The 140,965-nt window shown below is 40.1% G+C and overlaps 7 protein-coding genes and 1 long non-coding RNA gene across 19 annotated transcripts; 2 read left to right on the forward strand and 6 right to left on the reverse strand.

The window, feature by feature from the left end:
- The first annotated feature begins 3,209 nt into the window (after positions 1-3,209).
- Positions 3,210-23,398, forward strand: LOC111857939 (microtubule-associated protein RP/EB family member 3-like). 3 transcript variants are annotated; one of them, XM_023839208.2, is made up of 8 exons: positions 3,210-3,346; positions 11,019-11,086; positions 16,045-16,262; positions 18,498-18,643; positions 19,349-19,550; positions 20,631-20,770; positions 21,390-21,542; positions 21,788-23,398. In XM_023839208.2, exons 3-8 carry the CDS (start codon positions 16,142-16,144, stop codon positions 21,854-21,856), a joined length of 831 nt encoding a protein of 276 aa, XP_023694976.1. In that variant the 5' UTR covers positions 3,210-3,346; positions 11,019-11,086; positions 16,045-16,141; the 3' UTR covers positions 21,857-23,398. The 3 variants fall into 3 exon arrangements, with proteins under 3 accessions (XP_023694976.1, XP_023694975.1, XP_023694977.1); XM_023839207.2 differs by having other exon boundaries at positions 16,135-16,262; XM_023839209.2 differs by having other exon boundaries at positions 16,135-16,262; positions 19,349-19,505.
- Positions 23,399-24,206: 808 nt separating this feature from the next.
- LOC111857938 (otoferlin-like) lies at positions 24,207-52,709 on the reverse strand. Of its 2 annotated transcripts, none has more exons than XM_023839205.2 (42): positions 52,666-52,709; positions 45,401-45,471; positions 45,200-45,311; positions 44,716-44,770; positions 44,452-44,583; positions 43,690-43,752; positions 43,486-43,570; positions 43,223-43,382; positions 42,795-42,981; positions 42,348-42,534; positions 41,817-42,040; positions 40,844-40,952; positions 40,553-40,727; positions 40,250-40,370; positions 40,009-40,109; positions 39,113-39,203; positions 38,450-38,566; positions 37,343-37,495; positions 36,949-37,135; positions 36,244-36,368; positions 35,746-35,880; positions 35,254-35,415; positions 34,897-35,016; positions 34,530-34,691; positions 34,260-34,422; positions 33,744-33,811; positions 33,292-33,321; positions 33,023-33,148; positions 32,516-32,588; positions 31,231-31,361; positions 30,693-30,830; positions 29,385-29,522; positions 29,026-29,153; positions 28,678-28,848; positions 28,297-28,457; positions 28,017-28,159; positions 27,237-27,325; positions 27,015-27,113; positions 26,487-26,728; positions 26,110-26,288; positions 25,900-26,000; positions 24,207-25,607 (listed from the first exon to the last, which is right to left on the reverse strand). In XM_023839205.2, exons 1-42 carry the CDS (start codon positions 52,698-52,700, stop codon positions 25,427-25,429), a joined length of 5,430 nt encoding a protein of 1,809 aa, XP_023694973.1. In that variant the 5' UTR covers positions 52,701-52,709; the 3' UTR covers positions 24,207-25,426. The 2 variants fall into 2 exon arrangements, with proteins under 2 accessions (XP_023694973.1, XP_023694974.1); XM_023839206.2 differs by lacking the exon at positions 52,666-52,709 and adding an exon at positions 47,057-47,093.
- LOC140578313 (uncharacterized) lies at positions 52,705-54,667 on the reverse strand. The gene is made up of 3 exons (XR_011982410.1): positions 54,555-54,667; positions 52,912-53,033; positions 52,705-52,754 (listed from the first exon to the last, which is right to left on the reverse strand). It is a non-coding gene; the product is annotated as an uncharacterized lncRNA (long non-coding RNA).
- Positions 54,668-54,790: 123 nt separating this feature from the next.
- On the forward strand, positions 54,791-78,776 carry ahi1 (Abelson helper integration site 1). Of its 3 annotated transcripts, none has more exons than XM_023839295.2 (27): positions 54,791-54,962; positions 55,510-55,584; positions 55,874-55,998; positions 56,161-56,762; positions 57,693-57,844; positions 58,747-58,933; positions 59,037-59,229; positions 59,341-59,436; positions 59,547-59,732; positions 60,417-60,569; positions 61,879-62,011; positions 62,119-62,242; positions 62,392-62,621; positions 62,977-63,083; positions 63,285-63,403; positions 63,894-64,024; positions 64,304-64,444; positions 64,778-64,977; positions 65,154-65,196; positions 65,392-65,450; positions 65,921-66,029; positions 68,583-68,641; positions 72,956-73,024; positions 74,699-74,861; positions 74,965-75,059; positions 76,527-76,606; positions 77,056-78,776. In XM_023839295.2, exons 2-27 carry the CDS (start codon positions 55,575-55,577, stop codon positions 77,207-77,209), a joined length of 3,720 nt encoding a protein of 1,239 aa, XP_023695063.2. In that variant the 5' UTR covers positions 54,791-54,962; positions 55,510-55,574; the 3' UTR covers positions 77,210-78,776. The 3 variants fall into 3 exon arrangements, with proteins under 3 accessions (XP_023695063.2, XP_023695065.2, XP_023695064.2); XM_023839297.2 differs by having other exon boundaries at positions 74,965-75,053; XM_023839296.2 differs by having other exon boundaries at positions 68,586-68,641.
- Positions 78,777-81,328: 2,552 nt separating this feature from the next.
- LOC111857889 (transcriptional activator Myb-like) lies at positions 81,329-89,101 on the reverse strand. Of its 4 annotated transcripts, none has more exons than XM_023839113.2 (13): positions 88,944-89,101; positions 87,801-87,918; positions 87,472-87,543; positions 87,088-87,180; positions 86,764-86,984; positions 86,428-86,644; positions 84,965-85,030; positions 84,593-84,688; positions 83,189-83,440; positions 82,309-82,364; positions 82,079-82,187; positions 81,815-81,926; positions 81,329-81,661 (listed from the first exon to the last, which is right to left on the reverse strand). In XM_023839113.2, the coding sequence occupies exons 1-13, from the start codon at positions 89,087-89,089 to the stop codon at positions 81,636-81,638; spliced, it is 1,584 nt and encodes a 527-aa protein (XP_023694881.1). In that variant the 5' UTR covers positions 89,090-89,101; the 3' UTR covers positions 81,329-81,635. The 4 variants fall into 4 exon arrangements, with proteins under 4 accessions (XP_023694881.1, XP_023694882.1, XP_023694880.1 ...); XM_023839114.2 differs by having other exon boundaries at positions 82,079-82,127; positions 84,584-84,688; XM_023839112.2 differs by having other exon boundaries at positions 84,584-84,688.
- A 1,273-nt stretch (positions 89,102-90,374) lies between these two features.
- On the reverse strand, positions 90,375-100,296 carry slc18b1 (solute carrier family 18 member B1). Of its 3 annotated transcripts, XR_002841468.2 has the most exons (16): positions 99,956-100,296; positions 99,487-99,626; positions 98,892-98,987; positions 97,720-97,793; positions 97,252-97,399; positions 96,762-96,918; positions 95,565-95,701; positions 94,381-94,482; positions 94,043-94,134; positions 93,483-93,578; positions 93,265-93,339; positions 92,937-93,030; positions 92,393-92,442; positions 92,173-92,228; positions 91,514-91,605; positions 90,375-91,136 (listed from the first exon to the last, which is right to left on the reverse strand). XR_002841468.2 is itself a non-coding variant. In XM_023839203.2 (15 exons), exons 1-15 carry the CDS (start codon positions 100,002-100,004, stop codon positions 91,571-91,573), a joined length of 1,401 nt encoding a protein of 466 aa, XP_023694971.1. In that variant the 5' UTR covers positions 100,005-100,296; the 3' UTR covers positions 90,375-91,570. The 3 variants fall into 3 exon arrangements, 2 of the variants coding, with proteins under 2 accessions (XP_023694971.1, XP_023694972.1); XM_023839203.2 differs by having other exon boundaries at positions 90,375-91,605; XM_023839204.2 differs by lacking the exon at positions 99,487-99,626 and having other exon boundaries at positions 90,375-91,605.
- Positions 100,297-102,114: 1,818 nt separating this feature from the next.
- On the reverse strand, positions 102,115-123,460 carry tulp4b (TUB like protein 4b). Its single transcript, XM_023839198.2, has 16 exons — positions 123,318-123,460; positions 120,931-121,265; positions 119,441-119,710; positions 117,687-117,815; positions 117,202-117,363; positions 116,615-116,795; positions 116,148-116,255; positions 114,825-114,991; positions 114,187-114,411; positions 113,146-113,380; positions 111,909-112,047; positions 111,450-111,594; positions 111,221-111,314; positions 110,979-111,122; positions 107,870-110,832; positions 102,115-107,710 (listed from the first exon to the last, which is right to left on the reverse strand). Exons 2-16 carry the CDS (start codon positions 120,946-120,948, stop codon positions 107,594-107,596), a joined length of 5,097 nt encoding a protein of 1,698 aa, XP_023694966.2. The 5' UTR covers positions 120,949-121,265; positions 123,318-123,460; the 3' UTR covers positions 102,115-107,593.
- Positions 123,461-125,864: 2,404 nt separating this feature from the next.
- LOC111857879 (uncharacterized) lies at positions 125,865-132,643 on the reverse strand. 2 transcript variants are annotated; one of them, XM_023839098.2, is made up of 3 exons: positions 132,525-132,643; positions 129,485-129,563; positions 125,865-129,302 (listed from the first exon to the last, which is right to left on the reverse strand). In XM_023839098.2, exon 3 carries the CDS (start codon positions 129,010-129,012, stop codon positions 127,258-127,260), a length of 1,755 nt encoding a protein of 584 aa, XP_023694866.1. In that variant the 5' UTR covers positions 129,013-129,302; positions 129,485-129,563; positions 132,525-132,643; the 3' UTR covers positions 125,865-127,257. The 2 variants fall into 2 exon arrangements, with proteins under 2 accessions (XP_023694866.1, XP_023694865.1); XM_023839097.2 differs by having other exon boundaries at positions 129,426-129,563.
- Positions 132,644-140,965: the final 8,322 nt, after the last annotated feature.

Consider the following 140,965-nt stretch of genomic DNA (forward strand, 5'->3'; position numbering starts at 1 on the left):
ATCACCAACAGTTCACCCCATGGACATGTAAGGCCATTTAAATATTTCCTTCACCATTAAGTGAAGCTCTTGATCTTGTCGGCAACCAAGTGACCAGTTGTTTGCAGAAGCTGGCTATTTGCATTAGCATGCATGTGTACTGAATAAGCAAGTCATTGAGTGCATCTCATGGCCTGTGATTAAACACCTTTGATTATGTATTATTATAAGATTTCACTACAGGTGTGGTTTTTATTTTAACCTTAAAAGAGATGTTTTTTTTTAATTTGGCTCCCTGATAAATGAAAATGGATTATTAAACCATGAACTTGGATCTCTGCAAGAAACACATGACAATATTATTTCTGAAAATTAAAATGCTAAAGGTGAAATGATGTCTATTTAAAATTCTCAAATGTGATGACTGATTTTTTCGTAAAATCAGAAAATTCAGTGCCACGCACAACATCCTTTTTTTTAATATCACACCACTTTAATTAATTCATAAATTCTGCAATTAAACCAGCTCTGAGTAAGTACTACATTTCCCAGCATCACTATTCTTTAACATTCTGGATGAGCATGATGGGAGATGGAAGTGAAGGGAGATTTGCAGAGGGAGGAGCTACTGTCATCTGCTAAGAGACTTTGCTCTAGTCTGTGTCTCACCTGTTAGTAAGGCTACTGGCAGCAGTACTGTGACAAAAGCTACTTGCTTAAAAAGATAGAGAGGATAGTCTGACTCCACTCTTGATGCTACTCTACACTGTAATCAAAAGTATTCACTTTACCTGAGAGATAAGTTACCCTAAGCCCCTCCCTTCCTGGGAGGCAAATGGTGAGTCAAAAATGTTCAACGAAATAGAGAGAAAATAAGTTTTGTCGGTTTGAATTTTGAACGTGTTTATTTTACTTCTCCTTATATATTTCAAGTAGGGCTCTGCTGACACTCTTTGAGAGGCACTTAGTACCTTAAAAAGTCACACACAAGCTCACATTATATACTTTTAAATAGTTGGGGCAAAGTAGGAAGGTGATCCCAATGACCCCAGCCATAGAAAGTTGTTAATATTTAATTTCTAACAATAAGGAGTGATAACCTGGGTTTACAAAATGTAAAGTTTTCTTCCCCAGTATTTATTGTAGGATTTGTAATGATACAGACCTTAAAGGATATTCAGTTTAACGGGGCTCAAAACTGAAGTTAGCTATCTGCCTGTAATTACCGCCCATATGATGGAATTGCACCATTTCGAGGGTGCAACCATTCCACGTCTCATGCTGTGACATTGGTGTACGGTGATTTTGGTGCCAACGATGTCTGAACGGTTTTATATTAAGTTTATGGTGCTGATTAAGAATATGACTTTGGTTTTGCCAGATTGGCTCTAGTTTCTGAGATATTTAATAGTTTATTAATTAACTCAACACGCTTGAAAAGCATTCAGAATTGCAAGAATATTTTTATTTTAGTTACAACTAGTAAGTAAACGGTCTAGCATCATAGAGAAAAGAAATTAAAAATATCTAACAGTGACAGGAAAAAGTTATGTATGATTTGATTAATTAATACAATATTAATTAGTTATTGTTATTAATGTCAATGCTTCAAAAACGCTGTTTATGGGATTTCCTTTTATGTGTGTCATCAGGGGACTCCCACAGTATTCTGCCATCATGTGTATGTCCCATCTGCCTTGATATCTCTCCTCCATCACCTTCATATCCTGGTGAAACCTCTCGCCTTGTTCCTCGCTGAAGTCTCCAAGGTTATCTGGAAATCTGTTTAAATGGCTATGGAGATACTGCATCTTTATTCTCATATTAACTCCCAAATTTCTGAAGTTAGCAAGCATATCTTGCACCAATTCTTCATAATTGTCTGCTCTGTGATTACCCAAGTAGTTCTTCACAACAGAGACAAAACTCTTCCAGGCCGAAGCCTCAGTGTTATTCATGCATTTGGTAAATGCAGGCTCTTCTTGATGAAGTCATAATTTTTACATGTATTTATATATTTATTAAGACAGAACTTTTTGGGTATAAACCAAGACTGGGTTGACAAACTTACACTGTAGCCGACTTCCATCATCTGCAAATTCACAGTGGAATTCTGGTTTCAAAAAGTCGCTTTTATAGCATTGTAGGCCTACAAATTGAAATACAAAATAATTATATGGGATATTTCATTACCTAAGACACTGTTAGAGTCAAAAGACAGACCACAAGCTATTGCATTTATCACACACAAGTCGCATTGGGAGAATACATTATTTTCATGAATGTCCATTATCTCAAAGAACTAGAACCAATTCAGCAAAAGTAGTAGGATTTTTGAATTCAGCACCCTCAAAATCATCCTAAATCCATTCAAAAAACCTTGGCACCTGTTTTTTTTTTTGTAGACCTGTTATTTTTACCTGTACTTGGGTAAATGAAAAAGTATTTGGGATAATAAATGCCGCTATTAAATACTCGTAACATCACCAGGCGTATGTAATACTCGGCACATGATCAGAAAAACTTTCGTCGGATAGCCTACGAAGTGTCCCACGCACGATTTAGTAGTTCTCGCCTACTTCTGTATCATATCATGTCAGATTAAGTCGCAGTAAAGACAATTTTTCTTAAGGTCTCTGGCTCCCCCTAGTGTCCTATCCAAGGGAATTTTAATAACCGCTTAAGCGCTGTTATTTGTCCATATTACCATGGTACACTGATTAAAGGACGAACTTCGTTTTCTATTGTATATTCAATATCCCGTAAAACCGCACAACTGGCCTTCCTGAGCGACTAAAATCCCAAATTTCTGGTTGTTTCCAAAATGAGTGTTGCGTGTGTGTATATATAGGTATCAACCGCCATTCTGCTGAGAAATTCTTGTCCATATTATTTATCTGTATTGGTGATATGTAATACAAGATTACTGACGGAATTACGAACAAACCACGTTCCTCTTGCGAATATTACATAAGTATCGACTTTGTCTAAGTTTACTATAGTGTTACATCAAAATCTTAATATAGACGGGGCTGGCTGCCTTGGAGCTGAAATCAGTGCGGTGCCACCACAGCCCACACACCAAATAAATGCTTATTCTGTATTGTAATCCTGTTCTCCCTCATTTTAAAAAGTAAACGACAATTAGACATCGCGACGGAAGATTAACATTAGTTGCGTGGACATGCTAAAGCGGTGTCCAATATAAGCATAAGGGGGAAGAGCGCAGGCGCACGGCAGCTGTGCGCTGCAGACCGAGCGGCGGCGGCGGTGGGGGCGGCCGGGGAGCAGCCACGGGACCGCGCAGGAGCGCAGCAAGCACAGCGGCGACTGTCAGCCTAGAAATACGGGGGGCCTTCGGATCACGGTAAGTGTACAGGCGACTGAAACACGTCTATTTTCCGGCTCTCCTTCTTCCATTTATTGAGCTCCGTTATTTTGTGAGACCGCGGCTTGGGGTAGTTGCTGTCAATGCAATCTGAATATTTGATACTTGGTGCTTTGTGAGATTACCAACTAGGCCTGCAGAGGGGGTCGATACAGAAATGTCATTGTAACGCTACATTTGTTGTACGCTGAATGCGCAGGTGAATTGTTCTCTGCTTATGCCGCATCCCAGGAACCACGCGTTGTACCGTTACAAAAGGCGTCTGCATATAAATATTAATACGCACGAATGGTCTATTTATAATCGGCGTGTTCTGCACAACTGGGTGCTGTTTGATTGTGCGGCGGAGGCCTCTAGTTTGGACATTATGACTCTGGAGTATAAGCAGAATAATTTAGAAGCTTCTCCTTAGTTACCGCACGGCGGTCTAATGCATTATTGACGGCTGCGTGTCATAATAAACGTTTGATCACAGCAAATCAATGCTCGCTTAATCATCCGAAATTATAATTTAGTTATTATGACATAAATACGAAATCAAGTTCTAAGCGAAATGACAGCTAAAAAATAAATTTCTAAGTCATGGTAACGCCTTCAAAAAGTGCAGGGTAATCGCTCCTGCAGGGGGGATATATTCTAAGATATAATTACTGGGCTTGTGCTGTATGTAGGCAGGGCGTAGAGATTTCGCAGTTACGAAACGGTAAAAAGATTTGCATGTAAAAATGATGATTTTCAGTAAAGCTATATTGAGAAATGGCAGGGTAGGGATTGATGGGATTACAGCAGTACAAAGTACGATAATGAAATTATAATTGAGTGTTTTGTGAATTGTTGTTGCGTTTTGTCATCATGCGGATGTCAGTGCAATAATGCCCGATCTAAAAGTAATTCGCAGGGCGTAACTTGCGCTAGACGGAGCCCAAACTGGATTTACTGTAACCGGACCACACGCTGATCTTTGCCTGTTGGTAATACTGTCCTTGTCATTGTACAGGAATCACTGCATTATGCTGGAAACGGGAAATGTTATATTTTCCATCGGTACAGTATGCGTCTTGCTACCAAATCTAACCATTATTTAACAGTATTGTTGAATTCGACATTAAAAAATGTGTTCTTATTTAAACTCTCCGTTTTTAAGTGTCGTTCTAATTTTGTGAGTTTTGAAATATCCTCTACATGAATGTATTCAGGGCGATATAAAATAAAAGTATGTAGCTTTTCTGAGCCACATTCCAGTGGAGTCTATGGAGGTTAACGGGAATTTACTCTAATACAAATAAACTTATAGTCTAATTTAGACATTTTGAAGGGAAAAGTGTATTCGCTTTGTATAAAGCCGTGGGAATCGTAGTAGTGCGTCGCGTATCTGCATGTAAAGGTAGGTTAGCATGTTCCTGCAGATGCTCTACGTTTGGTATTGATAACTATAGTACTTTGGGGAACCTGGTTGCTGACGTCGATTTAGTGCAGCAGTGGCTGCAATTAAGTGATTCTGCGCCTCGAATCGTCTTATTAAAAGACAGAAAGCATCTATTTTCACGTCACGGCTTGATAGTACCTTGGCGATGAAATTCCTTTAGGGCAGCATTGGATTCCTCCCCCCCACACACACACACGCGCTCCCCTGCATTACCATCTCAGATGGAGCAGACCGGCGGTTTCCATGCTGTGGTCCTCGTTACAAATTCGTGGCTCGCTGCTGTTCCGTCCAGTCGCACCCATGGCTCATCCTCCCCTGGACTGTCACGCTGACAGCAGTACCTGAAAAGCACCGAAGCCAGATTTAGTGTTAATTTCGCAATCGCGTTATGGACCCGTATTAAAGAAAGTATTGTCAGAATTTAAAGTCCTATAAAAATCGGGTTGGCTTGAGATATTGTGGATGTGGGTAATTTTTTTGTTTACTGTCAGTAAGGGGGAATTGGAAAGTTGACTTATTTGAGGCTATTGATGCTTTTCTTCACAAATCACTGTACGCCAATAAAGAGTAATGGTTGAAGGAGGATATATTTAAAGATTAACGACTTTATATCATATTCATTTACTTTATTACTATAGAACCTTATTACTGTAACTGATTTCAAAATTGTTTTCCCCCCTACACATACATTTTAACGTTAGTTTATTATATTACATTTAATTATTATTATAGCTTATCAAACGAAGTTAATTGATGCCATTAAAAAATTGCACTTCAATGTTACCATTAGTTGTTTTCACAGGAGTTTGTTCAATGTGTTTTCAGTGATTAATTGGAGCTTTATCTCTTAAACTCATTTAAGATTTTTTAAAAAGTTCATTTACTTTAATGTATGTAAGGGCCACCATTTCTATTAAGAATTAATTCATTTATACTGAATCCAAGTAGTTAATTGGAACAGAAATTGAACTTAACAAGGATTTGGGAAGGATTTGACTTTATTAAAACTGGTTTGACCTGGGGATGTAGGTGAACTAGATTTAAAATTTTTAAGGGCAGACATAGATGGTTTCCTTGGCTCTTATCACTCTTAAGGATTTCTTTCCCACAATCCCTTGAAAGCACTTATTAAGAGCAGAAGTAGCTTAGCAAGCTGTTAGCTTCAACAGCAGTCATTTGGTAGTATAGTACTGTAGCTACACACATGGATTTTCAGGTGATCATTTTAAAGGGGGAACTCAGCTCTAGTACCTAGATCAAATGACTTAACCTGAATTACATCCAGCTTTGGGTATTAGTTAACCGTAAAAACATAGACGCGTTATTAATAACAAAATGTGGCCAGTCTTTTTCAGTAGGGTTGTGTATGTTTATCTAGGCCAAGGTGCTGACAAAACACTGGTGAGTTTGTTCTAATCAAGGACATTGAAGGTTTAAATACACAGTTCTGGGCCAAGTTTAAGTCAAGGGGAGCCAGGTGTTTGTATTTAGAGGTGAGGATGTGGGTGATGTGATGTGTTGGTGATTCTGGATGGCTGCACTTCAGGTGGAGATGAGTCAGGCCATGAGGATGGACAAGAGGAACAACTGGTGATCCCTGTCCTCTGAGGAAGCAGGCTTGCAGGGCCTTTCTTCCTTATACCTCTCAGTTATGGACTGTGAGGTGACCAATTTCAAAGGTTACTTCTGATCCTGGGGTCCTACTAAATTCCCATCTCTGTACTTTAATTGTGAGTCTCAGGGTGGGACCAAAGGACATTTAGGAGACCCCTGATTGCTCTGGTGTACCTACACCCCTTATAGGTGACTGATAACATTTACCTTTTTTATATATAAGAGATGCTTTTATTCCAGGTGACGTGCAAGTGAGGCAAATAGCACATTACAGACATACATGCTGTATTCCGTTCGGTTAGCAGAGGGTTGCTGGCTATTTATCTGACCCACGCTAACACAAAATTCTCAGTTACTGGGTTATAGCACCTGCAGGTACTGCAACGCAGTGGGAGTCCATTCTCACGGCCCCTGGGGAACCCCCGCTTGGCCGGCAATTTCTCAGCCTCCCGAAGCTGAGCTGTTTACACCTGCGGCACCAGGTGAAGTGGCTCCGGCGTCCAAGAGCAGCCGGCCTTTTGGCTGGGACCGAAACGCTGCCAAGTTCCCGGCTCCTCCGAGAGAGCGATGATGAAGCAGAATATCTGCTGCAAAAAAAAAGAGGGGGAAAAAAATCAGCTGTGTGAAATGCCTCTGCCAAATGTGTCTGGTAACTCAGTGACAGAATGAATAACAGGCTTCAGACTGATTATTAAAAGCCGTGGTGAAACAAAAAGCAAAAAAGAACTGAAGATTGTGGCTGTTACTGTGGCAGCCGACCAGCCTGCTGTGCATGGGGAGGCAGAACCGTCACGTACGACCACTCTCCTCTGCATAACATGTTCTGCCATGAGTATAAAAATCCTCTTTCCTTTGTGTCAGCTCTTTGCTGAGCTTCATACTTCATTTCTCTTGCAACTGGAGGTGATAAAATGCGACGTTAAGAACGTACTAAAGAAGGGACAATTTCTCACCTATTTCTACATAACATCCCATATTAACATCACTCAGATGGTCTTCTTGTGGTTTTTTTTTTAATTCATGTCTATCAAACTGTTACTCTTGTTTTATTTCTTTTGTTTGTCCATTTCTGCATTCCTCTGTACTGCTTGGTTTTCATCTGTCACCCAGTTTTAGCCAGTCTAGAGGCTAGGATGTGATCGGCTAATACTGTAAACCCAAACCCAGCGTGGTCTTTCTCTGTTTTTGTAAGCCGATTGTTTTATACATTGTACGTGTACAGACGCCCCCTGGGATACAATGGGGTTACGTTCCGATAAAACTATCGTAAGCCGCAAATGCATTTTAATACAGCACACCTAACCTAACAAACATCATAGCCGAGCCTAGCCTACCTTAAACAGGCTTAGAACACTTACAGTAGCCTACAGTTGGGCAAAATCATTAACACAAAGCCTGTTTTATAATAAAGTGTTGCATATCTCATGTATTTTATTGAACAATGTACTGAAAGTGAAAAACAGAATGGAAATACCGTAAAGTCGAAATATCGTCAAACGGACCATCGTAACCAGGAAAGCGTCTGTTGGTTGCAGCTGCATGGCTGTGTGTGCATTAGCTTCGCATTGGAAGTACTTTTACCAGCAGAAGGTTTGGTTGGCTGAGGACTCCCAGGTCACATGTGTGGTCACTGGACACCGCCTGCCGACCGGGCCCCCCCCCCCCCCCGCTGGCGTGGACAGAGTAGCATTTCCCTGCAAGATGTTTACTAGTCAAGGTAGTGCCTCTTTTTATATTCAGCTACACCGGCAGCCCCTGGGTTACCAACAAGATCTGTTCCTAAGTCTGTCTTTAAGTCGAATTTGCAGATAAGTCAGAACAGTGTTAACGGCTACGTAATCTGACTTAAAATGGCGGATGGCAGTCTCCTTTCTCAAACTGAGAAACCGTTGAAGAAGCTCAGTGTTTTCATGGGCGTCACAGAGTAGTGCGTGCGTTCGATGTTACAAACCATTGTACTTACCTCAAACTTTATTATAATAGGGTGCATGGCAGTGTGTTCTTAAGTATGAGTTGTCAGACATTCTTAACCTGAGGACTTACTCTACAGTCTTATTGTACTGTACTGTCCTGGTATAACTGTTGAGTGGTGATGAGCATTAAGAGGCCGTGTGAAATCTGTAATTTGTGCAACCGGAGTGATTTTTTGAGAATGACATGTCGGATGCAAACTGAAATATTCCCAGTTATTAACCCATTGTTTGCGGAAACGTTCTGCTTGATGCTGCAGCCCACAGACATATGTGCACGTGTGTCTGTGCCCATAGAGGGAATTTGGACCTTGGATTTATCATGGAGACGACCTTCTGTATTGGAGCAGGAATTGCTGGAATGGCTGGAATTATTCATGAGAAAAAAAGAGGCATCTGAGATAACTGTAGGCACATTTTTTGGAACTATGACTCATCTGCTGTCATAGGCCCTGGTCTCCATTTACACTAGAAAAACCAACTATCAAGTAATTCATAAAAACATACTGCATTACATATTACACATAACACTACCAGGGAACAAAAGAAGGTAAGTCATGTTCTTAAGTGTAACAACAATTTTAAAGGCAGCCATTAGGTGCTAGATATGGGTTTTATTTTGAATCCAGTATTCCATTAAAGCACCCAATTTCCTGGCATCCTGATTCGCTCAGCTGTAATTGATGCTGTTGAATGATTCCACACTGAGTTTTGTGCTCATGTCCCTTTTTGTAAACTCACAAAAGAGCTGTTTCAGTGGAAAAATGTTTGGAATGTCTGTGCCTATATTAATGTGGAGCCTTGTTTAGCCCTTTTACCTCATACACACCAAGGAGGATGCGTACTGAATGCTAGATAGAACATAATTGCCCAAAAGGAGGTCAGGGCGCTCTGCTGATGGCAGGAGTGTCTGGTCTAACCTCTGGCCCACGATGCTGAAGCTTCTTGGTCACACAATGGCCTTGCAACGGCCCCACATTGTTATAGAATAAAACAAAGCCTTTCTTGTTAGATGTGTGTTGTGGATCATCTGTCAAATTGTCCTTTTTCTGCTCGGCAGTTCATTTCCTAGGTCCCTCACAGAACCACACAGGCGAAATACGTGGCTGTCCGCTGTTGTGATATGATAGCATGCAAACCAAACTGTTATTGTCCTTTAAGATACCAATACTTCCCCTTAAACTCAGTCCGTCCCAGGATCCCCCTTGATATGTCTCACTGCTTTGGCCAGCAACTCTTCAGATCCGCTCAGCAGCCTGTGACTAGATGGCCGGCATTTCCGGTCTCAGGGTCGGCAGAGTGTCTTCACGTCTGTGTCCTTGCGTAAGACCCTTAACCCTCCATTGCTGCAGGGATTGTCTGACTGTGCTGTTTAAAAAAATGTACAGTACATTGCTTTGGATAAAATATATATAAATATATAAATAAAATGTAAGTAATTGGGTCTGTGCTCTTTCTTACTGCAATTAAGTGCTAGCCATCCTGCGTGACCAATGAGCAGACTGGGATTTGCATATCATACCGGTTAGCTGCCTCCTGTCAGGTCTTAGCAGTATCCCATTCTCTGGCGTCACCGTGAACAGCAGCGACGTTTCCGCCGAGGGCACGCATACAGTGACGTCTAGTGCGACCATGTGAACGTTAATGCCCGGCAATGCACTGTGGGAGGGCGAGCGAGGCGCGGGTGGTACAGAATGCCGTGAGGCAGATGGCTCGTCGTTGGGTGGCCTGTTCCGTACCTTGTGGAATGACACCGGGTGTGATCTTCTTACTCGTCATTAGGTCGCTATTGTTATGCTAATTGCTACTCGGCTACGCTCAGATGACCACAGCAGTTTCAGCTATTTGGATTTTTTAATTATTGCTAAACTATAAAAAATGCAAGAGGTGGAATAAATAAATTTCCTGGAAATTGTGTTTGTTTGTACTGTGAGTACTTTTATTTGTTTGCATTATGTGTACTGTCTCTGTACTTTGTTTTGTTTTGTGCTATATGCTTGAGTGCACTTCGTGTACCTCGCTGCTGTATGCACATGAATTTCCCCCTGGGATCAATAAAGTTTTATCTGATCTCTTATATTATGTTTCCTAAACTGATGACAATAAAAGAGGGAATGGAAAAAAATGGCTCCAAATTTATGTTTATGTGATGGATAATGGGTCCCTGGCACCTTTCATTTATCTGTCCCTGGTTTAAAAAAATGTTACAGATGATAAACTGCTGCCTTTTTCACTGGAAATTAGCGTGCCAGATGAAGTAAGTTTAAAAGGGAATTTATTGGTTTGTTTATTGTTCTGTCGAACAGGCCTGGTAGACATTCCCTTGAATTGTGAGAAGTATGTTTAATGTTTAAAGGTCTCCTTTGGATGGTTTGCTTTACAATAGCCCTTGGCTGAATTCTGCATCTGGATCTGGTAAAAAAATAAACCACTATGTTGCTTACTGAAATGCTGATGACATTTAAGACATTCCATTTAGCAGTAATGTTTAAAAGCATGTTATGTTGAATTGTCTGATGGCTAGATCTAAGCTATCCTCCCGACTGGAAATTCCATAGATGGATGTAGAAAGGCTTTGTCACAGTTACAGTGGGATATCTTTGTGACATGATTTTATTTTCCTCTCTCTGTTCCTCTCTAGGCTCTACCTGCACCCACATACCCAAAGTAAATATTTCAGCTGTTTATTCCAGAACAGCCATTTTAAAGGTAAGTTGAGGTGATCTTTTTTTTAACTAATTTATGTAGCTCAAGTTTATTGTTACAACTCTTCAGAAACGTGAAGAGAAATGCCTGTGTAGGCTTATTGTTATTTATCATCAGTCTTGGTTTATTTACATTATTGTACATTTAATTTTATTATAATAATTTATTTTAATTGTAGGTCAAGTGTTGCTAACAGGAGCTTTGTCATTAAATATGGCTTAAATGTGTTATTACTGCTAATAAAGTGCATTGAGAGATAATTGATCCTGATTGAAGGAAGAAAACATGTGTAAGATATGTTTGGTCCCACCGCAAGTCATGTGACTGCTGATTGCTCCCTGAAGGATTCCTCTGTGGGAGGATTGCTACTAAATAAAAAATAAAACACTTCTTTATCTAGTCTGCTGCTTGCTGAAATTCCCACCCCTCTGAGCTGAAGTTGTGATACTCCAAACTGACAGAGGTGGACAGTTCAGGTCCAGAAAGTACAAATCCAGACCATGGTTTTGTTTTAACCAACCAGTTGAGTACTCTGTGACTGTGACTATTTATACTCAACTGGTTGGTTGAAACAAAATCTTGGCCCAGATTTGCACTTTCTGGACCTGAACTTTAGCACTCTGCCTACTGCTCTGTCCAGGCAGAGACCATCTCCTGCTGTCATGTCTAGGGGGATGGTTGTGTCTGGGGCATTTCCATAGAGCCGGGCAGCGATGGGCCCCGCATGTTTACTGTGCTGCCAAGGTGGCAGGTATCCAGGATGGGGAATCGCCCCCCCCAATGGCAGCCGGGAATCGCCGGCAGGCCACGTCCTTCACGGAACGTCCAGGTGTCCCCGCGTGCCTGGGGAGGGCAGTTACTCTGAGCTGCCAGGTCACCTATTTAAAAACGGTGCAGTGTAGGTGGGCGGCCCTGGAACGTGGAGACCGGCCTGCGTTCCAGCTGGCCAATTCGGAGCTAGCGGGGCATGTGCCGTGCTCTCCCTGAGGCCATCCACCGGGGCTTCTGGGTAATTTTAAACGGGATACAGTGGGATCCTGCACTACCTGTCTAGGCAGTACGAGAGATGAGGCAGGTAGAAGAAGGCACCCAGTGAATTTAAGTTTTTAAGTTTTGTGAAATATCTTTTTTTTTATTTAAATGATATGATAATGGATTGCCACACACTTTTGTCTAGTGCCTATATAAAAATAAATTGAATTTTTGGTTTGGATTGTTTACAAATCCAACGTCAATCCAAGTGGCGATTATAGGACGCTTGTGGTCCAGGTCACTCCAGCTGTAGTTAGGAAAAAAAAACTGCAAATTTGCAATGAAGTGTATTACAGCTCTGGCATGTGCCAAATGCTAGTTTTGTGCTGATTATATTTGCTTGCTAGATGAAGTGATTATTTGGTGACCTCCCTCTCTGAGGCCTAACTAGTTAGGCAGCAAGGGTAACCAAGGAAGTGTTTAGAAAGGCCTGAAGCAAAACTAATGTAGGCTTTGTAAGGGCAAACCATTTATCTGGAAATGAGCAAACCTATCAGTAATCTGGGTTATACTCAAGTATCATTAATCTTCTCGCCAAAAGTTGTCCAGATAAAATATTACTTTAAATGTTTTTTTTTTTTTGTATTGATTTTGCAAAAAAATTATACAATTAGTACTTTGCCATTCTGACAAGCCAGTAGAAGTATGGATCAAAATAATTATAATGGATATGGATCAAAAATATAATAAAAATATAATATAATTATAATAAATATGGATCAAAATAGGTTGGTTGTTTAAATACTCATCACATATGTTGTTATTTACAGCCTTTGCTCATCTAAGGGACAATAGTCTCATTGAAAATAGATTGATGGCTGTTTGTTGTTTCTCTGTTACATCCTGGGTAAGATAATGGTCCCCTGACTGATCTTGGTTCCTTCTTGCACTGTTCTCATTCAGACTCTCAGGGAAGAAGTCCGTCTTTGTTCTTTTATCGCCGTCATGGGATTTTGTATAGCTTTTCAGGTTGCGCTTGTTTTCAGTTGACTAGTTTGACTGATTTAAAAGCTTGACTTATTCTTGCAGTGATACATTCACCACCTGGGATGTTTCCATGAGTAACAAGACGAGTTCTGCTGGGGAATTAAACGTTGCCGAGTCAGTGACTATTTTCAGAGCTTTAATAGGTGTAATGGGACACATGAGAGATAGTCACCTGATATACTGTAAATATGTAACGTGTATTTGTATAACAGATAAGCAACATGTGAAATTGTACTGAATTTTGAAATCAGCTTTACTATTGCGATAGGCAAATATATTGATTTGTTTAATGGTGGTTTTCACAGTGCTATCAATGTAATGAAGTGTTTTATTTTACGATACTGCCTCACTGCCTACTTTGTCAAATATTGCCTTTGTAGATAGATCCTTAGACATTTTAGCGTTTGTCTGGGAAAACAGAAATTTATGACTGCTTTGTAAAGGCGGGACGTAACTCCTGTATGTTCTTTGAAATAATGACAGGACCTCACCAGAAAACAGAATCCTTTAACAAAAAATACCAATCTAAGCTAATCCTGAGAGGAAATTAGACGCATTCTCAGTCAACAATTTAGCAACCTTCTAAATTTCCCCAGGAGCTGTTAGGCAGAGTGAAGCAATTATTGTGAAATGGCTTTTTAGTCCCTCTTTAAATTTATTTACTAATTACCTAGCATTAGCTAGCATTCCTGAATTAGCCTAAAGGCTAGACAGGGAGCTAGCTAGAGCAGGTGACTCAGCGGATTGAATTGCCATTGACAGGCTGCCCCTTTTTAAATTTCTTCACTAATGACCTTTTAGCTCTAGCTAGCATCCCTAAATTAGCCTAAATGCCTGGCGCAGAGCTAGCTGGAGTGAGTGACTCAGCAGACTGAATTGCCTTTGACAGGCATTCTGCTGGCGTTTTTGAGGGGCTGTCCCAGCGGGGCCCATATCCGCTGTGCAGCACCGTCCCATGGGTGGCAGGTGTGCTGTTTGGTTATTTTTATTACCAGCCGGGCCTGAGAGACGGCCGTGACAGATCGGCTCAGCTGCTCCAGGAGCAGCTGCTGATCCCCCAGCTGAGGGGCTGATCATTGCGGTATCTGGAGTCGCAGAGTCTTGGGCTACTTCACAGAATTTTCAATTGTTCGTGTGCCTTCATTTGCCAGGAGAGATTCCGGATAGGGTCTCAGTTCAGGGATGTTTGCTGGCATATTGGAATTTAAAGAGGACTGTTTTACTCTCAAACTATTATTTAGTTCACTGTGCGTCTATTGTGTGTCATCTGTTGTGTCAAATGTTACAACTGTTATGTGTGTGCTGCTCCTCTATGCCTTTTAAATTGCCCCTTGGGAACAAATAAAGTTTTTTGAATTTGAATTTGAATATGAGTTATACTTTTAAATCCTTTTTAGTCATCCTAAAAAGGAACCATGTGTGATTGTGTTTGAAGTTACATAATATGCTTATTACTTGCCCTGTGTGTGGAGCTTGCATTTTTTTCTTTATGTTATGTAAGTTTCCTCTAAGTACATTAGTTTGCTCGCACGGTCCAAAGACTAACGTTTAGGCTGATTGGGATCTCTTATTTACCCATAGGCCTATATATTGACCAAACATAAAAGTAAAGTTTTTGTTGAGGATCACTTAACCATATGGACATAATGACCTCACGAGCGCCCCCTGAGCGCCCCCTGAGCGCCTAATGAATATTCGCAATGAAAACTATCGGAATTCCTTATGTAAAAGTTAATTTTGGATTTTAATTAGCTCTTGAGGAGAAGTAAAATCGTTGATCTTGCACTATTTTGGCTTTGTGGTGCTTTTTATACCATCAGTAAGCTGTTTCCCGCAGCTATGGAATATACAATAAGGTCTTCAGTGTGGGGTTATTTAGCCTGGGTCAAAGGTCAGCTATGTCATGTAGTCAGTCATTCAGCACATTTGTGTGCATGTCTGTATACTGCAGAGAGTGCTGGAATAAGCCTACAATGTGAAAAGATATCTGTGTTTTTCCCTTGTGACCCACACACAGAGGACCTTATTAAATTGTTTTATAAGTCCCCTCCAAATTATTATGGGTTACGATATATGATCAGTACTGAATGTTTGGGTGAGGCCTTGCTGAAACTGTTTTCATCTTTTTTCATCTGTGCTGTATGATCAGTATGTTGCCCCCACTATGGCTCCACACCCCTTCTGTGCTTCAGATTCTTCATTTCAGTGTGAGGAGGAGTGGAGGGGAACTGAGCTGTTTCAGCTCCTCAAAAGTATCGGCGGAAAGAAAAGGGCACAATTTAACCTTCTCCAGAAATGTCCCCTATAAATCTACACCCAATACACAGATCGACTCTCGGACACTGGATTTCACACAACGCAGATCATCCCTGATCTAGACTTTACAGCTGTTATTGTCAGATATTCGGCTTTCTAAGTGCTGTGGTGTGTTGTTTCTCTCAGTGCATTTTTATTAAATCTTAGCATGTTTGGCATGAGGCCATTTAGGCAAACGGCCACACTGAAGTGTGTCTGATGGTGTTGCACATGAACATGGGAAACAGTCAGTCTATATCGCTTAGTGTTTTGTTACCACTGCCTGCTTGCTGTAAAAGTGCTGCATTTAATGCTTAATGCAAAAAATAAAACAGGAATTGGGATGAGTTCCCAGTCAGTGACACTGAGGTATAAGCATGTAGGTCTTTTGTATGGCAGTTTATCATATCTGCTATGTATCATATGCATACACTACTGGAAGTACCTGTCCACATTTCAGGATGTCTGCGTATTGTTTTAATTTATCGTATGCTATTTTTTTGTCTATCTTTTGATTATTTTCATTTTCTGCATCATGTTCTCGATCGTTTGCTGTTTGCACCTGTGTTTACTGTGACATAAGTCCTACTAGACCCTACTAAGTGTTAATAACATTTCTAGTTAATCCTCCATTTTGCCCTTTTTAGTTCTGAAGTGTATAACCGTGACGTCAATGCAGTTCTGAGTACCTGGAGTGCTCTGCACTGAGTCTGAAGATCTCTCTGGTTGCACTGCAGCTGGAGGATGGCGGTGAATGTCTACTCCACGTCCGTAACCATCGAGAACCTGAGCCGGCATGACATGCTGGCTTGGGTTAACGACTCCCTGCAGCTCACCTACACCAAGATCGAGCAGCTCTGCTCAGGTAGGACCCTCTTAGTTACAGCGACCCGCCAGTGGCAGGGCAACTGTAGGCTGGGCCCCGGGTCAAAAATGGACACCTAAGGCTTGCCTACACCAGTCGCAGCAGTTGCAGATGATGAAATATAAGTAGCCTCCAAATATCGTACCCATCATGCACTGCAGCAGTTTAAATACTCCACAAACATGCTTTTTTTGTTAAAGACGCACCTCGACAACATAGATTGACTACAAAACATTACAAACTATTACATTTCAAGATTGTTTTAAGTATCGTACCAAATGTTTTTCGTGTTGTCCCACCGCACTCCCACCATTTAGACGTTAATGGCTGTGTGTTTAGTTATTTTGAGGGCACAGCAATTTTACACTGTTATACAAGCTGTGCACTGACTTCTTTACATTGTATCAAAGTGTCATATCTTCAGTTTTGTCCTATGAAAAGATATAATAAAATATTTACAAAAATATGAGGGGTGTACTCACTTTTGTGAGATACTGCATGTGAGAATTGCAGTTGGATGAGGGTCTTCCAACATTGCGGGGGGTAGACAAGTCTTGGGGCAGCTGCCCTGCCTTCTAGTCTGCCCTGGGACCAGCGGTTTCAACTGGTGTGTAGAACTGGATTATTTGCAGGATAATGCAGATTAACACATTAGTTTATGTAGCAGATGCTTGTGTCCAAAAGCACCATACAAGTTAGGTTCCTGGAGCAGCTGGGGTTAAGGGACTGATGGTGACATCACTCTGCCTCAGGAACCTGCAGGTGGACAACCACCCCACTCTGGATTAAGTGTGTGGTAAAGGATACGGTAACAGGGTCTATATTGTTTAGGTCAGTGGTTCTCCGCCTTCATTTTATCCAAGGACCCCCTGTGTTCAGGAAAACATGCCTGGCCCCCCCAGCACAGGGTATGGCATTGTTTCTCCCATATGCATATTGCAATGATGACAACAATTTCTAATGTTTATTAATATAAACATATTTTCCAACAACACTCTTGCTCTGTAAACAGAAGGCGAATGTATATGAAAATTAAGTTTAATCTGTTTACAGCCAGGAAGGAATACTATTGGTTCCTATAAAAAAATCTTTAATAAAACTGTAATTTTAACACATAATAATGTGTATTGATATAAACGGTATTGTGTCATCCTCTGTTGAAAACATATCAATAGTGTAAGAGGAGATTTATTTTCATTAAGATTCATTACTTTATAATTTCATGTTTATTATTGATTTTTTTATGTAGTGTATAAAAGACAAGGGAACTATATAATGTTTGTTTGGAGTGGAGTGATGGAGTTCTGGTTGTTAGGAGCTCGTACTACTTTTTCAGTAGGGGAGCGAGAAAATAAAGAAGTCCGTCTTCCGTGTTCAGGACTGTATGTTGTCTCCGTGTCATGTCTCTATCCACGGCCTGAAAAATAGTTAATGCTGAGACTCAAACACAGCGTTACAATAGGAATATCATACTTTTTTCTACACTTTTTATGTAAATTGCACTGCCCTCTGTCCTCAGTCCTCGGCCCCCCGGTTGAGAACCATTGGTTTAGGTGAACCAGCATACAGTTTTAAATGTATACATATTTTGTTTTGCAGAAATTCACTGTAAGGTCTTTGATAAGGACTCCATCCTGACTGTCAAGCAGTTACCTTGATACTTACCTTTTAATTTCAATTATGATTTTGGCTTCCAACGATTCTGAAAATAAAGTACTCGAGAGAAAACAATGATTGTGCTGCATGTCGTTTCGCAGTGATGCTCCCGTTTTGTCTTCTGTTATAAATCCAGTCCCCCCCCCCCTCCCCCGCTCCAGCCTCTTTTTATTCGTTTCGAAGTTGAATTATATTTAGGGTTGAGGAAATCCACTGTTAAAAAGACAAGTTTTTTGAAAGTTTAATGAATGCATGATTTTCTAAAGTCAATAAGTAATCATGTTTAGAAATCATGATCTCAGTATTAAGATTGTGGTTATGAGTTTTGCCATAATTGACCAGCCCTCGTCTCTACCCAATCGTTGAACTATTTAGCACTTTAAGGAGTGATATAATTTGAGAATATCCCATTGTGAGAGAGCATGTTTGTTGACGTCGCCCAGCCTGGTCCCATTTCTGCTGGATATTTGCCTTTTGATATTGTTTCGTTATCTGTAACCTTAATCAGTGAGAACGTTCCTTCCTTCCCCATAAATAATTCGATAAATACCGCAGCTCGCCCATTTCTTATGATTACAGGTGCGGCTTACTGCCAGTTCATGGACATGCTGTTTCCGGGCTGCGTACTCCTGAAGAAAGTGAAATTCCAAGCCAAACTGGAACACGAATACATACACAACTTTAAAGTGTTACAAGCAGCTTTCAAAAGAATGAATGTTGACAAAGTGAGTTCCCTCCATCAGACCTGTTATCCAGTTGTATCTTTTGGGGGGGGGGAAATAGGGTATACCTTATCTAATTTTGTCCTGCAAGGTGTGGTCAGACCCTCAGATTATGAGAGTCACCCCTTGTTTCTTTGAAATTCAGTGCTGTACAGGTACCAAAAAGCCGTCAGATGATCCTTGTCTCACAAGTAAATCAACCTTCAACCGTGTCTGACCTACATCCAATTCTTGTTTTTTTTTCCTGGATAACTGGGCACCACTACCAAACCAGCATTTACATCTTGGTTCCACAGTGGCATTATCATTGGATTTGACGCTTTCAACCATTTTTATTTAAATACTTTAAACAAAACAATATACCTGTAGGAGCATTTCAAGTACTATTTACAAAGAGCATTTCCAAGAATGTTCTGGATTTAGTCACCGTGAAAGATTTATAGGTGAACACAAACAAAGCTTGGGTCTGACATTGGGTGTGATGAATTTTAATTTCTCAGTAATATTCCTAAAACTTAAAAAAATAATAGGATTTGAAAATATTTATTGTGAATTATTTATTACGTAAAGCACAGTACGCTTGTACATTATGTATATATATATTAAAAAAAAACAACCGAAAATTGATGTAACGTCAGTCACTCCCCTTGCAAATCCTGCCGGTCTGTGATGTGCTTCACTGAACTATGTCCTGTTTGACTGTTCCAGATAATCCCTGTAGAAAAGTTAGTGAAAGGAAAATTCCAGGACAACTTTGAGTTTGTGCAGTGGTTCAAGAAGTTCTTCGACGCCAATTACGACGGGAAGGAGTATGACCCCTTACAGGCTCGGCAAGGCCAAGATGTGGTCCCGACCCTCAATCCAGGTGAACACATTTCCCACAAACCCAAGAAACCTTGTGGCACCCCAGGTAACACACTGGCTCCACCTCCACTGTGTGTGCCGCCACGCTTTCTCAGAATGAGCTGAGTAGTGCTCAGGCTACTGGTTTGTGTGCGATCTGAAAGAAGAAGTTGCTCTGGCTTCGTGAGAATAACACAGCGACTTCCAGCTCTGCTTGGAATGTTTTGGAGCTTGATGTTTGTCACAGATGATTTTGGTTTTACATAAAAAATAACACACTCCTCATAATGACAATATCAAACACATTCACATCATTTGTTAACATTTTTGTGTGTAATTGATACAGATAATAAATTTGATTTCTGTAGATGAAGGTCACCATCAAAAGGTCGATAAAAAGGGAAAATTAGGTACAGTATATTATAAGGTGGAAGTTCATTCCATCATTAAAATTACTACTAAAAAATGACTATTAAGTATTGCATGCTAAAATGTTTTACTGAAATCCTATATCTCTTAAATAATTTCACAGTAGCTATCAATGTCTAAAGCTGGCTTTATTCATAAGTAGCGGGTGCATTTTTTTTCGGTTTTCTTTCATAGTTAGTTGTAAGAATGCCACATGAACGATAAATTTAATTGCCCTAGCTCTTTGTTAGCTAATGTTTACAGTATCAGTCATGAGGGGATTACCTGTTGCAGAACTTTAGACACAAGCAGGCAGCTGGGAAGTCACAGCATAGCAAAGTCCACAAGGAAGCCATAGGATTTAGACAGGGGCAATAAGTCGCTAGGCTTCTTTGGGATTATGGGAACATCTCTATGGTTGTATCTGTAGATTATGACTATTGTGACTGAGCAGTTTGCTCAGAGATACGCTAAGCTAAAGGGATGATGATTGTACATGACTTGAACCTACAACCTATTGGTCAGTAGTCTAGTTCCTTAGCAATGATGCTATCTACTCCTATAAAGTAATCGCCTATGCACGCCAGGCTGCCCGCAACGCTAGCTGTAGTCACTGATTGTGATTATAAAACCTGTTTCTGGTAGCATGCGGTGAAGCTCAGCATTTTGTTACCTTTTGTGTTGTTTTAAGTTGTAAAATTCATTAAAAGTTAATAACATGTGGTTATTTGCACTCTAGTCCCACAGAGGACGTCCCCGACAGTACCCAAAAATATGCCCACCCCACAAAGAGCGCTCAACACTACTTCTATGAGGAAGAACCCCCCGATCACTCGGAATGGCGGTAGCGATGCAGAGATCTTGGAGCTAAATCAACAGGTAGAGTCCCAGGGAGGGTAAGAAGATCTTACTTTATCTTAGAGTATTTTCTGTGGCTTACAAGGTGAGGCTCAGAAATTCAGTAGCCATTGAGCCATTGAGATTGACCTATGACTGTATTCTAGGTTTGTCTTTCTTGGTTTGGTTAATGCAGATTGGTGTCCTCCTTTCCTTGAGTCTACATCAGGTATTACTCAAGCAAGGCGTATATGGATCTTACTTGTAGATGATGGACATGGAGAAGTTTCGGTGTATCTTGCAGTAGAAGTACAGCCGTTCATCTCCTAAATTCCACTGATCATATTTCATAAATACCAATATATTAATAAAAAATCAGGTATTGAGTTATAAGTAAGTACTATAGAAAGAAATGAAAATTTCATGAAAAATGGTGTAGTTCATTACTACGTATGTTAAACAGTTTTTCTATTGAATTATTTCAGTTTTAATTAATACACAATCTTATAGGTCATACTTAGAATGACCTATAAACATCAAGAAACCCCTGTCACCTGAATGATATCAAGGAGGAGATTAAATATTTACTGCTTATTATATCTGTACACTTCAGCTATCAAAGCATGTTTAACTTGTACAATGCCGTCGGTGCTCTTTGCAGCTGATGGAGTTGAAGCTGACCGTGGACGGCCTGGAAAAGGAGCGGGATTTCTACTTCAGCAAATTGCGAGACATCGAGCTTATCTGCCAAGAGCATGAAAATGAAAACAACCCAGTCATCACCAAGATCATCGACATTCTCTATGCTACGGAGGTATCGCATCACCATCATTAGCCGCTGTTGTTTAGCTAGGGCTACCGTTAACCTACGCTAGTGATTCCCAATCTGGTCCTCGGGGACCCACAGACAGTCCACATTGTTTCTGGGAGCTGGGTGGGAGCAAAAACGTGGACTGTCTCTGGGTCCCCAAGGTTCAGGTTAGGAAACACTGCCTTATGTGACCTTTATTGCAAAATACAAGTGTCACATGACCTTGAATATGCCTCTTTCTCTTTCAGGATGGCTTCGCTGCACCTGAAGATGAAGACAATGATGAGCAGCCACACTTGGACCCAGATGAATACTAAACCCTCAGTCCCTACCACTCTTCTCCATCCATCACTGCTTCTCTCTTGTCTCTCTTTGAACTTCCTCATCCTCAAGACCATTGCACGTGTCGCTTCCATCCCTGCCCCTCTTCCTCTTCCTCTCCATCCCCGACTCTCTTTGTGCGCTCCACGTTGACTTCCTAGGACGAACGGCTGTTTTCCCGTCCCATCGCACACAGAGTAGCGACATCAGCAAGCTGAAAGTGTTTCGGCATGGCGAGTTCAGAGACGAATGATGTAAAATCAAGGCAATAGGGATATGGTTAGACTGCGGACTGAGCTGTAAATATTTTCGAGAGAAAAGACTGGAAAGCTTGTATCCCCCAAATACAGGTAACCCACTTCCCTGAGATTTGTTTTCTCAGCTCTGGAAGTTCATGCCATATAGAGATCCTCTTTTTTAACGTCAAGTGCGCAACCCTCATCCCATAGTCTAGCCATCGATACTGTACGAAAATGGAAAAAAAAACACTAAAGAACAATGAAACACAATTGACATGTCTTTATTTTTTCTTAGTTTACTCGTACTTTGCATATTGTTTTCATTGATAAATAACAATTGAAAACGGCGATGGTTACTGCACGTTAACGTAAGTTGTGTTAACAGCTTATTTGTATTTGAACCTAAGCATGAAGCTTTTTTTGTCTTTCTCGTTGGTTTCTTTTTAATTAATTTTAATGGGGGGAGGGATAGTTCCCTCTGGGAAAAATAAAGACACCAGTAATACTAGTAATGGTAATGAAAACGACTAAATTTCAATATCTGTTGGCTAGTCATTCTCGAGTACACTGTAGTATGCTATTGAGCATGTGAATGTTGTATACCATATTGAAAGTACAAGGGCATTGTATGCTCTTAACGTTATTTTTTTTTATGGGGAGCTTTCTTGGGTTCTCGGTGTAATGATGACAGATCAGTGACGTTTTTGGTTTGTCGTTATGAGGAATGTGAAATTTTCCGATGGACATGACGTCGTTTATCAATGCCTGATATTTACTGTACACACGGCACAGCAATTTGACCGTTCAGTGTTACTGTGAAATATTTATTCTGGGGGCCTAACTTTTTAATGTTAGGAGACCACACGCTTAACGCATGTAAGGGAGGTAAAATCTTAAATGACTGACATTATTGATTTAGAGCTTGAGTTTTTTTTCTGCTGCTATTTATTTGTTTCTTTTTTTATATGTTTTTTTTTTAACATTATGCACCTTAAACCCATTAAGTTGCGATAACATGGCAGAATGGATCTGGAGAAAACAAAAACTGAATGGTTTTATGACCAGAATAATTGACTTGGGGTAGCCATTGTTGGCATCACGGTTGAGCCCCCTTTTCTGCTCCTGTAATTCAGCCATTAGCCAACCCTCCCTCCCCCCCCCCCGCCCCCGCCACTGGATCTAGCTAACATTCTCGCATTGACTTGTCTGATTTAAATACTGTGGCCATAACAGTGATGTGCAAAGTTTGGCATCTGTTTTGAGTTTTACTAAGTAAATAAACTTGTGTGGAAAAACAGAGACCTTTTTGTCTGCTCTCTTTCCACGTGGGGAGGTTTCGAGGTGCCGAAACGGAAACATCTTCTTCCAGTTTCCCAGTTATTGAGATTCCTGCATTACAGATTTGACATTTAGATTCATTACCGAATAAAATGCCTCAGAGCATGGACAGCGTATTATCAATGAGTCATTTTGCATATTTTTTTCTTGTAACCTCTTGGGTTAAATATAGACTAATACTGAAAATTTATAATTTACACGTGAGAAATACACAGCATTTTACCGACATTGTGGATGATACTTCAAATGGATTTTGCATGGAATTGCCCAGTATGACTTAACACAGTTTCTTTATGGTGAAAGCTGGGTAGAGCAGATGCAGTCTCCATGTATGATCATGGGGCAGGTAGTGTCTCTGAGCCCTCCCACCTCAGGGTTGGGGAATCGAATCCTGACTCTGTGTGTGGAATATGCTTGTTTTTCCCGGGTCTGCGTTGGACTCCCCTACAAACTCAAGCCTGCGGTGCAGGGGAGATCCCAATATCTTTTTTTTAACGTGGGTGGCCTAAGAGGGGCTATAATTCATACAGAGGGGCTAACCTCATCATTAGCCAATGATATGATTTGAATTGCTAAGTGACAGGGGAGGTAGCACTCCTGGGCCAATCAGCTTTCACCTGGGGCTAGTACCTCTACCATAGTACGATAAACTGGTGTTTCTTCTGGGTGTTCCCATGTCTGTACTTCATTGGATTGGTTTGAAGCTTATTGTATGGAAGTTGGATGGGTTATGGTGCAGGGTTAGTGATGAGGTAAAAAAAGTCAACAATGAACTCATTGTGTTTATTTCTTCATTTAGTACACTCAAAGATACTGCACTCTACCAAATAAGTGAAATAAATACACCCATATAAACAACCCAAATCATCGCAAACTAGTCTTTAAGTAAACATAGATTGTCAAATAAATACAAATCATACATACAACAAATCAAGCAAAGAGCAAACTATGCGGGACATACAGCAGATGAAGGTATTGAAGGTTTTCCGAATTTTACTCTAGGCTCTTCTGTGTGCAGAGCTATGCGCGTAGAGATCCTGGATGGCGGAGTCTTTCAGGAAACAACCTCCCATGCACAGAATGTAGCGTTCAAGGGGAAATTGATCTTCGAAAGGGAGGGATTATTAATTTAACAATGGGATAATTATGATTATTAAAGACCAAATGAAGCATGTAGTGTTTTGTGTGTGTCACAACTATTGAAAGAAAACAGTTGTTTACTCTTGAGAAAAAAAATATACCTCAATCTACCTTATATAAGCGCAACCCCAAATTTATATAGACAAAAACTGTCATTTAATAGGCAGTTACCATGCCATTGTGCTGAGAGCTGATTTACTCACACACCTCTTTGAGTCATACACTCCCAGGTACTTATAGCAGTCTCGACCTTTATAACAGTTATGTGCCTTTGAGATGGAGCGCAGTTTTAAGAAATCTTTGAAGAGCATGTTCTTTTGAATACTTCTTTAAAGACACCACAATAAAAATCAAGGCAAAACATGAGGTTAAAACTCAAAGTGGGTATTCGACTCCCTCTCGTAGGCCACAATAGATTATTTTCATTATTCCTGTGTCCATAAATGCCAAAGAAGCCTATTTAATGGCATAACCTTTCTTTGCATTCCTAGTAGTGCAAAAGTAGCCTTGATGTAGCAAACACTCCACGGGAAACACATCAAAACATATCCCCCGTTCCGTTTTATAACACGTCAAGTACTTACGTCAGAGTTCTGACCGGAATTTTACTGCAATATGTGCTATATAAATAAAATTGGAAGTAACACAAATGAAAAATTAAGCCTTTATGTAATGGGAACACGCCAACCAATATATTAAATATAAGAATGTTGAAGTACTCAACCGCTATACAGAGTGTAGCAAAATGTGAGCTGGAGTGAGTGTACCTAACTGGAGAAAGTCCTGCACTGCAAAATGGGGGGATGGGATTGGGATGGGGGGGGGGGGGTACACAACCAGCTCCCAAATTCATGCCCCCAGCATCTTCTTTACCATGTAGCCTGGCATGCTGTACAGGAAGAGGCCCAGCATGAGCAGTACCAGCAGGGCCAGGAGTAGCTTAATGATCAGCCACTTGTAGCGGGTGCAGATGAGGTAACGGATGGCTTTGAGGGGGCTGATGAACCACAGGAACGTAGTATCGGGTCGGCTGTGAGATTGGAGGGAAGAAAAAAGGATTCCTCTTAGTTCTCAAAGGGACTGATTGGTTTGAATGGATGATTACAGTCATGACAAAGCTTCCTTCTCGAAAGCAGCACCATTGACAAAATGGTGTCAATATTTATTTAATAACAGTAACAAAAACAACAACAATAATAACAACAATGATAATAATCACTAATTAACTTTAATAATTACAATAATGAATCGGTTCGGATTTGGAAGTTAAATGTGTATTGCACTTCCTGTTCTAACAGGAAGTTCCTCCTTGGAGGCCTTACTTGGGCTTTTCCAGAGGTTCCGGCTCATTTCGCCCTTCGCCAACTGGACTCTTTTCTGCTTCTTCACCTGTCACCAGGTGCAGCTCTAGCTCCACTTTGCCCTGCAACATCACCCATTAAACTCTTTAACAAAGGATGTGAAATGGCCAAAATGGAGAATAGTGCATCGTTTAGTAGGTCCCACACAGTACAGAGAAGGAGAAAGCTCACCGTGATTGTGATCTCACCATCTTCTTCTCGGGCAAGGAAAGGCCACCAGCCCTTGATCCTCTTTTGTTTGAAAATGTTGACCATGGGCGTCTCCTGCTCACTTAATACTTGATCAATTGAGCACTGCTTTGCAGTCTTGGCTCCACGAGGGAACCTGTTCAGATCAAGCTCAATTGCACCTGGAGGGAGAGAAACACATTAAAACTGGAATGTGTATCAAAATACCAACCCTGGGTGTTCTGGTGCCCTAGGTGAGATCCTGTTGAGTGTCCCCCCCCCCCCACCCCCAAATCAGCATAAAACAAATTTTGTCAATTCATTTTGGCACGGTTATGAGAAAAGAAGCACAGCGAGATGCACGGAACAAGCCATCGCACCCAGCCAGTCATCAGCTGAGAAATGGTCCGAGTCCCACACTTGAATGTTGAGTCTGGCCGGAATCTTATACTCTGTCTCATCCCAGGAGAACATGGATTCCTTCTTGGAGAGGACAATCTTCTCTTCTGCCATCAGGTAATCGAAGGGGTAGATATATCGCCAGTTGAAGTTGCCCTCCCCTGTCAGTGAGTGGTAGTGGACGTCCGTGTCCTGCTTGTCTTCTTGTTGTCCCTTCAACCACCTGGAAGATTGATGATTCAGAAACTCTGGGGGAAAAGGCTGTTGGCGTATCTTTGAAGACGGACTTTTATTGAAATGAAATACCATTCTAAATTGTGAAAAGTACAAGACAATTCAATAGAGCATTTTATTAAGAGACTGGATGTGTAACTAATTTTGTCATTATAGTTCTTGTTAGTCAAGTGAGTTGAGCACAGAGAGTAAGGAGCCACAGCTCCGAACAGCAGCAACCAAAAAGAAACGTCATCATCCTTGCATTGTATTCATCCATCTCCAGCCACACCTACCCCCGCACAAAGATGTCACTAGATTTCTCTCCAGTGAAAATATCATCATCCTCCAGTACTACTTCATCAGTATTCCAGACGATCACTCTCAACTCATACCTGCAGAAAGCGGACATAATTACATAATGCATGTACTTTCAGAAAATAATCTGTACTATAGGAATTCTGTTTTTATGCCAGTTCATATGTGGAGCCACTGCTGAACTACAACACAGAACTTACGGCTTTGGTTTCCTGGGTGAGATGTCAAGAGGAGGACCTGGTGCAGCCATGTCCTTGGGGAACATGTCCACCCACAACTCAATCCGTCCCTTTCAAAAGGGCATGCAGATATTCAAGGGGGATTAGACAGATACTTTATTTATCCCAAAGGAAACTGAAAATTAGTCTCTCTACCATCTAATACAGGAAATTAACAGAGATGAATAGTTCAGATCCAGAAAGTAAAAATCCAGACCAACAAAGTGAGTTACTCTGTGACTGTGACTCTTTACGCTCAACTGGTTGGTTGAAACAAAATCTTGGTCTGGATTTTTACTTTCTGGACCTGAACTATCCAGCTCTTTAAATCCCATTGGCCTAATCACAATCACAGTTTATATCACTAAAATAGTAGTGATTTTATGTACTGGGGCCAAAGTTCCAGTTTGTTTAATAAAATTTACTTAATATAAACTATTTATTTCCAATATTGTGAACATTACATGAAGGCTTGGTACAATTAGCAGAATTGTACAGAAGCTCAAAACCCAACAAAGACGCTTCCCAGGTTACGATGGTCTGTGTTATGATATTTCGAAATGTTTCTCACTTTCAGTACATTATTCAATAAATTACGATATTCAACACTTTTTCATTAATGAGCCTTTGTGTTAATGACTTGTAGTAACATCAATATGGTATGGAAAGGGCCAGATCATGATGTACGGGAGGAAACCTACAACCCTTCAGCAGTGCAGGAGATCACAGACAGCCCAGATCTTCTGAGATTCCTGGCCCTACCTGCTCAATGCCAGGCTTGCTGGGGTTTAGGAGAGGCCTGGTCTCTATGTGCTCTGGGACCAGCTTGCAGCCCACCCGAGGGATGTCTTCCCAGTGTTTTAACGCCAGCAGGGCAACATGATCATCGGTCTGCTTCTTCAAACCTATGGGAAAAGGTTTCATTGGATTACATTGGATAACATTCTGTAGGAGCTGAGAATACAGAATGTTTTACGTGGACTGCGTGGGGGTCCTTGAGGACTGGGTTGGGAACTACTGGTATAAACTATAAGCCAGTTACCATTTTCATCCTCGACCTCAGTGGGTCCCAGGAAGACCCGGTTAGCCACCTTCACGCGCCCCGCAGGGCCATAGACGGGCGGATCCAACTTGTTGTCTTTGCACAGCTTAGCCAGAATGTGGGTTGGCTTCATGGGGTCCCTCCATATATTATATCCATGACTACACCAAAAAAAAAGCTTTTCTTACTCAATGGAACGGGAATATACAAACTGAGCAAACATAACTGCTTATAGTTCAGATCGTGGTTGGATCAGTCTCTGTGACACAGACCCTACATTTTTTATTCCATAAAATATGTCAGGCCAAAAGGCCAATCGTGACACCTCAAAATTTCCAAACATTCTGCATTCCAGAGTTTTAAAAAAGGCCCATAACCCACATGGAATAGTGTGTCGCAATACCACAGGTGGCTTTGTGTTTACTGTAGAAACGGCTCTCCAGGTCGATTTTGGTCTCGCCGATGAGGTCGTCTCTACCTACTAAATCCCAGTCATAAATCGCTACTGTTAGCAATGTCTCCAAGGGGAACGTGACCTCAACATCGAAGGATCTTTGAGGAAGACATTAACAAGACACAAGACATCGACAAGTTATTTCTTAATACGTTGCCAGCACACAACTTCGTCAGCTTTTTTATATATGGGTACGAGGAATCAACATATAAGAAATTAGTGAAATATCTATGCACTGCATTGTGTTTTTTCAGTAGCATGTACTCAGAACGTACCGTCCAAAAACAGGATTAAGCTGCTTGGAGAGGTAATTGTCTTTGTCCCTGATTTCAGTCTTTCCAATTTTGATTGCAATATATGGATCTGCCTTCCCATTAATGTCGGCGGGGTGTAGGTCATTAGCCTGAATAAGCACAACATTATCAATAAGGATGCTAATGACCCTGACATGCATACAATTCTAGTATAAGGTTTTTATATACGTATTTTTAATTACCATTTTTCCCGTATAGTAATTGGCAAATGACCCAAATGGTCTTGCCATATGCTGCTCGTTAGGATATCTGAAGGCCTGCTGGCTGAATTCACAGTGAGAAAATCAGCACTTTTAAAGTTCCACTTTAAAGATACTCACCCTGACCACGTAGATGCGAACGAGGATATTGATGCTATCATTGTGTGGGATGCCCTGAAACATGCCCATGTTGGGATCATAGCCCGGCTCCTTGGACATGTCGTCTGCAAAGGATGCTTTGTACATGTACAGAGAGCCCTAGATCAAAGGGAAACAGTGACTGTGAGCAGGATTACACATAAGCATTGAACACAAACTTTTTTTAAAACTTGTGGCACTGGATCCTTTGCCCAGGACCAGAAGGCTTTTGGTTCAAAACCTTTTGGCAGACAAAGTGATGTTACCACAATTAACCCTAATTGCTCTGGGGACCGTGCTCTTTTACTTGTACACCACATTAAACAATAGCATTGTCTAAATAAATAAATGTAACTTTAAATGTTATGGATACTAAGTCTAACTATGTTGTCACAAACTGGAACAACTGTGCAATAACTGTTGGTGCAAGAAACTATGGTTAGGTGCAGTTATGGAATCTTATTACATGGCTCTCTGGAATGCTTGATTCTGATTGGTCAGTTGAGACATATGCAGGTTCGTTCTTTTCAAATAATAACCGCTCCAAAGTAATAACGCATAGTCGGTACTACTTGTATGTTTAAAATCCCTCCGCGCCAACAAAGATTACCGTTTGAAAATGCATCGCGTTGGGTCCTGATCACACTGTCGGGGCTTATTTCTGCGATAACTACCGGCTGCCTGTACATTATCCCTTACTTATTTGCTCTGTACTAAAAATAAAAGGTAAAAATGGCTGCCATCTTTGAACTGTACTACCAACATATGTGCAGACATTAGCATGTACAGATTAGCTCTTGATCCTATGTAGATATGTTCAGAGACAGGAGACGGGACCCACCACCTATGATTAATGGAAATCCAAATAAAACCTTAGGGACAAAGTGAAAAAGCCCATTTTACACCATGAAGTTTGTGGAATTCACTAAATTATCTCTGTGGTTGTCTGTGTGTGAATATAAAATACATTAAACAAGAAATAAATCACTAAAATTTCTTCAGTGTAGCTTGGTGAATGACACGGTAACATGATGAAATCTTACTCCAGGGCTGATGTTGAAACAATACAAAGCAAAGCAAGAATCATTATCGACACAAAATCCCTTTTTGAAATTAATTCCTTTGAATATTTTGTATTATTTAGCGGACTTAGAGAAAATGCCAAACTTCATACTTCCATAACTTTATTGTTTATGTATATGTCATTTTTCTCATTTTCAAAACTACTCAAATCCCCAAATGAATTGCGGTGAAGCCCTCCAAAACCTTAACTCCCCTCATCCTCCTTACTTTGAATCTGCCGATCAGCCTCTCTTCATCTGACATGTTCGGGTCCTCATCATCTCCACATTTCCCCCGATACAAATTGAAAGTATGAAGCCAGTCTTCAAAGTTGTCAAACGCGTTCTCCAGCTCGCTGTCGTACACCTATAGGTCCAGAAACGTTAAAACTCATTCCTCACTACTTTAACCATGAGTTGTTTAATAATCGAGATGCATATATAGCAGTAGGATAGAGGTTAGTACATAAAACAACCGCAAAATGCAACTGACAAAGAGCACCACCACAAACATTACATAGCCAATGGAAGATACTGAAACTTCGCAGTATAATATGAAAGCATGAAACACTATTAAAGCAAGGTGAATCAACATGATCACTGAACCAAAATCATCCTTAGTATTTACAAACATTGCGATGATGAAGCCAATGAAAGCAACTGGTGCAAACAAACAATGATGGAAAATCGGTGATGAATTGGTTATGATCCACTGCAAAAAATCATCCTCGCCGCAAATATCCAGCCATGTTGAGCTTGAGACTCACCTTAAGTTCGTCGATTTTCTGCTTCTTCCTCTCCGGCATCTCGATAGGCTGTAACTTCTTCTTGTCCTTGGAGCTTTTCCCTTTGCCCTTGTCCTTCCCTTTGCCGCCCTTCCCATCATCCGGACGGATGTCTACAGATAAGGAGGAAACAGAGCTGCTACCTAAACCTGATTGGAGGAGCAGCCTGCAGCTCATGCTGGGTTTGGACCAGTTAATTTCACACAATTTTACTTGGTTGCCTTTTTGTCCATATTAAAGTTTGAAGGCGTTTTTAAAATATAAATTAGACTCAAACTTTGAATGTTTTACCAGGTTTGGACCTTTTATCTATTTAATATCATTTCAACAATAAATGTGTATTTCATACATATCAAATATGCATTTATTATCAAAATTGTATTCAACATTTTCTTCAATCATTGATATAATTTTGAGGATGTTGATTAATTCATCAGTTCATTAGATTATAAATGCTCTCATTTGGATAGTGGCTTAGTGTATAATAATTAGGTTTGAGTGCAGATCTTATCCAGAGTGTGGAGTGTGCATGTTCGTTTGTGTTGTGTAGGTCTCCTCTGTAGAGGTTGAAAGCTCATGTCTAGAAAGTACAAATCGAGACCAAGATTTTGTTTCAACCAACCAGTTGAAAATAAAAAGTCACAGTCATAGGGTTTGTAACTGGCTGGCTGAAACAAATTCTTGGTCTGCATTTGCATTTAATGGACCTGAACTTTCTGCCCCTGTTGCTCTGGGTGCACCGATTTCCTCCCACAGTTCAACAGCATACAGGCATTTGGTGTCTCTAAATTGCACATAGTGTATGTCTGTGTGTATGTACTCGCCAAGAGACTGGCATCCTGTCAAGGGTGTCCTCCTACCCACCCCCCTTGCCCCCCCCAAACTCCCCTGTCCTGAATAAGTGGTGGAAAGATGGATTATTCAGTTTACCTAGCAGTCAATAGAATATTAAAAGTAGAATATCAACCTCATGCCAAAGGAAGTACATGTTAATGAAAGAGACATATTTATCCTGGATGACCAAGGGATTTAATGATAGAGACATTATTGTCTGTTTTTCCTCATTGTTCCCCAGCTGTGAGTTCCTGTGTTTCTTCTAGGTCGTCCTTGAATGTGTGACATTTTATACATATTCATACAAATTTCTTATTTCATTTGGCTGGTTTTGAAGGTCACCGAGTCAGTTCAGTTGTGCGCCCAACATTACAAATTCATAGACTATGGTGAGGCCTTCCTTTGACTCTGTGAGAGTTTATGTCAGCAGTACCTGCACTGTCGGCATTATCCGCATCTTCCTTCTCCTCCCCGTCTCCCATAGTAGCTTCCTGAGCCTTGAGAATCTAAAAAAAAAAAATAATCTTTTATACCCAAGTCACTCCACTTAATTATCCACTAAACTTACATCACAATATCCTTATATGTCTCCATTCCCAGAAAATTACTTGCAGTTTAAATTGCCTGTCATGATCATGGTTGCAACAGCACAACATAATTTGAGCGCTTGAATATCTTTGTTTTACTCCACTGGCATTAAAATGAGCAGTATCTGCGGGGTGAATCATTTTGACAGTTTTTCTATGCGAATCCTAGAATTCACTCCACACTATGAATGAATCATCAGGCCAGTTTTTGCCCCTTGTCTCAGCTATGAATTTTTACTCTCATTTCTTCAAACTAACCAATATTGTACGACCTTAACTGTTTCGATAGTTTGTGGGTATTTGATGGGTATTTCCTGCCTCTGGTCATTTGCTGAGCGAATCATAGCCCTCACCTCCTTCAAAGTTTCGAGGGAAGCAAAATACTTTGACCACCAGTCCAGCATGGTCTCGTCCACCTCTTCCTCCTCCTCTTCTATTTCCTCCCCCTTCTTTTTCTTCTTCTTTTTCCCATCTTCATTCTGAGGTTACAACCACATGATCGACTGGGTGTGACACACATGCTGCCTGCCACGGTTTAATCTTTACGCTGGTTGAATTCAAAGAAAATGCCACAAATAAGAGCACACCACGAGTAAATGGATAGAGTAACAATCTGACTTACCACGTCAATTTTCACCACAGAATCAGAGGTCTAGAAATCATGTACAAAAAATTGTAATGAATTCATTGGAAAGCAGCAATACAAATACTGAAGAATTTGACTTAATTTGATTTAAATAACGTTCAAAGATAAAAAAAAAAAAATCATCTACCATTTTCTAAAATAATTAATTTTATGGGTGGTGTTTGGCATAATTTACACTGGTGGCCAAAATTGTGGAATCGCAGAACTTTATTCAAATGTTGCTCCAGTTACTTATTTAATCATCCGGTATACAATATTTGTAACATTCTTTGATTGTTATAAACATTGTCACCAATATTACAGTAGTAATTTTCAAAGCATAATGACAAAAATGCTAGATGCTTCCACAATTTTGGCCACTAGTGTAGTAATAATTGTATTGTAATAATTATATAATCAGAAACAATGTAGCAAGCAAGGTAGCTTACAGAGTCCAGCTTGACCACTGTGTCCATCTTTCTGACAGACGTCTCCTGCATGTTGACTACGATTTCCTCTGTGGGGTGAGATAACCGCGAAAACTGGGGGATCACAACAACCAAAGCCTCATAGAAACTCCCATAATGTCATTTTTGGGATGTTCCACCCTCTTCCTGCCCTTAAACTTGTGTGTTTTTCTTTTGGCAGTTTATCAAAATCTGATGCCACTCATCTCAGCAATCAGCTTATTCTTCATAGTATTTTAGCAATGCATTTAGAGGGAAACTGAAAGAAAATGGATTCTATATTTTGTACATAATACTACATTTCTCTATTATACTACATTACTCTATAATACTACATAACTCTATTATAATTCAGAGACTCAACAATTGAGTATATAATAAACGTGTGCTTAGCATATCAGCAGTTTTCCAGATGGCTAAGATGATGGAAAAAAGCCTGTTACGGTGCATTAATCACGTAAGTGCTGACATTGTGCCCTAATCCTGTGATAGACTCACCTGTGGGGGACCAGCTGTTGTCGCTCTTGTCTGTGGGCCTGTAGATGTACTTGCGTAGCGTGGTGACAGCGTGCGACCCTACCAGGGTGAAGCGCCCAAACGCTCTGCAGTCCACCACTCGGATGTTGATGGGAGGATGGAGGAGCTCGTTTTCCGGGAGATCCTATGAAAAACACGTCACGCATCAATGCGAATTCCGATAGAACCTTTTCCCACTGACTGCTGCCGGCAGATAACAATTTAAGAAAACTAAACCTGGAGGACACTTACAACTTCGAACCATTTGACCAGGGTGGTGAAATTAGGGTTCTTCTTGTAGTTCTGGATGGGAGAAGATTGGACCCCCTTCCCAGCACACTCTACATCTACACGAGGCCTGTCAACTTGGGCCAAGTTGATCCGCTTAAGGTCCCTCAGGCCCCAGAAGAGGACCTATTGTAGGGAAAAAATAAAATTAGTTACATAATTTCTTCCTTAGAAAATGGTTCTATTTATGTGACATAATTTTTACAGTAATATTTAGAGGTATTCACTCAGGTACACAGCAGTAGTTCCCGGACGTCTACTTGAAAACTTCACATCAACAAAGTAATTTATTTTTTATCTGAAAATCATTGTGGCAAAAGAGCCTCCTCACCTCAATTCTGTACTTGCTAAGGACTGGTCTGATGCCAATCGGGACTGGCATTATGGGCCCGTGGTCAAAGTCAGCTGGGCCCTCGATGGGAGGCAGGTCACTCTTTCCAGTAGGTGGTACCTAAAAGTGCCATTCATGGAGTAAATACCTCTCGGCTCTCTGTAACAACATGAAGATCAGGACTGGCCTGCTGTGTCACTGTGCCAGATGCACTATACATGGGATGGATGCCAAATGAGTTCATGCCATAGATATAGCAGACTATAAGTAGAGCTGCTAGTCTGTAGGGGACTGGAGACCAGTCTGCAGAAAGCGGGAAAGGGAGCTGATCTATAGACCTTGCATTGTCTTGCTTACCTGAAGCAGCTCAAAGGCTGCAAGCATTTCGCCGGCCGGCAAGTTGCCGCGGTAGACCTGGTAGTATTCCAGCTGTGGAGGGAAACGCGGTGGCCCGTACGGCTCGTCCGCCATTTTGGTGAGAGGCTTAGCGAATGTCCTTCCCATGAAATCGGCTTTGCCCTACGATCACAAAAGAATGTACTAGAAACTTCAGACATTTATGTTTAACATAGTAAAAAGATGTTGATTTCTGATCATATTTAGGTTGACCTAAGGCAAATGTTTTTTAAAAATAAGTATTTCTATTTTATATCTATTGTATATCAAAAGCATAGGTAAATAAAATAATTAAAAAAAACATTTACTTCTTTTCTCAAAATCTAAATGCAAAGTTGCTTAAGTATGTGTAATTATGTGTAACTACACTGTCAACAGCTTAATTACTGACTTTATTCCAATATGCACCTTTTAAAGACTTATGTATTTATTATATCAATAGGAAGCACTTACCATTGCGTCTTGGTCATAAAGTTCAATGACGATAATCGGGGGATCGTCACGTAGCTCACTGGCTTCTCCGTACAACTCCAGGTTGTCAAACAGCAGAAGCTGATCCCATGTGGGGCACAGAGTTTCATTCAGAACCTGGAATGGGCACACAGGCAAAATTCACTGACCCACACATATCGAGATGTGGTTCCTAAGAAGAAAACTCAAGACCATGCATATCTGTTTATTTAGCTTGAAGTATGAAGTTTGCCAGCAGTCAATAGACTGACCCACAGTCAGTCTGCATTTTTGCTACCTCTAAGAGTGCTAACCAGACAGTCCACATTTGGTAGGGAGCTGAGAGGGAGCAAAAATGTGTACTGTCTGGTTAGCACTCTCAGAGGTAGCAAAAATGTGTACTGTCTGCGGGTCCCCGAGGGCCAGATTGGGAAACGCTGATCTAAGGTCATAAGCAATGGCAAACCTGTATGAGACAGATGCTTCTGGGCGTTGACGTACCTCAGTGACCTGACTCTGCGTGGAGAAAAAGACTCTAGCGTAGGGGTCAGAAAGGCCAGTGCTGTCGGCCGCAAACAGGCTACGGGCCTGGTACATATGGGCCCTCAACTGGAATACCTGGCTTACTGTGGGTCGGCGGAGAGAAATGGACACCTGTAATCTCCACATTCCCTGCAACCTTTATTATATGAAAATGATTCAAATTAAGCTGAAATGTCACCATCGTTCACAGATACAACCCCTGGCGTACAGCTATCCCACCAAAGCCATAATGCATCAAGTACACGAGCCTACAGATGGGTTTCCAAAATCATACATCCATTCACTTTCTGTGACCACTTATCCTATTCAGGGTTGCAGGGGATCGGGATCCTACGGGCGCGAGGCAGGGGAACAGCCCAGGATGGGCCGCCAACCCATCGCAGGGCACATTCACACACCATTCACATGTACATGCACACCTTTGGGTGATTTGGTCACGCCAATAAGCCTCAGCATGTTTTCGGACTGTGAGGGGAAGCCGGACTGGAGTACAGTACCTGGAGGAAACCCCATGATGACACGGGGAGAGCATGCAACCTCCACACACCTGGAGCCATGATCCCAGAGGCAGTGCTAACCAAGGTACCTCTGTGCTGCCCCCCAAAGTCACACAGTACAGGAAAGCCTCATATTTATCCGAGGCTCACAGCAGGGCCCACTTACTGGTATAGTTTAGACTGATGGGTGGGCTGGAACTGCTGGATGCCTTCACAGCCTTGTTCTCCTCAAACCCATTGGGGAGGCCGCACAGGAGGTCCCTCCTGTGCTTGTTGAGTCCCAGCCAAAGGTAAACCTCGATCTTAACCTGCACCGTCCAGCCAGCTGATCCAAACCCCTTCTTTCCAGGTAGCTGCAGTAGTGTCATAAGGAAAAAGGCCTGCAGTTATTCATGTTTGTTGTCTATACAAGGGATTTGGCAACAGGTAACGCCCCCATCAAGGTCCTTGAAGGAAAATGTCATGAATTCGATCTGTGCAAAGAATTTGTGATGGTAACCTTAGTTTGGGAAATCTGCGTTTATTGTCACGTGGATGTGGTCTAGAGCAGAAATGCCTACCCTGAGGAAGGCCGTCTTGACTTTTCCACAATCCTTGCCCCGCTCTTCCTCGACAGGAGAGTAGAGGATGTCTTTGGAAGGGATGCGGACGTATGCAATGCGTTTGTTGTTGCTCATCATCCAGATGAAAATGTCAGGAACGCTGTGTTGTGGCTAGACGCAAACGAAATGCTTCCTTTAATTTGCTCATAAAAAAAATTTAAAGGCCAACTACACGCAAAAAACCAATATGATTTTTTGTTAGCATTTACATTTATATCATTAAATATTACTTTTGGTATCTGTGGTATGTATTTTAAGCGGATTGTGGTTTGATGGATAAATGGTACACAATGATTTTATCAAGACAATGACTATTTCTTAACACAATGTAATAAACAAATGTTTCAGGTCTTATTGCCACGTGTTCTATGGAACACAGTGAAATAGTGCCAGAGTTGCATAGAAGGGGACAAGTGCATGGGGGATAGGATGAACAGCAATGCAATACAGGGTAAATAGCAATGCAATGCATGACAAACTGCAGTGAAATACAGGATAAACAGCAGCGCAATACAGGACCAAGAATACAGGACCAACATCAGAGCAATGCAGGACAGATAGCAATGCAATACAGGACAAACTGCAGTGCAAGGTAGGATGAACAGCAGTGCAATACAGGATGAACAGCACTGCAATACAGGATAAACAGCAGTGCAGCACATGATAAACAGCAATGCAATACAGGACAAACTGCAGTGAAATACAGGATAAACAGCAGCGCAATACAGGACCAAGAATACAGGACCAACAGCAATGCAATACAGGACAAACTGCAGTGCAAAGTAGGATGAACAGCAGTGCAATACAGGATGAACAGCACTGCAATACAGGATAAACAGCAGTGCAATACAGGACGAATAATACAGGACCGACAGATACAGGACGAACAGCAATGCAATGCAAGACAAGACAGTGCAAGACAAAACAATGGAAGAAGAATGAGGAAACACTAAGTAATAATTATGTGCAATGAGATTAGGATGCAAATATACATCCGAAAATTGGTATCTAGATGAATACAGCATGGTATACAAATAGTTAAATACAAATGTGCTAACATATTACCTCATCTGACAGGAAGCGAAGTTTATGCAGGAAGTTGTGCACCAGCTTCAGTTTGTCCTTTACAGTGTTTTTCTTCACCTGAGATCGAATGGTCTTAGCCTGCTGGCCAATGTTTTCCTACAAAAAGAATCAAACAAGATTTATACTATAAATTCTATACACAAATAGACTAAGAGCTAATATCATTTGTAGATAAGGTAGACGTCTAATCGTGAGAATCAGTGAAAGCATGTGAATATTCTTACAGTGACGCTAATTCTTGCTGCACATATTATAGCCCAGTATCCTTAGTTTGTGATGTTGATGGATATTCAATAAAAAAAAATCTTAATACGAATTAAAAAAAATTTGTACAAAAGGGATAAACTTTTTTTATGACATAATATTGTTACTAATCTCCTGGCAATATAATATTGCTTAGAGTTTCCAATCAGCTTGCGTTTTGGTTGTAGACTTTGGAAATATGGCCTTTCTGGTTTTTAACAACCAGTTAACTAGCCATTCCAATTCCATGTACAAATCTGATCTGTTTGTTCAACAACGTTTTCCCAAATTTTTTATATCATATCTGTTTACAGCTCCAATTCATTCCTAGTTCCTGTGTGATGTGATTAATGGTTCAGTCCATCATCATCAAGGATACGAATAATTTCTGGGCCGCACCAATTCTCTCATGCAGGACTTGAGTCTCTCCCGGTCCAGCTTGGTTCGCCCCACTTGGTTCTCGTCCTGGCTTGCCAGTGACAGAAACTGGCTGAAAATGAGATTTACAAGCCTATCAGGTGCAACACTTTCTATAATTGCAAATCAATCGTTTGTCGTGCATCATAAAACGTGCAATGTGGTCAAATTCCACAACGTGATACAAATTTGCCTGCAGTTGGATTATGCTGTTTAGCTTGAATCTCTGCAGGCAACTGGACCGCTATTCTTTTAATTATACAGCACTGTGCAAAAGTCTTAGGCAGTGACAGAAAATGATCTTCATGTTGGTGTGAAGCTATGACATTATGTCCATCAAAGTGTGTCAGCTTAGCCATTACAAAACAGCTACTAAAATTACCACAGTATTTGCAGCAACTGTCCAATGCACCCATGTCTTTCTTGACTTGACCACTTCCCCACCCCGTTTGGCTAATCAATACCCCATTGAGTTATTTGATAAATCAAGTTAATTAATTAACTGAGCTAGTGAAGAAATTTAACGAGCACATGGAATGGTTGTAGTGGCCCTAAGGACAGTTTGGAGGAACCAAAGCAGAGTTTATCTGGCTGCTCAACAAGATATCAGTAACTTTTCGGAGGACAGACGAAATTCTTGTTAATTTTTATTGTTACCATTAATTTACATATGTTATAATGTTAAATAGCATTCTAAGCAAATATAAACTACCAAGATAGATACTAAGATAAATAGCCATAAACATTTTTCTTTACTGCCTAAGACTTTTGCACAGTACTGTATGTGTCAAATTCTGATTGAAATGAATTGAACGATATATCCATTAGAGGTGACCTGTGTGAAATTATCCAGGGTTAAGGAGCAGTTTGGTACCTACTTGCACCCCATGCTCAACTCCTCCAGAACCCCCCGCAGCCTACGTTCGGGGAACGCCTTCTCAGTCTTGATAACTTCCTGGACGTCGTTCAGGCCCTCTTCCTGTCATGGCACAGGTTCAGCCAGTCAAAAAAATAAACTGCAGCACTAACTAACCAGCATAATATGGAAAAATGGTTCGTGATTTTTTCAGTCATGTATTCAGAGTATGGGGAGGATTCCCCATCTAGAATGGGGTTTACCAGTTTATCTGCAATCTTGTCCATCATGTTTGCATTGTAAAGTCTTCGTCTTTGATCTTGCCACCAGCTTTTGATGTAAATACAGGGCTTATTCTCAAAATAGGGCAGATGGAAATAATTTCTGTAAAAGAGGATTAAAGAATACATTAGGGACTGATAAATACAACTTAAAATAATGCTTCCAGGAAATGCCGGACGACGCGTTAAGAGAAGATCGACAGACTTGTCTTCTCTTTCATCGGTGCAAAATTTAGCAATTTTAAGCTACCGCCAAAACACTGGACAATGAACGATAGATCAGACCTGTCTGTTATAACAGGTTTTAAGGCCGGAGTGCAAGCGACTGAGACGAAATCCGGATCGTCCTCTATCTCATCACCACCGGAGCTTTCCATAAGATTTGAGCCTTCCCCTGGGGCATCGTCATCCTTCCTCGATGGTGGCTTTTGTACCCCATCGACCTCGTTGCCATAGTAACCTAAACAAAAACAAAGCCAGTGTATGCAAACAGAATTATGGTAAAATGTCAAAATAATAAACTGCGTGATAAAGCCATAGGCTATGGTGATTTCATTATTATTTTACTAGACTTACCAATTGTGACCTCAAAGTTAATGGGTTTGTCCCCGATCTTGCGGTCAATCATAGTAGCTTCCAAAAATGCTCCAAAAAGAAAGAACTCCTCTATCTTGCCAGTGGCGTTCTAAACAACCAAAGATTGTAGAAACGTCATGCTTCAAGCCTTCACTTATAGTCAAGTAAGTAAGATTTGGGGCCTGTATCACAAAGCAGGATTTCATGCTTAGCTGGATGGCTTGTCAGATTTAAGGTATTCTGGACTAAATGTAAGTGAATGAATGTAACTCCACTTAAGCCCAGACTACCTTAAATCCAACAGAAGACTGTCTCTCTACATTTAAGTCCCGGCTTAAAACTCATGTTTTTAAAGTTGCTTATTCACTTTAGTTTTTAACTTTATTATTTAGTTAGCTTTTAATTTATTTGCTTATGGTAAATTGGAATGTATGTATACACGTACAGATGGAGAAATGTAGTATTGTTCAAATCCAGCTTTGTGATACTGGCCCCTGGTCAGCCATCGCTTGTTACATTATAATTGGACAAGGGGTTATTTTTATTTCATTATTGGTCAGTGGTATAATAGAACATTTGAGTTCTGCTTCATATTGCATGAAGGGGGGAGGGTTTTGGCCCCTGTGGTTGTGTGGACATCGGCGCTGGGCCCTCGAGCAAGGCCCTTAACCCCCCCCCTGAAATGCTCCCTTGATGCTGGATAAATGGGTGAGCCTGTGCTCAGACCCTAAGCTTAGCCCTCACCTCTATATGTATGCATGTCTAATACGACAGAAAGGAAGGACTGGTGGAACACTAAAGCATTCCAACGTGCATGTAAAAATGGCAAATAAAGCATCATTTCATTAAGTTTGTTAACTACAGTAGGCGTAATTGGCATAGAGGTGACTGAAAGAATTAGAGGTACATGTCACTATAGGTTTCTACAATAGAGACAGGATGCTTCAAGTTAGGATGTTCTGCTGAGACAGACCTCTGAGATGTTTGGTACTCCTTCCATCTGCACTTCAGTGGAGGACGATATGTCGGGGGCACTGGTGTCCAGGAGCTCCACCGCCAGGCTCATCAGGAGCCGGGCCCGGAAGGAGACTCCTTCCCCAAGGCCGTCATTCAGGTCTTGGTGCTCATCCATCAAGGTGTAGGTCCGCGTGGAGCCATACATGTTCACCCAGGCCGGTCCCAGCGTAGGAAGAAAACCTAAGAAAATAATATGTGAAAAGTATTATTGAAGATATTTCAACTTAATAATCATGATGACATTTTATTGATCTCTATGGAGAAATCGTGTTCTCCATGATACACGTGTACTGTAGGTGAGATCAAGCTTGGCACCTGCAGCGGCACCCGTGGAGCTGCGGGTAAAGGGCCCACAGATGTGACTATTCTACCAAGGCTGGGCTCAGTCTGGTGACCATCCAATCACTGGCAGACAGGCTTGGCCCACCGAGCCACTCGCTGCCCCCAACTTGATCCAAATCAATTGTGAAGCATGACCTCCTTTTACCTTTCTCTCCGTCGTTGGCGATCTTCTGCAAGTCGATGAAATGCGTCCCGATGGCTACATCGTTCACTTTGTCCGAATCACGGAGTTGGAGCTTCATCCTCTTACAGAGCGGCGGAAACTGCTCCGTGAAAATGATTTGTTCGTTCCAGATTGGTTCATAGCTACTCTTTTGTACTGAGGTTTTACCCTGGGCACAGAAACAGAAAGCAGTGAATAAGAAGTGAAGGTGAAACAACACCAGAAGCCTGAGGTAGAGAGTTCAGGTGCAGAAAATAAAAATCCAGACCAAGATTTTGTTTCAACCAACCAGTTGAGTACTCTGTGACTGTGACTCTTTATGCTCAACTGGTTGGTTGAAACAAAATCTTGGTCTGGATTTTTACTTTCTGCACCTTAACTATCCACCTCTGACAGAAACAATTAAGTCTTCTCTTAGTAATGTCTTACCTTGTTCCCTGCAAACTGCACTTGAATATAAGGATCTACCAAGTCTTTATTTTCTCCAATGAAGGCCTTTTTCACGTTGGCCATGATACTGGTGTTCATTTTGGGCAGACCTTCGGCTCTGTAAATCTTCACATAGAATCTGGCCCATTGCCTCTCTGTTGGGACTCCTTCTGGCAGCAACAGATTGCTGAAGTAGAGGGAGACAGCGTACAAAATTAAGTTAAGTGAAGTAATTTTCCAATTTCCAAACTGAATACAGGATGCTTAAAATCATTAGACCGATTTCTAAGTGCATGTGTTCACTGTGTTCCTACGTCGCGTTTAATGAAATTATAACTAATTTTAGCTGGAAGTCCAACATGAGGTAAAATTGAACATAATACAAACACAATTAATATTTCTCTCTTTCCTTGTGACAGGGCATCTACCTTTCTATGTCTTCCTCTTCTGACTCATTGGACTTGTGGACAGTTTTAATGGTGTCACCCTTTCCCACCACTGCGATGTCCACTTTGACGTAGCCCTTGCAGCCAGCTGTGATGTCATCAGGATCGATAAGATAGGCCCACTTGTGGTAGAACTGATGTTCTGGGGAGGTGCAACAGGCACAGACAACAACCTTTGTAATTATATCAAATTCAGACTCAGACAAAAAAATGTTACAAGAAACCACAGTTTGTTTTCATCATACCAGGCTGTGAATATATCGTGCCAACATCCATTTTGAATGTCCCAACCATTGTTCCACTCCGTAAGAGATTTTTTGAATGGATTACCTGATGACAAAGAAGAAATTATAAATTCAGTTTTCAAAATATTATCGTCTTACGCATATACTGTATCAGTATTGTTCAGAGTTCGGAACATTTATTTTTTTTATATATGGCTTACTTACAGAAATTCTTGCGATTTTGTCAAATAATACATCAGGTGGCAAGTGGAAGTCGAAGACAAAGTACTGGAAAGGAACCAAAATGACTATTAACGACCAGGAAAATGCACCGTAATAAACAAGCGTTGTTGTGAAGATTTTCCAGATTAAATGTTCAGAAGACTCCTATTAAATATAAAGACAACTGAGCATTTTTTGCAGTAAATTAACTTGACACATTAGATGCAGTAGTATTTATAAAGTTTATGAATACCATAAAATTATCATTTCGTGACTTAAGCTTTTAGTATCTTTGTGCCCTGTGCTGCCTGGCATAGACTCTAGACCCCCCTAGACTAGGTAAAGCAGATTGAAGATGAATGGATGGATGGATAGATGGATGGATGGATGACCTTTTAATTTCAAAACTGTAAGGCAAGCATCTATTGTGACAATGCTCATTAAATATTACGCTGCCTTTTGAATAAAATGTATTTTCAACATCAATGTTATTGACTTGAGTTAGAATGTAATATATCTTTAGGCTTGTGTATATCTTTTATCTGTTTAATAGATACTTTCTCCTGGATTTAACTGACAATAAGCTTCTGAAAAATGTCTTTGATTGGCTTTTGGGAAAAGTTGCCTTCTTATTCTGGTGTCATGAGGAGATCATGTAGATGGCTGGGTGTTTTCAGATCATTCTGTATCTGTTGGGCTTTCGGTTTTGTTCTTCTGCACTACCTGGTGAAAGGACAAGAGGCTTGTCTGTGTTTCCTGCATTACCTCGTTGTAGTACGGGCAGTTTGTCGATTCCTTCATGGATGTGTATTTCTTCTCATCGCCGATCTCCACACAGACCACGGGATCCATGTTCAAACCCACCAGCTGTTTGGCCTCAATGACCGTGACACTAATCTAGACAGTTAATGACCATGAATCATTATGTGTTATTAATTAGTTCATAATATCCCTCTGATGCAATCTTTCTGATTATAGTGTGATGAACAGTGATTGTTATGGATGGGTTTTATTTTATGTTTTCCTTACTTGGTAATCCATTGGTCTCCCAGCAACTGGCTCCATCTTAATATCTGGCTTTGACCTGTAGAGTATCACCAACATGCAATTATAAATATTGATTTAAATAAAATATTCATTTTGACATGTCTTCCTTGTCACTATGAAAGCCTGTTGTAAACTTAATTAATATTAGACACTATACTGATCCCTGTGGCGAAATTCTCTTTATACCTCCCCCAACTTGCACTCTGTAGGTGAGCAAAGGGCAGCCACCCAGAGCGGCACCCAGGCAGCTGGGAGTTAGGGGCCTTGCTAAAGGACCCACAGATGTGCCAAGGCTGGGCTTGAACCAATAACCATCTGATCACAGGCAAAGAGGCTTAGCCCATTAAGCTATACACTTCCCCCTAAATCATCATTAAAAATATTAATTCTGCATTGAAATTGCACTTTTAGTTCCTTTGAACTAGGGGGCAGCACTGGTTCTTTGGAGCACATCTGGGACGTTTACCTTTTATTGGAGACATTGGTGGTGACTGCCGTTACGGAAGCCAAAGAGATGGTGTCTGGATCCACGCCCTTTCTCAGCGGCATGTCGTCCGTCTCCAGAATGGCAGGCTCATCTGAGAATCCCAGGCAATATGAGACCACGTTTAGTGACTGTTCCGGAACCTACAGGGGGCACTGTGGGGGTGCGGCAGGTCGTTCTTACCTCCCTTCCTATGGTCGTCCTTGTTCCGGGACTTTCCGAGCTTCATGGCTGGGCACGTTTCCTTCTCCGATCTGTAAAGTGGGCAAAAGTACCATGGATATTAGATCTTTGAGAAGTCTGTTAAATCCACGGGAATGAGACTGAGCAGCGTCATTTGAATAAAGCATTAAATCTCATAAATTCAAGGACGCAGTCTGAGTAAACTAAAGTGAAGCTATGTGGAGCAATGTTTCCCAACCCAGTCCTGGGAGACCCCCAGAAGGTCCACAGTTTTACTCCCACCCAGCTCTTTGCCAGACAGTCCACATTTTTGCTCCCAAGCCAAAGCTGGGAGGGAGCAAAAACATGGACTGTCTGAGGGTCCCAGAGGGCCGCGTTGGGAAACACCACTCTGCATACTCCCTGGGAAACACTGATGGAGATTATGCAGAAAGATGTTATGAAACTCTTTGGGTCATATAATATCAGCATATACTGTTTATTGTATCTACTAATTGTAACTACTCTGATAGATACTCTCAGTTATATTCCAGAATAGAGTTAAACATTGTTAGGTAACACTACAAAAAGAAAGTATTCACAACACCTGAGTGATGTCCTTTTCAGGACAAATTCACAAACAAATATTCTGCTCTTCCCTCATATTATTTCCATAACTAAATGATAAACACTAGGACTCACAAAAGCCATAACAAGAAGTTTATTCTGTTGCCACTAATGAACTTTTTTAAATTTAGGATTTGTCTTACTTTTATCTAAATATCTTTATACTGTAACACATTCTTTAACAACAAATTCCATTTTATCACTCACGCAGCATTACTGTAAACAACGTTCGTATATTATTATACTCTAATGTATTTTTGACGGCTGGAAAAATATTTATACTCTCTTGAGGAGTTTGAATGATGTTATAAAATCATATAGAATAAAACATATAATGGAAAACAGTAAAATTAACTATAGTATTGCGCCTAATATACTTTGATGAACAGAAGAACATCGTCTGATTCCACTTAAAATAAGTTTACTCCATATATAAGTTTTGGTTATGTAATGCATTCAAGCGAAAAATAAGGTTTTCAATTATTTAAGCTGCCCTAAAATAATGCATTTCATCTCATATATAGAATCTTTGCTGCATTTACAGAAAGATACTAGTAATATTTAAAATTAAATAACTATATATATGTAATATTTTAAAGAAATGCATTTACATAGTAGACAGAAGAATAGAATAGAATAGAATAGAATAGAATAGAATAGAATAGAATGCATGGATATTCCACATTATATCAGAATCAGACTTCTTTCCCCAGGGATACTACATGTCAGAAGAATTTGTTGTGGTGAATTGATTACAGAAAATACAACTATTAAAAACTGAGACAATGCACAAAACCTTAACTTGAGAGGATTTTTAATTGTTTTAACAATTTTGGCAGTCCTTATATGGCCCAAATGATTTATTTCTGACAGTATTAAATGCTACATACAATACAGTTCAATGTTACATTTCAAGCACGATGACTGCCACAAAATAAGCATTTTCTTACCTAAAACTCATTTTTATGTTTAAATTGTCAAACTTCAGTGGCCTTTCTACTGGTTTAGCTCATCATATAAAATAATAAAACATATAAAACAAGTACTCACCATATAAAACAAGCGCTTGCTTCTTATTTTTCAATCCTCCCACGAAAAAAAGTCCAGGAAAGAAACTAAAGGACTATAAAATGTAAAAGATGCTCTTTTTTCTTCCCCTCAAACAGGCTTCTCACTTTCCCATTTTTCAGTTTCCATCATAGAAATCCACAGAAGTCCACAAAAGCAAAACTGGCCAAAAAAGTTGCCCGGGCCAGCGATTGGGCTAAAGTGATATGATACACTAATGCATTGTGCATGAGACTAAAACTAAGAGCACGACATCCCACTGAGCACCGGGAACACGTCATGGAGAGCTGACCCAGCCAAACTCGACTAACGGCGCTGCTCTGTCGAACCATCGCACCATTTTCAGGTGCGCGTCGATAGATATTGCGCATGGTTCAAAAGGCTGGGCAATGAGAATGAGACAGATTCAGTGTTCTTGGGTAGTCATGCCAAGAGGAACCAAATAAAATAATAGATTGGGCTTCCCAGTTAGGAATACAGGGAGTCTTCTGATGCCATCATACTCAACTAATTGAAAACAAACACAGATATGCATATTTTTATTGACAACACTGTTGTGAAAGGAGAATGTACAGATAATGACTAGTCGCTATATGTCACTTATGTGAAGTTTATGTCTAGTATTAGTATTAGTATTAGTAAGTTTAGTATTTTCCAGACCTTTCTATAATGGTAGAGGTATATTTAGTTGAGTGTTTGCAATTTACTTAAAAAAGAAAAAAGGACGATATTGTGTTGGTGTTAGGCACACTTTATTCTACGGAATAATAGAGCAGAATTGAACATATTGGCAAAGGATCAAATATGTAATAATTACATGCTACTATGCATATAAACAGTGTTTCCCTTTAAAGGTAAACACAGAACATTATTTAAAAAGAGGAATAGACCTTTGCAGAGTAATGGGAATGAAGTAAATAGGCTGGATTGATACATGGGAAAGATTAAAGATAATCAAAAATTAATAGGAAAAGGCTTCTGTTTATGTGGGTTTGCAATGAAGGGAGTTAAAGTTTCATTGGGTGGGAGTATTGAGTAGCCTTCCTTGCAACTGCTATTATCAGGTAGCGGTCAGAGATCCCCAATAATGCTAATTACTATAAACCCTTGGAATGTCATTCTAGAGCCAGATATACTGGAATCTTTGCAATCAATGAAAAAAGTACTATGTTCTGCATCAATTGTTTTTTTTTTTCCTTAATTAAAAATATATTGAAAAGTTAATGTTCGGCCCCTAATTCATATAGACAGTTGCCTTAAACAGTGCAATTATCCACAATGTTTAAATTACAGGTCTGTCCAGTTCTGGAGAAGTCAGTGAAACAGAACATTCTTCATGATATTTTCCTCCAAACATAGTTGTAAGCTAGAAGCCAGTAGATCGACACAGAGTGAACTTTGCAATGCACTCCCAGTGTGTGTATGTGTGTGTGTGTGTGTGTACAAGACAGAGGAAGCTAATGAATTAATTGCTAGATACCGTGTGTAGAATTTCGTGTCAGACCATACAAAGGCAAGATGGTCTCAGGTGCCCCCTCTCCCTTTAATTATTGACGTGATGCTGCTCAGTAGAGGACCTCGCTGTTTGCGCTGTGGTCCAGCGTCATGTTCTCTGCTGGTGTGTTGGGTATCTGGATACGTGCAAAATTTCTTCACAAAGAAATCGCGTGTCTCCCACTGAACGAGGCTCTCCACCTTTTATTATTTGTTCTTCAAGAAAACGAAAACATCTCCATAATATATTTCTGCTTAGGCAAAATAAAGAACTGTTATGGGAATTTTTCCCCAAAGATCATTTCACTGCTCAGATTAACCTGGTTTCTAAGAAGACTTGGGGCCAGTTTCCCAAACAAGGATTAAGCCTAGTCTTGGACTAAATTGCAGTATCAATGGAGATTCGCCATTGAAACTCAAAGCTAGTCTAGGCTTAGGCTTAATCCTTGACTGGGAAACTGGCCATTGGTGTATATGTAAGAGTCTGGTATTTCTAGGCCAAGCACAGGTTCATATTGTGTGATGTGAGAGGGTATAATCCCAGTGAAGGACCTCTGGCTCTCATCATAAGAAAAAGTTCTCTCCTCGTTCAGTGCAAGAACATTTGTTTTTGTTTAGCAATTTAAAAGCAAAATTAGACCCATGTTCAGTTCAATACATGTAGCCAGAAGAAGGTACAAGTGGCTGTCAGGGTAATATAAGCCCAGCCAAATTTAATGGGTGGCAAGAAGAGAATGTCCCCCATTATCGCTGCTTCCAAATCCATTACCAGACCATTAAAGTCATAGTGACAATTAAATCATTTTCCAATATGAATTGTTGTAGCTTAGAGTTAATTAGAGGAATGGTTAAGGTTATGTGTTCTGTGCAAATACAATGATGCCAAGACAGTTATAGAAATTTGATCATGGTACATAAATTTTAGTGTTTATAGGTACAATAAATTTGCATCTTCAAAAGAACCAAGCGCTTAACCACAGATGAAATGATTGAATTAATCTGAACTCCAGTTTCACAGGACCCAGAGGTAATTATGATAGCTATAAATGTTCTCATCTGGAACGAGTCCTACGCTTCATGTCAATTAGCTAATTTTTTCTCTGAGCAGATTCCAGGAGCAGAAAACTGCATCACAAAAGTGACTGGCCTAATCATTCCTGTGTGTTACAAATTACTGAATGTTGCCTTCATATGTTCTCTCCAAAACCTCAGGCAGTCTTTTCAAAGTCAAATGAACACCTGGTCTGCGGCTCAGTCTGGGCTAACAGCATATTATTACAGATATACTGTTAGTCTGCTGCCTAATAGTTTATCCTGTAATTTACTATTTACTTTTTATAATTAGTTTACAAGTAACACAAGCTAGAATGGAGCCATACATTTTATATCATTAATGCATTATCAGTACAGGTGATTAGATAAGACTTTTGAGAAAATAGAGAAGTAAGCCAGGCTTTCTTTTAAACACACATCTGAGAATAAGGTTTACTCCCAGACGGTGTTAAAAGCAGCAGCCTTCTCTTATCCTGTTACGAGCATGTGGCTGAGTCACCGGCATGTTGGTTAATTAAGGTCAGAATCTCTCAGGTGGGTCTCTACTTCGCCGTCATCTGTCAGGATATCAGACACCTTCAGTGGGGCTCGCTGCACAGCGTTTTCCGGTAGTGTGCCGGGGGTCTGTTGACGCAACGGACTGAGGTGCAATTAAGGAGACATCAGAAAGTGACTGTTTAGGGTTTAACGTGCAGTTTGGAGGTTCAACAGCTTTAGGTTAATATTGTCTTAGTTTCATTTGCGGGTGCAGTAATAAGTTAATGTATGTCTTGGTCTGGAAAAAGTATATTTAAATGAATTAAATATATTTAAAATATTACTTAATTTGATTTTTATTTATTTCAGTCTAGCACAGATTTTCACGATTTATGGAATAATGTTGGACTGGATTTTATTTTACCATTTCTGATTATTGCTAATATTTTGAGAACAAAAAGCAAATGTACATTAAAATAATAACCACAGGGACACTGGGTTATATCTATTTGAAGAGAGACTATTCAGCAGGTTTGGGACACCTGAGGATTTGTCAGTTGTTAGATGTGATATTGTAGATATAGACTTGCTGGGACAGTAGGCCTATATTCCCATTAATGCTGGCTGGGCAAATATGTGGATATTGAAATTGGATCAAAATTTCTATCAACATTGTATCAACATTCCATCCAGTTACCCCAGAATATGCAAAACATATACACAATACTCGCAAACTCTGCAGGGACTGATGTACGCCAATATGACCCACGTGAACCACAGATGAGCAAAGCCCACACACGTCAGAGACTAATTCTGAGTATAAACCCAGGAACCATGAAACCAGAACAGAGCCACTGTTGATGGTATGTAACATTTTGATATTTTGGGTAGATTTAACAAGTGTCTCTCCAGAAACAGCTCATTCAAGCTTCATGAGTTCTCCTTATATCATTAATAGCGGCATAGTATGTTAATAAAGCCCATTGTTGTTTGTTAAGGATATCACGGCATATCCTCTTCGATCGAACACTCCCCCTGATGTCATCATGTTATTAAAACACCCCAAAGGATGTGGGATCTTTCAGTGGCCCCCCACAATTCACCTGCAACTTCACAGATGCTAATTCACTAGTGCCCTTACTATGGCTAATTTCTCTTTTCATGAATGCCTGAATGATTTATACGCTTTCATTTTATTGCAAAACAGGCTCGTGTTTACTTCGCTAACTGAAATATCAAAAACAGGCCCTAGATCAACATCCCTTAGCCATTTTCACCTTCAGCAAAAACAAAGCCATCCCCTAGAGACACGACAGACCCCTTAGTACAACCAAGGTGGCACTTGCAACACTGACAGGCAGATTTAATTATTTACCTCCATGTTTCATTTGATACTTCTGGCATCATTAAATTTCATTAGCCCACACTCAAAGCAAATGTGTAATTGATGAGATGCTGTGTTTCCTTGTACGTTTTATTGGAAATGGAGCATGAAGGGTTAATATTTTGAAACTACTGGGTAAGATGCATCAATAAGCTCTATAAACAGAATTCACCGCAACTACTAGAGAATTTGTGTTGTGCTGAGTTCACTATGAAGTGTGCATGTGTCAGTCTTGATCTGCAACTCCGGACTGCTAGAAAATGGGTCACTCCTTAGCTGAGATGTAAAAATTGTTTTTCTCATCTCTACATCTACACTTGGCTCTTTATTTTTGTAGCAGCGCAGGTCAAATCATCAATACATATACAGAAGTACTACAAGAATAATGTAAAGCCATTTACTCTTATGTACTTTACATTTTTCTTAGAAGACAAAATTATGACATACAAGATAGAAATTAATAAATTAATCATAAACTTATACCAGCTTAGTTTGCCAGAGACTACCTAGGTAAGAAGTGTTTTCTTAAATTATTGATGATGGTTGAACCAAAGCCATGTAGCTGTTCTGATGTTACTGTTTTGTTCTCTGACTAGTAGGTTAGTAAACTACCAAAGGAAAATGTTCTGGTATTTGGCCTTGCTATTAAACAAGATGGAGATCAAACATTACAAAGCTTTTGATTCAATTAATAATAAATATTTTTTCATGCATAGTTTAATAACACTTTCGACATTTGTTAAAAATTAACTTCTTAAAAAATGACAATTTAATTCATGTAGCCATGAATATTATTTTGTGAAAATCTTTTGGAAATGCGATGGTCATGACAGAAACAATAGTTTGACTGTTCTGGCTCTTCAAGAGGAACCCACGTAAAAATATCAAGCCTCAAGCTTTTACACTGGTCCATTTTAAACATTGCATTCCAGCAGTGCATTTGGGAACACTGCAAATCAAAAGCAAATATGCAAAAAATGCATTAAAAATGTAAATGCAAAATAATTCGAGAGTGTATGTTTAAGCATGAAAGAAACAAAAAACTGAGGCCATTTATGTTGTGTTTTAAGTTATTTACGTTGTGCAGCCTGGTTGAATATGCATGAGTCTGCAACTGAGTCCACCAGGAGACTGTGTTTCGGAAGACCATCTGGGGTAAACTATCCCATGGCTCGATACTCACTGTGCAATCTTATCCGTACTCTGTCTGCAGCCCATGTGGATCGATTACAGGGATCTGTGTCTGCCCCAGAGTTTTTGCATGTACGCCACCTGGCAGAAGTGAACGGTATAAGACCCAAGAGTCTCTGCCTGACCCAGTAACCCCTGCTACCGGCCCGCTTTTATAAAAGGACGTGTGAAAGCCTGGCACGTTATCGATTCAGAGACATTTTATTAAAGTTTTACTGTCTTTTTCGTAATCACTTACCTATCGGAGGGCCTATTCCAGGAAACTCTAGGCAAGAGACACCAGGCCATTGCAGGATATGCTCCCCAGGTACTGGTTTGTTGATATCAAACATTTTTGGGCTGAAGGAGGAAACCAGGCACCTGCAAAATCGTCAGTCACTGAGCCAGCAACAGGAATCAAACCTACAACAGGTGTGAGAACACAACTGTACCACAAGTACCAACCTTTAACTGACAAGGCCTTACTGGCAGTTGGATTTTCCCAAGTAGTAGTGCTACAATGAATCCTCAGACTTAAAATCTAAAAATATATTAACCTTTTACTCATCACATTATGTACATCTTACCAGCGAGTTTTAATATCAGCCAGAGTTAGCTATTAGAGAGCGCAGGACAAATTTAAGAATTAAAAATTCGAAGTACAAGAATTCGTGGCAAGACAGATTAGCCTTTGCAGTTGCTCCAAATGCTTATTAATCCTAAACACAAAACAATTTTTTATATGACACCACACGCAAAAACTACAATGTGTCCTGTGGTGCTCTAGATATACAGCATTAATATGGAATGGCTCTTTTAAGGTTTCTTGTCATGTTGTTCACGTGGTCATAATGTTTCATTTAAACTGTACGAATAACTGCTGAAGTGAATCGTATTTGACCGGTTACAATTAAAGCATGTATTTGCAGTATGAAAGTAAACTTACTGTTTCCTCCGAAATCTGTATTGGATAGGTTATTTATAGATGGATGGATGGACAGATGAGTGGAATTTTGGGCTACTGCACCATCTAGTGGTGTAAATAAAACATTGCGTAAGTGCCTAAAATAAAGGAGAACCTTTCATTTGCGCATACGTCAAAGAAAAATCTATATTAATAATTTTAGTACAATAGCAATTCTGGTTTAATATGTTCACCAGAAATATAAACCTATCAATAAGACTTGAGGTTGGCCCCCTAAGACTTCTTGATTTTAGAATTTATTAACTATCAGATAAGCATTAAACTCTAATTTTACGTGCAGTTATTGTGCAATTATATGCTGGACAACAGCATTTCATATATTTATGTGTGCAGGAAAACCCCCAGGAAGCTGACATACTATATTGTCAATGGCGCCTCCTCCTGTACTATATAGGTAACTCGTTGAAAATTGTAAACCACAAATATAACGGGTCTTTGGGGTTGTCTTTATACATTTTATATAAATGTGATTATATATAGCTCACATATAAACAAGTGCAGGTGGTAAGTGATTAACGTTGAAGAAAATCTTCGGCAAAGGTACAGCAGAACTAGGACAAACGACTTGCAGGATAAGATATTCCTTGTTTGGGGACCAGACAGAACGGTCAGTTATGTACTTATTATACAGTCTACCAGTCTTATTATACATTAAGTGTTCTCTGGCTTCCGGATAACTTTGTTTTTCCACTAAACAAAAGGAACTCTGCTTCTTAAACGTCGATAACAACAGGAGTATCTGTAAGCACAGGGAACTATGCCAATGGTCTCACAAATGCAGAACACTAACATAACTCGGTTCATTTGTTAGTAGTTACATATTACAAGGAAGTAACACATAATTAATGTGATCGTGTCTTCGTGAACGCAACCAGATGTTCAGTACTGTATAAAGATTGCAATATGGATTCCCATACCTTGAAAGATCACATCTAATTTCAACCATAGTGAAGCCAAAAAAAAATAATGCTATTACTATGGGCAGAATGAGCTTCAATTTACAAATCAAAGCCATTCAACATAATTTAATTTCGGGGAATATACGTGCAAGTTTTTTCGCCCATTCTCATTGGTGCAGAGGTCATCGTAGTCAGGAATGTTTCGCTTCTTCTCATTGGTCGATCGAGTAGCGTTGTCGTTTACGTCACGCAAAGAGGCGGGCTCAGGGATGCTTCTTGAGAAACCATCGTAACGGCCTGTTTACCTCCGTTTCTGCATTAGTTTTGTAGCACTAAATATGACAGTATTTTACCCCTTTCCTGTCGTTGATTAACGGTGGTCAGTGCAAACAAAAATGGATGCACGAAAACAATGTAGATATTCAGGTATGTGCTACTATAGTCCCTTAAAATAGGTGCTGACTAGTGTGGTACGTTAGGGGTTACGCGTTTAATCATCGCTTTTGAGTGGCACGAGAACAATTCTTTTTTGATTTCCTCCGTATTTTACTGAATTTTTATTTCGACGCTGTACTTTTGTTGCGTCTGATTAACTAAACAAGTACATTTGCTTATTATAACATGTCACGCCATTAACTTTTCTAATAGCAAAGACCGAAGGACAATGCTTATATAAAGGCTAAATACATTACATTTAAATGCGATATTATAATGTTGTAAATAACGACGATTTAAAGTAAATCGAAGTGTCTTTAAAGTACCGCATGGTAACAGTTTTCTTGACTATTTCGTTTTGCTACATATTGGAAAAAATATGCAGAATCACTGGAATATCAGAACAATGTTCTGCAAACGTCAAAGTTACAGCTCTCGAAATAATAATCGAATTAATTCTCATGAAAAAAACGACAGTAGATGCAGTTTTACTGTATTACATACATGGGTCTTATCTCGTATATCTGTTCTTTTTCAGCTGATTCTTGGATGAGAATAATTGATTTTTTATATGCAGTATGAAATTCTTCCTAAGACTCAAATATGCCAGCTGGTAAGTGCGATTACTTAAGCATTCTGCTTTAGAGTTATTCTTCTACAGATCTGTGTGTCAGACTGTTAGCAAGATCATATACAACATGATTAAATTAGGAAGATCAATTCCTGATTAGTTTTGTTAGTTAAATATGAAAGAGTACAGAATTATAACTTAAATTTAAAGCCTACTTCTTATAATGATGTCTCATAAAGATATTTCGCATTGCATTAAATGCTGCTTGTGCGGGGTTTTGGGGTTTTGTAAAATATGTGAAAGGACATTTCAGTCTTTTATTTTGCTCAAGGGGAGAGTGAAGCCAGAGCAAAGACTAAGGCCAGATTTGATGAAGTGCTGAAGAGGTACACCGATGCTCCAGCAGAGAAAAAGAAATCAAAGAAGAAGAGCAGCCAACCAGAAGAGAGTATAGCGGTACATAGGACCATGTTGAAAGAGCAAAAGCTATAAAGCCCTCATACATGTCTAAAAAAAAAAAAAAAAGCTTTAACCTCTGTACAAGTTTTGCAGTGTTCCGTAATTATTTTAGTGGAATTTTATTTGGTATCCCGACTGAGTGTTTGTGTTCTCCTTCAGCTTGAAACCTTGAAGAAAAACCTTGGCCTTAACAAAGGTACAGAAGATGATGAGACCATCCTCAAGAACACATACCAGCCTGATCAGAGCAGTCCACGCTACACCAAGAACAGGCTGCGGGAGAAGGAATTGTCAGAGAAGGTCAACAACGACAGTGAGGTGCCAGAGGGCGGTAAATCATCCCGGGGCAGGAAGAAGGGCAAAAGGGATCTTCCGTTACCCCTGCCTGAAGGTGATGTCTCCCACCCCATCACCCGGGCCGACGAGGGTGGATCCAGGTCCACCCAGGTGGCTATTCTGAAAGCCGTTCCGGAAGGAGAGGAAGCCCGAGGGAGGAAAGTGGGGAATGAAAAGAAGGGGAAAAGGAAGGGAAAGCGGGAGGATGGAGCACGGGAACGGCAGGTGGAGGCAGACGACGAGCTCCTCCAGGAGTACCAGCAGCAGATTGCCCGGGAGGAACAGCGGGCCGGGAAGCCGACGTCGAGCAAAAAGCCTCCTGCCAGGAGGAGTAGCCCCGAGCAGGAGGTGGCTTTGAACAATGACAGTGAAAGGAAGAAGATGAAGAAGAAGCTGAGATCACAGGAGACCGGGGGGGATGCAGGGTAACATGGGAAAAGGGCGGGATACGGAAGGCTGAAGCCTCTACAGCCTCTCAATGTTATTTTTGATGCTATCAGTGTTTTTGAATTTGCTTTACAAACATAAAAAAAATATTTTATAAACCCTCCTGAGATCCAGCAATTCATTTTTATCCTCTGTAGAAAATATTCTGTTTTTGCTCATACCTCATATGCTACTTATTAAGTTCTCTTAAAGTGGACAGTTAGGTCTTCAAGATGACATCACATGTCATGTTTTAGGGTGTGCGTTTTATCATCCCTACACTTATGTTAACAAAAAAACTTTTTTCCCCTTAATCTCAGGAGGATGTGGCTGTAATGCTAGAGATGAACAAATGTATGGCATGAGGTTTTAGCTATTATTTAATTTCTAGTGGACATCATGAATTCAATGTCAGAATGTGAGCAAGGGCAGCGTGTGGCTCCATGGGCTAAACCTTTGTGCCTGTAATCAGAAGTTCACTGGTTCAAACCCAGCCTTAGCATATCTGTGGGTCCTTGAGCATGTCCCTTAACCCCCAGCTCCCTGGGCACCCCAATGGGTAGCTGCCCTTCATGGGCAACTTTACAAAGAGTGAGTTGCAGGAGGTGTAAAGGCAGTTTCCCTCCAGTGATCAATAAAGTATCGATTGTTATTATTAACTAGTTACTATGCAAAATCTAGTTATAAGGTGTATGTCTGATATCTGAAATTCTACTTTATTTAAAATGCATATTATTGATATCAGAAATACTGTTTTAACTAGTAACAATGACAGTTCTTTATTGGAAATTCCCTTTTCACTAGTGAGATTGAAAACGTTTTTGTCATTCATTTCAGTAGGAGTTGGAACTTAAGTTGTCAAAAATCCTGTGCCTTTACGTCACTTATGGTTTTACCATTGTGTGTTTTCTCATTTTTTATTTGTATAGATCAGGGCTGGAAACCCAACCAGAGGATGCCTCCAGGAAGCACCTGACCAAACAGGTGATGGTTTCCTTAGACGCAGAGAGAGAGGGATCGAGGGAACAACCGATAAATGAGGAAGAGCAGACGGGGAAAACGAAAAAGAGGAAAACCAAGGGTATGTGTCTCTGTGGGTGGTGTTCACAATGGATATAATTGTTATAAACAGCAAAAGCTAGAAGAACGTGGGATTTTGCTAGAAAATTCATTTGAATGGTATATAATTCAGTTTAATTTGTATGGGGCATTTCAGCAACATCACGTTTTTGTCAAAGCATTTTACATTTTCCTTGCCTAATGATCCCAGAGAGCAAGTCAGAGGTGATGGTGGCAAGGAAAAATTCCCTAGTAGGTAGAAACCTTGGGAGGAACCAGACTCAAAGTGGGAGCCCATCCTCCAGGGGGCAGCAGAGGAAGTCAGATTAACAGAGGTCTGTTTTATATACTCCGATTTAAGTCTAGTTGTACATGCAGAATCACTGTTAGGTGAGTGCAGTGTGTAAGCACTGGCAGATATGGGTATAGCAGCATGAGTAGGAGGGAGAGGCAGGTGGGAGTGCAGGCATGGGGAGTCCCTGAAACGTCAGCACTCCAGTTCTGCAAGGGAGTGTGAAGCTAGAGTGACAGCACTGACAATACAGTTCATCCAAAGCTCGGCACCTCACACTATAGGCCTGGCTGGGGGTGAGCTAGCTAGAGCTAGAACTAGAGTCCCTATAAGCTAGACTGAACAAGTGTGTTTTTAGTCTAGAACTGAATATTGAGAATGAACCTGAATCCTGCACATCTGTTGGAAGACTATTGCACAGCTGCAGAGCTCTATAGAAGAACGCTCTGCAGCCTGCCGTAGTTCATTCTACTCTAGGTACTGATAAATATCCTGTGCCTTGAGATTGAAGCAGACGAGGTGGGTTGTATAAGATAGACTTCAATATGTTTTAATGTTTAATGTTTTAATGTTAATTTTAAGACAATGAAGGAAGTATTTACCATTCAGATTTGTTTTCTGTCTGCTGGCAGCTGTGATAGAGGACAGTGAGGTAGAAAACAAGGAGCCTCCTAAGCCTGTTTTCGACGACAGTCTGGTGCTGGGGGTCTATGTCCACAGGACAGACCAACTCAAGACTGACCTGCTGGTGTCACATCCCATGGTGAAGGTCCACGTTATTGATGAGGTCACTGGGAAATATGTAAAAAAGGAAGACAGGTACAGAAGAGGAATCCCTTCTGTTTAAGCCTTTGCAGACACATTTTGTAACGTAAGATGTTTATTTACAGTCTTTCTTGGTTTCTGTTTCTTGTTTCCACAGTCATCGCCCAGTCTCGTCTTTTTACGAGCAGGAGAAGGTGGAACATGTTCTGCCTATCATGACCCAACCGTACGATTTCAAGAAGAACAAGTCGACAATTCCAGAGTGGGAGGAGCAAATCATCTTCAACGAGCGATTCGGGTACTTCCTCCAGGATGACAACGAAAGTCCAAGAGTAATTCTGTTTTTTGAGGTGAGGAGTAATAAATTAATTAATGTAATACATGCTTTTTTTCTTGGAAACAAGCAAATAATAAATAATTCTAGTACTGATATGTGTAATGGTTATTGAAAAAATTCCTAGGTCCTTGATTTCGTAAGTATGGATGAAGCCAGGGCCAACGTTGTAGTAGATGAGCACGAACGGGGTTTCCGGAAAATTGCTTGGGCATTTCTCAAGGTACGGTCCATAGCTGGCGCTTTATTAATAATGATAAAATAACAGAAAGTGCTGCATGCCTGCAATAACAGTGAAACTCTTCAGCCTAGCCCCACTTCTGTCTCTCACAGCTTGTGGGAACAAACGGGGTCCTGAACGTGGACAGTAAGCTCCGCCTCCAGCTCTACTGCCCCCCTCCCAGGGTGAAGAAACAGTCCCACAGCGTGGAAGTGGTTGAGTGGTGGAGGAGGTACCCCAGGAGCAGATATGCGTCTACGCTGTATGTCACCATAAAAGGCCTCAAACTTCCTGAACATGTGAGTCCACCTCCATGTCTGTAGTGAGACCTTCGTTTAAAAAAATGAATAGACTTGTGCGCATGATGCTCCTTCATTATAATTTCAGTTCTATTTAGTATTTTATATAATATATGGTACTTTTTTTGATACTTTGGGTTTCAAATGAAGCTATGTGATTCACCTTATAGTAAAAGGCCTCGAGGCAATGAAGTAATACATATCAGATATTGCAACGACCAGGAGAAACATTCATCTCAAAATCTTCTCAAATTTTAGTCTCTTCAAAATAGCCCCCTTTTGCTTCGATGACAGCATTGCAGACTCTTGGCTTCCAGATGTAGCCACCTGTAATGCTTCTCTTGTGTTTCCACGATTTCTGGGCACAAATTGGCTACTTTGCTCTTACTCTTCGATCCAACTCATCCAAGAGCAGCTCTATAGGGGTTAGGTCGGGGATTGTGGGGGGGGCCAGGTCATCTGTCACAGCACTCCATCTCCCTGCTCATTCACAAGATAATACTACATAATGTCGAGGCGTTTCTAGGGTTGTTATCTTTTTGAAAAACAAATGATTTTCAGCAGGTGTGTCCAAATTTTTGAATGGTACTGCATGAGATTGCTCAACTGTTTTTTATGATAATTTTGCCAGTTTTGTGCTTGTCCGGTTGATTGACTGTCTTTGTCCCCTTTTTGTTGTCCCAGGTGGACCCCAGTGTCCGCTCCATGACGGCCTTGCAGCAGGAGAGGGGTACCACCTTGTTCGGTGACCCCCACAATGATGTCGCCCAGAAAAGCAGCACCCAGCTACTTGAAGATCAAGCTGACATTGTGAAGTGGGGCAGGGTGCCGGGACAGGTGAGGTGCACTCGGAGTCCCCCTATCGGCAGGCTGCTTTAAATCTGAGCTTGGCCCTCGGAGTCCCCATATCGGCAGGCTGCTTTAAATCTGAGCTTGGCCCTCGGAGTCCCCCTATCGGCAGGCTGCTTTAAATCTGAGCTTGGCCCTCGGAGTCCCCCTATCGGCAGGCTGCTTTAAATCTGAGCTTGGCCCTCGGAGTCCCCCTATCGGCAGGCTGCTTTAAATCTGAGCTTGGCCCTCGGAGTCCCCCTATCGGCAGGCTGCTTTAAATCTGAGCTTGGCACTCGGAGTCCCCCTATCGGCAGGCTGCTTTAAATCTGAGCTTGGCCCTCGGAGTCCCCCTATCGGCAGGCTGGTTTAAATCTGAGCTTGGCACTCGGAGTCCCCCTATCGGCAGGCTGCTTTAAATCTGAGCTTGGCCCTCGGAGTCCCCCTATCGGCAGGCTGCTTTAAATCTGAGCTTGGCCCTCGGAGTCCCCCTATCGGCAGGCTGCTTTAAATCTGAGCTTGGCCCTCGGAGTCCCCCTATCGGCAGGCTGCTTTAAATCTGAGCTTGGCCTCCCTGAATTAAAGCATTGTTAATATATTTAACTTATGGGCTGACCTTTCTAGAGCCTGATCTTTTGAGAATGAAGTTTTAAACTAACATTAACTAACTAATCAATTAATATGATTTGTCAGGGACCATAATGTGACCAGGCTAACTAAACCAGTCCTTCCACATGAAATGAGCTCTCACAGGGATATTTTTAGCTTGTCTCAAACAGAACCCATTTTTACACACAATTATTTCTTAATATTCCATGTGATTGTTTTTTGAACTGTGTACATTTTAGTTTTTTGCACTACATTTACTTGTTTTCACTGTCTGTACTTTTTGCACTGTTTTGCATTATAAGGTACCAGTTTGTACCTTTGCGGGTACATTTAATTGTCACTGTGGCTGTACCTTCAAGGGTCTGCAAATTATACCCTAGCTGTAGGTAAATGGAAATGGACTTTGAGAAACATTTTTGTGCCATTGTGGGTGCATTAATGTTGTTTGTGTCTTGCGGTACCAAACTGTACTAGGGCTGCACCCTTTATTTCTGGCTTGCATATCCTGCTGTTGCATACACAATATTTTTTCCCCTGTGGATCAATAAAGTTTATCTAATGTAACCATTTAATTTACGTAATGTTATTTTTTGTGCAGTCTAGGTTAGGTGTTCCCAACGGACATCAAAAGTTTGGGAATGCCTAGTTTGGGTGATGATAGACCCAGACTACAGCCGTAGACCTTTGTCTTTTTCTTTAACCCCAAAAGGTCTGTCGCATTCCCAACAAGCCCATGCTGTCCTTCCGCGGCGGTCAGATGGGTTGTTTGGTGCTGCGCTTCTCCCATGCCGGCCGGAGGCTTGCAGCTGCCTGCGCAGACAGGGACGCCTTCCCAGTCGTGGGTGCGTCAGCTATCCGTCCCGCTCGAAGTCTTAAATTCAGCCTCACTCATTTTTTAAACATCTTAACATGATGTCATCATGATGTTGTGCTTTTTCTTCCATCTCAGTTTACGAGATTCCATCGGGCAAAGTCCTGGCCGCTTTCAATGGGCACCTCAGCATCGTGTACGATGTCTGCTGGTCCAGGGATGACCAAAGCCTTTTGTCTGCTTCTTCTGATGGAACCGTCAGGTGAGGATCAATAGCTCTGGAGAACCTGGGAGTGAGATATTAGAAATTACTTATTTATTGCTTACACAGCAAAATATGGAAACTGTGTCTGGACAAATACTTTAATCATCTCCTAGCTCATGATGTATATTGAATGTCTACTTTTGCAGAATTTGGAATATGGAGAGGCTTCGTGGTGTGGCCAAGAAGATTCTGCCCCATCCTTCCTTTGTGTACTCTGCCCAGTTTCACCCTGTTGGCCAGAACCTTGTGGTAACTGGAGGCTACGACTGTCTCATCCGTGTGTGGGACCTAAATGTTCAAGACGTCAACGGTCAATTGCTACATGAGTTTGAGGGGCACAAGACGTTCATTAATGCCTTGTGTTTCGAAGCAGAAGGTATGGCCTGTTGTTGAACATAGCTTTTTTCATTATTGGTATATTGATACTTATGAAGATGTATGTGATGGTGTAGCATGGCAATAGCGTTGTAGGTCTGTGGTGGAGTTTGCATGCTCTTCCTATTGTTGTGTCAGTTTAATTTTCTCCTGCAGTCCAAAAATATGCAGTTATATGAATTGGTCTCTTTTAAATTGTCTGAAGGATCTTTGTGGCTTATGATGGATTTTCTAACAGCCAAGGTATTACCCTGTCTTCTGCCCTTTGCATCCTGGGATATGCTCGAAGCTCACTACAGCCCTCTCCTGGAGGAGTGTTATACAGTCATCGATATGTATGTGTCCGTTTTGCACAGGGCTGCGGTTGTTTTCAGCGGACAGCGCTGGCTTGCTTATCGTGTGGAACATGGCAGTTGGCGATGGCTCCTATCAGCATCCGACGCGGCTCTGGAACATCGAGAGGGTATGAGAGAAATTCTAAGAGGTTGCAGACTGGAATCTCCCTTTTTAAAATCACAATTTGTGCTGTGAGCAGTGTCCTGACTAGACTCTGAAATGATTGCAGTAAGTAGTTGCAGTAAATTTTAGTGGAAGATATCTTTCTAAGAATCTTAGCATGGTGTTTTATTTAAGAAATGGATTAATGTGTATTTTTACCTTTCAGGAGATAATGGAGAGTGATCTCAAGGGAATTGCCATTAACGGACTGGAGGTCCACCCAAATGGACGTCGCCTCCTGATCCACGCCAGAGACAGTGTTCTGAGGGTCATGGACCTCCGAATGTAAGTATTCAGACATTATTAGGAGTTACTGTTAATCAATGGCATAGGAGAGTTTGATATTGAAGGGGGGCAGAACTTATTAATATAAAGCCAAAAGGGGGGAAAGGGATGACTCAAATTAAATATTGGGGGATACACTTCCCTCCCCAGTTCCTACACCCCTGCTGTTAATGGACTGATGCTAATTGAAGTTTGCGGTTTCACAAGCAGCTTGGATAACATAAGGGCTATTAGTGGTTATTAGTCTTGGTTCATGACAATCAAGAGGCTAATTTCTTCTGAGTAATATAATAAATGTTTTGTTACTATTTAAAATTGGTAGACCTTCTTGTACGGTGCTTTTAAGTGCACCATACTTTATATTTTAATGTGAAAGTCTGACATTATATTCAGTGATGCTGTGTGTGTGTGCATGTGTGTGCATGTGTGTGCATGTGTGTGCGTGTGTGTGTGTGTGTGTGTGTGTGTGTGTGTGTATTTGTGCTTCCAGACTGGCAGTAAAGAAGTACACAGGTGCCACAAACTACAGAGAGAGGATCCGCAGTACTTTCTCTCCCTGCGGAAGCTTTGTCTTCTCAGGAAGTGAAGACGGCATGGCCTACGTGTGGAATGCAGAGACAGGTGAATATTTTCCCCGAGAGCCTTCCAGACTGATCTCCAGCGCTGTCGCTCTAAGTTAATGCCATGTGTAACTGTTGCTGTGGTTTGGATGTGTGTTTTTCATCTCAATTGCCTTTAAATCCCAAGGAAAGATCTTCCAAGTGCTTTTCTGGACTGTATTGTTTTGTTTCAATGTTGCAAGTCACGTTATGCTGTACTGTCACATGATGTCATACTGTGCGGCTTTTTTTGTTGTTTTGCTGACTGTCAGCTTACCGCTGTGCTCCCACTGTGTTCCAGGGGACCAGGTGGCCGTGTATTCTGAGCTTTGTTACCCCACCCCCCTCCGAGATGTAGCTTTCCACCCCCATGAAAACATGGTCGCTTTCTGTGCCTTTGGAGAAAGCCAGCCTGTGCATGTCTACATCTACGACCGCAAAGGTGACCTTTGGGGTTTTAAAATTTTTGTTTGTTTGTCTTATTTATTTTGTTAGTCTGTTTATTGTTTGTTTTAAGATTAAAGAGCATCATCCATTCTACAATTCATCAGGATATTAGCATTACGATTTGCATGAAATGCTGCTAAAATTGGATACTATAATGTCAAGTATGTGTCATGTGACATTTTTCAAAATTAATTTTTGAATCATTCAAATAGTACATTGTAATTATTTTTTTTAACTAATAATGTAATTTAAATCCCTGTGTTAGAACTAATCATAATGGGAAAATGGGGATTTTGGCAGCGTGATTTTACAAGTTGTTAAATTTCAGTTGCTCAAATGGAGGTGGAGAGATTGAAAGGGCTGAATCGGTGTGGGACAGCTGACAGGAACACGCTCAGGGATGTGGCGGATCTGCCGGCTCTGATGGACCCCGCCTCATCCGCCTCATCTGCCCTGGATCGATTGGCCAGCGCCACGCGCATCACCCTGAAGATGCAGCACGTTAAACAAAAGCTCGATTCCGTGCTGGTAAGTCATCATGCCGCAGGCTATCGCTTTGGCCTGCTAGAATAGGTACCTGGAAGTGGATGGCATAAGCATTTCACAGTAAAGTACTTGTTTATTCTTGTAACAGCATGGGAATGGTTATAGTGGATTGCCAAACATCTCTCCGTAAAGTATCTAAACTCTGTAATCTCTTCTAGAATTCACATCAAAATCCTTCAGCTTTGGACTCCTACGAGCAAGGTATTCAGTTGTGAATATTTCTGTATTTATCATGGTAACCAGTGTGTTTTCATTGCAGTTAAATTGTTTCAATTGAATTGTATTGCATTTTTTAATATTTTCTTTTAAGGATATCCATTCCTCTCTATTTAGAAATGTACTTTTCTGCTGTGTGTCACTGTAATGCCTGACCTGTCCTTCTCTGTCTCTGCACAGGGGGAGTTTCTGCCAAGGGGAGGAAATCGCTTCCGGAAAGCAGCACTCTCTTTCACACGGTCAGCTCCTGAATACCTCAACTGTCACTACCAACCTCCACCGTTATCTCAGTCATGCAGCTTTAATGCCAGACTGCAGTGAGAAATGGTGCTTTCACTTTTTTTAAGTGACTAAATATGTTGCCTTTCAGGAAAATGTACAATGGTAGTTTGTTGTTGCGGATGAGTTAAAACGGCTGATTTTAACAGCAGTAATGCGTCATTGTAGCGGTGTCCTATTACATTATGTTATCTCTCATTCCCCTCTGACTTGTGTGTTCATTTGAGTCTTTGCACTACCACCTGTCACTTTACTGCAAATTGCACACTTTTTATGGATATTTATGATTTTTGTTTAATATTTCCTCTTTATGTCCCCTGTTTCTCATTCTTGGAGCTAGGAAATCAAGCATTTCACTACACACTGTTCCGAGTATACTTGTGTATGTCATAAATAAAACATTTTATTGCTTGATTGCTTGATTTTGCAGCTGAGCTCAGATCTCTCATTTCCGGCCCCTTCTTTGCTGTCCCCTCACTCCAAGTTGCGAGCTTCTGGACCTTCTCTCGTTCTGCACCCACCTCTGGCCACCAGCACTCGTAAGTACCACCACTGATTTGACTGCACCTGTCCGATTCAATCAGCAGGCACCTGCATAAATGCAGGGTTATCAGGTTACGTCACTTAAGTAGAACTCCTTCAGTTTAGCTTGTCCTGTTTTGTCCTGCCTTTTTAGGTTAATATGTTGGAATAACTTTTTTTTTTCTCGATGTTAATCTGGTTTTCATGTTACCCACGATTGGATCCAAGAGAAACTGAGAGTTAACTTATTCCCAAAAGACACATTCAACGTTTAATCAGTAGCATTTTATTTCTTTTATTTGATGTTCTTCATTTATTTGATCGTACAGTGTAAAAACGCCGGCTACTTGAATGGTATGAATAAGTTACACTGCCACACATCTGTGATAATTAGACGGTAATGCTACTGTTAAAGATTAATACAGTTCTCACATCCAAATGATGACGTGGATAAAACTGAAGTTTCATATATTCAGGAAAAATAATATAATATTGGAAAATGTCCTATTGAGCATTGAGTATCAACTCCCATCCTGTGTTTCGAGATTTTCCACCATCCCTCCATCTATCACATACCATGCAAAGATTTTCCCATGAGACAGTTCCTCCCTGGCGTGGGTTTGCTGGAATTCTGGATTCAGTTCTGCAGATGCCGTCATGGGGTTTAACCATTCCTGTATTGACAGCCCTGCAAGTGACTACATGTAGATTTCCTTTGACATCTTGCCAGTTTCATGCTTCATTCATAGAAACCTGCCCGAGTCAAAGCGGCTGCATATATTGACAGCAAGCATTTGAAAGTGTTTTGGAAGAAAATCTCCCCTTGGGATCGTCCCTAACATCCCAGTCAGTTTCCTTTTTTTAAGGAAGCAAACATTCTCATCAGATAACTTGATGTAAAGTCTGATAATGAAAAATGAGATAGCAGACCTTGAAAGTCACATTCAGTCTCTTAGCTGCCAGAGGCTTAATTCTTTTGTATGAACTGTATTGAAATTGTCCAACCAGCAGAATGTGAGGTGTGAGAGTGTTACGTGTAACTTGGAAGATTCAACATAAACATCATAATGTGATTTATCTCTTTCTTTTTGGTATTATTTCTTGACTTAAACAATAAAAACATGCAGTATGTTCTTAAAAGCAGAATATTGGCCTGTTTGGAATTTATTTCAGAAAAGACCACTAGAGGGAGAGAGCACATTGTTTTCCTTAGTCTTGTCCAGAGGTGGATAGTTCAGGTCCAGAAAGTGAAACATAAAAATCCAGACCAAGATTTTGTTTTAACCAACTGTTGAGTATAAAGAGTCGGAATACTCAACTGATTGGGTGAAACAAAACCTTGGTCTTCATTTTCACTTTCTGTACCTGAACTCTCCAACTCTGCTCTTGTCTCAATGTGCATCTTATCTATGTCAGGTGTTTCCAAATACCTTTGTCCTGCAGGCTTTATAGAATGCATTTCTGTTTTTGTGTATCTGGTGACACGTCTTTTTATTCCGAGGGGCTTCGCTTGGATCCATAAAACCAAGCGCTTAGTATTTTGACACTTTTCTTCTTGCAGAACTTATAAGAAATTTTTTATAAGACTTTGTGATTTTGATAGTGAAAATTCATCTGTAACCATGTTTGTATTTGTGTCAGGCGAGAGATGTTTCATTTCACAAGATGAAACTGTAGCCTTACAGTGAGAAGCTTTGTGGTAATACAGTGAGTGTACATTACAGATTCATGGTTTCTAATTGATTTCTGTGTTGTTTTTCCAGACACAAAAATACTTTTGTTTCTCTGTGAAATATTTTCTTGACACTCATATGTGAACTCCACCTCACCCTAAAAAGTTCTGTTTTGCTGAGATTTCCGGTAAATGGACAAACCTGTTTTTTTTTTGTCGCATTGGGGTCAAATGAGCATGCACTCATTGCAGTTTTGCACAAGACCGAGCTTGTCCTGTCTTTGCAGGAATTGTCTATAGTGCTAGAGGGACAAAATCTATTACATATTCTTATACTGTGTGACTCATCACAGACACACACAGGGTATTATTGTGGTAATAATCTGTATTTTAGTTGAGGTTTAGGGCAGGCTAATCTTTACATTGCATTGTGCATAGCTCAGTAGGATTTTTTTATCTTGAATACATGTCATGATTCAATCCTTAATGGTTAGGGAAGTGCACTTGTAATTGAAAGATCGCAGGTTCGAATCCCCGACCAACAAGGCACCAATGAGGTACCCTGAGCAAGGTACTGCCCCCAAACACTGCTCCCCGGGCGCTGAATTAGCTGCCCCCTGCTATGTCACATTGTCCCATATGGGTTAAATGCAGAGAACACATTTCGTTGTTGTGCACTGTGTGCTGTAGTGTGTCAACAATGACAATTAATCACTAAATTCTAATTCTAATATTGAACACAAAAGTTTGATATCAAATTGGTTTTGTATTACAGGTAACACAGATAGATATTACTGTATTTGTAAACGCACACCGTGACTTTCTTTTGTCTCTTGTAGTAGCTTATTGTCTTTTGTATCAGCCTAATTATGTTGCCTTCCTCTCTTTTTTGGCACAGAAGGATTTAGCCCCATAGGTCAACGTTTGAGCCAGCCGCTATCTCCACGGCTCCAGACGGTAAGGAAGACGTGCCGAATTCTCCTTGGGTTTATCGTGGTATTGTGTAGGGACGCCCAGAAATGGCATCGCTGTGGCCATTGGGAAGCCTAGTTGTTGTAGAGTTGCAGAAGTGCCGTGAGAGTTCAGTCATGTTATGATGGCTACCGTTACGGATGCGGTGATCTGCTATGAGCGCCAGACGAAGTAATGTCTGTCGGGGAGCCCAGCTAAAGCGTGCGACATATTTCACACTGTGACAAAACCAAAGCTCGCCTGAAAATAAAATAAAACAAAGTGAATCGATGGCTGGGCGCCAAAAAAAAAAAGCACGTCAATGCAAAATCTGTGAATCCGACGAGGGCTTTGATGCACGGCTTTAGCAAGAGTGAGAGCACTGACTTGAAGCTTGGGTCAGCATCGAAGGGCCCCTGCTTCTTGTCAGAACCAATATGACGCGCTAAAGCAAACAAGCCTAAAAGCCCTTCTGCTGGATCCACACAGCGCATCACATGCCCTCAGTTCCTGTGAATTTCAGACCGAACAGCAAAACCCATGGAATTAAAACCTTTCCTTAATGCAAATCACAAGAACTTTGGCAACAGAAACTACAATAGCTATACTTTCATTTTTCATTTTTACCTGATAACCCTGAAATAAAAAAAAAATTATTTGCCTCAGCGCAGAATATGGAGATGCAGTTGTAACCATTACACCTGTGTCGCTTTGGATAATAGTGTCTGCTGAATATGTACACGTAAGTACTGTGACAAATGCATGTACAGAGATACACTATGCATACTTCATAGCGCATTAAATATAAGCTTTCTACTTATAAAAATCCTTATCGTAGTGTCACTTGTAGGAGAAACTGCTATTTTCTATGATTGAGCAGGTTCAACTAACAACTTAAGCTGTTTAGAAATGTACAGCGGATATTTTATCTAGGAATGAAATAAACCTTTTTATAGTCACTTAATTGGTAGTTTCTAGCAAGTGTTTTTCTTCATTCCAGCTTGCACTCTCCTTTTTTATAGTACTTCGGATGATTATGGAAGATTAGAAACTTGAAAAGGTTAGGGAGTCTTTCTCTTCCATTAAATAATGCAAATTGTTTAATAAATCCAGTAGATCTCAGTATTTAGGAATGTTGTTTAGCAAGTCATGGCAAAGGAATAATACAATATGTTTGCAAATGTTGTTTAGAGGAGAACATATGAATTAAGCTCTTCCAATACATATAGATATTAATGTCTTTTCATGAGCTAAAAGGATTTTTTGGAGAAGCAGTTTGGCTCTTTGATTGCTGATGTGCAATGTGATTTCCTCTGGAAGCTTTTTATGATGAAGAGCAAAATGAATAGTTTTTCTGGTGGGTGGAATTCCCCTATAAACACAGCATGTCACCTGAGGAAAATATGCCACTGTGTTATAGTGAATAAAATGTGAAATTGCAAGTTGGGCGTTTGTCTGGCGAGAATAAGCTAATGCAGAGCAACCGTTATACCACATAGAGCCATTCAGTTGGGCGTATAAGAAATCACTTCTCCCTCATTTGACATTCCCCCGTTTTCTGTTGGCAAAGCTAATATCTTTACTTGTGATGTAAATCAGACTTTTCGATGCGGTCTCGGGCCTCCTCAGCAATGATACTTTGCAGCCAGAAGATCTGCAGAGTAGCACTTGATCCCACCAATTGTTGCCTTTTATGGAATTTGGTTAGCCCCGCCCCCCTTCAAGTCCCCAGATGATGGTGTTAAACTGTGAATGGTTTGCCAAAGTTGGAGAACCTTCAAGAGCCAATGCAAGTAGCTCTTGTACTTAAATTCTTGCTTCTCATTGCCACTTACTGGCCATTCATTTGTATGCTTTGTGGGTGTCGGTTTTCCCCTTCGAGTTCTCGTGTGTGTGTGTGTGTGTGTGTGTGTGTGTTTCTGCACACGTGCGTGTGTCAGATGCCACTCGTCGACCTGTTGCGGCTCAGGAGAAATGACTCACCGCGTGGTGATGGTGAATAGAGACCAGGCGTGTATCTCTCTCCCCACGCCTTTGCTTCACCCACTGAATATTTCTCACATAAGCCATCTTTGTCTGCAGAATCAAAATAAAAGATAAACACGTTTAAGGCAACGTAATTAATTGACACTCCAGTACATCGCCCAAATTGATCACAAGTAAGAGCACATCTCGAACCAGTAACTACAGGGAATATATGCTGTTGTTTATGGGTCAATAATTATTGTACCTTTTTTGGGCTAATGATTCATCTTACTATGGGATTTTTCATGCGTTTTGAAAATAGGAAAAATTTTAAAGTAGATAAGCCTTTTACTGTTATTTAGAAAGCTTCAGTTGAAGCTAGATGATAACTGATCATAGCTGGACATACTGGTTGTTTGCCTTTATTGCATCACATGTTTTAAAACAAAATTTGTGTTTTTGGTGAGGTAGTACTTTCTTTTTCATGCCACTTCCTGCTTTTACTCATTTTTTTCAGTCATTACTTTAAGTTCCACTGTTCAAAGCCAGATTTCTGTCAAATCTTTGCCTACAGACCCAATAAAAATGGTGATTCCTCTCTTAATTGTTTTTATTTAAATGTGTTTAACTGATGTGTATTTCAGTATTGATCCTTCGTGTTTGAGGCCTGAAAAAACATCCCTTTTAGGAATATCACATTTAGTGGGAAGATGGCTTATGAGTGTCTGCATCAAAAAAAATGTTTTTGACTGTATGTGGGAATGGGATCTCTCAACATTGGCAAAATGATGTTAGGGTCTTTTAAATAACTGAACAAATTGGACAAATTGGCTAATTCGGAACACATGCCGGTTTTGTCATTGGCATCAAGAATGGCATATGCCACTTGTTTTCAGAATACACACATTTTATTTCATTACAGATTTGAGTAGAATATCTTCTGATATCACTTTGGAAAACAGGCTTGGTCTGGTATTTGTTTTGTATTGAATTTTTTTTTTTTGGGTGGAGTCCCTCTTTTGAATGCATGCCTCATTTTTATTTTTAATATTCTGTGAGTCGTAATTACTCTAAATTGTGTGTAATTATTCCATGCTTAAGCTATCTGAAAAGTATGCACCCAGACGTGTTCTGCAGATGTTACTTCAAAGAGTTAATGTGAGTATTTATAAATACTAGGCTGTGAGAAGACTTTAACATTAAAGATTTGCAAGCTTTCAGAAAGGGGGAAATATTAACATTCGGTTAGGGACAGTTTTATATTCTTAGCATCAATAAGCCTGCTGAAGACCCTGGAAATGTATCTGTGGCCTTTAGATTTTAAAGGCTGTATTATTAACTTAATGTAAAACAACCAAATCTGTTCATCCATATTGATCTTAGTTTTACCACTGTGGTGATAGTGTTGGTGTTTGCCCGATAAGCAGTTATTGGAAAACATTGGATGAATCACATTTGTACGATTTTTATTAGTGTAAACACTGTATTTGTAATGATTTTGATTTTTAAAAATTAATATGAAAAAATATCTATTATTTCTGTATACTGTATTGGGCTTTGCTGTGTCTTTTGGGTCTATCAGTTAGGGTTGTTGGGCTTGATTGTGTGTTTAAACTGGAGCATCTAAGTTATAGTCACATGCTGCTAAGAAAATGGTGTGCATTCACCACGTAGAACCTAATTTCTGTTAAGAAAATGGTGTGTGCACACCATGTAGAACCTCATTTCTGCTAAGAAAATGGTGTGCGCTCGCTATGTAGAACCTCATTCCTGCTAAGTCAAAGATATGCATTCACCACATAGAACCTCATTTCTGCTAAGTCAATGGTATGCATTCACCACATAGAACCTCATTCCTGCTAAGTCAATGGTATGCATTCACCACATAGAACCTCATTCCTGCTAAGTCAATGGTATGCATTCACCACATAGAACCTCATTTCCTGCTAAGGCAATAGTGTGCACTCACCACATAGAACCTCATTCCTGCTAAGTCAATGGTATGCATTCACCACGTAGAACCTCATTTCCTGCTAAGGCAATAGTGTGCACTCACCACATAGAACCTCATTCCTGCTAAGTCAATGGTATGCATTCACCACATAGAACCTCATTTCTGCTAAGTCAATGGTATGCATTCACCATGTAGCACCTCATTTCCTGCTCAGTCAATGGTGTGCACTCACCACATGGAACCTCATTTCCTGCTAAGACAGTGGTATGCATTCACCATGTAGCACCTCATTTCCTGCTCAGTCAATGGTGTGCACTCACCACATAGAACCTCATTTCCTGCTAAGACAGTGGTATGCGCTCACCACATACAACCTAATTTCCTTCCTTTTCCCCCTCCAGAGCTTTGATGATCGTCCGTCCTCTTCTCTACAAGCCGAGGCCGATTCTTCCATACCAATGCAGCAGACGGTAAGTTTGCATTTTTTTTTTTGCACGTTGTACAGATGTTCGTATTCAAGATTTTATTACCATTTCAAATTAACATTTTACATTTTTAGCAGATGCTTTTTTATCCAAAACTACATACAATTGGGGCAAATAGAACATTACAAACATGTTGTGATGGAGTCATCTAGGCCCAAGTGGGGCTTGGCTGATCTTCCAGTGAACGGCCAGGTACAAATGTAAGCAGTTATTGGAGCAGGAGCTGCATAGCAACTTCTAACAATCAAGAACCTGATAAGACTATTCAAGGACCAGAAGTGCAACATAAGAACATTCAGGCAACATAAGAGTGTTCAGGGAACATAAAGAAGCATCAGGACTAGTAGAGGAATTGTCCTGTGCAGAGTTATACTGGCAGACCCTGTTCATGCCACTGCAAAAGAAAGAGCATCACTCAATAGAATATATAAAGGACATCCGGTTACAGAAGATGGATGGATGGATAGAAATGAAATTGCCACTCTAGGCTGTGCAACAAACAAGGTAGAAGGATAATATCAAAACTTAAGTTAACAAAACTTTCAAAGTGCTAAAATATAGAAAAAAACAACATATACAAATAGTAAACAAAGTAATAAACAAATATTTATTAACTTCACTGCATGGTTTAAAACAAGGGGGAGATAAGAAAGGTTATGTGGAAAAAGGATAAGATATTTTTTTTAATAAACGTTCAAACCGGGCATAAGCAATTCTTCTATCTTAGTTAATTTAACAAGTGCTGTGTATGGATCCTGTGCATGCCTTTTATTTTATTTGCAAGGTGTCATGTGATGAGGGGGGGGGGGGGGGGCGTTGTTTTCGCACCTCTCTGAAGCTGGGATTTTTAGCTGCTGTAGGTGACTCAGTTGTTCCAAAGGTTAAAAAGGTGCAACTTTAAAATGGATCAATATGAAATTCTTCTCTCCCCCTTGTTTTAAACCAAGCAGTGAAGTTAAATATCCTGATAACTTTTGAATGTAATGTTTTTGTTTAGTCTGTAGCCCCAGTAGCCAAACTGGGTTGATGGTTAGTGGGCCTTTCTGGGTTTGCAAAGTTGGTTTCTGAGGGTATTGGAGAACCGGGTAGGTTCTTGAAAATCATTCAATTCTGGAACAGACTTGTCACTTTTATGGTAACAAGCCTATCTTCCTTCACTAACCACTAATGGTTGAAGTGTAACAGATAAGACTACTAACTGTGACCATACTCGGTAAATGTGATAGGGCTGATTCTGCGTAATGTATAGACTTTAATAAGTTCATCCAACCAAAAGAAAGTAAAATGTAGACTGTATCGTCATATGATTTCGTGCCCTGTATGGTTTTATGCTCAGACGTAGTTTGAAGTAGGAAAGCTAGGTGGAGGCGTTTGTGGGATAGAGGGGTTGTTGCCTGTTGGGAGCCCAAACTGCCATTTTAATCAGTCATTTTTAATTTCCTGTGTTTCAGATGTGTTTCATTTGAAGCATTATGTAGACCTATTGTGTGTTACTTTTTAAACTTAATGGAACGTAGCATGTACTAGCAGTCAGTCAATGATTAAAGTTAGGGAGAGGATTAATTACTTAGTAATTGATAATGCACTGGCTCTTTAGAATTCCGGGAAGCCAGCCTGTCACCCTCTGACACAGCTGAGATGTCATGGTTTCTGTTTTAGGTCGTCTTCCTTTATGACTACACTGCCAATCGATCGGATGAGCTGACTGTGTGCCGTGGTGATGTTATCCAAGTTCTCTATAAAGATAATGAAAACTGGTGGTTTGGGTGCCTGGCCGATGGACGGCAGGGCTACTTCCCCGCCAACTATGCGGTCGACCAAAGTAAGAATTTTATTTTATTTTATTTTATTTTATTTTATTTATTTATTTATTTAGTGCCTTAATTTTGCACAGTGAAAAGCGTTTGATCCATCATTCATTTCAGGGGATTTTGAAGAGGATCTGAACAGAGCCATAGAAACAGACTCTTCTGTGTCAGATCAGCTGAACCAATCAGCTGAAAAATCGACCCAGGCAAAGGTATTATACAATGACCTAGTCTACGTTTCTCTGACACTTTTTTTTTTAGATCAGACTTCTGAGGAATATGAACAAAACTGTTGCACCTTAAAAAAATGTTTGTGCATAAGAAGCAGAATTCAACCCTGCATCTCTTAGTGTGGGCACGCATGCAATATGTTTATATTGTATAATACCGTATACACACACACACACGCACGCACACCGCATGTGAGGCTTTCACACATTTTTCTTTTGAACGGTGCCAAAAAAAAAGTTCTCTCCTGTCTGCATTTCCCTTTAGAGCAACTACCTACTTCAGTGTAAATCTGAGAAACGAAACGGTGAACATAATGACAAAAATGAGACTTCAGGACCTTCAAAGTTTCAACTATTTTGTCCAAACAGCTGAATTTCTCTTCTGAAACTATCCCTTAAAACCTGCAAAAACTTTTTTGTAGATTCTACCATAAGGCAATGATATTGTAAAATGAAACTAAAGTATTCAGAAAAATCTCATCTAATGAATTTTGAGGGCTGCCCACAAAAGGGAGTTATCTCCGGACTGAATCATCGTCAAAGTGATACTTAAATGTTTTTTGTCCCTTTACTGAATGCTTAACTTTCACACCTCAGTGAAAGCAGGCTGAATTGTTTTGTCATACAGTGATTTTCCTAGTCTCAAGTGCTAAATTGATGTGTGTAGCCTATATCTATGCCATGGTTATCGCCGCCCTTTATATATGAGTATGCCCTCATGCCTACTGTTCCACTGGTATGAACAGAAATAATTAAAAATCACAAAGCAGCCAAGCACAGCATCCAAATGCTGAGCCTTATTATTCATTTGGATCATAAGTAAGCTCTAAACTGCAAATGTTTTGTTGTTGTTCTTAAGAGAATCTGTAACAACTCCATGACATTATCTTCAGACACCTTGCATGGTGAGAAAATGCAGTGACACTTGTTCGTAGCCGAAGTGTGATTAACATGGTTTGCACAGTTACACTACCCAGCTAACTCACACCCATATAATGGGAAGTAAATGCATTTCTTTTAAGGTTGCTTATGAGGTAAAGAGCAGCTATTTTGCTACATGAAAACCTTAAGGCCCCAAATGTGTTTTTTTTTTAATGACTTACTGTAGAATAAACATATTAGTGAAGTGTAAATATTGCCTATTTTCATTGCTAGCTAGCAGAGTCGGTGTATCCAAAAAAAAATATATATATTTTTTAATATGTACAATTAAAATTCATCTTGTATGTAGAAGAAGAAGTCTGTCTTTACTGCATCTTTCCTGTATCCTTTTTTGTTTGTTCTCTTTTTGCTGTTTTCTGTCACAGATGTTTGTGCTCGGCAGTTACTCTTTAGTTGTATTTTGTTTATTATGTATTTCTTTATTTTTTACGAGTTGCCGCCATCCCGACGTTGGCATTTCTCAGCATCTTCACTGCCCACCTCACGCTGTGATTGGTCCGCCCGCAGATCCCTGGCGCTGTGAGCTCACCCAGAGAGCTGAGGTTCATCTCAGAGCACGACGCAGACCCAGAAGCACCAGTTGTCCTGTGAGTCTGGCAGAGCTCAGCTGCCTCTTTCGCTCTGTACCACGGTAACACTTTTGGCACCCTCTCCCCAGCCCCCCCTTGCACTTGCTTGCTTTACGAGTGCCATGTTCCTGAGGGCCAAACTACGTATGTGTACAACATCTATCATGAATTACACCGGACATGTAATTTAAAATTCTTTACAATCAGTATGAGTCACCTGTCAAAGTGAAAGGCACCGGAAGTTTGGTAGTTACTCCCGTAGTAACAAAGTACAGGGATGCAGTTGGCTTGGCGACTTCCAGCTAGATAAAGTATTTCTGTATGAGTGAATTCGACGCCACCTTTATTCTGTCTGCATGCTTGAGTAACAGATTCTGTTTTCCCCAATAATTCCGTTGTACGGTTGTTTTAATGAAATTTGCGGGCTGCGCTACAGCATTCTGTGTGGTAAAAATCTTTTTCTACAGGGTTCAGAAGAAGAAGAAAAAGATGAAGTCTGTCGCAGCGACTAGACAGTCTGCCTTTGCAGACCCTGACGTCCCAAGCACGTCACAGGGGAAGCCAAGCAGGCCGCTCCCAAAGAGAGGGCGATCCAATTCTGCTTTCGAAGCCGATAAGTAGAGCACTCAGGAAAGGCCCGCTTTCATTCATACAGTCACCGCTGTGTGCAGTGACCGAAAATTAATTGCACTATTTTATCCACTTTTTAGACTGAAACTGTACAGTTCACTGAAGGACCTTAGCTGCGCGTGATAGCAGTTATGACCTAACGGAGTTAGTGCTCATTTTTAGTAACGGTAGGAATTCCTGGTCATTTACACTGTACATTTACAGTGGCTTTAAGTGTATTTATTGATAAGACAATATTTTCCATTTAACTTGTATTTCGAATACAAGTTGAAAATTGACTGCATTTAAGCATTTTAGTAGGTTTTAAAATAGCTTTTTAGTTTTATTGAATGTCATTCACATAAATGTATTTTTTTGTAAAAAAAATTAAAATAATGTGTAAATTGCCTTGCTGGGTCTCAGAACTGAACACTACAGATATTTTGCTTTGAAAGTGGTTTGCTACATCAGTATAAGAAGTTGTACTTCTTGATCCTTATATGAAAGATACTATCTTGGTTTTACCAAGGTAGTATCTACCAGCCAACATTTGGAATAAAAAAGTGAATTCTTGTTACCAAGAGTGTAATGCATTTTGTTTAGATGTTTGTCCAAAGTTTTCAGTTTCTAATGTTACACTGAAAAATAACTCCAGTACTCTGTACTGTACATTGGCTTACACTATTTACTTCTATTAACTTTTCTATATTTTAGCACTTTGAAACATTCATTGGGAAATACCCACAGCTAAAACTGTGTGAACTGTATCTTTAAAGAAATTTTAAAATTCCGTATAAAAAAGGCTGTCACTTCGGTAGTAGGTCATAGTGGTTTTACCCCATGATGGATCCCATCCAGAATGTGCCCCAGCCTTGTCGTTGCTGCTCGGGATGGACGTCTAGAGTCCTCCGTGACCCTGACCAGTATATGTGGTCGGAAGATTTGCAGATGGATTTGTTTTGAAATGATTAAAGGTACAAAAGCAAACACCGTTAGAAACAGCTGTGAACCAGCTGTGAAGACGCGCGTGATTGACACGCGGACACTAATTTGCACACAAAATGTGTACATAAAAAAAAAAAATGAAAGCTATAATATCATAACAATGATAATGAACTAAATCCTGTCTAAATACCATGTTCTCTACTACCGAGTATGGTGGCATATCTGTAGCAATAAACGCCCCTATAGCCATAATTATTTTCTTTTTCAGCTTGGTCTGAATTTCCTGGCTATACTGCCATAGATGCCATGGGGAGACTAACTTGCAGAAGCTGTTTCTGCCTTTGCTGCAGTCGCACACACACTGCTGATGTCTCAAATGCGCTATAGCATGTTGGCTGTGTTTCCAGCAACATCCGAGTTCAGTATGACGGAGCCGACAGCCAGTCTTGGTCTTATCAACTACTCACTTTAATGTGCTGGTGTATCGGGAAACGAAAATGTTCCAAAATCACCAATCGTGACTGCCTGTAACCGACATTATCGTAACTCACAGTGACAATGTGATAATAATGCATAATGTTTTCTGCACTGAACATCTACTTGTGAATTGTCAATAAATGTTTAATTGGTTTCATTGTGCGTAACCGAAAATGATGTACTGAGCATTACACGATGAATACGTGTACCTTTAGGGCTCTAAGACAGTCTAACGTACGTTGTTTGTTATATTTTTATCAGTATCATATTGCGACACCCAGGGGAGTAAGACCTGGGGGGACAATTAAGGGGGACGTACCATAACTTGGATTCATTTATCCAATTAATTAATATAATTAATATAAGTTTGTATTTAAATAATGTTCTCCCAATATCAAACTGTCCTACTCTGATCGCAATTCGGGACTTTTAAACATGTATAATTCTATCATTTTGCAAACTTTGACATTAGATGAAAATATGTTTAACATTACTATTACACACGAAACGCTTTGAGAAGGTACGCTGCATAGTGGACGTGTCGTATCGGCACTTAGTGGAGAGGGACAGTCGTGCTCATTTCATGTGTTTATGTAGAGAAGCTATAGTTGATATGTAGAGTGGCAGAAGTGAGTTATGGCCTTACTTTGGTTTTAAACAACAAAAAGTGTGAATCTGCAGAGCCAACAGCCCCCCACTATGCTAACGATGCAACCTGGCGAAGCATCTGTCTCTGGCTCCCCCTGATTTATACCAGTCTAAAGATTGTCAGGTGTGCGTGATAACAGATACGACACATGATAGTGATATAATTTAGCGATTATTGCATTTCGTGTTTCTATTTAAAGTCATGATTTGCCTACGTGCAACTTCATATCCCTTTACTAAATTACTCGGTGACAAAACGTAGGCTAGGCTAAATGACGGACAGAACAAACACAAAATAGAAGTCTAACGTGAGTGTATTGGTGACATTCTGTGACAGCTGAAGCCAAATGAATATCAGAATCCATGCACTGAAAGGAGTTTAGTAATATATTTAAATGAGAATGTTTTACAGTATTGATTTGGGATTTATACAGATATTGGTATCATGGTTAAAAAAGGGCAACCTTTGAGCAATCATGTAGAGCAACCAAGTATTGAAAATAATGGCCTAAAGTTAATTGATGGGCTCGTATTTAACTCCCAGCCGAAGCAGTGGAGACCCACAAAGTCAAAGCGTGTTAGATGGTGAGCAGGTAGTGAAAAGGCTCCTTAAGAGTGGGGTTTTGCTGTTCTATTTATGCTCCAATTCCCCAAACAAACAGACCGCTGTTCAGTAAACTGAGAAGAACCAGTCCCCAAGTATTCACTGTGACAGCACCACTGAAGAGAACCCTGCCCACAGCTTAGAAGCCACAACTACTGCCCAAGCTGTCCTACATGGGATTCTCCAAATGGGGGTGTGGGTGTGGAAACCAAAGATGCCCCCTCCCAGACAGCAGCCCACCCAGGGGAAGTGATGAGGTGTGAGGGAATGGCACCAGGAAAGAATGACAGCAATACAGGTTTAAGGGAATGTCAATATTCAAAGCAAAAGTGAAATGTACTGTAGGGAAGTCACTAGTGATCGCACTTGGCAAAAAATGCTTAGGTTCCTGATGACAGGCAAAGTTTCTGAAGAAAAAGTGGAATAATTATGAAATCACCTAAAACATAAGGGCTATATAAAATATATAGACATAGAAAAGACAACTGCATATCATATATATATATGTGTGTGTGTGTGTGTGTGTGTGCTTGCGCTGGTAGTACCTAGTCCTTTGATCTTGCAATAGAAGGGTATTTGTTTTATAATGACCCAGATTTGTGTATAAATCTTTATATATAAATATTATATATAATGTAAATCTGCTAATGATAAAGAGAAGCAGCCATAGCTATGACCAGTAAATATATCCATCTAATGGATATCCAGTGCAGTAGAGCCTTGAGAGAAATCCTGGGAAAGGAAGAGTGCCAGGTATTGCACACCACAGCAAGGACACCAGTGCATCATGGGAAGACATACAAGTGCAAGCTAAGGGAGAATATCGGTGACAATCTACCTAAATCAACTTGGACAGTGGCAAGAAAAAGCACAATACTTTTTTTGCAATCAACAAACGTTTTAGGAGCTTGATGCTATGTGGCAGGACCCAGCACAACAAAACTGTGAAAATATATACACATGTCCGACGAAATTCAAAAATAACTTTATTATGAAATAAGCACTAGTAACTCCTGCTGCAGTAAGTATTACACACAGCATTGAGCGATCAAATTATCACACACTTCTCCCTTCAAAGACATTGAACTGGTGGGCCAAGCAAGAACATCAAGCTCCACCGGTTCCTCTGGTCCTTTGTTTTCTGATCTGATCCTGCTGGTCCATCTCATCTCCGTCGCCCCACAAGATTCATCTCCCTTTCACTATAGATTACAGAGTTGAGGTGCAGCGTTTAATCCATAGCTGCAGCTTCCTGAGGTGAACGAGGTAAAGCCCACTGCTCTGTGCCACACAGGAAAGGCACTAAATAACAGTAACAGTTCAGGTTTCACGAGAGCGCGGTGTCTTTTACAAATTTATAGTATGGTAGTTCCCCTTCCTCTTCTTTTGAACATAAACATTTAAAATGTTCTAATACAGGAAATTATGAATCATATTAAATTTCACAGTCACAAAACAATACTTTACCTTTTATTGGTTTTATAAAAATATGAACAGTTCAACATTTTTCCCATACAGTACAATCTATGGCCAAATTTATGACAAAACTTCAAGAAGCTATCAGAAATGATATTCATCATATACACAATGTCATTTTTGGTGGAATTAGCTATACATCTTTGACATTTGCCTTTATTTGGTATGGTATAAAGCTCTGGTAATCATTTCAAATCATTATGTTCTAACATTCTTAATGCTTCATTCATAAATACTTAAGGCTACGCCTCGCCCAAGTCAGGATCCAGGTTCCTGGTCCAATGACTGTCAGTCTTTTGAAACATCACTCCTTCCTGCATGAACGCAACACGAGTGAAAGGGTTAGCCTCATGTGGAAGGTGTATTTTAACTGAGTACTAAACACAAGTTGTTTTTTCGAAATCGAATTTATCCTTAAGAAATATCAGTTATTTTCAGCAGCACAAATGTATTAAAAAAAATCATACCTCGTTTAATTTTTTTCAAAAGAGTTGGGCTGTCGGCTTGGATCCCTGTAGCTATTTCAGATCCAGTAGATTCATCTTTAATTAGGTTCGCTTTAAGGTGTAGATTTTGGGACTGAGTGTGAAAATAAAATCTCAATCATTAGTTTACTTAATATTAGGCAGAAAAAGAGTGATTTCTAAAAATGCTACAGTGTTGAATGCCTGGTTAGGAACTTTATGAGCAGTAATGTGCCAATGAAAGGCAAAATGCCTTAAGGCTCTCACCGGCATCTTTAAGGATCCATACTCCATTTCGGCAAGATCCAGCACCGGACTGATGGGAGAGGAATTGGAGAGGGGCATCTCAATTACCGACCGCTGAATGTTCGCCATTCTGAGTTTCAACAAGGAGAGAACGTCACAAGAGATTCGGAGTGGATCAAGCAAGTGGCTTTTACAACCAGGGTGTAAGTCAATTGTATTTTGAAGACATGACGCATGTAGAGGGTGATGACCTTTGGGTGCTCCCAACAGCAAGGGATGATGGGGGGTGGTCCCGACTAGTGAAGATCTGAAGATGACAAAGAACGATACAATACAAATTTCACAAATCGTAGTGTTGGTATAGGTAGTTGTATAGGTCTAAAAAACAAATGCTACATTAAATGCATTATTAATCTTAATGTTTGGGCAGTTCTGTGGCACATCAGGTACTCCTGTCATCTCCCAGTTCATAGGCCTGATTTATGACTCCATTCCATGTGTAGAAGGAAACAGAAAGCATGCGTATGGCAATCATGCAAATGTAAACACCTCACATGATCCAAAGGGGATATCTGTGAATCCATGTCCCTGAATTTCACTTAGCGAGTCCTTGTTAGCGGGTCTGGGCCCCGCAATGGACTGGCATCCCATCCAGAGTGTAACCTGTCATATCTCTGGAGTCTCTTGGGATATGCTGGCCATGAGTTATGTATTGAAAGTGGTTGCAAAAATGGATGGATGAAATGAATGAACTGTAATATATGATAAAAGAATGGAATGCAAAATTTCTAACAATGCTGAGTGGTTTTTTTTTGCCATTCAGAAAACAATTTTGGCTAGCAAATGAACATTGTTTTGTATTGTATTGTACTTTTAGCTGCTGTTTATAATTGTCATTTTGGTTTGAAAGTACAGGGTAGGCAAAAATGAGCTTGGGCTTCAGCCTAAACCTTTCTGTTTCTCAGCTATTGTTGGATTTTATTTGTATGAGGAAATTATTATGATTTTGAAGTTACTATAAAAGAACCAGAGTAAAAATTCATTCATTCATTCAACATCCATCATCTTACACCTGCGAAACTGGCTAAGTTGGAAAACTCTGAAGAGGGATGATAAAAATGGGAAACGTACAGAATCAATGGAGGACTCCGTGTTCTTGGGGAGGGGGGGTTGACAGACGGCCCGGCCACCGCAGTGGATGTCAGCCATGCTCCGGGCCGAGGAGGCACTCTCCTCCGGAAGGCAGCCGTAATCCAGAGGCGAAGCTGGGACGTCCCACCAGTACGGGAAGCCAAGGGAGGAAGCTGTCCGTCCCTCCCTGTGAGTCCGTGTGCCATCAAGAAAGGTCACCCTGTTCCACTCAGGATAGTCATTCATTTGTCTCTGAAGAGATGACAGCAAAAAAAGAGGGATACTAAGTTACTACACAAGGGGGGATTTTATGATTGTTCAGGGTGAGGGTCAACATTACCATTAGCCTATAAAATATTTGAATCGGTGAGTGACAGGGGAGCGGCACTCTGGGGACCAATCAGCTTTCAGTTGGAGTTAGTGCCCATTACTACGCTATTTTAGCCATCTGTGGCTGGCTAATTGATCGATAAAACATTTCTTCGTGCAAAAAGAAAAAACTACCCAGTATTCGACATCCTTCAGTCAAATCATACAGTAAAACTGAAACAGTGAGCACAGCTTGGTGGTCAGCCATGACAATCCTCCTCCTGATGCATTTATTTAGCTGAGACAGGTTTCATTTCACTGGATTCAGGAAGAAGAGTAATATGAAGAAACACACATGATGTTGTACATTTTACGGCAACTTGACCTTTTAAAAAAGTGATTCTATTAGTCATCTGCAAGAAAAACAAAAATGGAAAAGACCTTGAGCTGCTGTCCGCTGTGTGACATGCCTGTCACCAAGTGTGGGAGGAGAACTTCCCACAAAAAATGGTGCTAGAATTACTTTTTCAGAAAATCCCCCCACTCAAGCCCAATTAAACTCCCCTCAAAAGTGTACAGAGTAAGTTACTGAAGTTGCATAAACAATAAGGAAGGAAAACTGATCTAGCAAGCTTGTACACTGGAGAAGGCACTGCACAGGCTGTTAGCTACTGTACAGTGACCATCAGACAGTCACATGTTCCCATCACCATCTTGCTTTCTAACTGAACTGCATTCTGGGTGGTGCTGGACTCTAATATCATAGATGTGCAAGTAAATACTTTATCTATTACGTAAATCTTATATGCCTGCAAGAAACTAACGTAAGAATAGCATGCATACTTAGGTGACCCAAAAATACTACATATTATGCTAAGTTTGACAAAAATACAGTATTGCTTCAATTGTGAGAAAGGAAACAAGTCACATCCATGTTAGGTAAATCAAAAGAAACTACAAATACTAAAACAAACAGACCACTTATAACCAAGACCCATGTGCAGTTTTATAAACTATTAAATAAGTCGTTTCTCTTATGATGCCTCAGCATGGCAGTACGATGGGTTGTGCAGGAATCTCTCTCACCGGTAATACCTGCTGCCATCGCAGCTCATTCTCGGCGGACATCAGGATCAGTTCGATCTCCTTGACCCTTTTCTCCTTGTCTGGATCTTCACTGTCATAGTGTCTCTGCAATTAGAGTCCAGGGAGGAAAGTGAGCACCCTATTCCGGAATGTCACCAGACATCATCCCGCCAAGCTCTATTCTTAATAAATTAAATTAAAGTTTATGTTGTCTTATTTACAATAGAAATAATAGAGAGCAATGATGTTTGGTAGAGCTTGTTTTTCCTGCTTACTCCACCCACATCTATATGTTATTTTGTCACTTTACATTAAAGCAACTCCATTTTCCTGGTATGGTACATCGAACGCTATTAGTTTAATCCAAATAACTCGTCTTACTTGTATTGCGGCAGTTCCAGGCTGCGGAACATTGGCGTTCATGTACGTCCCAGCAGGAAAAGGCAACTGGGGAGAGAATCAAAAGTGAAAAGGGGCAGACGAAGAGGCAGCTAGCTGAGATTTCCTAAATGCGCCACTAAAAAAGAGAAATCTTGTGTAACATGTCATGCACAAGCATGGTGCATTACACATTTTGTTTAACAATACAGGTCAGAGCAGTGCGAAACCTCATGTAAATTAAAATACGGGAGTAATAATACCATAGTTACATATATACTGTATTACAAGCTTAAAAAAAAAACGAACTCGAACGATCTTGAACTGCCAGGCAGCTTTTGCTGGATGTGACATGACCGTGTCACACACATAACCGGGGTGTAAAATCTGCTGATCTTTCCATATCTCTGATCTTTGAGTATGTAAAAAAAAAATAAAAATAGCACCTCAAGTCAGACAATGTAAGTGAAAACGGCTGAAGAGGCAACAGGAACTACTGTGAATGTCAGCTAGGGTAAAATAAAAGAAACTATCACTGAAAAGCAAAAAGGAAAAATGCACAATTAAAAACTGAAACACTGGAACGGCGTTTGATTGACAGGCAAATAGGAAAGAGGAAACGTGTGGATTGTGACCAACTGTTACAAATCGGCAAAAACATGAGGAAAAAGTTGATCTTTAGAGGTTTAACCATGACTGCGTTGCTATACACAAACCCATCTAACAATCTTAACAAAGTATTAATTTTTTTCAACCAAGTCAGATGCATGTTGGCATGGTGATACCTCAGGAGTACCTCTAACAGAGCTTGGTTCCAACAGAGAAATGGTTTTGGTGGAAACATAACAGAATGGAGGTCATTTGTGTGTCCAAACATGACCACCCTGGGTCATCAACTGCGTTCCCTGCTTTGACAAGCCAGCATTTGTCCCTGAGTTACAATATCCTGCTCGACAGAGCACAAGTTAACAGCAAAATACGATGACATCATCAGTCCTCCAATCCTCTGGAGAGCCCAAAAAGCCTGATAATTACTGGACTGCAATCTTAAAAATCATGGTTTCCTGTTCACTACCTAAGGTATCACTCTTTTGTAATTTGTATAGCTCTTGCACCAGTGCTGCTTACTCTTGTACCTGGGCATTCATTGGAAGCTCAACCTAGCTGCACTTATGCCTAGTTGTGTCCTTCGTAGCACTCTTATTTGTAATCTGCTATTTGTCTCACTCCATACATCACTCTGAACAAAAGTGTCCGTGAAATAAAGTAAATGTAATGCAAATGTATAATCAGAAGGCAAAAACAGAAGAGTAAAACGAAACAAACAGCAATAGTGATAGTTAGACAACAATATAGCTGAAAATTTGAAGGATGAATAAAACATGACACGTGAATTTTATGTTCTTCAGGTTAACTGCGTTAGAATGACATATTATTACAAATAATCAATGGGAAAGACACTTTACCTGTTTTGTTCCTGCACCGTGATAGAACTCAAGGGGAGACTGTGCAAGGAACTTCAACGTAGAAGAGTAATGAGCGAAACCATTTATATGGTCTGCTTTGGTGTAGTTTAGGGCTGCATGTAGCAAGTCAGCTTTGGGCAAGTGTTGCAGATAACCCTCCTGCTCAACCTTCCGTCGCATGGTGGAATTCCAGTGATTCTTAATAGCATTATCAGTCCTGTGCAAAAAAAAAACAAAAACATACTTACGATAAAAACAAAAAAAGATTTCACCCTTATAACAGTGGGCCGTTGATATTTTCTGTTGATGCTGAATAGCTGCAGGAACATCCCCAACCTTCCAGGCAGAAGTTTGGCTATTTCTGCCCATCGGTTCCCCAGCTTCTTGTGAGCCTGGTAGATGATCTGGTCCTCCTTCTCCGTCCAGGACGTCTTCTTCACTTCGGGATTCAGGTGGTTGTGCCACCGTTCCCGGCACTGTTTACCGATACGGCCTTTCAGGTACTTGGCTATGACGGACCACCGCTTGGGGCCGTACTTCTGGACGAGCTCGATCACCTGCATGACACGTGATGAACCCAGATCTTAAGGTGCCATCAACACCTTTGAATTCAGAAGCTTTTAATGAGCATTAAGTGGCTGGTTATTTAAATATGCAGACCTTTTTATCTTCTTCTTTAGTCCAAGGACCCTTGATGAGTTCTGGATTCAAGACTTTCTGCCATCGGTGGTGGCACTGTACGTCTGTGTGGTTCTTCAGGACAAACACAAGTTATTTTTTTCCATGCCAAAGTTTGAAGCACTAGAGAAATCAAAAACCATTCTTAGACTCTCTCCCAACATGGCCACACCCATATCACTCTTGTGCATTGCATGTAGTATAATTTGAAGAGGCTGACGTAACTTAACACTAGACGTAGACATGGCGATTACAAAAAATGTGTTGCCTTTTGTATTCTGCACCTAGTAATACACACCAAATGAACCAAGATGTCTCCCACACAGTCGTGTGTGATGATCATCATAAAAGCACAGTAGTTCTTACAGGCATAAAACTTGCAATAAGCTTCCAGTCTTGAGATCCATGATTCTCCACAAGCTTCCTTAGTTTTTCATCCTACGGGGAAAGCAGTCAAAGGTGCAGACAGTGACAGCAATGAATTGCTATGGACCACACTAAATGGAACAGGACAAATGGTTTCGGTAAAGAGACAACAAGCATAACACACAGGACCGGGCTACCTCCTCTATATTAATGCATCCCCGCCATACTCACACGAAGGATCATATGAATGTGTAGTAGAACACTTTTGTGTAGCCATTACAAATGTTGCAGTATAATCCCAGCAAAAGTCCATTAGAGCCTTTTCTTACTTCTTCACGAGTCCACCGAGTCTTCCCTACGCTGTGCTTCCCATTCTTGGTTACTGGGACATCAGGGTCCAGCCCGTTCAGCTCCGTTTCTTCATCATCGTCTTCACTACTGTAAACACTGATCAACAGAAACGGTGAGCCGTGAGGGAAAATGGAGCCCATACAGGGGCAAAAACAAAAGCGAGAATGATACCTTGCAAATCTTAGACCAAAAAAAAGAAAGAAACAGATACGGCATGTAAAGTTTCTACTGTGAAGTTTACGCATTCGTTCGATACATGCAGGATGGAGCTGTTTTGTAATTTTCCAAGTTCGGTCTAATTTTGACATAGCCGACTTCATTTCACTAGAGGACGCATGCATCATACAGGTAAATGAAAAAGTATTTAGAAACATATCATACCTACTGCACCCATACTGTATATGTATTTCGTTATCAAGTAGTACTACTTTCATGCACGTGCAATATCCTGAATAGTATTAACTTATGGAAATGCATTAAAAGACCATAATAAAAGTATACAGACCAAGTTTCGTGCACAGATAAGTAGGTCAGTTTCCCCTAGATTATTAAGTAATTCTTTCCTGCGTTTGAAAACACGCGCTAGATGTATTTCTATTCGGAATGCCAGAACTTGTATTAATAAACAAACATGGATACGAAACCATATACCATCGCAATACCAATTTCGTAGATTCATGAAATGTTATCGGAAAGTAAAGCCGGCAAGAAGGCTTTAAAAATACGGTTTATAAACACTGCAGAGAGCGGCTGGCACCCATACGCCTGGAGAGGTTGTATGTCATATTTAGGGTTTTTCCCAAACATCTTCGTATTTTACGTTCACATTAAATTACAGTATAGTGGCAATTGCAATAGGTGCGATTGTTTTCCGGTCAAAGAATATTCAACTTCCACTGTAAAACAATACGGGACACGTTTATAATAATTAAATTGGAAACTATAAAATTTAAATCAGAGTAGTTCCGCTGATATTTTAGAATCCTAACCAATTGAAATAACGATTTCTAACTTTTTTCCACCACGAATAAAAAAAACAAAACAGAAAGCACTTGCTTTTCTGCCTGTCAAAAGGATCCCTTCACTTCCATGCACGGAGAGAGCGGCTGCAGTCACCGTACCTGCGCCTTTGTCGCTGAGCCATCGTGACGTCGCGTCCCCGCTGTGGGAGTGGAGTGCAGAGGAGAAGCTGCTTGCTCCGCTTTAGGGGAGCGACATGAACAGGTCCCCTCGCCGAAAAGTCACCTCCCATCCGCCGCGTACACATCCGCAGTCTACATGTATATGTATAAAGTCTACCCACGTGTTGCAGTAAAATTTCTAGGTAGGTGGGGCAGCTTAATTTAGTAATATATAATACTGGCAAAATGGACTTAACTATCAGAAGAGTTTGGAGATTGCAAATACTAAATGGCATTGTATAATTTTAACGCAGTTATTGTGGTTCCTGGGTACTTTAGCGAAGTAAACACACGAAATGCAATATTAAAATTGTCATTATTGACGGCGCACCAGTATTGCAATTGTTTATATGAGCAACTTACTGTACAGCTTACTCTGTCTGGCAAGCAAAATGGGTGTCGCACATACGCTTGCGATACTAAAATTCTGACAATATTGTCGGTCATACAACTAATGCCGTCTGGACCACTCATACTCATATTGACATGTATTAAAATAAGACATCTTGCTACCATAGACACGGTTAGAGACCCCACGTTATACTGCCTGTCCACTAGATGGCAGAATGACACCGTAGAAAATGTTTACCATCACCACTTGCAATACACATACTGTACTGCTGGGTTAAAACAAGTAGGCAGATAATTTTACCCCATTACCCGGACCAAGATACGCCGCTGGAAGGTGGATGGATGGAATTTTACTTTAAGTCACCAACAGCGTTTCCGCGGGGATAGTCCAGATAATCAGAAACTAAATGAGTAAGAGTCCAGCAAATGACATTTCAATAGGTAGTGACTCACCGCCTCTGTTACCTAATATGGTTCGAGTGAGAAAAAGTTACACCATTGCTTATTTACCATCAAATAGCAACTAGTAATATGCAAACATTAGCTGAACAACTCTTACCATGTTTGTCATATTCAAATTTTATACTGTAGGCTACAAAGAAAGCAAATCATGCACCAGTTTGGAGTTCTTTTCAAGAATCATGACTCAACCTTACAAAGTATATCATCTTACCAAGAATGCTGGTTATGATGTATGATGGGCAAAGCGAAAGATGAACTAAGTGATGTAGTCACAATAGACCGTTTCTAGTGATTTCTCACAGACTAACATTAACAATTAAGCAACAAACAGTTTGCAGTTAATACTTTTCTCAGGTAGTGGTCTCGAACGATTTTCTCCCATAATATTAACATTTAAATACTGCTAATTTGCACCCACAATTGTGTATATATACAGGCTTGAACAAAGTTTGACAAAATTAGAGTAAAACTGGCATATCCTTGCATGACAGTTCTGAAATACATTCACATCAGTCCTGCACTACACTGATTTTTTACTTTTTAGTCAACTGACAAATATTCTTGTTTTCCTACAATCTTTATTTCAAATAAGGCAATTAAAATAGACTAATAACCCATTATAAAACAGATACACATATCTATAATTTATTTTAAATCAACAGAACTGCCTATGTCATAAATGCAAAGATGACAATAGTCAGAAGGTTGCACAAGTTTCACATATTACATATACAATATTATTTTAAAGTTTCACATATTACAAAGTCTTCAGTCAATGATTCATAGTACTATAACTACTACTGAGGCCAATGCGGTATTCTGCAAAAACACAATGCAAGTCATTGCACCAACAATGCATATGTGAAAAGTTTACACATTGTATTCTAGTTTACTTTATGTAAACTTGGATATGAATAGTTGCCGATTATACAAGTGGCATCCAGAGCCTCCCAGAATGTCTGTGCTGTGCCAGGAAAAAAAAAGTAGTCATGTTCAAATAAATTATAAACGTAAAAAAAAAACACCTTCTAGAAAACACTTTTTGCTACAGTACTTAAATGAAGTTACATCATCATTGCACTTTTAACATATAAAACAAACATTATAAATAATGGTCTTAGTATTACAAAGTGGTTATTTAAAAAAAACAAACACATACACACATGGCATGAAAAAGGACAATGTTATTTAAATGCCTGGATATTCTACACTTAGTGAAAATCATTCCCCTTGTCTGTTGGGGTTCTAGAACACCGTGTGGAGTCCGAATCAGAAGAAGATCTCACTCTCCAGCGGCTGCATGTCCAACTGTTTGAGGCCCTTAGACAGGGATACGATCAGATACCCAATTAACTGAACCACATGGCAGTCAAATGAACTCACTGACAGCGATACATTTTGTCCAACAGGAGTGCAAGTTACAATGCCGTAGGCATTCAATGAAATATACATGTCCTATTGTTAAAGTTAACCTGGTCTAATCTCTGCCTTTGGCTGGTTATAAGTCCATTTTATTTTATCTTGAAGAACTTCCCTAGATAAGAAGAGGTCTTAGAAGTATTCAGCTGCTGGGTGAAGATTAAGTTTTAACATTAAACATTTTTTTAAAGAAACTTGTCATACATAGGCGCTTCTATGAAACATACAAATTCACCAAAAACCAGGAATAACAATCAAATCAGCAAATATATACTTACAGCAAGAAAGAAAATGTCCTTCAATGGCTGAAGCCCACCCAAAATTCAGATTCTTTGCTACAAAACCTCCAAATGATCAGCCAAAGAATCCCCTTTATGAATAGAATATAGACATTACGAAGTGAAACAGTGCATTGAGACACATTCGCAAAACCCATTCATCTACAACTAGTCATCAAAAAAGATCCTGAACGGCAAATGTGAAACTAGACAATGGTCATACTATTGCAACAACACCCATTACATGACAAAAGTTTTAGTTTTTTTTTGGGGGGGGGGGGCGCAAAAAAAATACAATGAAAGATTGCATCTTGTTAGGCTGTAGTTTAACAGGTTATTTTAATTGAGATTAAGTTACATCTAATGTCTCCTATGATTGATAACACTCAATCTTCTTTGCATTGCTAGAAACAAATCAGTCTTAAAAGGACATGACTTTGTTATTCATATATGAAATAACTATAAAAGACTGGTCCATGATTGTACTTAGTAGGGATATTACTTTAACAAAATCATAAAAAAAACACACAAGGATCTAAAACAGGCAAAAAAAAAAAATGATTTTTTTTTTTTTTTTTTAAGTGAAAGGATATTCTATGCTTAGTAAAAGCAGCAGGTCAGGCTGATTGGGTTTGCAGAGCTTTGGTGTACGGTCTAACCCAGCAGAGGATCCCTCTCTCCAGCAGGGACCCGCCTCGGGGCAGCTTGAGGCAACCTTGGATTAACATACGGCCAAACGTGATTGGTTAAATTAGCCCCGGAGCGTGCAAAACATACTCACTCAGTCATATCACGATACACTATGTCATGAATTAAGGAAGAGGACAAATCTCCATGTAAGAGGAATATGCAGACATATTACGGCTCTTAGAACCTTACCTGTTTTTCCATCTTACTTCATAGAAGAAATATGTGCCCAGAAGAAATGACTAAAGACAATTAAAAAAAATAAACACTGACAAAGTAAGCATAAGCAGACAAAATCTGCATGTAAACAGGTAGTCTGTGGGTTCAAAACGACCAAGTTACAGACGACTCATATGAATGAATGGACTGCTTTAAAGCCTATTGCACAAAAATTCAGGTTAAACATAATGGTTTGCAATAACAAATGCACACACTAGTTTGTGACGCTTGTGAAAACATCCTTTGGCTTCAGCAGTACAGTTCTTAAATTATTTTAATCACTTATTGCTTTATAATAATAATTACTACTACTAGTACATACTGTATTTTTCCAGCTTTCCTACAAATTCCACTTAAAGACCGACTTAGGGAATGGATCTCATTCGTAACCTGGGGACTGCCTGTATCTGACTCACTGGTTAAATGTAATTTTTCCTTCTCAATTTCATCAGAGGATTTAAAGCATTAAAGAATTATGCTACATTAGAACTTTTTGTCAATTTTAAATTACACTTACAGAAAGAAATCCAATTGCTCCCTCGATGGCTGAAGCCCACTCAAAGCTCAGTGTCTGGGTTATGAAACCTCCAAATGTCGGGCCAAAAAACATGCTGCGAAAATAAAACACAGAGTCATTACAAATCAGATTACCTAGGTCATTTCTGGGAGACAAGAAGAGAGATTTCGGTTACTGGGACATTTAAATATAAATAGGAGCAGAGCTGAAATTGTACCGCGACGGCAACTTCACAAAAATCAAAAGCAGCATTAATTTCCTCATTAACTTTCTGCCAAGAATGAGCAGATTCTTAGAAGTCTGATACATCATAGAAAGAGGAGCTTACCCAGAAGACCACACTGCTCCAAACAATCCAGATACCAGCCCCAAAGTGCTCAAACCCTCCTCAAAACCATTCTCACTGAAACGAGCAAACAAAGAAATACAACATTTTTAGACACTTAAGCAAGCCTCTCAATACTTTCTGCGAGCACCGTATGCTGTGGGCTGGCAAGTCAAAACTTTATGAATACGACAGTTACATACTGAATAAAGCAAACTTACTATGCGCAGGTGATTATCTCAGGGAAGACAGGGATGCCGGTCATGCCCAGAGAAAAGCCAATGATGGTCAGCATGAAGACGAACAGCCACAGCTGACTAAAGGAAGAGGGAAGATCTTCACACTATCACCGAAATTTGGGCGATATATCCAAACGCCAATAGCTGAGACTAGGGTTAACTTTAAACGTTAAACATTTCATGTTTTGAGTGTCTTCCTGGACTAATCACCTTTAAAATGCATAAAATGCTTTTAATGCTGTAATTTAATGCACAGTTTTTAGACTTCAGTAAACAAATGGTGCAAACATGTAGGGCCGGCCCAAGGCATATAAGTGAACTAAGCGGCTGCTAAGGGCCCAGCGGCCACCAGGTGGCCCCAAACTAAATTTTGCTTAGGGCCCCAAAAAGGGTTGGGCTGACCCAATGACCATGTGATTAAAAATTAGGAAATTTTGTACAGCATGTCCAGTGGGGAGTCTGCAAAGGAATATTAAACCACATTTAGGTAAATGCACTAAAACTGCTCAGCAGTTTGTCAAAGCAGAAAGAGCAGGACCCACTGGGAGATGTGGAAAATAGGGGTCGGTCCCAGCAAACAAAATCCAGCTGCGGTACCAATGCCTCCCATGACCACCAGCCACTTCCTTAAGGACTGCAAGGAGGACATTACCATAGGTCAGTGTCATATCCAATCACAGGCAGGCTGACGCAATTCTGCTGAATGTGCTTTTAGCACCTAATACATGAGATAATAAAACTCAAAACATTGTTCATAATCTCAATAGATTTCCTAACTATTTCTAAGATAATCCAGCCTTGCACTCCTATAGACCTAGTACACGTGATACTTATTTATTACTTACGGGATACTTATTTATTACTTATGGGTAATACTTACGGGATACTTGTCACTGGCAAACCCAAGTAAAGGCGAGGAAAGGCAGTAGGGCAGGGATACGCCAATCAATAGGAGGCCGACGAAACCAGCAGAGAGCTGAAACTGTGAGAGATGCATTAAGTTTATACCCTTTCTAAGACAGAAGGTCAAGGAGCAGGTCTCATGGTATCGCAGCGGAAACTCAGGTCATGCATCAGGAGCCGCGGCAAGGGCGGTGCGGGGTTGCTTTGTCCTCACTAAGCCTTAAAGATATAAGCAGTAGTCCAAAGATCCGCAAAGCCCTCGGTATTGAACCACTGGGAGCAGTAAAAGGACTGCAGTCATAAAACATGGAGGACAATAAACCACACATTCAGCTACCACTCAATCCAAGTCATGTGCTCCTGCGGTCACACACACATTAGTGTTACTAAAGACTCAACAGCAACGAGTTCGTTCGTTTTCATGTGAGCTTACCCTCCACATTCTATTTAAATACTGAAACATTAAACGGCGCCCTGTATCCCCAAAGCACAGAAACGTCATACTGAGTATTGGTGTCACTTAGATGGTCTAAGTATTCCGAGGCGTGAATAGTGTCGTAATGACAGGCTTGTGTGTGCAGCAGAGTCGCGTCTGAACTGTCCAAAAATCTGTCGCTTGTAAACAATCTGATTAGAATGATACATCAGCAAAATCTGACAGCTGCGGTGAGGCGAGCATTATACGCTTGGCTTGTCACACCGAGCCAAATGCTGTGTGAAACTCATCAGGTGATGACTGTTTGATCCGGCTTAAAGTCTATGATCACTGTTCTTTGCATGTGTATTAAGCAGTGAAGGCAAAAGATTAAGAACATAATTAAAAATTGAAAATTAAAAAAATGTGTGTATATATATATATATATATATATATATATATATATATATATATATATATATATATATATATATATATATATTATACACACACACATATATACATATACACAAACATATATACATATACACACACATATATACACAGACACGCATACAGACACACACACACACACATTAGTACATATTCAGTAGGCCTATTACAGAAAACCACAAGTCCGACTTAGGCTGCTTTTGTTCATTTTGAGTTTCTTTTTTTTTTTAAAGAACGGATTATCTAAATTAAATGTTATTATATAGGAAAACACAAAGACACACCACTATTACCTTCTCTGTGGCAAATATGGCCAAAGTTGCATCAATGAAAGCCAGACCTGAGCTCAACGTGAACACAACGAAACACAACAGAACTATTTTGGGGTGGGCAAACAGCTGGATAAGCGAACCACCAGTGGGAGAGGCACCTGGGAGGGAAAAAATAATAATAATTGAACCAGTGATCATACAATATTCAGTATACTTTCAAATTCATTTCCCCATAATGACAAACATAATTATAGAGCCACAATTCGTACTACCCCCTACATAGTAGAACCATTACTTAAATTCAGTAACAACTATGTTTTGGTAGCCCAATACAAGTACACATTTCTTAAATAACCATATGTATATACAGTAAAACCGGTCTAAGTCGACACTCGCGGGACCAGCTTAAAAGTGACGACTTAGAGAATTGACGAGATACACTTTGGCGACTTATGTCTATCTCGCCGTTTTGTCGACTAGTAAATATAACTCGCCGTTTTGCAGACTTATAAAATCGACACTTTGGCGACTTATGTCTATCTCGCCGTTTTTCCGACTAGTAAATATAACACCATACCTCTACTACACCGCACTATACACGCGAGACTTAAGACCAGGGAGCGACTAATGCGATAGGTGGGGATTCCCCGTTTCTACATTGCCGTGGTGACAAGCAGGCGGCGAGAATGCAGCGATTGGGGTGTCGACTTACAGGTAGGAAAATCCATTCACTTGTGTTGTTCGGGACCGGGATTTAGGTGACGACTAAGGGAATTTGACGACTTACAAGCGGCGATTTACACAAGGAATTTTAAAGGAAACATCATTAGGAAAAATCGGGACTTTTGCTTGAGCGTCGATTTGTGCACAATAACGAGTTACAAGCCGGCGACTTAGACCAGTTTTACTGTATCCTTAATGGGTCGAATGTCCCATGCACTTAAGTCAAAAAAGTGCGTAGCGTATTTGCCCATCAACTTAAGTGTGGCGTTTAAGTGCACTGAGGTAATTTATGAGTTTTAGGCAGAGAAACGCCAAAATATGGGCATGTCGCATGTAAATAACTCTTTTTTTTTACTTAAGTGCTTAATGGAAGAATCAACTCCTCGGAGGATAGATACAGAGCAGATTGAACAGCCCTGTCAGTTTACTGAGGTGAGATAGAATATAAAAATTGACAACAGCTTGTGTTGGTGTAACGATCATACAAAAACTTACTAAGGTTTGGTAAAACCAAGATGTTGAATGGGACCATGAGAAGCACAAAGCATCCCAAAATAATAAAAGGAACTTCATATCCAAACGACTCGTACAAGATGCCACCCATTGGAGGTCCAATAATCAGACCAAGGCCAGTAAAGATCTCCAAGCTGCCCTAAAAGAGAAAACAGCACGTAATGCACGACTGGTTTAACACACTAACATTAGTCCCAGACGTAATGGGCTATAACTTCTAACAGATCTCTCTGAGGGACGATACAAAGAACATGCAAAGATTAATCAACTGTATAACTGCACTCCCATTGAGGTAATGTTTATAGTGAACAAACACGCATAATAAAAAAAACAAAAATGCACATATTTACATGTATAAAGTAGCAGTATGGATTCCACCCCATAGATTCACATACATATCACAACTCATTTTCATAGCTTGATGTTCATTTCAATGTAAACATTTCCTGCATATTAGGAATATTACACTTACCACAACAGTCGCTATATTGTTAGGAAACACTTTCGCGATGATAGCAAAAGATGATGTCATGGCAGCAGAAAATCCCACTGCGTCTATAGACCTCACGATGAAGCACAACACAATGAAGTCTATCATTCCAGGGCACCTGTCAAGCAAACTAGAAAAAAGGAACAAAAATAAACAAACGACTGAATAAATAAATGAATACAGGAGAAATACCCGCATTGGTTGTAAATAATCAACAAATCAAATATGCTGGACATAATAGAAATTAACTGCATAAGAGATGCTCAAAACCCTTTTTTCTCAGCTACAAACATTTTGATAAAAACCGCAGCTAGGCAGCAAGCTTGAAGCAAAAGTACAGGAATTAAACATAACAGAAGTGACATCTTAAATAATCTGAAAACATGCCAAAATGAATGTCATAAGTTGAGCACGCTTCTCAAAAATTTCTTAGAGACAAGTATGACTTACCCAAAGAGAATAGTGCATACTGAGGAGACAAACAGCCCTGAAATTAGCATGAATTTTGGTCCAATTTGTACAATCTGAAAATATAAAAATAAACATAATGGTGACCAGGGGTGGACAATAACGAAGTACATGTAGTTGAGTTCAGTACTTAAGTACATTTTTCAAGTATCTATTCTTTAGTTGAGGATGAATTTTATTGAAAACTTGACACTACATTTCAAAGACGAATACTGTTCTTTTGACTCCACTACATTTCAATGAAATTTCTTGTGACTCATTACTGAAGCATAGCTTTGAAGTCAGCAGATTAATTTCCTTTTCTAAAATGCGATCAGCCATAGGGTGTCCAACTGGGATTTTAAGGCAGGCTTGTTATATCTTCTAATTTTCTTTGGAAATTACGCGCACACACACACACACACACACACACACACACACACACACACAGTGTTTTGTGGGGACAGGGTGAGGATGGTGTTAAAAAAAATGAAAAAGGACAATGGCTGTTCTTTTGTCGAGTCAATTGTGTTTCTATAGACATTGCAGCATATTCCCCAAGCTTTTTATTCTACAAGTATTTTATTCTGCTAGTTACAATGACACATAAATCCTCTTGTATATTTTTCACTTATTGCATTCTCCAACTTTCAAGCAGTAGCATGCACGACTAGCGTGACAAAAAAGAGATACATAATTTAACAAAAACATAAAACAGTTTAAAGATCGATTCCATTATTGCATATTCAGACCATAGCTACTGAAGAATTCGGCCATCCATGCAAACTCAACACTCAGGGCACAAGTGGGACTCAAACCCACAACCCTGAAGGCGTGAGGCACTAAGCCACCGTACCTTAGTCCTAGTAAGACTTGAACAGCATTAAATATAACAAAAGACAAACTGAGTCAGGTTTCCACCTTGAGATTTCTTCCAGTCTTTATATTTAATCAACCAGATCTATATTTTAATCTCTCCATTTAAGTATCAGCAATATTGTTTATGGCAAGTTTAAATATAATAATAATTATTATATTTAAATATAATAGATTAAAATATAATAATAATAATAATAATAATAATGTTACAAAAAAGTTTTGGTGGGGGGGCGATGAAGTAATGCAGGCTGGTTAGTAATTATTAACGTAAATGAACAATACAGCGGGCAACTTACATATTTACCCAAGATTAGAGATGCTGTCAGATTGAATATTGCGTAGCAGCCAAATATAAGGCCAATAATAGTCTGACTCACTCCTTTTTTCTTCGCCTGTAAAGAAAAAAAAAAAAAAATGGGAATGGAAAAAAAATCTCACATGAATAAGTAACGTGAGTAGAACAATAATCTTTTAAAAACCAGGTTTTTAAAAGACGATTAAATTTGCTTTCCATAATGGTGTTTACATGTTTACAATACACCTTACATGTTTACAATACACCTTTTTATTTATAACTCGTTGCAGTATGAATTAACCCTCCAGCAAAACATGTTACACTTTCAAGTGATTGGATTTAACTTCAACCTAAAGCAGCCCAGTGAGTACTGAATGCACGCTGCTTCGCCGCCGCATTTCTGACCCCGGGTACCTCGCATTCCCAAACACATGGTGCCGAAAACAACGACTCCATAGAAAAGTCGGCGCTGCGCCGTAGACAGAGCGGGTTTGTCGGCAAACGCCGCGGGGAGGATGCGTGCAGCTCACGCGGTACTCCGTCGTGAAACGTCACTCGCGTCAAAGTGACAGTGAATTATATTTTTTAAAAATTACCTCGTTGGGGAAAAATGGTCCTAAGATTGAATAGCATATCATCGAGCTGAAATTTACAGAAGCCATCGATATAAGTGTGAATATTTGCTGTTTGGACATCCTTCGCAATGACACGGCGGATTCATTGGGGGCTCTGGAATCTGTTAAAAGCAAATAAATAAGTTACGACTATAGTATAGATAAATTATTGGTAAAATTAGTCAACTATTCAGAGGCGGTTTAAAGGCCAGCTTAACATTCCTCGCATTGTTAAATGGCTTGTCTTATTACAGTGCAGTTCCTACTGCAGTTTGTGGCTGCTTTTTTACGTTAAGACTGAAAGACAGAAATCATTACCTTTTAACCATCAAAACCTGCATGACGTTATATCGAGGTGTAACTATTTTATCTTCAGATATAATCTACAGACGTGCAAATGGAAGTAAACGCACCTTTTTCCAAAACTGATTTTTTTTTCCTGTTTACGTACCTGTCTGTGAAACCTCCTTTGAGTCTCCATGGTTTATATGATCGTCCATTTTTACTTTCGTTGCCGTAAGATATATTTTATACCTATTTCTTACGATTACGTATAATTAATCTAATTAAATCGATCCCAAAACTTTGGGATAAGTTGTGCTCTTTTTGGTTCGTCTAACATTTCTAACAGCCATCCGCCGATCCCATTAATTTTTTTTTTAATGAATTTATTTAGTCTTTATATACAAACACACGACTAACTTGCCCCAAACCGCAATGTATTAACGCTTGACAGTTTAAAGCGATTTAACTACTGCTTGTACAACAGGGGCGGTATATAACTCCTTTAAGGATTCCACTTCCGGTTTAATACAGCGGTCATTCATTTCAAAGTTAAAGACCCTTGTTTCAGCCGTTTTAAATGGAAACACACACACACACACATATATGTATACATACATACATATATATGATATTTTGACACTAAGAATGAATACTAAAATTCCACGTTAGAGTGTAGTTCCCAGAAAAATTGGCAGACAGTTTGACCAGATTCATAGATTCATCCAGTAAGGTTTATCAGTATATTGATTGATTTGATAAAATGGCATAGTTTCATCTGCTGAAGAATCATTCAACTGGATGTCGAGGCTTGTTGAGGAACGTCCTGTTAAAATATGGGCTGAGAGATCTAATCTTAAATGTACTACAATGAAGGAATCGTTTGTCCTTCCCTGAAGAACAGTAACGTGAGGATAACCTCATTATTTTCTCAGCAGCCTGGCATGCAGATACCATGATGTTATGCAGATCAAACAACATAGACAGCAGAATTCTGGATGATTTGGAGGTCCAATGGTATGTGTGAGATGCTAAGCCAGGAGTGTCTTGCAGTCACAATGGTCACAACCTGAACCAAGCACTTAATTAATATAGTATAACCCTATAGTACTATGACACAGCTCATTAAGATGATGCTAAAGCTCAGGCAACACTTGAATTATTTTCAGGTCACTGAAGGCCAATGCACTGTTCGAGATAAGGAGCATAATCAATTTTGTTGAGGAGTTGGAGATATTAGCAAGACATCATGCAATAACTGGAGGACCCTTGAGTGTTGTGGGAGTAGGTTCAGTTGCATGTGGTCGGCTTAGCAGTGACAATCACTGTATTATGTAGAAGTGATTAAGTAGATGGGAGCATAAGTGGATGTGTATAAAGTACAACACAGTCTAATGCTGATATACAGCCACTAGGGGCAGTGTTATCGCAGCCTGGCTTTGGGTGCTGTGAAGTAAAAATAGTTTCTACAGAACTATCAAGCCTACAGTTGAAATTGATTGCCAGTCTAATTCAATGTCATGGCAAATCTAAACACATATGGAACTTGGTTATATATCGTTGCATTTTTGCATAATTTATATTTGTCTGAAAACAGGCTTTTTCGTTGCCCTCCTATGATTTTTGCCGCACCTACTTAAATCTGCTGTCATTCAAATCAGGAGACAGTCCTTTTAATGATTTAGAGAAAAAATCTTAAGCTTTCAGTAGGGTACAGCCAAAAGCCAAACCATGACCATACTGGTGCCACGTACATTTCAATCAGAAAGCTATATCTCAGGCATGCTTCAGCCAATCATTACCAAATTTCCCTCACTAATGTAGGGCTCGAGCACCAAGCGACCCTCCAAATTTTGTGTCGATCAGTCAAACGGGAGCGCTACGGCCACTGTTTATATGTTACTAAGACCAACCTAGGCCAATTGAGCTAAAATGAGTTACCATATAAGGTAGGAAGGTGTCTATCGATCTCACCTATCTTACCAACAGCAGCGGGTGGCTCAGTGGGCTAAACTTTTGTGCTTGTAATCAGAGGGTCGCCGGTTCGAACCCAGCTTCGGTGGGTACTTGAGCTAGGCAGCCCGATGTGCACAGCATTCTCTCCGTAAAGCAAGCTGTGGAGATGTAAAGGCGTTTTCCACATGAAGGTCAATGAAGCTTCTATTATTATTAAGGGTGTCACAGGTCCATTATCAAGATAATCACAAATCTGCTATTTGGAACTCATGTCACAAGACAATCAGCTGACAAGCTGATAAACTAAATGTGTAGAATCTCTAACAAACAGAGTACCAGGGAAAGCATTTTTTTGATATTCCCACATACAAATTTGTCTCACTCTAAAGTTTTATTAAGCAACAACAATTGACACAAATTTCTAAGCAAAACTAACAAATATTAACAAAAGTAAATCAGCAATCCTAACAGACACCTTTTATTAGTAGCTATTCTCCTTTATACACTGAAGGAAATGAAAGCATTTCACATTACATTTATATGACAGCAATTGCCTTCATCCTGATAAAACAGAACAGATAAATATAAATTCAAAATTCTTCCCTGAAAAAAGATCATGAAAGCATTATTACAGTACTAAAAAAAACCCATTTACAAAGGTTTCCCCTAGCATATGCAAGCCATGTGACTTAATGCTCACTTTTCAGCAGCAATAACAAATTCATTGCCAAAGCACTGGGAAAACAGCAGTAATGATATTTTAAAAAAAAATCATTTTTAATAAAAAGAAAAATCTTCCAGCATTAGCCTATTTATAGTTGTGTGATATTTCATGCCTCATATCCTCACTTCTGGATTTTAAAAAAAGTGCCTATAAATGCCACTAAAGAGATTTCTGCCCAAAGATGAAAGTGCATTTTTCTAGGTATATAAAAAGAAGTAAAAAAAAATATTCAAAATTAAAGTTGTCTTGTGTCTGTCTATAATCAAAAATTAAAAGGTACTCCTACAAATGCAAAAATATAAAAAAAAAATTTTAAATAACGGCATAATAATCCACCATCAAAAAGATTTCCATCAGTTCTATTATGCATGGCCTTTTGAAAAGGATATACGGCCTGGTACTGGTTACTGCACCAATGGCAACAATCTGTGTATTTAGGTACAGCACTAATACATCTTGTTTAACCTCACAATTACACAAACATTTAGACGCATACGTCCTTTGCCGCTAAACTTGAACAGATTAAGCAAGTATTTACTTCTTTCTACCACAGTGAAATTTTATCTTGAATTAACACCTGACAGCAAGCCTTCACAATACATTGATAACTACCTTCTTGAACAGGCAGACAGACTAATAAGAGATTAAGGTCATTAAGCACATTTTTCAGACTTGTGTAGACAAATTTCTCACATTTTTACACTAATTTCCTTAGTACAGAGAAAAACGTAAGGTAACAGATGTCAACACTGAAATATATTGTAAATAAATGGCCATTTTCTGACAAGCCTACAAAAAAACATAATATATCCTGTCATATTTTTGTTTAAACCTCTTCTGAGCTGAAACACACAAATTAAGGAAGCGACTATCAATACTACATAACAACATGTCTTTCAATGCACTTCTTTTGGCTGGTTAAAAAGAAGACAGCCACTCAATGTCTTCTTAAAAACAAAGCTAAGCTCACTTCCAGTACACATTCCAGGAAAGTCAGATCGATCCAATCAAAATCATTCATCAGCCATCATTAGTAGCTGCTCATCCAATCAGGGTTAGCGTTCACACTGTTATAGCATTTTTAATATTACAAACTGCATGAGACTTTAACAAACAGAGCATATATACATTAAAAAGTGGAGTGAAGTTTTTATGGAATGGACACAAAGTTGCTTTACAGGTTGGGGTAACATATCCTATACAACTATCTTTTTTTAGTTTAAGGAGATACAAAAAAATATGCATTTAAAGCTGGTTTTGGACAAGCACTACATGCTTATCCAAAAGAATGGCCTATCATTATGTATGCATAGGTGACACTCTCCCTTCTCTTTTAATTGCCCAGTGTGAAAAAGCAAGCTCAGAAGTCTGATCATGGACATCATCAGTATTGGAAATCAATGTAAAACAAAATACAATATTTAGAATTCGGATTGTCTTGAAACACTGCATCCAAGATTATAGGGCAACATCCGCAAATATTCTGTCAACAGCTCAATGCAGTTTGTTAATACTTGGATTGTTTTGAACATACACTAATTTAATTATACAAAGTTTGTCAACCAAGACATTTAAAAAGCAATAGAGCATGGTAAAACTCGTGAAAAACAGTTACTAAAATAGTCTGACTTGGCATGGATGATATATGTGAAAAAGATTATACACTGGCTACTGAGGTATAAATTCAATGCTCCTAGTCAATGACTTCACAGAAGTGATAAGAGATACTGTAGATTACAGTATATTTACATTTTTAAAAGTTTTCTAATTTGCTTTAAAAAAAAGTTAAATGCCTATAAAGTAGGTACTATGACTGTTGATTGGTAAAAAATATATTCACAAAACATTAAACAAAATGTGGGATTTTAACAGATCTCAAGAACAATAAGCTGCTTTCATGTTCTGAATTCTTCCCTTGTGAATTTCTCTGCTCACTTACCAGTTTTATTCATATTTATAAAATATGCACGATCTGACCAAAAGTTAGGAAACAGCTTCACTGATAACAGGAATGTGGGTTTGGTCAGTGGGGAACAACATCAGAACATTTCAGTTTTGCAGAGACCAGCATCAAAACCCAACTCAGCCTTACAAAAAGCATGAAGGTCATTCTGGTCCTCTAGCGCAGTGTTTCCCAATCCGGTCCTTGGGAGCTGGGAGGGAGCAAAAATGTGCACTGTCTGGCAGGGAGCTGGGAGGGAGCAAAAATGTGGAACGGCTGTGGGTCCCCAAGGACTGGGTTGGGAAATGCGGCATTAATGGTTGAGCTCACCATCGCTGTGACAGGAGACGTGCATCATGTTTATAGCCTTACGTCACCTTGGCACAATTTAGCAGCAAAGTCACGCCAGTTTCATTCTTTCTCATTGATAAATATTCAAAACATTTACTATTAATTTCTTACTCCTCATAATTAAGCGATCAAAGCCAAACTTTGGTCCAACTGTCGTTAGTTTCTTTTGAAATCTAGTTCCCTGTTATTTTTGACAGGATTGAGCATATATATATGCAACACAGTCCATAGTGTCACAAACATCCAGCAGGCAATATTTGGTCTGATTCTACCTTCAACATTTGGTTATAAGTACCAAGAGCCAAATCCTAAGGCAGAACATGCAGAAAACAGACCTTGTTTGGTATCCATCACCCCCCCCCCCCCCGGCTCATTGGCACTTGCATATTTAATCAGAAATTATATTATAAGCTGGTGTTAAATTTTAATTTATGCTTAACTTGTTTATCATCATGTTACTGATTTTCAATAAATTCTCTTCATGCAACGTTATATTACTGCTTTTTCAGTAACAACAGTGAAGACGACGTCACCTGTTTAACATTTTGTAAAATTATTCCTAGCCCGAATACATTCCTTTTATATTGTAGTAACTCATATTTGTAATCATTTGCATTTCACTAATAATCCAATAAACTAAAAAATTCCCACTTAGATAAACGAAGTAAAAATATATTTTGGGGAAAAGCTTAAGCAAAATAATCATTTCAATAAATTACTCACTTTCCTATAATAAATACATTTAAAATTTAACTTAAATTCATTGAAACAATGTTACAACACAGAGCATAGAACATACATTTTTGTGCAACTTATAAAGTCCAAAATGTTTTATACTGACATCAGAATAAAATTTATAATTATGATTGGCAACATATTAAGGCCTATTAAATACTGAGCTGTCAAACACAGCAATTTTTATTTTCCAAAACTTAAAAATACAGTGGAATCTTGGTTCTCGAACTTAATCCGTTCCAGACTGCGGATCGAATCCTAAAAAGTTTGAGTTCTGATCGAATTTTACCAATAAGAAATAATGGAAAACCAATTAATTAATTGGTTCCTGGCCCCCCAAAATTGCACCTAAATATGTCTTTTTTTATTTTTATAGCATTTAAACACAAAATGAACAGGATAAAACAAGAGCATTTTTTTCTTAATGGCTTCCAAAACGATAAAGATCTTATCCCAACATTACCCCTGTCCTGCCCCGATCGTCCGCTCCTTCCGTGTGCCACGCCCCCTCGTTAACCTCATGTGGGATCCCCATGTGATCAGCTGTTTCTGGTTGTTGTCATTAGTCCTCTGTATTAAGTCCGCGTTTCAGTTTGTTTCCCCAGTCCGGTCATTGGGTGCGTTCGACTTGCTTACAGCGCTGACTTAAAGCAACGCATTCTGATCCTGACCCAATGCATTACGGTTAGATGCATTGCGACCTCTCACCCGGCTGCACAAACTGGAACTGCCTCCGTGATGACACATCTTCGCCCTTATTGGCTGAAGAGTTTAGTTACATGCATGACGTTTGTATCCCAGGCAGTTCCGATGCGTAATCTGCTATTTCTCCCGAATTTCACATAAAGCAGTGAGAACTGGTTTTCAGTTAATTTACCTGGTAAAATAAAGTTTAAATAAATGACATAAATGCTCTAATAGTACATGTAAGTTAGTGTTTTATTTGTTAGTTACTGTAATGTTGCGCTGCTTTATTTGGTTAAGTGTCCAGTCTGTGAAGAAGGCATTCAAGTAAGAATTGCATTGTAGTATGACTCATTTCCTGGCACGTACAATTTATATCAGGTCAGCGTTCACGGTTCAACTTCTGATATTCAGATCGAGTTCTAGGTCAAACTGGTTTGTTCGACTTTCAAGAAATTTGAGTTCTAGTGAGTTTGAGAACCGAGGTACCACTGTAAATGACTTTATGAATTTAGAGGTTTGTCATTTGGTTTGTTATTAAACATTATCACATTGTCCTTTAGCAGACATTAGATATCTAAGGGGCACAGGCTTCTGAAAAGGACTGCCATGTAGGTTTCCTTTGGCCTTAAATCTTGAATACTTTTTGCCAAATCACACTATGACGGACCAGCTCTATACACAGTTTTATACAGAAACCAGTGAAAAGTGCGAAAGTAAGAAAAAGTGCACGTGAATTCTTAGGTCACAGTTAAGTGCCTAATCAGCCACCAATGTGTACTAACACAGAGACCCCCAACTCCTGCATCATGGCCAGTATTCCACCGGAAAGAGAACACTGGGACATTGTGGGAAGGGATGGTTAACTTACAAAAATAAACTGTATAACTTATAAAGTTTGTTCCACCGATTGATCTGCCACCTGCACTGTCCATTCCATCAAATTTTAACACACAATTCCCCCCCCCCCTCCCCCTCCAAGTGACAAGTTTTACCGGTCTGTGAAATGTTTGCACAATGTAAACCGGTCCGTGGTCATCAAAAGGTTGGGGAACCCCTATAGTAAAAAAAACTAAACAATGATTAAATACCATAATAATAATAATACACAATTATTTAACAGGATTATTATATATTAATTTCAGCCCCCTGTATTTGCTGTAGTTCAACAAATGAATCTCCACTGCAGGTTTTCATTTAAGAGCTTAAAAACAAACTGCTATAATAAAAATAGTTAAATAAGGCAGCATGTAAATAAGGTAGCTGTTCCTCCAGCTTCTATACATTACAGCAGCATAAAAATTGAAAAGTGACCACAGTAAACTAACCCCTTATTTATACCCCCCCTCCCCCCCCAGCATAACAAACCAACACATCACTCCCGATTTTCTTCTTGCACCAATCCCGATACCTCTTCACTTAAGCCGCTGGGTCACATTGGCCAAGGCTACAGCAAAGGCCTGCACTGCTGAAAATGGGTACTGAAAATCCAGGATGTAGGCGTTGCCATCAATTCTGCCGAACTGCATTACCTGAGAAAAATAATGGAAGGAACAAGACGGACCATACAAAGACCCCACAAAATACCCACAATTAGCCCATAAATATCCCATGAATTATAAATGCAATGCAGTTGAATAGTACACAAAGCATATACTTCTGGGAAAAGCAAATGAAATATAAAGCCTTACTTGTCTTCCTTCCAACTCAATCTGGAAGTTCTTAGCTGACTCCTGCGTGACCCTTCCTCCAAAGTCTAGCTGATATACTTGTGTGGCCTCATTCCAAAGGGGTTGTTTGTTGGCCATGACATACACAAAGCCTTGACTACCGAGGCCCCGGTCTTCCTTCTCGTTCGCTTTGCGGCACTTGATCTCCTCGAGTTCGCTGGTAGTGCGTAGGTTCCGCTTGCTTTTCCAACCTTTCTTGCTACTCTGGCTCTGGTTCATGAGTTCATCCCCACTGACAAACAGCTCCGGCTCACTCTCCGAGCTGTCCTGGAACTCATTCGTCTTGTTCATCTTCTTTGCCTTTTGCTGCTCCTTCTGGCTCTTGGGTTTCTTCTTTTCTCGGCTAAGTCCAGGGCTAGACATGAGGTTGTTGAAGTCACCGAGCATACGACCCTCCTTCTTCCCCTTGTCCTGCGCAACAGGAGTAACATTAGCTTCGTCTCCCTGGCTGTCAAGACTCCTGCGGCTCTTTTTGACAAATTCCTCCATTCTCTGAGGCATTGGGCTCTCATTCAGGGGAAGTACCTCCTGAAGGTTGTCACTAGCTTCTGCTATGGCCTCCGTGAACCTGAGATGGTTCTGGAGATCAGCAGGAGGGGGCGGCGAAAGGACCGGCTTTTCCACCACCTGGTGGGATTTGCTGGGAAGTGTCTCCGGGGGATTCGGTACGGGTGGGCATGGGTTATAGATGTTCCAAGGATGCATGGCTGCAGGGGGCAGCTGGAGGCCAGTGCAGGAACTGGCACTTGGGTAGATGGGTGGCAGTGAACAACAGCTCAAGTTGGCTAAATTTGGTGGGTAACTGGGCGGCAGGACCATGGCAGACTCTTGCTGACTGAAGGAGAGAGGCGCCACGGCTTCCTTGATGGGGCAGGGTTGTGGAGGAGGCTGCAATGTTTGGAGTTGTGGGCCATTATAACCGGCACCTGGAGGAAAGGGCAAAGAAATCTGGTAACCTGACTGGAAAGTGGGGGCACTGAGACTAGTGGGAGATTGTGGTGGAAGGCCAAAGGGCAATCGAGACACACTTAAGTGCTGGTCTGGATTCAGAATGATTGATGGTGCTTTATGTGGCACAGGAGGGGTAGTCAAGACAGTCTGTTCCCGAGGAACCCAGATTTCCTCAGAGGCCCTACTGGTATCCCATTGGTAAGGAGGGGGACGCTTGACTGTCAGGCTGACTTCTCCCAGGGTTAAGTGCCGGACAGGTTTCTCTAACTGGCACTCCGGATTCACCTCCTCATCCTCAGTAAAAGCTGAATTAACATACTCTGTCCGGTCCCTGGCGTTCTCGAGAGGGCCGAGTAGGTTATAGGAGGACTGTGAAGTCAGAGGCGAAGCGCTGTTTGAGTGAACGATGATAGTGTTGAGCTGGCCTCCATTTCCCAGTGTAAAATCTGGCCTCATGATAGTCCCACCTGTAATACCGTTACTACTGCCGCTCCCACTGGTGTTCCCGCTACTAATATTCACGCTGGGATTGCCACTGGTGCTACTACACTGGCTACAAGTATGCAACGCTTTTGACACTCTTTGCTGGTAGGAGGCTGCTAGAGTTCTGTTGACTTTGGACTTAGTTGGTAGAGTTTTGGCAGACATCTGAGAGACATTCAAGGCTCCCTCCCTGATGCTGCACTGTGGCGTGGTACGAACAAGCGTGGCGTCCATCTGCTGGCCAGGACTCCGTGCAGTAGTTGCTGAATCCGGGTAGGGCGGTGGATCCCTGGTAGGTATCGAGTATCGTGGAATTGTGAGCCGACTGAGAGTGGCAGAAGTGTATGGAAGCTGGATTTTCTTCTTCTCTGAAGAAGTTACCCTCAGAGTTGCAGAACTTCCTGGTCCCTGGAGAGGGTGCAGGCTCTGGTTATACACCAGCCTCGTGCGAGGACGGCATACCTCCTCTACGTTCCCACTGCTATCGAAAGTCGTTATCCGCTCGTACCCTACTGGGGTCTGGTACTGGGAGGCCAGTGGGTACAGCAGGAAGTCCTTTTTTAAGCAAAGATCTAACTGGGGCTGACCGGTGTGGCTGTTGTCACTAGGGCTTGTAGAGGCTACTGAAACCACAGACCCTACAGTGCCTGGGTAAGGGGGCGGAGGGTTCATTTTGCTGATCTCCAGAGTGGCAGCGAAAACTGCTGCATCCCCCTCAGCGAGCAGTGGGGATGGGTGTGGGGCTTTCATTTTCAGCTGATGCTCCTGGTCTCTTCTCTCTCGTCCGTGCTCGTCAGGAAACCGGGGTATCTGGAGCACAACCTGAGGCTGAGGCAACACAACCTGGGGATGGCCGGCTCCAAGCGGGGGCAAAGGAAACTGCATCTTGAGCTGCTGCAGCTGTTGGTGCTGCTGCTGCATCTGCTGCTGCTGCTGGCGCATCTCCTGAATCTGCTGCTGGATCTGCTGCTGCTGCTGTTGAATCTGCTGCTGCTGCAGCTTCATTTGCTGCTGCTGTTGCAGCTGGTGTTTAATCTGTTGCTGCTGCTGCTGCAGCTGCTGCACCTGATGCAGCGTGTGTTGCTGCTGCGGAGGCTTCTGTTGCTGTTTTAGCTGCGGCGGCTGCATTTGTTGTTGCTGCTGCTGGCGCTGCTGAATCTGCTGCTGATGAGCGAGAGGTAGCCCAACCGGAATGCGACCCAAATCCATCCCGCTGAAGATCACTTGTCCGGGGCCAGAGTATCTGGTGGGCAAGCTGTACTGCGATGCCCCCGTCTCCTGGTTACGCCCAGCGACCCCAGTGATGGCAGCTGCACTGGCGGTAGCATTAGTCAGGACGTCGAGCTGAACATTCTGACTAGCCAATAGGGACTGGACAAGTCCAATGCTCTGTGTAGGTGACATCGCCTGGGCGGGGCTATGGATTGGTGCAATGGGGATGTTAACGGTGCAGGGAGGATTGTCATCAACAACTCCAGAGGGTCCTGTCACTGAGCAAGACAGAATGACCGTAACTATACAAACACACATTTATCTGTCAACAGTATAATATGCTGGTTGATCAAATACACATCTAATAAAACATTTAAAATTTGTCAGTACGTTAAGCCAGAAATATCTCCACACACTTCCATACCTGGTAAGTCATCCTCATCCTCACTGAAGACGTTCGGATTGAAGACAGGGAGGTTCATCAGGTCGAGGGAAATCTTTCGCACTTCTGGTAGGTAAATAGTCATCTGTCTGGGCTGGAGGTGCAGTAGACTTGTCTTATAGATAACTGGAAAAAATAATTAAATGATATAAACTTGGTGATTTTATATGCTGAATTAAGTACTTCAGTAGAGTACAATGACATTGTTATAATACGAATGTTACCTGCACCAAGGTTTGTCGGCAAGAATGAGGCAAGGCCCACAATTTTAAACTTCGTGCCCCAAATATTGGATGTCACTTGAGCAAGGTAATTGTGCTGTATAACAAAGAAAAAATTCTCAGTTATATGACATACAACTCCAGACAATTAAACTAAAGACCTGCAATTAATTGTAACAGCAAAAAAAAGAAAAACACCGTAATTTATCTGCCATTGTGACAGAGCCAGTACCTCAGTAATGTCATCTAGAGGGAACTCTTTGCATGTGAGCCCCGGGGAGCCAATAGCGGTGCTCCGAGCAGGTAACCGTGGTGACCGGGATACATCCTGCACAGCCCTGGATAGCTTAGGCGATTTTCTCACATCCATATTAATTCTATTGGCAAATAAACAAGAAATTCTTCCAGCATTTATGTTTGTATATTTGCACCATATGGTTGTTGCTAACATCTACAGATAGAAATACAATAAATCGCTTTCCAACATAGGTTCCTCAAAATTGCATTAAAATGTATTTCCCAAATGACTACACACTCCCACATTACAAATTGATTTAGTTTTATAGAATGAAAATAAAAGGTCTTCAGTACTCGTTAGCTATTAACTCGTCTGACTGTCCTTCAGAAGGACAACTGTTTAAGTAGCGCAGGGTGACAGAAATGCTTTGTAGTTATTTTAAAGCACAAATACCTCGGTTTAGGTGACTTGTTTCCCAGTGACTTGGAGGATTTCTTTCCAACCCAGTCGTCATTCAGCTCGTTGTCGCTCGAGTCGGAACAGTTGCAGCTGTCGATCATGGAGGAAATCAGGCTGTTTCCGTAAACCTCGTCTAAAAATACAAATGGGGGAAAGGATGAGTGAGATCACGGCTTCAATCTGCCCGGCGTCTGGGGGCTTGGATGCTTGAGCCCCCTTGAACTGGTCCTCCTCCAAAGCTACTGTAGCTGTGTCATTCTCACAAACTCATTACCGTAAGATAACAATTTCCTCTAATTTATAAAAATAAAAGACTCTACGCAATTTCATTATCTAAACTATTTATATTACCATTTGTTTCTGTAATAAACAAAAGTATTTAAATCAAATCCAAAGTAAGAGGTAAGAAGATATGAAAAATTTAGCAAAAAAAAAATGCATCTTATCATGCAAATTGATTGTTTATGTGTTACATGCAATAAACTTGAAAGATTTAAAAACATTTTATATAGTTTTCCATTATTGTATCAGTAAAACTGTTTTGACTACCCATTTGTGGAAAAATATATTTTTTTTAATCATTCAATCAAAAGAGCAAATGACATAATTTTAATGTACAGTACCAGACAAAAGTTTGGACACTCCTACTCATAGAAAGGTTTATTTGTATTACTTTATACATTTCAGAATAATTATGAATACTATAAAATAACTTGTATGGAATTACACACTGTCCCAAAACGTATTAAACAAAAATAATCATTTGTTGGGGGGGGCAGCTCTGTGGGTTGGGACTCAAAAGGTTGCCGGTTCTAATCCCGTGGTTGGCACCGTCATCCCACCATTGGGCACTGACCCTACTGTCGTCTCAAAGCCAGTTTCATGATGTGTCCTCCTGGGATGCTTTTCCAGCTGTCCTGAAGGAGGTGCTACATACTGTACATGCTGAGCACTCATTGGCCGCTTCTCCTTCACTCTCTGGTCAAACTCGTCCAAAACAATTTCTACTCTCTTTAGGTCAGGTGGCCAGGTCATGTGATGTGACACTCGATTACTCTCCTTTATAGATGGCCTGATGTGTCCAAACTTTTAACCAGCACCATACCTGAAACATTAGGGTAATGTCATTGTTCTGCACAAAATACCCAAATATTGTATTTCACTGTAGCTTTTTTTTTGTTCCCTCGAAAAAAATTCTCAAGGTGGTGAGAATGTCCAGCTGCTCAGGCACCTGCTCTGAAGTTCTCCTTTGGATCCACGATGACAAACTCGGGCCGCAGCTTGCTGATTCGCCGGCCCTTGAGGATGGGCACCAGGCCGCCCAGGTACTCCAGGTAGAGGGTGTAACAGGGCCCCCCCTCCTCCGGGCAGTCGTCCGTACGCTTCATGGTGCAGTGGAGACGCTCGTTCCCCGCGGTGGGATAGCTGACAAAGTCCCGCATGTTGTTGGGGTCCGGAATTGGCGGCTGGGGATAAAAGTATGGAAGCACTGTTAGAAGATTATTACAACAAAAAATTTGGCTAGCATGTGACAAAAACGCCTTTACTCAGAAAACACGGGGTTCCCCCCTTCCCTTTCGTCCCCTCCGAAGTATGAAATCCCCACATAGTGAAAAATATGCTAGTATTCCATTTATAAACAGATTTTCAGAACAATATTTACAAAGAATCCCCCCTAGCATCAAATCATTCATCACTGACGGCAACCTGAGTAGTTCTTCCATCTCCTGTCTTGCTCTCCATGAACCACAGTAAGTCCTGTACATCCATATGCTTATTCTATTTTGTTAGCAGAGCACAACGCATGCTACTGTTCTGGTATTTTTTCAGTGGTGTAGCGGTACTCTCTGCAGTTTAAAGTCCGACATAGTTTATTAAAAATAAGTATATGCCAAATTTATACAGATTACTAACTTTTGGGCATCATAATATGCCTCCCACTAATATTTTAGGCACACTACTAATCTGTTTACCAAGTGCATGTAAGTAAACATCCATATAGTACTGAAAAACTGGTATCTGGACAAATGTTTACGCCTGTCATCTGAAGCCCTGGTATTACGCATGTGGCATATAATCGCAATGTGATATTGTGCAGCCCAAATATTTATCTATACAGAGGTGAGACCTAGTTTTAAGACTCTCCAATCACCGCCCACGATTACAGATAATCCCTTCTCTCCTGACAAATCATTTCTCTTGATTTTTCTGTTTTTCTTCCCTAGAACCGCCCTCCGACTGCTAACCAGCAGCTGAAAGCAGCAGCGCGAACCTTAATGGTGGGGATGAAGGCGGTGGTGACGTAGGAGCAGAGGCGGGACGGCATGTTCAGCTTGCTGACGTCCTTCTCCTCCCGCAGGACGCTGGCGATGCCCTGCTGGCACAGCAGCTGCAGGCTGGCCACCCGGTGCTCCACCCGCACCACGTACAGCGCCGGCCCGCAGGCCAGGAAGAGCCGTGAGTCCCGGTGACCCCAGCACACTGTGCTGATTGGACGCTGAAAGGGGGCCGGTGATGATTGGATGTTTTATATATAAAATACATAAACAACCAATCACAACAAAAATACAATAATCAGGTACATAAAGTGCATCAATTAGACGGTTTACTCATCTTCATTCATAGATCTGAGAAAATATGGAATGTAATTAATACGTTGTATGTTTATCCTTCAAGATCTTCTTTAGACAAACATTTGAAATCTTAAATTCTGTTTATGTTATGTTACACAAGGGAACACAGATCCATTGAAAAAGGTGCAATTGCCTTTAAACAGGGCAATACAAACAGGGCAATACAAACCCCGTAGTTACAGTTACATTTTAATTTGGTAGATGCTTTTGTTCAAGCACCGGTGAGGCAGGTAATACACAACTGATAACATATAGCAGTGCTTTTCAGCGGACTTACCTGAGCAGGGGTCTCCAGCGTGTAGATGTGCTCACCATGGACATTGTAGAATTTGACGAGGACATTCCTGGCCAAGGAAATGCAGGCAATGTCCGCAGGGAGACTGTGTCTCTCCAGTCCAGCCACGGCCAGGAGGTCCCCCTGGGAACACCACTGCACAACTACATCTGAAAGGAGATTAAAAAGAAAAACTACATGCTGTCAGAACAACAGCAATGTATTCCCCAGACAGTCACCCTCTCCCCAAATCTAATCCGTACTCCTCCCACGTCACCCATCCTCTGTAATCTCTAGCCCCCTACACACTCTCGCAGGCTCTCTAAAAAAATCTTTATTAAAAGCCCAACTTTGTGTTACTTGTCTCAATGTAAACAGGTTTATAAGATCTGCGTTTGAGGCTGCACTTTACTACCATTATGTGACGCTGCTTCAATTTTGATCAATTTGTGTTAAGTTTTGAATACTTTCAGATCTTTACCCATACAACGTGTCTGCAAAGTTTGAAGAAAAAAATCCATTGAATACTTTTTGAGTTAACGCGCTAACAGGCTAAGTGTCTATGGCAGCAGACCAGTCGTATAATCAAATGTGCTACCGTCAGAGGAAAACAAAAAAATCTAGTGAGTGATGGCATATTATATGCCATATATGAGAAAAGGAGCTACACCACACAATGTCTTATTCCAGGCTGACTAAACATTCATGGCCAGTTTCCCAGTAAAGGATTAAGCCTAAGCCTAGACTAGCTTTGAGTTTCAATGGTGAATCTCCATTGATACTGCAATTTAGTCCAAGACTAGGCTTAATCCTTGTTTGGGAAACTGGCCCTCAGAGTTCCCAGATTTTAATTAACGATACATGTTTTCAAGAAGATTCAAAAACCTTGGTAAAATTTTACTTGACAGGGCACAAATACTTAGTAAAAACTCCGTTACTTCTGAAGTACAAATTATGAACAAATATAGTCGCTACTTGACACAAAAGCTGTGTCATAACAATGAAGAAACATGAGTAGTAAACTTCAGTAGTTCACAAAGTTTTACAGAATTAAAAGATACAGGCAAATATAGTAACTGCTTGGGATGAAAGATGCATCATGCTTCAATAACAATGGAAAAATATGAGATCAGTATTTAACTTGTGTTATTAATTAATACATAAGTAAACATTTAATGAAAACTGAAGACAGATCATCATCACCTGCACATCATCCCAATTGCTGTGAAGCTGAGCTCAGTAACATCAAAATGTCAACTGGGTCCATTTTCTCTGAATTCACATACAGGGTAGAATCTGTTCCAGACAAGATCCAGACGTACCCACCTCTGAGCCCTGAGCAGATTGTGGCAGGCGAGAGGTCGTCGTAGTTATTCATCAAATTGATGTTTCCTGACGTGAAGCTGACCGTGAAGAGGGCTTTCTGCGTGTGTGCTGGGAACAGGGTGGACAGTGACACCACTCAGGAAATTACTACACGTCCAAAAAACCAATGCAGTACAATTTTTATACACAGTACAATTCTCATACACATTCCCCAAAGTGATCCAAAGAAATCTCTGCTCTTGCTTACTCATATTTACTTCTTTACCTGATGTCTTTATACATTGAATGAAGCTTTTAAGATGAAGAACCTTCAGTACATCATCAAAATCCATCTTGGATCGGAACCAGCAGCCTTCCCCCAGCCAGTTCATTAACTAAAATGGCACCTGCGGCATCAGCATGTTTATAAATGGAGTGATTTACATCAGGAGTAACCTTATGAGCCCCTGGATCCTTCATATAGGTACCTGGAGGCTTGGGGTGGTCGTCTGTGTCGGTGTCGCTCTCACTGCTGTCCTCCATCAGGAAGTTCGGGTAGTTCCAGGACATGCTGATGATACCGTCCAGCTCGTGCAGGAGAACATGTGCCAGCATGCGGCCGTGACAGTCCATGACGATCACCTGACCATCCGCCGTCCCGAACAGGACCTGCGGCGGCACGGCCCACAACCATCAAAGGGGTCTTCAGCATTATTAGGGTTAGGGTTACAAAAAGATGCAATGATATCTATACAGATAATTATAATGCAGATACTCATTTAAAACCATAATCCACAATTTAAGACGTTTCACGGTATAAAACAAAATGTAATTGATGGATTTTCAAAATGCTCTGCATTTGATGTACTTATGAATAATCATCCATTGCCTTTGAATATAGCTATTATTTCAAAAATATGCACGATAGCAGCCTCAAAGTACACATATAAATATACATATATAAACACTATGTCCCTGCCATATTTATCTATGCACATATCTTTCGTTGTTATAATTTCTTCTGATCTCTCTACCTCCTCCATGGATGTGTGCCAAATTCGCAGTGCTGAATCACCTGCTGGTCGTCGGGGGTCCAGATCCCACACGTGATCTGGCTCTCCAGGTTGATCTCCGAGGACCAGTGCCTCTGGCCACTGACCGAGCCGACCAGCACGAAGCCGTCCCGGTACGAGATGAGCGCCTGCGTGCCGTCGTGTGACCAGGTAAAGTCGCTCACCTGTTGGGAAGAGAACAGGAATGATCATTAAAAAATCATTTTTACAGCTCATGATAAATTTAAGTATGAATTTAAAAAAAGATATTCTCAGAATCAGAACTAAAAATACTTCAAGGTTACCTTTTCTGTTTCTTTGCTTTCATTCTGAATTCCCTCCGAAAATTCATCGACCTCAAAATATCGTTATTCAGCCTTACAAACAACTGACGTTAAAATCTTCTTACAGCCATTTTAGAGACTCAAATCTGTCCTTGCTGCTCCCACTTCCTCTCCTACACCAAGCAATCTTTTAACAGCCATGAAAGCAGGCTGGCTTATTTCACCTGTGCGCCGCGGTCGTTTACCAGCTCCACGGACCACCGGCCCTCGTACTGGATCCAGACAAATATGCCTCCATCCCGATCACAAGTCGCCAGTTTCTGAAAAGGCTCATTCCAGCGCACCAGGACAACCTAAAACACACACATTCCCCTCCCCATAACTCTTTGCTAAAAATACAGCACTGAGTGCATCTATTCATTAGTCATTATCTATTGGCTTACTTTGAAGACCTGTCTATTCAAATCTGAAAACTTTAATCATGGGCTCAAAGAGTCCAATGGATGAAACTAAGGTCATACATTAGCATTCAGTGCTTACAAGACTGAAATTTATATTCAGATGTAATCAAAAAGAATTCAACATTCAAATATAATCTGTTCGTCTTTGATGCGGAAATATTTTCATCATGTATGATTAATGTGAAACTGTGCTTTAATGGTGTTAAAATTTACCAGAAATATATATACTGTATTTTTTTTTTCAACTGTTAGCCAAAGATGGAGGGAAGATGTGAAACAGAACACTGCATTTCAAATCAAATAAGCTGACATTAAATCCTGGTGTGTGAGATTAAATGCCATCTTAAAGTGCAAGAAATGTTTTCCATAGCGCATCCAACCTGTCATATAATACACACCGAAATGGCCCATTTTAGCTCAGCCACTACATTTAAAAATGTCACAACCACCAAGCAGATGAGTGGGTTTATGAGGCTGAAAGGCATTTCATGACTTTTTTTTTTTTTTAAATCAACCTCAAGGACAGCTAAAAATAGAGCAAACAAAACCCAGCAGCGGCGTCTTTGCCTTGTTTCGAGGCAAAAACAGGAGCAGCCATTTTTATTTCCATTTTAATTTAACCCAAGATCCTTTCTGTTCTGTTCCAGTGCAAGCGCCCCCCCCCTCCCCCCCCGAAGGCGTGTGGTCTGTCACCCTGAACCTTCTCCTTGACGCCCACACAGACTGACCACTGGCCGCCAGAGCAACATGCAGTCAGGGCTGGAACTCCAGCATTTTTTTCTACTACCCAACTGGGTTAAGTTCTGTAAAAAAAATTTAAATGTAGTCCGATGTGCAGTTGTTGTTTTTTTTACTAGCTGGTGGGCTACTTTTTAGTTTTGTGTTCTCACCATAAATGATCTTCATGTTGGTGTAAAACTATGCTATTATACTGTACCAGCCAAAGTGTGCCAGCTTAGCGGTTTAAAACCTCTGCTAAAATCACCCCAGTATTTGCAGCGACCATCCAAAACACCCGTGTGTTTCTGGCTTGGCCACTAGCTCACCTTGTGTAGCCACTAAATTTCTCCTTGACTTTTTAAATAAGTTTAAATAATTAAGGGAGCTGATGGTGAAATGTTAACAAGTACATGGAAAGGCTGAGGTGCCACTGAGGAGGTTCGGGAACTGAAGCCGTGTCCATCCAGCCGTCCAACTACTGTAGGTATCAGTAACGTTTTGGAGAACAGAAGAAATTCTGTGTTCTGTGTTACTCTTAATATGCGTATGTTCTAATGTTAAATTGTGTTTTTTTTCTTCTAAGCAAAAATGCATTTACTTCCCAGATAAACAGCTTTAAACATTTCTTTGGACTGCCTAAGACTTTTGCACAATACTGTGGATCGATCAATCGATCCATCCATCCATCCTTCAATCTATCGAGCGAGCCATCCATCCATCCATCCATCCACTTATCACAAGCAGGTCTGTGAGGCCTACCTATTCTACACCCAAAGAAATGAAATCAGAAGTCTTACCTCACTGTTGTGTCCCCTTAGATTGAAGTTGACCCTCTGTGGAGTGTGCCTGTCCCTCCTACAGTGGCTGGAGGTGAAGGTGACCCCAACGACCCCCCTCCCGTTCCCCGTGGCCAGCCACCCTTCTTCGTAGTACCTCCTCCTGCACACCGGCTTCTCCTTCTCGCTCTTGGGTACCCGACCCTTCCAGGACAGGCACAGGATGTTGGAGTCGCTGCAGAGGATGGGACCATGCTCCAGAGCGGCCAGCATCCCTACTGAATGACCAGACTTGTTGTCAGGTAGGAAAAGCGGTTGGGTTTAGTGTCAGTACCTTGCAGTGAATTGCAGGCAAAATAAAAAATATACATTAATTTTACATCTTCTAATGGAGGGTCAGCATTAATGTCACAAGAACAAGTCTAGACTTATTTTTAAGGTCATTCTGTTTGATCAATGCAAATACAGAGGAAGTTACATGGCACTTATATATATAAGATAAACTATTGCTGTAGGACAATGAAAATGCAATAATTGGCAACTAATTCTGGGCGGTATGACCAAAATACTGTATCACGGTATTTTTTAAGATTCTGGCAGTTTCACAGTATATCACGTTTCCCCCCCCAAGTTCACCCTCACCACGGCAACAAGTGTTTACATCAATAAAATACATTTACAAATGTTTTTAAAAAGGTGCGTTATTATTAGAAAAATCGTTTATATTTAGCTCGATAGTATAATCAACATGTTCTATTAAATTATTAGATTTTGATTTATTGAATGACAAATAATTATTATGCGATGAATCGACAATATTTGCTGTTTTGCTTCACTAATATGCATTTCATTGCAGACCTAATTATATTACACATAATCCAAATTTTCAGGCACAGACTGAAGCAGTAAATACTATGAGCGGTTAAATATGGAGAATTATTGTGTTATCAAGTTATAACTGTTGGTAAGAAGGGTTTGCACAGATAACAGGGGTCCCCTCTCATGCACTCTGCAAAGCCATCCATAGCGCTTCTATCAGCGAACAATATTATATAATTTGCTGCCCATTGAAGCGTTACAGCTGTTGATTGAGTTATGCTTCGCTATAATGGTATATGAAAAATTAATACTGTATGGGAAATTAAAACCGGTATAATGGATGAACTGGTATACTGCCCAGGACTACAGACAACCCATCAGGTTGCAAAAATATCACCTGTTGTTGCAAAAATATCACCTATCTTATATACATATCTTATATTTCAATGCAATGTAGGAGGGTTAGGCTTAGACATTTTACATCTTAAGATTATTTCCTGGTGAATTTTCTCTTTGGCAAAATCTCAAATAGCCTATATCTCCTCCCAATATCAGTAAAATGTGGAAGACTGACTGACTGATATTGCTTGACTAAATGAATGCTTTACCCACAAGGTTAGTCACCAACAATGCAGTTAGCAAACAAACAATGTATCTGAATAACACACTGTGACTGTACACAGATTGCTCACTTCATGACATTCGGTCATCCTTAGGTATAACTTTGCTGTGCGTTCTCAAATCTTCATTCAAATTTCAGACTGTAGTAATTATCTTCAGCTAATTTTCTGTTCACAGCCATTGAAGTTCAACAATAATTTACAACACAATTAGTCAAGCATGTCCCATTTGGAATATTGTATTATATGATGCATCCAGTTCAGGATGTCACTGCAGAGAGCACAGTTGTCTCTCAGGCTTTGAAAATGCGTGCATCAGCTTCCCAACCATGGTGAACTTCCTCCTGTTGGCAACAGCTTTGTCCCGACCCCCGGAAAACTCTGGAAATCCTCAGTCACGAGAAGATCTGTGAACAGAGTACAATATCAGCATATAAAACATTTTTTAAAATCTACACTTCAGCAAAAAATTCAGCAAAAAAAACCAAACTTTTTATAGCAGAAATATACATTAAATTCTGTCTTATTAAATATGTTACAGCGCAAGCATGCTAGATGCCTTCCTGGCATAAAATTCAAAGAAACACTGGTTTTGAATATTAAACAGGCATTCGTGAGTAAGAAAAATAACAGCAATTACAGCATCTAGTGAGCTGTTTAGTGGTCTAGGAATCCGGAGTTTCACCAGAACTTTCTAATACAAGAAGGGATAGTACTGCTGAATTGTTAGGCAGAGTACTTTAGTCTGTTTCTGTGTTCAAAGTACAGCAGTACGAGCTCCCCGAAACTAAAGCCAAAATGAGTTTAGGACTAATTATTTTAGCATCACTTTCCTTTTTATTGATTTTTAAGAATTAATTTTAAAAGCCCTTTGTTTACACAATAACAGTCTGCGTTATAACACAAATAATACAGTGTATTCTGTGGGGGTATAATGGGATTTCTGTATTATATTCTCCTCACACATCTATACCACCACGACTTATGATTGATTAGATGCTTTATAAATCATAACACTCATACCCCCCCCCCCTTTTAAAATTTCTAAATTGCTGTCAGTGCCAAGCCACAAAGCCCTTTTCATCTAACACAGTCTAGATGCTGGTCACCAGGCATTAAACACCGGAAAAACCTTCTCATGTATATAAGTGTATATTCCAAAAAAAAAAAAACCCTCCCTAACTTCTGTCCTTTGTAGGGCAGGTATTGGCAGAGTGGGTCAATTTTTGAAACTGTACTTTTTCTCTCACTCTAAAAACATGGTCCTAATTATAATATTAAAGCTTAAGAAACGACCACAGAGGAGTAAAGATATAGAGTATCAGTCATATGATAAACCTTTTCGATATTGCAGAATTAATGACTCAATGTGGAATCTGCTCGCAAGGTCAATTAGTAAGAAAATCTGCATGACCACAGTAACAGTATATAATGTGTGTAATAATGCAAAGATATAAGGTGCGTGATGAAGAGATGATGTACAAACGCTTTAAATATTACAAGAATATGCCAGCATTCAAAACGCATTTCCTTAGATTGCTTAATATGTGGTCCAAAATTTATTCTTCGGCCAAATGCAGATTAAACCATCTTAATCTCTATTCACTGAATCACGATGAGTTAGTTGCAGACTGTTTTTATAGAAGTGAATGAAAAACGATATTGCATGTTAGATAACCTGTTACAATATTGCCGCCACTTGCGTCTGAAGCCGCAACTTCTTTGGGCACAAGTTCATATACTTAACCATTGCATTACCTGCATTATCATTGCCAAGGTTATAATTTACTGCGGTACGCATTAGCACAAAGGGCACTTTCGTTTAGAAACACTATACTAATGGTTAAATACAATGTAATTTTATTATAGTAACAGACTACGCAAATTTCATTAAATTAATTAACGTCCCATCCTTTCCGTTACATCTAATCCCCGGTAAAACGCGTCAAGATTGGAATAAATCACTTAGAAAACCTTTTACACACCATGTTCTGCTCCACTAAAAAATCACGGAACATCTGTAATATACAATGGGTGGACACCTGGTATTAATTTTGTAAGATCGCATCCTGAGAAATGATTAATTTATACTTCCACTGGCACAGCAGCTGCGTCCTAATAAAAAAAAAAATCAGTAAAATGATTAAAAGCTACTACATTTTTCTTTTAAGTACAAGAACTAATTTACATCACATTTTCATTGGGAGCTATCGGGTTTAATGTCTCACTAAAGCATATGAAAACCGGGAACGGAAAAGCTAGCTAATTTTGTTTATTTCTTCTTTTCTCACTTGCAATATGGGAACTTTGCATTTTTGGACAAATCACACCAGGTTGAACTGGCCATTGGACAGCGAAACCTGCGAAAAATAACCGATAATGAACCTAGTCTGCGCATAATATAAAATCAATCCGCTAGTCAATATTGACAAAGCAATTTTTATTATGTGACCGCTTACCCCCTATCTTTGGGTCCGACGCTCCGCAACTGCGCTTGACTCCGGTGTCACGTGAGAGCCACGTGACTCGCCCCGGCAGTGCGGTGTCGACATCGGCTTGCGCAGGCGGCGCGCGGCGTTTGCTCACATGGTTCCGAAGACAGGAGCAGTGCTGTCTGTGCGGGCTCGATTGTGATTCTGTAGCGCTTGGACCCTATTAAAATGATGCTTGATTTAAAAAAAATACACATTTACAGAAATAATATAAAACCTTCATAGAAGAATTGCTTTTTTTTCTTATATGATGTTCTTATTTTGCTTTGCTGAACAATTATTGGATTGTTCAAGTGGGAAGTGTATTTGAGTCATGAAACATTTCACATGGTTGTATTTGTCAAATGAGTTTTTCTCTACAGCACAGGTGTCAGACTCCAGTCCCGGAGGGCCAGAGCCCTGCACATTTTTGGGTTTCCCCTCATTTAACACACATTTGTGGTGGAACAGGAAAAGAACTAATTAAGCTACACAAGGCTGTGGCCCTCCAGGACTTCATTTTGACACCCCTGCTCTACAGCATTGGAACGATTTTTACTGGAGGAGTGAAAATTGTGTTGTAGAAAAGTTTTTTTTCTTTTTTTTTGCTTTGAGGAGAGTCTAGCTTGAGTACAGATTTTGATGCCAAAAGGAGGCAAGATAAGTGGATCTTTTTTACTGGTATATAATTGAATAGATTTTTGTGACACTTGACTAGATACACAGTAGTGATTTGCAAAGTTTACCTGACCAGTTAATTAAGTGGCTTGAGGGAAAGCTGTTAAATAGTTTGTGATCACGGTAGACCGTAACCCAAACCCTCCAGAGAAAAACCCACTCGCGTCATCGCTCAGTATGATATTCTCCACCAGTGTGTTTTTGAGGCCAGAGGGTCAAGCAGGGATGAGGGCAGTGCCTAAATCAGCACGAACATCGAACCCAACACAAACGCAAAAACTACAGCACTACTTTTTAGGGATCACCAGAAGCATGGAAAACTATACCGTGCAAAGTATACACAAGTGGGCAACATAAAATGTCAGAGAAGGAAGGTAAGAAAGAAAGAGAGAGAACGAAAGATTGAAAGAAAGAAAAAAGAAAGAATGGGGCATTTGTAAATGACTTGGATTGGAAATGAATGGATGTCACGGATTATTATCTCATTCTATTTTATGGGTGTAAAATACAACAAGGGTCTTATTTATGAAGCCCTATAGTCAAAAACATTGAAAAATAAAACAGGCAGGATATTCAATCTAACAAATAAATCACTTTAATTCTTACTTTGGATTATGCACATTTATTTTATAGTAGTCAGACTCATTCAGATCATGTTTCCTCTTTTACCCAATAATGCAGGTAATCCACTTGTATATGAGCTTGTCATGTTGTAGAGTTTTAATTATTCTGGAAAAAAAGAAAATAGTTTGAAAAACAATTGCATACAACATGGAAGAAATTACGAGAGACATAATTTTTTCTTTTATACTGGAATAATATTGCAACTTTGTAACAATCTGCCTATTTGTGTGTAACTGCTCTCATTAAAACTAGCATGCCCCATGGACCCAGGCTGTATACATCCAGGATCTCATCACCATGGCGCTAAAAATCTCTCTGACACCCCAGAATTGGCTGCTGGGGGCCATGGAAGCTTTTGTTTGTGTGGAATGTCACTCCGGGAGAGTGGAGAGCAGAACTACGTGAAGGCAAAACAACTATCCGATTGCTAGTTTCCCAAGAACCTAGAACACAAATGGATCTTTTCAGAACAAGCTGCCGTTGTTCAACAAAATGGTGGAGCTCGGACTACGGGTCCAAGTACAAGCAGGGGGGGGGGGCTTTGGGGGGGGCGACGATGGTTAGCTTGGAGTAAGTCCAAATTTCAGTTGACAAATAAAATCACCTTGACAAGCTTTGCATGAAAACCTTGCTGTCATCCATGTTCCACAAATAACTTAATGTCCTTTCCTCCTTCTTCTTCAGGCTGGAGAGATCCAAGAGATTCTAACATTCTCTTTATTCATATTATTTCAGATGCTTGAGCTGCCTGAGCCTTTGATACCAATGTGGCATTATATGGCCACTATATTATTTTGTAGGAAAAAAACACTATTTTTAATGAGGCATGTTATATTCGTAAGAAAGGTAAAAGTTAATAGTTGCAGGATTGTGTCATAATACTACTGCAATAATGACTTTTTCAGGCCTTCATGAAATCTAGCTGCAAATTTAGTTAATTTGCTCCACCCCAGTAAGATTAGGTGGACAGCTGTTTGTCTGGTTGGCAGGTGTGTATTTCCCTGCACATATCAATTCGTGCAATTACCTGCACTTTCTTCAAGTGATGTATGAGACGTACTCATGCAAACAACCAAAAGGACATGAACAATGTGTGGTGATCATCTTTATCATGCTAGAAATCTTGTTCAATGCCCAGACCATGACCTAGACTAACAGTACAGAGACACAGACCAAAACCATGTTTCTTGATAATGCAAATAAGAACACAACCATAACTACTAATACAGTATATATGAGTTAGAATCAGAATACTTTATTAATCCCTGGGGGAAGTTTGGTTTTGTTACAGTTGCTCCAGCCAAGAATACAAGTATTGCGAGATTAGGGAGGTATGTAGACAAATAACAAAAAAATAAAATAAAATACAATTAGATAGATAGATAGATAGATAGACAGATAGATGGATGAACACAGCATATTATTATTATTATTACTTAAGTAATTATTGTACAGTTATTTCAGTGGTCATTATATTACACAGTTAAAATAATAATGGAACAAGTGATGGGTATCATAAGATACTGTTATAGTGGATTAACAGGAATAAAACTGGAACTACATGCAGACATTAAGTAATGTGATAACAGCTGAAATGCTACATTTAAAAAGCAAATACTATTTTTTTATGTTCAAATCACATGCCATATAAATTATATGCTCAAAGTTTACCAAAATTAACACATACTGTAGTATGGGGACAATACATTGTTTGGTTTCATACAATGTAGGTAATCACATATGTAGATTACATTGATTATTTGTACAGTACATACTTGTACCGAGTATTAGAAACATAACTGCTAATAGTAAGCCGATTCACCTATCAAAAAGCTCATTAACAATGATTGGTTAATACTTCAAGAGTTACGTTAGTTATAGTTAGTTGCCACTTCAAAAGGCACATCACTTATACATAGTTGCTTTGGTTACATAGTTGCTTTGGTTACCCCATTAGTTACCCTATCCCAAAACGATCATGTGACCGCCCCCTCCCCCATGCACCTGTCTTGTCCCAGCTCACCCTGCACTGTTTGACCTCGTACTTCCTCCCTCAAAGTTTGTCACAAGCCCACCCATGGTTCAAACTATTCCCAGTAGCTAAATACCATTGTTACTACTATTATCCTAAGCATATATGTTCCCTTATTCATATAATATCATCTGCATTAGCACATCCTGACATATTGCAATTTATGATCAATAGGTTTCCTTCAGAGTAACTCGCCAGTAGAGTTTGGTCCCATTCCTTGGAGGTCCTACGTCTTCTTTAACCTCAAACAGCTATTCTCGTCTTGACAGACTCTTGAAGTAGCCACAGGTTTCCTGTAAGCTCTGTTTGATAGCCCACTTCCCCCAATATGACCCGGAATTCTCCTCATGCCTAAGACCTAAGACAGTGACAGCTACCCAACATGCATGTCTTCTCAGACCCGTAACAGTTTTCCTTCCACACTCTCTAACGGAGTGACAAAGCAAGGGGAGTAAAAACCAGAGCGGTGCTGAATTTCCTCTAATCCCAAAGACATGCTGTAGGCCTCTACTAGGTAGTTTTTTGAAACAAACATAGACAATTTTTATATTAGCTGAGGGGTCTGGGGTGCATTTCATTTATCTAACATTCATTTCAGTACCTCTCAGACAGAATATGATCAAAAAAGAAGGGAGATGAGGGTGATCCACTTCTCCTGTGGAGTGAATCACGAGTAAGATGAGGAGCGGTTGCGATGGTGCATATGATTCTATACCCGCCATCTCCTTCAATCTTGTACTTACATTTCTCTCTTGGGACAACTGAAATTGCATAGTCCCCATACACACAGACCTGTGATTGTCTGTTTAAGTCTTTTTCAGCATAATACTTTAGAAGGAAACTTCGAAGTACTGGGGTCAAAGGGCAACCATGGCACAGCAGCTTGTGTTGTGGTCTAGAAGGGTCATTCTTGAGGATGTTCTTTAGGGCTTTTAAATACTTCTCGCAATCATTTGTAACAACATTTTCAAGACTGTTCTCAATAAGTTGCCAATAAACTGCTACTGTTTCACGCTGAATGAAGTGGTAATACATTGCCAGGTATTTCTCGTTGTCAGGCTGTAGAGGTTTTTCTGGTTGCTTGGACTCCAGGCACATTTCCAGGCGCCTGGCAAGAATCGTTGCTAAAATGACATAATTCACATTGAAGAAATGGAATATCTGCCAAGGGAGTGAGAATTTATTGTCTGAAGATTTGCGAATGTTGCTGTTATCAAATGCATTGTCCTTAAGAAAGCTTCCAAGGTCATCATATTCTGGGTCTGTTGTAAAGTCTGCCATGTTGAAATAACGGAAGGTCTGCTTTGGAATGGATTTGTTAAATTGATGACTTTGACAGTCAAATGATCCATCAGTGATCTTGTTGTAGAGGCTCTGTAAATCTATACAATAGTTTGACTTGTAGGAAGTAACAGGTCTTCCATTAGGTCTTGGTGTGTCCGACATCTGTAGAGATTTGATAGCCTCAATAATATCATCATCCTTAATCCACTGTAGACTAAAAGACAAATTCCCCATACAAACACTGACAGAGGTTTCATAGTCTGGTCTATGCTGGTCTTCACTGTCAAGGTTTGGATCCTTTCTAATGACTTCCATATTCAACTGAAGGCTGATAGGAAGATGGTCATCAGAAGGAATGTCCTCAATTTCGCATTTCTGCACACGCCACAGACACTCCTCTGGCAGGAAGAAATAGTCGATCCTTGAAGTGTTCTTTTTACAATGGAAAGTATAGAAGCGATTGTTTTCGATTCTTCTCCTCCAGACGTCCACCAGCTGAAGAGATCTAATGAATGTTTTAAGATGAGGCAATAATTTCAAATGATCCTGATTGGGTGTTGGAGACGTTTTGTCTATGTAAGGGTTGAGTACAGTGTTGAAGTCTCCTCCAATCACTAACATCCCGCTGGCATGTTCCTGCAAAACTGATGATAGTTCCCTCAGAATATCTGTGTCTGTCTGATGGTTGTACACACTCACCAGAGTGTACGGCTGACCTTCAATCTCACAAATCAGAACTAAGTAACCTCCATCATTATGTTTAATCTCTCCCTTCAGACTAAAATGTACCTTTCTGTTTACCAATGTTGCCACTCCTCTTCTTGCGGTGTCATATGTTGTGTAATGTAAATGCCAGTCTGTAAATCTCTGAATAAGCTTTTCATTGCCTTCACCAATGTGGGTTTCTTGAAAGAAAACAACATCCACCTCATCCATTTTCTTGGACATGAGTTCCTTCTTTTCTTTTCCTTCTTTTAATGCACTTGCTAGGCCATTTAGGTTCCAGCTGAGGAAACTAAGTACTTTTGGAGCTGTGACAGCCATGGTTGGATAGACAGTAGCCATGAGCAGCAAAAACTGGCTGCAGGCTGTAGTATCTTTAAAAAAGAAATAAAAGACAGACAGAAGGTCTCTCACACAAATATATATGTGAAGTAACTCGGAAGTTAAGGCTTTGCTCAAGCACGCGGTGCAGGTAGTAGAAGAGTAGTGGTATCAACCTAAAATCCAGTCCTTTGTTTGAGGCAAAGTACAATAAGATATCACCATGCAGATAAAACAATGTGATTCTTTTAAAGAAATGGGCAGAGCATTTCCATGAAAAATTTTCTATATATTGGCTTTGCCCATCCTCCCTGAAAAAAAGAGAGTAGTCATTGGTCAGTGTAAATATGTAACCCAGTCCCTGTATTCAGAATACACATCTGCACATATTGCCCTTGAAAAAAACCCATTCAGTACTCTGAATAAATACTTACCATTATGTCAACGTAACCTTTCATTTAAGGGAGAGATTTTTAAGTGCAACGTCACTTACAGCGTTGGACACCGGAAGCTGATTGGTTGACATCGATGTCTCGAGAATCGATTATTCCCTCCATGCGGCAGCTGCTTGCCTGCGGCATGAGAGAAAGTGGTGTCCTTTATAAAAACAATACTGCACAAATGCTTCAAAATATTGCATTAATCAGAACGGGGGAGAACCTACAAATAAAATAAAAAACTAACAAACTGAACCCACCTCCCCAGATTGTATTATTAGACCATTTTATTTTTATTTTTATTTTTTTTCTATAAAACACCTGCATGCACCAGTACTGTATGTGTGCATGTCATTGATATAGGAACAAGCAATGGCAAAAATGCCGAATGAAAAGTTGCATTACTGTCGTAACATAACAGAATGTCCAATGTGCTTCATTATTGACTACCAAGGACTATTCCAGAGTGCTTTTTAGGGAAAAAATGTTAGATTTACATGTAAATGAACCTGCAGTGTCGACACTTATCATCGTCATGAACCAAAGTTGTGATATTCTGTGACTTTGGCATATTAGAGAGGTGTGTGGATTCCAGGGGCAACAGAAATACCCCCCCATCAGCACCACCACCTTCCCAATTAATAAACAAATTAAATAATCAACAGCGCGTTCCTTATCTTTCATTATGAATCCACGTGTGGATGAAGCCAATTCGGTGCGTATGGGACATAACATATACCTAACAAAGATTTTACTTATATATCAGACAAAATCATTTTGTCATATGGATCTGTTATTTTTTCGTTAAGTGATGTTTAGTTGTGAAAATGAACAATTATCAATGTTAGTCTTATTTCAAATGATAGCACCTTTTCTTTATTTGAAAATTGTGTTAAACTGTTTCTTACATCTGTGCTGCATGTGCTGCATGTGTAACCATTGCTATGTTATGATATACAACGCACCCCAATCACCCCACAAGTATTGAATGATTAGAGTACATATTGCTTAACAGCATCTTCATCATTTTAGAGGCATGGGGTCCGAACAGTGGCGGCCACTAGCGGTATGAGCAGGAAATAGCGATGAGACAGGTAGAAGCGGCTCGGACTAGTGACGTGGTTATCCGTTACTTTTGAATAATCGTTACTACCGAGTACTCGTCCAGTATTCGTTACTTAATACTCGTTACCCAATACTCGTTACTACTTGGGTTGGGTATGCATACAATAATGAATGCTGCTACCTATACTGTACCATATAGTCCGTAAGCCTACAGAGCTTAGCAGCATCGCGTTAGTGTGAGTAATTTGACGCATGATGCTATTGTTGGTTGTAAGAACTGCAATCATGATTGCTTTCTCAAAATTGAGAGCCTATATAAAAAATATGACCTACTGAATAAAGATAAGAAAGAAAAATCGGAATGTTGTCATTTCTATTATGAATATTTATGCAATAGGTCTATTCTAACAGTAGGCCTACGTAACTATAGGCTTATCATGCAGTCAGTCAACTCAAAAGTCAATGTGATGTCAAGCACGAACAAAGATTGTGGTTCTTGTTAAGGAACATGATCATTTGCACTTTTTCAGCTGACAGCCGGCCAAGGCTCTCGTTAATTAGCTGGCCACTCTTACAAAATATCCGTTCACTGGGCACAGACGTCATTAAGACATACAGTACGTATATCTTCTGTTGTTAGAACGGCGATGAGCGACTAATTACCCCGGCCAGTAAGTGCAGTGACCCAGCCCCCCCCCCCCCCCATCAGATTTGTATGTGGGTCATACAACATGCAGGCAATGGGCGCAAACAACATCGTCTGCAAGACGAGTATCGATTGGGCGGTTTGATCAGTCATTTCGTTACTGTCAGCAACGAATCCTTGAACGGCTGAATACTCGTAACGATTAGTTACAGCCTGGTATTCGTTACTTACTTACTCGCTACTACTCAAATCTACACCACTAGCTCAGACCAGTCTTACGAAAGTATGTCTTACGGAAGGTATACTTAACTAAGGACGTTTCAGGAACCGCGTCGGAACGTTATGGTACGACTTAAGGTAGAACTTACGAATGACAGCGTTAAGAAGGCTTCAGGAAACGCACCACAGAATGGATTATGATTTTTTTTTTGCAGTTTTTTTGTACTGTAAAATTGATAGGCTATCAACCACTTAATGTCAGAGTGTTCAACATTCTCCTTACTTTAACTGCCATTGTATAAAATTCAGACTGTGATACACTTCCAGAAAATGGAGTGCACCCATTGCAAAACCTTATTTCTATTAGATTACAAATTGTTATAATATAATATAATATTATAATAAAATTAAAGTTCTACTATCACTGTCGAAGTTTCAACCTTCACGTTCAGACTGTAAAAATGACTAAATGACTATGGGAGTTAATTTTGACATTTTGCTGAGCAGGGTTTAGATTTATTTAATTAAATATCAACCTCTATAGGTGCAGCCCACCTGTAAGTAAAAACTTTTTTTTAGATCTTCTCTGAATTAATAAAAAATACTAATTTTTAAAATTAATATTTTTAATCTCAAATGAAAAGGCTAAAGGACAATGTATGCAATGAAACATTCCTATATCTGTATCTTACTTAGAGAGAATGAGCAATACGTTTGGTGTTAACGCGGTGTCTCATTACCGAACTTCACTGGTTGCTTCGCCGCCTAGAGTCGCACAGAAACCATCTACTGAGCATTACATAGGACAGAAAAGCGCTTCCATGAGGTCACATGATTTAGAGGAAACGGAAGCATATAAAAAGAACCCATAAATAACGCCAGCAGGCTTTGCACTGCAATAGTTAAACATGGGTGGTTTTCCAGAAATCGATCGATCTTAGCGAATAACTAACAAGATAACGAACGACGTAAATAAAGAACGAGTGAGGTCTACGTGTATCGTGAGTGGAACGATGCCTTAGAGTTGACAGCCCTGTCAGCGCTGTGTATAACTAAAGTTACCTGGTTAGATAGATTTTGTGCTATAATTCACTTAAATTAGTCATACTGTACACAACCGTAAACAACATGCAACAATTTTTGTTACCCAAATCAAAGCTTCCTACCAGCAATTCAGCTACAGCTGCTCGGGACCGGTGCCTTCGAACCATGTGGGCGGCTACTGCGGGCAGTCCCGGAAGTAATGCTGGCCTGCCCACTTCGCAACAACGCAGTGCGGGTCGCTTCCACCTTTGTTTGCAAAGACAGTTTGTTTATGTTTTGGTAATTATCTTTTAAAACTTTTTCTATTTAAGGAGTATCCATTCCACTATATTACTGTTCATGTTACATGTTCTGCTCATGTACTTATATACCAGTTCATGAGTTTGAATTCCAGATTTGCCTTTAATATGCCAGTAGATAAACTGATGATTATGTTAAGTTTATGTTTGGTTAGCAGACACATCTATCCAATGCACCTTACAGAAATCACATAATAATAATAATAATAATAATAATAATAATAATAATAATAATAATGATAATAATAATAATAATAATTTGTTTTCCTGATTAGAGAGATGACCATGACAGCATAATGTAGAGTTCATAAATAGTTCAAACATAAAATGAAAGTGCCCGTGCGCCTCTCCACTGTTTCTCTGGTGACAAGCCGCTACTGCACTGTAGTATAGTCCATTGTGTGAAATTCTGCCCACCCAAAATATCTACAGTGCCTGACAAAAGTCTTGTCGCTTAACCAAGTTGTAGGAACAACAAATAATAACTTGACCTGTAGTTAATCAGTTGGAATCAGAAATGGCTTATAAGAAAAGGCAAAGCCCTCTAGATTATGCTTATTATACCAAAATAAAGTTTTGCATCATTCATTGAGTTTTGTCATGTAATTAGGACAGAAAGGTCAACTTTTGCCTGGACAAAAGTCTTGTCATATGCAAAAATAATGTAGAAATTATACATATATTTCATTTAGAATACACAAACATGCTACAATAACATCAGAACATAAAGTCATGGTGCCTTGGGAAAAAAAATTAATAATGTGTATGACTCCCATGAGCTTGGAGGACCACATCCATACGTCTTGGCAATGACTGAAATAACTTGTTGATGAAGTCATCAGGAATGGCAAAGAAAGCAGTTTTGCAGGACTCCCAGGGTTCGTCTAGATTCTTTGGTTTCGTCTTCCAAGCCTCCTCCTTCATCTTACCCCAGACATGCTGAAAAATGTTCATGTCTGGTGACTGGGCAGGCCAATCCTGGAGCACGTTGATCCTCTTCAGTTTCAGGAACTTCAATGTGGAGGCTGAAGTATGAGAAGGAGCGCCATCCTTCTGCAGAATTTGCCCTCTCTTATGGTTTGGAATGTAATGGGCAGCAAGAATATCTTGATACTTCAGGCTATTGATGTTGCCATCCACTCTGCAGATCTCTCGGACACCCCCATGGATGTAACCCCAAACCATGATTTTTCCTCCACCAAACTTGACTGTTTTCTGGGTGAATTTTGAGTTCATGCGGGTTCCAACAGGTCTCCTGCAGTATTTGCGGCATTTGGTATGTAGTTCAATGGATGATTCGTCAGAAAAATCAACCTTCTGCCACTTTGCCTCTCTCCATCCTTGCTGCAAGCTGTGGGCCTTGGCAAATTCAACATGCTTTTTTGTTGTGTTCTTGTTAATGCTGGTTTCTGAGCACTAATTTGGCCATGGAGACCACTGCGTGCGAGAATTCGAGAAACTGTTCTTGTAGACACAGTGGTTTCTGGTGACCAGTTCTGATGTAGCTCTGCTGCAGTTGAAAAAGGGTTGGCCCTGGACTTTCGAAGCAACAAACGGTCCTCTCAAAGAGTTGTCTTATGGGGTCTGCCTGACCTGGGCTTGTCATGAACATCACCAGTTTCTTCATATCTTTTTTTAATCCTCTCCACTTGACGTTTGGATACATTAACGATGTCTGCCACCTCAGCAGCAGACTTGGTCTGTGGTTGAATCTTTGGCATGTTGTCAGAAGTTAGGTTGCACTTCAAGTGAAGGTCTGGTGTGCTGGGGTTCTTTTTATACACACCTGGGATTATGTTCATTACAATATTTGTCACAGGTGAACCTCTAATTTGTGATTGGTTGAATAATTAAAAGACATGACAAGACTTTTGTCCTTGCAAAAACAGGTGTTATGGACTTTAACAAGCTGTGAACATCAGGACACTTTTTGACTGTTTCATTTTGCACCCAGTTATTAATGTGAAAGCCCTTGGCATTAAATTGATCCATTCAATGTAACAATTGATTGATTAGAAATAAAGTTATATGCCTTTTTAAGTTACTATGTCCTTATGTGACAAGACTTTTGTCAATGACTGTAATTGCCCCCACCAACCTGAGCAGTCTAGATCCAGGCCTGACATGGGATACCTCTTGCTATTTTAATGAAAGTATCGTTTTAATATTGTAATACGTGTAGTTGGATTTTTCACGGATATGTCCCTCATTGGGATGCAGCGTGTTAAGCAGCGCTGGCGATGCATCAGTGTTGTAACTGGCATGGCCACCTCTGGTACTGAATGTAAATAACAGTCTGGCAGAATGGTTACCATCAAGCATCTTCGTAGTTTTTTCCCCAGCTGGCTGCACAGATAGGGATGTGAAGCACACACCCAACAAAGCAATACAATGACACCACTCTCATTGACCACTGCGTCGTTTTTACACAGTGCACTGCACACTTATTAGGAGCCCAGTGCCATTTTGCTTAATGCTTACTCGTGCCTCACGATGTTGTCCTGATCATCTTGTGTGATTTCTTGTTTTATCTGCGATTTTCTGGTTGGGCAGAGACAGGCCATTGACAGATGAGCCATTGCATAATATCAGATTGTATGTATTTCTATTTATCCATTGCTTTTATCCCCCCACATTTTAATAATAATAATAATAATAATTTTGCCTATTTAATTTAATCACATTTTGCCTATTTAATTTAATATTATCTAAATATAAATTAATCTATTTATACTGTGTTTTTTGCGCAGTCGCAGGAGCAAGCCAGGTTTTCATTTCTCTGCAAGTTGCACCAGTATAACTGCCGGTGACAATTAAATATAATCTTGAATCATGGTGATGTTTAATCTATTTCCTAATTTAGAGTAGCTTTCACTGTACATGTGTTTATTACACTCATTTATACTAGCTGTTTTTTGTGGCCCAGCTCTGTCAACTTAGTCACGAGTCGACGTACGTAGCACGGATGTTTTAATGAGCTGTTTTGAGCAATCAGAAAATAAATGTGCTTGTTGAATTAACTTTCCCTTTATTAAAGCTGAGTGAGCGTATTGTAAACCCAACCTGCCGGAGTCCGGAAGGTTTAATCATGACGCCCAGCAGCCCCCATTAATGTTTAGCAGAACATTTTCGAAATTAAAAACAAATTCAAGAAAATATGACATAGGATTCTTTAAATGTTGACAGAGAAAGCCACAGTCCGTTTTATCAATCTTTTTCTTAAAGAAATATCAGTTAATACACTTCACCAAGCATACGTAAAACTTTCGTTTACTGAACTAGATAAGATTTCAAAGGAAAACAGTGCTATGCACGTCAAGCGCTGCCTGCGAGGATAAGCGGATTTAAATTTCGGGAAATTAAATTTGTGCAATAACTTTACAGTATGTTGCTTACATCATAGTGAATATTTTCGACGCTGGTCTCAAAGAGAAACAATGAGGACAACTTTAGGAACTCCTCCCCTTGCAGACAGAGTCGAAGCATCGGTCCGAGATAGTTTTCCTCTAATTCTGTTATCCATTCTTGTCTATCCTCCATTCAAAATATAAAGTGAAAGTTGCCTGCACGCGAAAGCGGTTTGTCGCACCAGCTTGGTGCTTCGCAGACACATAAGAATTACTGGAAGTCTCAGACACAAGAACCTTTCGGCTTGTTTCCATTGGCAACAGGCGTAAACAGGGACGTCTGGCAGTCTGTGCAGTACTATCCCGTAGATGTAACACCGTAAAGGTATGTAGTTATTTTCGTTTTCCAACATGCATGGGTTCTGTATTTCTTTCACGTATAATTAAATATTTATACAGTCTGTTCTGTGTACTTAGGATCTTAAATGGTGTCTCCATACTTCGTTGGCTGGAGAAATTCAGGGAAGAAGTGCGTTGTAACGAACTGTTTCTCGCGGGAGTATAGTTATGAAAGCAACGTCACTTTACGGTTGCTTAATATTTATCTTAAAAGATCTCGGTTCCTGTTCTGTATCGGAGAAATTAACGAGGGTCTGATACTTATACAGTAAATGTGAAAAGTTAAATGTATTCCTTGGTGAAAACTCCTGAACTAAATACGGCTGCCACATTTTAATGACTTACTGGACTTTTTTACTGAATGCAATTATGCATTTAATTATACGTATGTGTAGTAATTCTATGATTACCAAAGTGTATTCAAGTTTTTTATACAGCATTTTTCCATTTTATTTATTAATATTGTACATTACAAAATGCATGTGTCATACATTATTCAATGTATTCATTCAGCAGCAATTGCCTGAGTGTCCAGAAGAGTGTCCGTAGATATCCCTGCTGGGATGCAATAATGTAGAACAGGATCCCAGCGGAAGCTTGCATCACTGCAACATACCATTCTCTTTTCACTTTTATATACCCAGTACAGAAGTCTACGGGTCAAGACACGAGGGTTTCCATTGGTGAATGGAATCCTGGATTATCCGCGAAAGCTGTCCTCTGATTGGCTGTGTTGCAGCAATTTTCCACCTGCAAAAAACCGTGACTACGTGAAAGTCCAGCCAAAGGAAGGATACCTTTCCCTGGAAAGTAGCGTGGCATTGATAGTAAATCTCTACAGTGATGTAACGGTAGACGTTTACAGTATATAGTTCCAGGAATCAGGCATGGCCTCACCGAAGCACTTTGGCCAATCCGTTATGGACTTTGCTGTTATAATGCAGAAGCTGCAAGGTAAGAGATTCATGCATTCTAAAAAAAAAATTCGGATTTTCTTTATCCCATATTTTTTCATCACTAAGTTTTGAGAAGTTTATGTGGTTTTGGTATGTTTAACATGGACCCATCTTCAATAGACATGCCGTGACACAGATGAAGATTGCCACTTTGCATACATATTGGTTTGACGAAAACGGTTCGTAACGTGAAATGACAGTGCACTTCTTTTCTGGGCTTGGTAATGGCTGCATCATAATAAATGTTTAATTATTACAGCAAGCATGCAGTGCACAATCCTAAAATGAGACTTTATTGTCTTCTGGCTATTAAACGTATATTTCCTACTTTGATTGCCTTGGTAGCAGAAGTCCAGCTGTGCGCTTCAACATCTTAGCTTTCAACGTTTTTTCTTTCTCTTAGTGAAGTTTGGTTCCTATGAGACTGATTTCTCCACAGTGCAACTAAAGATCTATAACATGTTTTCCTATTTGGTATATATTTGTCAATTTTTATTGTTTGAATTTCAGATTGTCACGTGGAAGTGAATGCATGCTGAAATATCGATGGAGGTCTTGCTTTTCCAGTAACACACATAGTTCACCTAAACTTTCTAATAATTATTTTCAGTAATACATTTTCTTTTAATTACACAATCATTTTCTATTGAAAATGTCAGATAGAGGGACCATTGGTTAACTAGATTAATTGCTTAGTTTCAGAGGTGGCAATTTCAGGTCCAGAAAGTAAAAATCCAGACCATGATTTACTTTCAGCCAACCAGTTAAGCATAAAGAGTCACAGTCACAGAATACTCAACCGGTTGGTTGAAACAAAATCTTGGTCTGGATTTTTACTTTCTGGAACTGAAATTGCCACCTCTGCTTAGTTTAAAATAAGGATGCTTTGCGTTAACCCTTTCCTATTGGAAATGTTTATGGTGGTTTACAAATATATAATATAATCACTACATTCAGGGGCTTAGCTAGAAATTCTGCTCCCCCTGGCATTCTGGGACCCCTGGAACATGTTGGGCCCCCTGAATCTGCCCCCCCCCCCCCTTAAACTCTGATTACATTGGATTCATTGTAATCATAACAAATCATTACAATGCAGGCATTACTTTTTTATGTAATATAACATATGATCTTGAGCATTACTAGCTGCTGTGGTCACCGTACTTGAAACTACCATGACTGAGATTATTTAAAGTAAATTAATTGTTTTTCTAATCCAAGATTCAACACCTCAGACTGAAAGAGATGTCTGTAGAAGGTGGATACTGATTAACAGCTTATACATTTCCTGTCCTTCAGCTTCCCAATCAATACTGGAGTCTGTGATAATGAATAATGTCGTTCTTTACAAGGGCACTGCAAACATTTGAGCCTTACTGCCTCTACTAGACTGGGGCTTCTGGGCTGTATATTTTTAGTTTGCGTTTTATTTTTTTTATATAAGCTGTATACCTGAAGCCCTGAGCCAATCCTTCCCTTTTTGTCAACAAATAATTCATACTTCCATTTATTCGAGCCCTTGTGTGTAATATCGGACCCCCTCACTTAATCTGTTGACAACTTAAAAACACAGTCTGGAACTAAAAGATAATAACTACTCTTCTCCCAGCAGAAGTAATCTTGTGCATTAGTAATAAACTTATTAGTTTTATACAAACCAGACTGAGATCTGACATCATGTTACCACACACCCAACACATGATGGAAATTTTGAATACAATGTATTTCAATATATTTTCAAATATAAAGAAAAACATGAAGATATTTTCTTTGTAGAGTTTTTGAGCTGTTTATTTATCATGAATCCGAATTTAAAAATCCAAATTAAAATAACTGAAATGATTGTTTTGGTTTGTGGTATTCTAAAATAGAATACTCATAGATACATTGCACCAAAAGATCAATGGTTAGATAGTAAATCTGGATCATGATTTCTGTTATATCAGCAGGACCCTGAACTTACCATTGTATATAAGTTACTATGGCTACTACTGTGAAACAGATGCAGCTGTCAGGAAAAGAGAGTATGACCATGACAGAGTTACTGCTTCCTGTGTGTTTGAGGGAAGACTGTAATTGTTTTCCTGTGGAGCATTTAAGCTATTTATATCCTAATGCAAGTCAGCACAGGGGTTGTGTTTTTATTATCTTTTGTTGTGATATTAAGCCTGTAACAGCTTTGAGGATCACGACAGATATTGCTCAGAGCAAACATTAAACGTTTGAACTGTTGCTCCTATGTTTAATTTTATATAACCAGCTACCACTGTAATGGCTGATGCAATATAATTATAGATTTTAAAAAAAATCTTATGTTGATCTGTATGGTAATTTTCCTTGTGGTTAGTCAAGCTGCATTATTGTTGGATATATTAGTTGTCATTATTTTCCTGCCGAAGCTTTTCTTTCCTACACTTACTGTAAGCTCATTGTCCGGCGGGCATGCCCAGACTCTTCGGGGGTCAGCCTGGGGTGCGCATTCTTCACAGATTAGACCTCCTGTAGGCCTGGCCCACTGCAGTGCAACTATTGGAGATGAGAAGTAAACAAACACTGGGGCAAATTCGTTTGTAGACAACGTTTGTTTGTGTGCTTTGGAGCTGTATATTGCAAAGTGCAATGAGCTTCATTTAATTTCTGCTGGGACTCATTTGGACAGACATGTACATTTATGTACTACTTCCTATATATATATATATGTATATATATGCAATTGGTGTATTGTATAACTTGGTAGTGACACTGTTGCTGTTTCTGTTAAGATTCCTTGTGTCTTGCATGCAGTGCTCTGGCTGAGAACATTGAGGATGTCTGTGGATGTAACACTTAAATGGCTTCAGCATCTGCTGTTGTGGCTTTTAGACAGGGCTGACAGCCCAGTCTGATCTGAGACTGAAGTGTGCTTGATCAGCGTTGCCTTTATCAATCATGTACTGTCAGATCCAAGTCCCATTCATTAACACTGACATGCCTGGCTTTAAAAAGCATATAATGTTGACACATTTTTGATTTTCTTTTGTTTTAATGGAAATGGAAATTGAATCCATGTGAAGTTATTTAATTGCAGAGCCAAGATTGTTTTTCTTCTTAACAATGTCATCTTCTAGGCTGTCATGGTATACTGTCGACCTTTATGTCTGAACACTATATACGTGACAATATTCTTTGTAAAATGTATATCACAGATTCTTTCAACTTGTAATGATATCATGGTATCATCACAAGAAGCGGTTGGCCGCTGATTAACAGTGAAAAAATCTGATCAAACTGGATGAAATTGCATGAAATCTAGAATACAAGATACAGCAGATATTTTGGTTACTTTCTTGTTTTTGAAAAACGCATTACCATTGATTCCAGGGCCAATGTAGTATAATGATACATACAGGGGACCCCTAGAGAATTTGGGCCCCATGAAAGCACGTCATATTGGGCCCCCAGAGAAGACCAATTCAATTAGGCTCCACATTTTTATGGTCCCCTGTCAGTCAGGGGCCCTCAGAATCGTCCTAACTCTGCGAGCGGCATCCCTAGATACAGATTTCAAGTTTCTCTTGCTGTTATG

This window comes from Paramormyrops kingsleyae, chromosome 14 (genome assembly GCF_048594095.1).
Source record: "Paramormyrops kingsleyae isolate MSU_618 chromosome 14, PKINGS_0.4, whole genome shotgun sequence".
In the NCBI taxonomy this organism is placed as follows: Eukaryota; Metazoa; Chordata; class Actinopteri; order Osteoglossiformes; family Mormyridae; genus Paramormyrops; species Paramormyrops kingsleyae.

What these genes read in the sequence shown, in the direction of transcription:
- ahi1 (XM_023839295.2), top strand. An exon ending in GAGTAATTCTGTTTTTTGAG is followed by an intron (nt 59,230 to 59,340) that starts GTGAGGAGTAAT and finishes AAAAATTCCTAG; the next exon opens with GTCCTTGATTTCGTAAGTAT. An exon ending in GGACGCCTTCCCAGTCGTGG is followed by an intron (nt 62,012 to 62,118) that starts GTGCGTCAGCTA and finishes CTTCCATCTCAG; the next exon opens with TTTACGAGATTCCATCGGGC.
- LOC111857939 (XM_023839208.2), top strand. Translation starts at nt 16,142, where the DNA reads ATGGCGGTGAATGTCTACTCCACGTCCGTAACCATCGAGAACCTGAGC. An exon ending in AAAGAATGAATGTTGACAAA is followed by an intron (nt 18,644 to 19,348) that starts GTGAGTTCCCTC and finishes TGACTGTTCCAG; the next exon opens with ATAATCCCTGTAGAAAAGTT. An exon ending in GAAACCTTGTGGCACCCCAG is followed by an intron (nt 19,551 to 20,630) that starts GTAACACACTGG and finishes TTTGCACTCTAG; the next exon opens with TCCCACAGAGGACGTCCCCG.
- LOC111857879 (XM_023839098.2), bottom strand. Translation starts at nt 129,012, where the DNA reads ATGGCTACTGTCTATCCAACCATGGCTGTCACAGCTCCAAAAGTACTT.
- LOC111857938 (XM_023839205.2), bottom strand. Translation starts at nt 52,700, where the DNA reads ATGGGCTGCAGACAGAGTACGGATAAGATTGCACA. An exon ending in TGCAGTTTGCAGGGAACAAG is followed by an intron (nt 42,535 to 42,794) that starts GTAAGACATTAC and finishes TTCTGTGCCCAG; the next exon opens with GGTAAAACCTCAGTACAAAA. An exon ending in CTTAATCCTGTTTTTGGACG is followed by an intron (nt 28,849 to 29,025) that starts GTACGTTCTGAG and finishes TCTTCCTCAAAG; the next exon opens with ATCCTTCGATGTTGAGGTCA.
- tulp4b (XM_023839198.2), bottom strand. An exon ending in CGCTGGAGACCCCTGCTCAG is followed by an intron (nt 114,412 to 114,824) that starts GTAAGTCCGCTG and finishes GCCCCCTTTCAG; the next exon opens with CGTCCAATCAGCACAGTGTG. An exon ending in CCTTCATCCCCACCATTAAG is followed by an intron (nt 113,381 to 114,186) that starts GTTCGCGCTGCT and finishes TTTTATCCCCAG; the next exon opens with CCGCCAATTCCGGACCCCAA.
- slc18b1 (XM_023839203.2), bottom strand. Translation starts at nt 100,004, where the DNA reads ATGGACGATCATATAAACCATGGAGACTCAAAGGAGGTTTCACAGACA. An exon ending in GAGCAATTGGATTTCTTTCT is followed by an intron (nt 92,443 to 92,936) that starts GTAAGTGTAATT and finishes AATTGTCTTTAG; the next exon opens with TCATTTCTTCTGGGCACATA. An exon ending in GAAGTAAGATGGAAAAACAG is followed by an intron (nt 92,229 to 92,392) that starts GTAAGGTTCTAA and finishes TGTTAATCCAAG; the next exon opens with GTTGCCTCAAGCTGCCCCGA.
- LOC111857889 (XM_023839112.2), bottom strand. Translation starts at nt 89,089, where the DNA reads ATGTGTACGCGGCGGATGGGAGGTGACTTTTCGGCGAGGGGACCTGTT. An exon ending in GCCAAACTTCTGCCTGGAAG is followed by an intron (nt 86,645 to 86,763) that starts GTTGGGGATGTT and finishes TTTTTTGCACAG; the next exon opens with GACTGATAATGCTATTAAGA. An exon ending in TTTGAAAAAAATTAAACGAG is followed by an intron (nt 81,662 to 81,814) that starts GTATGATTTTTT and finishes GCGTTCATGCAG; the next exon opens with GAAGGAGTGATGTTTCAAAA.